Genomic DNA, 144,179 nt, shown 5'->3' on the forward strand with positions numbered 1-144,179 from the left:
AGGTTGGGGATGTACTCTGAAAAGGGAATTCGAAGGGATGCAGATCTGCCTAATTCAGATCCTTAAATGAGTTTTGCTGGCCCTACCACCTGGTTTGCCCACAACCAGGTAAGGAGCTGACTTACAGCCCTAGTCATTTGAAGTATGTCTCCTAGTTCCATTTGACCAGAAAGGCTGGTGAAACCTCCTGGAAGCTGTTCTGGACCAGTGGTGCTCCAGCAGAAGGTTGGTGGGGCAGAGCTGATTGCCCCCTGGGCAAAGCCAGTATCAGGAGTTTATGAATTGGAAGAATTAATATTGTTAAACGTCAATACTATCTAAAATCACCTATAAATTTAATGCAACCCTACTAAGATTTATGTGACATTCTTTACAGAAGTAGAAAAAAAAACTACAAAATTTATATGGAACCCAATAGACCCTGACTAATTAATGAATCCTAAGAAAGAAGAATAAAGCAGGATATATCTCATTTCCTAATTTCAAGCTATACTATTAAGCTATAGTCATCAAAATAGTTTAGTACTGAAAGAAAAATAGACTATAAGATCAATGGAATAGAACCAAGAGCCCATACATGAACTCAAGCATATATAGTCAACTAATATTTATTTGACAAGGGAGCCAAGAACACTCAAGGGGGGAAACAGTCTTTTCAGTAAATATGCTAAGATAATTGGATATTCACATGTAAAAGAATGAAATAAGACTTACGTCTTACACCTGTCATGAAATTAATTCAGAATGGATGAAAGTCTTAGATACAAGACCTTAAGCCACAAAACTCCTAGAAGTTAGCATAGGAGTAAAGCAACTGGACACTGGTCTTGGTAGTAATTTTTTTAATATGACACTAAAAGCATAAACAACAAAATAAAAATAAATAAAAATAGAAATAAAAATAAAACAAGTGAGACTACATCAAACCACAAATCTTCTTAATAGCAAAAGAAACCTTCCAGCAAAAGAAAATGCAACCTATGTAAGGAATGCTGATGTGGATGTGAAGTAAAGAAAACATTTATACACTGTTGGTGGGATTGTAAATTGGTGCAGCCACTATGGAAAGCGGTGTGGAGGATCCAAAAAAATTAAAAATAGAACCACCATATGATCCACTTCTGGGAATACGCCCAAAGAAAACAAAAACACTAACTCAAAAAGTATCAGTATCCCTATGTTCATAGCAGCATTATTTGCAATAGCCACGACATTAGGAAATAACCTAAGTAGCCAAGGTTGGATAAGTGGATAAAGGGATTTGGGCCATAAAATAAAAATAAGAAAATCTGACCATTTATAACAACATGGGTGGACCTCAAGGGTAATATGCTAAGTGAAATAAGTCAGACAGAGAAAGACAAATACTGTATGATTTCACTTATATGTGAAACTTAAATCAAACAAAGAAAAACATTATAGAAGAAGAGATTAGACTTGTTACCAGAGGTGGAAGGTTTGCTGGGGGGAGGTGGGTGGAGGGAAGTGTATGAAAGTAGTCAAAAGTAACAAACTTCCAGTCATAAAATAAATGAGTACTAAGGATAAAATGTACATCATGACTATAGTTAACACTGCTATATAATATGTAGGAATATTGTTACTTTCAAGTAAATCCTAAGAGTTCTTATCACGGAAGAATTTTTTCCTTTTTTGTCTTTCTTTCTGTTTTATTGAATTTATATGAGGAGATGAATATTAGCTGAAACTATTGTGGTAATCTTTTCTCAATATATGTAAATCAAACTATCATGCTGTATGTCAAACTTATACATGATGTATGTCAATTATAACTCAATGAAACTGTAAAAAATAAGGTACTTCCTTATTTAAAAGTTCAGGAAGTTCTAAGACTATATAAAACTTTCTTTCCTTCCATATAAAACAATATGAATTGTATTCTGTTGATTACTGGACATTTTAAATAGTGTGTTTGCCAATTCAAGAAAAATAAAACAAAAATTTGCAACTTTGATTCTCAATGTCTGAGAATATTCCTGATTTTGTGTCATTTCTTATCAATGGTTATATTCCCTGACATGGATAATTAGAATGATCTGTGTATTTAGCTCATTAACCTGCTTAGATAGAAGTTGTCAAATGTGAAAAAAGAAAAGTTGATATCTCATAACTCATAAATAGAAAATCTTGGTATTGATGCTGCTTCCATAAAAGGAAGCTTTAATCATTTTGATACATAACTGTATTTGAATAAACAATTATCAAACATTTACATTCATTGAGTATTAAGTAAATTCAGAAGAAACATTCATAATGCAAAGCCTCCTACATCACCATAGTAGTCATATTGTAAGCCTGATACTACATAAGGTCATGTCATATCCAGTTTTGAAATAAATGTGTTTCTATTATCTGCATCTTCAACGTGAAAAAAATGGGGCTTTGTCTACATACTAGAGCATAAAATAAGGAATAGGTATTACTTATGTAATTTAACACATCAATGATTATGTTTACTTATTGTTATTATTATTATTATTTATTGCAGGAGGTACTAGAAAAGACACCATGCCACCCTACAGAGGTGAGAATTTATAAAAATCACCCTTCCTATGTCAAAGATTTTGATGTTACCAGTCCTCCTGGCATATCTTTGAGAAACACTTGGAATACTTCAGTGAGCTACTATTGCCAATGGAAATAGATTGGCCCCATTTGGGAAGGGAAAATTAATGAAAGAGAAAGAGTCTGAAGATCTTTCGGTATAGAACTCAGGAGTGCAAACTCCAATTTCTACAATGGTCAGATGGGCAACATAAAAGTGTCACTCTTTCAGGGGCAGGAGTATAATACTAAGTAGAAGGCAGAGACTGGAAATCTATAGAGTGCATATCCTATTTAAGAAGATGCAATTGTTTTTGTTTGTTTGTTTTTAAATATGGAGCTAGCCAAATAAAACACATATGAATGGCACTGGATTTTGATCTTTAACAAATAGTCAAAGGGGGAAAAAATGAGAGGGTGCCCATTTTACTTGGAATGGCTTATAATATTGATCAAAATAACTGAATGTCTCAAAGGTCTGTAGGAGTATTTCTCAACCTCAGCACAATTGAAATTTTGGTCTGGCTAATTATTTGTTGTCTGGAACATTTGTGTGCGTTGCAGGCTATTTAACAGCATCTCTGGCCTCTACAAACTAGATGGCCACAGTAGCCTCTTCCCCTCTGGTGCAAGTCATAATATTTCGATGTGTCTTCAGGCATTGCCAAATGTCCCTTGGAGGGTGAAATTGCCCCCAGTTGAGAACCATGGGTGTCACATACAATTCAGAGTTTATAAATGCTTATGAAGATATTTTCATTAGTAAATAAAGGAGAACAAAGATAAAACATTTACATTAATGTAAATATTTAATAAAATAAATACCCAAACAAACCTAAGATAAAAAGAAAGAAGAAACTAATAAAGAAAAAGATAAAAATACTGATGAAACAAATAGAGTGAATATTGATTCCCCCAGAAAATCTAGAGTTGTTTTTTTATACTTGAAAATTATTGACAAATATAACTTCAAAACTAGAACAAAAAAGCCTAGCAAATACATAAAGAATATGAAATATATAAAAAATAGTGTTAAAAGAAAATATGCATAAATTTATGTCAAAATACTTAAAATTATCAGTGAAAGAAAATTCCTTATAAGAAAATAGATACCAAACTAAGAGAAAGCTAAACATATAAGATTTAAAAATCACTAAAAATAACCTCATAAAAAGAGACTAGGCTACAAAATATTCTAAGTGAATTTTTGAAACTTAAAAAAAAGCTGAGTCATACACCACACAATCTCTTAAAGTAGAGAAGAATATGAAAAATTAATTTATTTTTCAGAGTTCTTAACTATTTGCATTTTAGGAAAACCTCCCTCTCAAAAAAGGAAGAAAATTTATATCTCTATCCCAACCAACAGCCATCATCACTATTAAAATATTAGAGAAATTCCCAGTGTTACCACTACTATTATTATTTTGTCAGTACAATACTATAAGCAATATAAACCAGAGGTAAAATGACTGAAGAAGGTGAAGATATATACATAGTAGAGTACTTCCATAGCTGGAAAAGTGAGAAACATCTGCTACTAGAGAAATATTGAGGACAGCTTCTAAAATAGGAGAAAAGAAAATAATCCTCCATATCACCATTTTAACACAACATTGTTTTGAGATATGATTAGCCAGCACAATAAGAAAGGATAAAGGGATTAAGATTGGAAAGAAAAACAAGAATCTGATTGTTTTGCAGTTGATATGGTCTATACAGAATCTTAAAATTTCAACAAATTATTAGAAGTAATTTGAATTTAGTAAAATGACTAGATATCCAGAACTAATTTCAATTCTCTTCACTAACAAGTAACTAGAAAGTAGTTTTTAAAAATACAGCATTTGATATAGAAGCCAAAATTATAAAATACCAAGTCATAAATCTAACAAAAATGGGTAAGATTATACAAAGAACATTTTAAAACTTCAGTGAAGAGACGCCTGGGTGGCTCAGCGGTTAAGTGTCTGTCTTCCGCTCAGGGCGTGATTCCTGGAGTCCTGGGATCGCCTCCCACATTGGGCTCCTTGCATGGATATGTCTCTGCCCCTCTCACTGCGTCTCTCATGAATAAATAAATACAATCTTAAAAAAAAATTCAGTGAAATTCATTAAATAAATGGAGAAGTTGCACATATTCATGAAAAGAAAAAATATCTTTCAGAGATCAAATCTCCTCAAATTGATCAATTTTTTTGATGCAATCCCAATCAAATTTCCAATAGACTTCTTCAGGAAATTTGACAAGTTCCTTCAAAATTTTATATGAAAAACAAGGGATTGTTTACCACCAATATTTTCTGAGGGAGAAAAGGTGAGAGAGTTGTCCCCTATCAGATATTAAAACATATGAAAAATATATTCTATAGCTATGTTAGAGCTATAAAACATATTGTAGAGCTATAGCAATTAAGAGAAATTGACCAGTGGAGTAAATATTAAACCAGAATAGCCCATGCATACAAAGAATTTTAATATGTAATAGAAATATATGTCAGATCATTGAGAATAGAGGCTGTTAGTCAAGAAAAATGAAAATAAAAATAGAAGATGCTTTCAATACTATATTTTAAGAGGTTAAAACTCTTATAAATTGTTAAGAAAAAGGAAGTTCAGTAGAAAAATAGGCAGAAGACATGAGGGACATTTCACAGAAAAGAAAATCTGTATGTCCAGCAAACACATGACAAAACCCTCTACATCACAGCATCAAGATCATTAATCAGGGAGGTATAAACACCAATTATGATAGTTGTTGACAATTATTCATATCGTAATAATTAAGAATTCTTAATAATACCAAGAGTTGGAGAGGATGTGACTCAATGTAATCTTGGACTTTGCTCTTGGTAGTGTAAACTGCTATGACAAACTCGGGAAATAATTTGGCATTATCTTATAAAGTTGAATACTTACATACCCCAGATTTTCCTCACTAAGGTACAGACAAAACAGAAACTTTTGCATATATGTACAAGAATGCTTACTGCATCACTTTAGTCATCCAGAAACAATGTAAGGGTTCATCAACAAGCAAATGGATAAAAACATTGAGGTATAGTTACACAAAGAATTGCAGAGAGGATAAATGAAGTGAAATAAAATGCAATGGAACACAGCCACACTTAATATTATGAATGACTCTTGGTATAATTTAAGTGAAAATTCCAGAAGACTACTTACAGACTGATACATTCCTTTTATAAAGTTTAAACCCAGCAAAATCCCACAATATGTTATTCATTGACATGTACATATGTCAGTGTGTGTGTGGTGGCTGCCTTGCTCTCTCTGGGAAGAGCTGTATCTCTTCAGCAGTGTCTCTCATTTCTTCTGATCAGCAGAGATCACTTTCAGCTCCCCTCGGATGTCACCAGCTTTCAGTGAAGCACCTGTAAGTAGTCAGTGAAGATGCAACAAGAATTGGGGGATGGGGGCAAACCTGTTATGAGGCTAATGCACTGTGGAATTCTAATCTGTCATGCCAGCCCACTTAGAGCCATTAAAAGACCATTAAACTTAAACTGGTTTCTCCTTACTCTTTTCTATGGCCTGTCCTCATTCTCCTGAGCTCCACCAGGGATGACAGCAGCTGTTGGTCTATTGTAATCCATCAAGGGATCTTTGCCTTCTAGAATTAATTTAACTTTCTTTGTGTTCTTGTTTCTCTGATGTTTTTAAAATAAACTATGATTTTGTAGTCTATCCAGTTTATTTTGCTTGTTGTGGTGAGAGTAATGAACTCTTTCAATTCTCTACAACCTCAGCCTTGATGGCACAACATTTTAAAGCTACAAATCATTGAAAACTATCAACTGTTGTCATGTGTTATTCTTATTTTTGTAACTTTGTCATTCATTTTTTATTTTTTTCAATATATATTGATTTATTAATTTATACATCTTTAGAATCATTCCTTGAGGTTTTCTATTATGCTTAGAAAGACCTTTCTTAGTTTGGGATTACTTACAAAAAACATCTTCTCATGTTTTCTAATAGTACTTTAATGCATTTATTTTTAGTGTAAAATCTTTGGTCCATCTGGAGTTTATTTTGGTGTTGGAAATAAAGTAGGAATACAATTTTATTTTTTTTTCCAGATGGCTACTAAGTTGTCCTAACTCCATTTATGGACAAAGAATATGAACAGAGTTTTACATATAAGTAATTTTTAAACATACGAAAAGATATTCAACTACAGTCACAATTTAACAAACTGAAAATAATAACTGTAGTTAAATGTTATTTGGCACTCTACACCTAAATTAAGTGTGCAGATATCTCCCAATCCAACAATATTATTTCTGGGAGATTAGGTTATCACATTTATTTATAAATACTCAACTACATGGATATTCATTGGTACTTTGTAAGAAAATAAGACAAAAAAAGTACAACCATGTAAATGCCCTTTAAGATGAATTGGTATAAAAATTTTTGTACATCCACAGTAAAGACTGTGAAGCATTTACAAAGATATAGATTACACGTTAATGTTAAAGTATGATATTTAAGACATATTATTAAACTTAAATCAAAATGCTTTTATGTATGTACCATACACTATCACTTCACCAAAAAGGAACACATATACACATACACATACATGCAAACATATGAGCACTTGCAAGTTTATATGCATAGACTTCTCAGAAAGGCTTGTCACAAGATTCGGTGTGGAACAAGGTGAGTCTGGAAGTAGGAAGAAATCTCCTCTAGTTATTTGAAAGTAAGGAGTATTTTTCCAAATGTGATTTCAAGAATATTGTTGGGGCACCACCAAATTGAGAAAAGTGACTAGTCAACTTTGTGAATACAAAGGCCCACTTGTAAAGTCTTGTGATACTCACAAGTTCTGCTGGTGGTTTTGTAAACTGAAGCCAAACGAAGAGCAGAACATTGGACTTAAAGCTTAACTTGAAACTGAAATGCATTGTTTACTTAGTACAAATTTGCTGAATGCAAAAAGAGAAAAATTCAGTTTCCAATACTTCTTTCCTCCATCACTGCCATTACAAACAGAACACCCCCACAGGCTCATTTTCTCAGCCACTGATTTTCACACTGGGATTGGTGGAGAGCCAGGCTTTCCTCATACAGGTTTCAGATGCTGCCCTGAGAAGTGTGTGTGTGTCTGGGGGTGGGTAGGGGCCAAGGGTGCTTCCCACTTCCCTCCCCTGCTTAACCAGCACAGTTTCGCTATTGTCTTCTGTTACTAATAGGGATGAGGGGGATTCTAAATAATTTTTCTTTTTAAGAAATAAATCTTCAGTCAACTAAAGAAAGGTATCAAAGCATATTCTTCTCTGTTACTGCTTCAATAGACATGATGCAATTAACAATGAAACAGCTTCATAAACTTCATGAACTTAAAACCCTGGAAGTTTAGGGCTAGGAAAGACCATACAGAAAATGTAGTCCTGTCCTCTCATTTCATAAAATAGAAGGACAGTGAAGTCACAGAGATGAAAGGATATGTCCAAGGTCACACTGTAATTACTGGTGGCAGATTCAGGACTAGGGAGCCAGCCTCTCAAATTGGTAAATGATTAACCAGCCTCTCAATATTGACATTTGACAAGGGATTTGGATCAACATTTTGCTGTTGTGGCTGTAAGTTACTCATGTGACCAAGCTCCCCAATTCCTCTCTTTGGTAAATATTTACTTTTCAGTTCAAATTTTTTTAAGATTTCCACCAATCAAATTCTGCCCAAGAAAGACAACTGCTCCCACTGGTTGTCACCTTTGACAGTCATGTATAAACCTAAACCTAGTCAAAGACAAAGCAACTCATCCAAACGGGAAAATGCATCTTTAGAATAGGTCTGAAGGTAAAAGACTTGTGATCATTGTATCTATCTATGCATTTGTATTATCATTTCATAAGGCAAAACAGAAGGTGGCAAAAGCCTACTGCCATCCCCTAGTTTTTGATGGAACATATTCATCAAAAAAGCATCCAGTCCCCTGAGCTTGCAGCCATATGCTACAGGAAAATGTCACCAGTTAAAGATGTATTCATTTGCTGTTTTGAAAACTCTGTTTGATATTCATGCATTCCAAGTGTTTTGACCTAGATTTCTGTAGAGGCATTAGATCCAGTCTTGTGCAGGCAGCTAGACAGCTGTTGCTTATGTAGTCAAAGGAAGAATCTAAAGTTAAAAAAAGAGAGAGAATGAAAAAATGAAAACATTTATTAATGGGTGCCAACATTTTGCACAGCCAATATGTTTAATACTAGATGAACTAATATAAGCATATGGGGATGCATTTGTTGCAAAGCTTTAAAGAAAAGAACAAAGAAAAAAGTTGGAAGTAGCTAAAGTTCAAGGGGAATGGAATTTGCACTTTCTTCTGTAAATGAAAGCTTGGTGAAATGGCAACATACTTTAATTATAAGCAAGTGGCTAATGTCATAGCATTTAAGATATTTTAAGAGGAGATATATGATGTTTCATGCTCTGTGCACATCTTAGATAAACCTAAATTCTACATATCACAGCATATTCTTGAAATCTTTTTGGATATCAATCTTGTTCTTAGCCAGAGTTGTCTTTTTTTTTTTTTTTTTTTTTGATGCTTATAAGGTCTAGTGAGTTCAGTTGTGAATTCATGTTAAATAATTTAATAATAATGGTAGTAATAAATACGAATACTGATTCATCCTCAGTTCTATATTCTTCCAGCAAGGAGAGCAAAAAGGTTATGTTACTCATCTAAATATTTCCATATCGCATGTCTACAAGTTATACTGAAGTTATTCATCAACATCTTCTCCCCACCTCAGTAGGATAATAGTAGTCAGTTGAGTTATAATGCAGAATCATTTAGTGACACACTCCCAGACTCTGTTCCTCTACCTCTTAGTGACAGTGTTGTCAAATACATATTTATGTAGCAACTAGAAGTGTGAATCCATTTATCTGCCCAACTGCAAATGGCTATTGAAGAGCCAGTAAGAACAGACACTGTGTTAGATTCCAGGACCATAGAGATGAAAGGCAAAGTCTTTGTCTTTTAGCGGGCTAGAGATTAATAGGTAATTACTTCTCAGATGTACAAAATGATTTTGTCCAATCAAGTCCCTAAAAGAGTTTCATTCAGCTGAAGTGTGGATTTATTGGAAGCACAGTGAGAGATCTGGAAAATCAGTACGCCATGCAGAATTACTCTGAGTACCTAGGTTCTAACAGAGGAACACAGCATTTAGACTGACCACAAACCATGTTTTCCTAATCACTATTTATTGCTGGCTTCCCAATTTCCAGTAGGGGAAATGGACTGAAACTCTCCCTTTCACACACAGGTATGTGTTAATTCAGTAAACACTTATGTGAGTGTGTACACTGTAGTAGACATTGGAAAACTAAGATGGTCACCTAAAGTCCTTGCCATTAAGATGCTTGGAGTTCAAAAGTAATGATAAGTACTTACACACCTGATTATAATACAAAGTAATAAACAATGCTTGAGATTTATGCAATGCCATTGAGTTGCAGAGTCGAGAATGATTTACGGCTGGGGAGGTAATTTATGGAATGTGTCATAAAGGATGTTTATAACAACCATTTAGAAACTTGGGAATTGACATTTCAGGCAGGAATAATGAAATGTGTGTGGAGATACAGGCCAGAATATGTTAGGTAAATGCTGGAATTGAGAAACCCGAAAATAATACAACCATGTCTTTGAAGCCTCTGTAGATGTAATAGCTTCCTTACTTCTTCATAGGGGCAATCTTACTTTCCAGAAGAATCTTCTTAGTAACTTAAATAAATACTTTGGTAAACTTATTGGGTAACTGGCAAAATCCTCAGGATATGGATACTTAAGAAAAAACTTGTGCAAATCAGTATCCTAGAATAATGAAAATCAAATGTCTGATTGTGGGGGATGATGAAACAAGAGAATGGAAGGAAGAGAGAGAGAGAGAACCATGAGATAATAAAAAGTGACTGACATTGAGAACTTATTTGAGATTGGGAATGTTCCATATGCCTCATACACAATAATTATAATGAATAATTAATTCATTTTTCACAACAACTCTGAGATGAAAATTACTGTGCTCCCACTTTAAGAGAGAAAACCGAGGCACAGAGAGATTAAGTAATTTGTCCAAGGTCACATAGGAAGTGGGAATGCAAGAATTCTGGCCCCATGGGTGCCTGGGTGGCTCAGAGAGCTTAAGTGTCTGACTTTTTCGGCTCAGGTCATGATCTCAGGGTTATGGGATCGAGCCCTGCATCAGGCTCTGTGCACAGCATGGAAACTGCTTGTCTTTCTCCTTCTGTTCCTCTTCCTGTCTCTCTCTCTCATAAATAAATAAATAAATAAATAAATAAATAAATAAATAAATAAAATCTTTTAAAAAAAATTATGAATTCTGGTTCCAGAGTCAGTACTTTTAACGTTTCTGCTCCACTGCCTAAGAAAGCTATGAGGTACATGGTGGACCTCTGCCCAGGTCAAAACTTCAGTAAGTCCTGGTGAAGTAGGTGTTTAGTGGAACAACCTGAGGAGCTAAGGTTATCAGCTAGATTGGCTGAGAGGCAAATAAGTAGAGTCAAACAAGGAAACATAGCAACATGTCCATGGTGGTCTTCATTTGGGATACCCTATACTCATGGGACTGAGAGAAGGAGACAATTTGGACTTTCCATTCTAAACAACTCTATCTCCACTTTGCAAAATACACACTATCAAGCAGAGGTAAAATAGACCATTTTCAAAAGTGGATCCTCCAGATTTTTTAATAATTGGGAAGCCACATAAATCCCTCTGTGAAGTAGTCAATGTTATTTATAAGGTGCAAACTAATCAGTGAATGCATTTCAATTCAACAGACTGATTAGTATATTTGAGATACACAGTATCATAGCTAAGAAGACTCATGGTGCATTGATCAGCCCTGCTGTGTACTGACACATGTTGTATGTACTGTATCTAATGGGACCAGAAAGGGCTCCTGCTATACTAGGCCCCATGGGGATCCACAGGGGAAGTTTTCATCAAATAGAAGCAAAACTATCATTTGAGCTCTTGCCTGACATAGGTATAAGGACATTTGATGCTGACCCACAGAGATAACATAATGAATGGGTATAACTTCCTTTGAATCTGAAGAAAAGATAAAGAATCTACTTTTTCTTCACCATAACTTGGAGTTCAGCAGTAAGGCAGAGCAGAAACTGAGCCCCAGATTGGGTTGGTTAGCAAAGGACATTGGGAAATGGAATCGTAACCCAGTGATTATCACAGAGTTGATTTGTGGTGAGCCCCTTGCAGATGAGAAGCTAGAATCAGGCAAAGTTCAAGGTTTTAAAATTGGCATATATTGATTACTCTGCCAAAGTGTATTAAAATCCACCAAATAATCGTGACAATCAACTTCCTTCAGTTGGAAGGAGGGGGTTCATATAAAAAAAATACACACAAGTAATAAAGTTGAATTTAAAAGACATAAGAATTACATGATTAAAATCATACATAAGACTTGATATAAATTTTGTTTTTATGGTAAGATGCATAAAGGACATCCCCACACCCTCCTTACCTCCCTGCTTCCTAGAGAACAAGGTCGGTTTCCTCTGCTGTTAGAAGAATTAGTAGAAAAGATTTAGATGATCCTGTGAAGAATATTTGCTTTCTGCAAGGACTGAGTATGTAAATACTGAGAGAGGATCTGGGGAAGTAAATGGTAGAAATGATGAGGGAAGAGCTGCTTCTCTAACAGATATTTTAAATTTTATTTTTAATTTTTTAAAAAGACTATTTGAGGAGAGAGAGAGCAAGCATGACAAAGAGGAGGGGTAGAGGGAAAGGGAGAAGCAGATTCCCCGCTGTGCAGGGAGCCTGGCTCTGGCTCAATCCCAGGACCCCAAGATCATTACCTGAGCCTAAGGCAGACACTTAACCAGCTGAGCCATCCAGGTGGCCCTCCATCTGATTTTAAATACTTCCAGAGCTGGTGGCCTTCTTAGTACTTCACCATGTTATGAAGGAGACCTGCTAAGTTTATTATTGCCAGTAAAGGATCAGCTTTTGATTAGAAAATGAAAGGTCCCTGTCCTCCAAATCACAATTTTTCAAGGATATAATTAACAAAGTCCAAATCCTTCTGCAATAAATGTTAAAATCCTTACCTATTACCAATACTATAGATTAAAAGGTTTTCTTCCTTAGTGCGAGTGACTGTGTTAATTTTATTAAAATCCCTCCACCAATTATAATTAGAGTAAAATGAGAATATATTTGTTTTAGCAGGTCAATTATATGTGGTATTATTTTCAGTTCAGCAAGTGTTGATTGATGACTTGCCATCTGCCCACCGTGATTTAGTAGCAGTACCTGTGGTGTGTGTATGTATATGTGCACATGTGTCTGTATGTGTATACACCTGTAACACACACAACACCATATGGATTTTTTAAGGTAAGAATAGAAGAGTATACTTGATTATCATTGGACCAATTTTTAATGAAAACATTCCTTGGTTGTTTTTTCTTCCTTAAGAAGTCAACAGAGTTTTTTGGAGCAATGTATATCCTGAGGTCCCTTGCTTTTGGGTTTCACAGTCTCAATAAATGTGGCCATGAGGAAGCAACATTCAACTAAACTCATGCCACCCCATGTTTTACAAAATATTTTAATGCCATAGATTCATGCTTGTCTCAACACTCATTAGGGACATTCTCAGAATAGACTAGTTTCTACTCTGGCAACAACTACTTAGGCATCCATATGTAGCCTACTGGAAAGTCACAGAGATAAAACCCTGTACACAGTAAGGATGTTTGGAGCCATGCAACAGAGAAGATGAGTTGTCGATGTATATTCACTCTTCACGGTTACATGTGTACACATGGGAGGCAACTTTGCGTAATTAGGATTGCAGATCCGACAGTTTCCCTATGAGCTGCCACATTAGGTTAAGAACTGAGGATTACAGAAGACCAAATGTTTCTGTTTCAGCTCCAGAGGATTAATTTATATTTTCCTCTTTTTTAAACTTGGCAAAGGAAGACATATAAATGTGAAAACAGAGAGTAACTAAAGAATTGCAACCAATGCATCTTGGTTAGTCATCATAAAAGTAACAACCTCTATATAGCCTGTTTAAGACATTTGAGAAATGGACCTGGTTGGGTGTTGTTCCATTTCTAACCGGAAGTGATTTCCCAAGGAGCTTTTAGATTGTGACTCTCTTACCCCATGAGCCCAGATTACTGTATCAGAGGGGCTATGGGAAACAGTGAATATATTTTTTCATTAGTATCATCCCTATCTCTAGCCATAAAGCTGCATTTCCTAATGTGCTCCAATTTAAAACTACATGCAGCTAGCTGTATTACAGCCAGTTTGAACAGATGGATTTAAGACAGTCAGAGTCAAATATATTTCTTTTTGGAATTTGGCTGCTTCAGTCACTCATGTTACTGTTACAGAGGGAGTTGCATTACTGAAGCTGTCAGATGTTTACTCTTTTGCAAAGCTTTGTCGTAGGGTTCCCTTATTCCACTTGTAAGTAGAATTATTGAAAGGATGAACCTACAAGAGAATTAAAACATTCTCAGGTATGTATCTTTTTCTCTTGAGTAACTGGTACAGAGGTGTGTCTCTTGGCCAGGCAGGAGGTTGGCATAACCTCAGAGACATTCCAGCAGATCTAATGGGATCAATGGGGAATCCAGAAATAAGAATATGCAGAGTTCTGGAAGGTCTGACAGTTGAGATGGAGGTAAGTCCAGTCAGAGAGGAACTGGGCTACAGAGATAGTAAGTGGAGGGCATGGTCCCTGGACCAGTAAGTAACTGCAATATCAAGACAAGTCTCCAGAAAACTGTAAAGGGTATTAAGATAAAGAATTAAATATGAGGAGAAAAGAAGAGGAAGCCTTTGCTAGAGCTGAGAAGAAAAGGTAAACAGGATTGAGGAATGAGTTAATACCAGATAGAGTCAACTTGGCCGAATGGAAAAAGTTACAGGGACCTAAACTCCAAAAGGACTTATGTTAACTGAATCTGGTGCCAATGAGACTCTTTAACAAATGCTAAATATTTATTCACATAGCATTAGAGCTAATTTACTTGGAATTATTTGCTATCATTATTTGGATGTAATGGTACATCTTATAAAAGCATTAAATTCTGAAATCTATATAAAGGGTGAAAACCATCTCTTATAAGGAACACAGTTCAGAGAGTCTCACAAATCTCCCATAATCAATTTACAGAGGAGTTCTTATGCATATGATGCTTGAGAATACTGGTTAGACTATAGAAAGGAATAAAAGGAAAAGTCTATATGCAATACTAAGATGTTCAAGTCATCCTTCTTATACTAGAAAATACTAGCAAATCTCTCTTGACAATTAGGTGATGCGGGAAGAGTTCCAGTGTGGTGTCTGGCCTGCCTGCAAGATTATGTTATTCATATTTTACTATCAAGTTTCTATGACTTGAACATGTGTACAGAGATTGACATTTTGTTGTACAAGTTAAATAAGAAAATAAAGTAGTGTCTTACAAGGATTCAAAAGACAGAAGTCTACAGGAAACCAAAATACTAGGTTATAGTTCCAATACAATGTAATATATAGTTGTAGCAGTTTCTTTCTTTTAAAAAATAAGGTAGAAATAGTCCAGGAACCTTCAGCTGAATACATTGTGTACATTAGTTAGCTTAATCCTATGTGTAACCCTGAATGTTAGACATTTTTATGTATATTTTAGACATGAAAGAAGCAAAACTCAGAAATATGAAGTAACTTCCAAGTCCATACAAATAAACCCATGATTTTTGAAATGTCCTGTCTGCCTCTGTAGACATTTCACTTAATTTGCAAATGTAATTCGATGTTAATAATTTACATTTTTAGAAGAGCTTCCATAATGACCTCAGAAAATATCCCCCAAACTCTTCTATCCAATTTATGCAGGAAAGGTCAAGTTGGATGAGTAACAACCATACCCTTTTTGGATTTTATCCCCCAACTTGCAAGGTCTAAATCAGCAGAGAAGTCATGAATTGCTGGGGACCCACGAGATCAAATAGTCTAAACATCCATCTGTCTTTCTCAAATAATAATAATGATTAAAAATTAAATGAGGCAAGGTTATTTCTCAAGGACATGACTTACAAACCCTCTTAATTTCATTTAGCTAATTAATGTAAGAAGGAATGAAACTTCCCATTTTTAGCTGCTCACCATGTCAAACTGCTTCCAGACAAAATCATTGAAAACCAAATTCAGTGACCAAAAAAATAATCAATACTGTGGTAAGTGAAATTCTTCTCTTCCTTGTAAAAAACAAACAGGAAATCGGGAACTATTTAGTGATTTTATTTGAATATTGGAGGATTAGATTCAACTTTCTGACTGCTGTTGAGTTCGCAGTGTGTATGGTGTGTGTGTGTGTGTGTGTGTGTGTGTGATTTTATTTTGTTTTTTGTTTGCTTGGTTGCTTGTTAAGTTTTTTTGCGTCTACTTTTCAGCTAAGCCCTGCCCATATGGATAAATCTATCTTATTTTCAAGAATATGGTTGTCCAAGTTAGACCCACTGCTGTCTGAATTCATTAATCTAGCAAAGCACATGGCTAACCAATCAGGCTCTGGGGTCTCAGGACCCTCTTTTGTGAGCTTTTCAAGATAAAGGCAGATTTATGAACTCAGCCTCAGTTGGGGAGCAGACATCATGTTACATGTTTCCCATGAACTAGAACAGGGGTATGCTTTTGTGCTGGGTCATCAAGGAAGGTCTCTCCAACCTGTGATCCAAAGGAAATGCTTCACAGCAACTCTGCACTGCATTTTCTCACATTTGATAGACGAACAAGCTGAGGTCCAGAGAGATCAAGCAATTTTCTCAAGGTCTCAGAAGTATGGAGTGAAATAGGTGAAATTCAAATCCAAGTCCATCCAACTTCAAAGCCAATAACCTTGTCACCACATAAAGAAGGTAAGTTTGAACTGATTCTTGGAGAAATAGACATGTAGAGAAGAAGCTCACACATAAACCCAACTTGAGACACTTAGAAAATAGGCCATCTTTTTTTTTTTTGTTATTTCTTAATGTGCTGAGGCTGCTTTTCACTCAGAAAAATTTGTCTCATATAAGCCAAGTACAAGAGGGACTATACAGAGAGACCCAAGTCATCAACAGCCAAAGAAAACTGGAAAAGTTGTTCTTCCCTAGCAAATTGGCTCTGCTTCTTCTAATATACACAAAAACAGAATGATAAAAAAGGAAGAATTTAGACAAATATTTATACATATGGTGGGTGAGGACACCTGGCAGAGCAGGTGAATCAGCTACAGAACGATATGCTGCCTGCAGATACAACTATGAAGAGAAGTGACACATTTTACAGTTAAATTTAATGCAAACCAGATCTCCAAATTATCCCCCCAAACTCAATAGAAATGAAGGATCTCTTTGTTTTCTTTTACATCCACAAGATTTTAAAACTAGGTGCTTGTGTGAGCTGACCCTCTATTCTGCACAGACCAACTTATGAGGACAGAATTGAACATCTCTGCATATTACCCAAATTTGGGATGGCACCTACATCATCCCAGAATAAAATCTGGCCTGTGCAAGTATAGTTCTTACCATTAGTGTAATGCACAGACAGGCAACTGTAATGATTATTTAATTGAATATAGATGTTGGCTGAATACCAGTACAAAACACCATGCATTTTAAATCAATTATGTATTAATTCAGCACTCATAATAGACTATTTCCTATAACAAACGTAAAAGGGAAGAATCTCAGCCTTGAGATTTTATAACTTACACAAACACATATTCTACATTTAAATCTTTCATATTTGCTTGGAAAATAAGGGGAGAATTTGACAAAAGTTTTAATTTGGCATCAATGAGCAATTTATTTTTGCATAATGACGGTAATGCTTTTGAGAAAGCAATTTAAGGTTTTGCAGCCTTATTAATTATATAAATAGTCATTTTGCACAAATATTTATCGAGACATCTACTATGTACTAGGCATTATTTTTGATGCTGAGTGTAAAGCAGTGAACAAAAGAAAAAGGAGGGGAGTTGTACTGATAAACATATATGAGAGGGTAAAGATACACAACAAAACAAACAAATAAATGGACACATAAAACTACAGACAATAACCACAGCTATGACGAAGACAAAAAAATAAATTCAAGAAAATAGAAAGTAGAAGTAAGGTAGGGAAATGGTTTTATATAAGATGTTCAGAGAAAACTCTTAAATTACAAATTGTTTATTTAAAAGGGCTCTTTAACTAGTTATGTTAATGTCTACAGATGGAATATTCCAGAAGGAAGAAATGCTAAGGCTGTATTGGCATGTACATGAATGTAGAGTAGGAAAGGCAGTGTCAGGAAAGCAGAATGACCTTGGAGGGCAGTGGTTGAAGGGGAGGACAGAAATTGGGTGTCAACCAAATAAATCACAGAGCCTCTGAGGTCATTGTTATGACCCTCTTTTCCTCCCTGTGATATGGGGTACCCTTTGAGGATTGTGAGCAGAGAGTGATGATGGTTTTAGATGAATATAGACTGGAATCCCTAGAAAGCAAATGTTCATCATTCAGAACTTGCAGAATCTCCAAATTGATCTTTCTCTCCTAAGAGGCTGATGTTTTAGTCTTAGAAGCAATAAAGTTGAATAAAGCATAACTACTGAACTGATATAGACATTCTTCTTCATTTACATCTTTCTCACCTGAATTTGAATACTCTTATAATTACATGATTGTGTTTTAGTGGATGTGGACTTCTAATGCAGAGTTGGATAGGGAGGAAGGTGTTCAAGAGATTGCAGAACGTTCTAGCACACCTTATAGAATTGACTCTCCTCATGTTTTGGTAAGTGTTGAATGCCAGATTGCCCAAGTACTTTATTTACATTATAACATTTAATCTTTCTAACACCTTTTGAAGTAAACATTACACTAATGTGTCCAGATTAGAGGGTGAGGGAACTGAGCCTTAGGGAACTATGTGACTTACCCAAGTTCATGATTAGTAGGAGGTAGTCCTGATGCACGAGTTATGTGTTCTCTCTCCCTGTAATGCTTAACAAGAGCAATGTTACTTAGGTAAGGAGAAGAGAAGTGGAAAAGAAAATATGAAAGATTAAAAATGAGTAACATGCTGTAGAAAGGAGCTTGGTGATTTCTCAAAAGTTGAACATATAATTACTATATGAACCCACAAATGCACTCTTTAGTATATACCAAAAGGAGCTGAAAGTAGAGATTCAGGGGCTCCTGGTGGCTCAGTCAGTTAATCATCTACCTTCTTCTCAGGTCATGATCCTGGCCGGGGTCCTGGGACCAAGCCAGGGTTGGGATTCCTTGATTAGCAGGGAGTCTCCTTCTTCCTCTCCCTCTCCAACCCTCAGTCTTTCTCTTGCTCACTCTGTCTCTCAAATTAATTAATTAAAAAATAGATATTCAAACAAATACTTGTACATTAATTTTTTATAGGGCACTATTCACAATAGCCAAAAGGTAGAATCAATAAAACAAATTGTGGTATATCCATACAATGAAATATAGCTTCACCATAAAAAGAATGAAGTACTGATACATGTTATAACATACATGAACCTTGGGAACATCATGTTAAGTGAAAGAAGCCAGAGAGACAAAAGGCCACATATAGAGTAATTTGATTTGTAGAAAATTTCTGCAAAAGGGCAATCCATAAAGGCAGGAAGCAGATTGGTGTTTTCCAAGGGCAGAGGAGAAGGAGGAATGGGGTATAACTGTTTATTTGATACAGGGTTTACTTTTAAGGTGATGAAAATATTTTGAAACTTGTAGAGGCGGTGGCAGTTGCATGCCATTGTGAGTGTACTAAATGGCATTGAACTGTTCGTTTTAAAATGATTAATTCTGTTTTGTGGATTCACCATAGTAAATAAAAGGAGTAACAAAGGAAAGAAAGGCAAATAAGGGGGCAGCCCGGATGGCTCAGCAGTTTAGCGCCGCCTTCAGCCCAGGGCCTGATCCTAGAAACCCGGGATGGAGTCCCACATGGGGCTCCCTGCATGGAGTCTGCTTCTCCCTCTGCTTGTGTCTCTGTCTGTCTCTCTCTCTCTCTCTCTGTGTTTATGAATAAATAAATAAAATATTTTTTAAAAAGGCAAATAAATAAAAGGCAGGAAATGAATGGTTCAGAGTTGCTCACAACTTTTAAAAAATGGTGGAATATGATAGAAGCTATATGTAGTGATCCTTTCATTTCCACTGTCACCTGCTCTGGCTTCATGTTTATTGCACAGAATCACCATAAAGCCATATCTGTCCTGAACTATCTTTTCTGTTTTATTTATTTTTAAATATTTTATTTATTTATTTATTTATTTATTTATTTATTTATTTATTTGAGTGTTCCCACAGAGTGAGAACATGCACTAACACGGGGAGGGGCAGAAAAAGGAGCAGGGAGCAGGACCTGGGACTCGATCCCAGGACCCTGAGATCGTGACCTGTGCCCAAGATAGATGTTTAACTGACTGAGCCACCCAGGGACTTTTCTTTTTTATTTTATAACTCAAATGTAGTAAGTTTCATCATTTAAAAGTTCAAATAAGGGATCCCTGGGTGGCGCAGCGGTTTAGCGCCTGCCTTTGGCCCAGGGCGTGATCCTGGAGACCCGGGATCGAATCCCACATCGGGCTCCCGGTGCATGGAGCCTGCTTCTCCCTCTGCCTATGTTTCTGCCTCTCTCTCTCTCTCTCTCTCTGTGACTATCATAAATAAATAAAAATTTAAAAAAGTTTAAAAAAAAATAAAAGTTCAAATAATATAGTAGGGCATAAAATAGTAAAATACAGTATTCTCCCATTTCCCCTCCTCAGTATTAACTGCTGTAACAATTAACCATGATTTTTTTTTTCTTTTATCTCATTTAGTGAAAAGTGGTTGCCTGGAGGATCAAAGGTCTTACTTAGGAAAACATCATCATAGTTTAATACTAATGATCCTTCCAAAAACCTACTAAATCATCTGAATCGTACCAAGGATTTATAAAGAATACTTTTTATGAGACATATTTACTCCTTACTAGTTGACCAGTTGTATCTCAGTGAACATTTTTTAAAAAACAAACAGAAAAATAAATAAATAAAATTTTTCATAACCAACCATTGACCTAGTTGAATGAAGTGAGGAGTGCAGGTTAAATTAGCTAGGCTGCCATTCCATCGCGCTAAAGATGACAAACCAACTGAAACAGATAGAGGCAATGAAAGTAAATGGGACCAAAGAGCTTGCAAATAAACCTTGCTTCACCTCATCATAGAATACATGGCCTTCCAATATATTGTTGCCTTATTGTGTACGGCTAGTCTTGACCTACTATATCACAAATAAGGACTTACCATTGGAACAACTACTGCTTTTTTAAAAAATAATCTTAAATATAGAAGACTTTTCTGTTCTAAGAAGAAAAGTCAAGTTGTCATAAAGCCAAATATCTCCCATTACTATTACTATTAGCTAAATAAAAAACAAGTGAGATAAATATTCACACACTACTTTAAGTATTACATTGAAGATTTTACAAGCTGTTAAATTTAATATGAAGAGTATTCTTTGCTACATGAGCTCTTATAGTTGTCTAGCTCACAATCTACTAAGATAAAACTTTGGTATATCTCTCCCTACAGACACACACTTAAAAAAAAAATATTCTTGAATCTAGCTTTCACTGCAATAGCTGTATTGGCACAACACGCTAATCATATTATTATTAGTAGTTGTTTGTAATGCTTGTTTATTTTTAAGTACATATTTGCTGTACAAGATTTTTCTAGCAATGATTTGCATAGCCAATCTACACTCATTATGAAATGCAACTGCAATTATGATGACACAGATAAGAGTATCATATGGACACATTTATTTTCTTCCTGGGATAAAGCTACTGAGGATTATTTTATGCCATTAATAAAGTGGCACAAATGCCTAAAATTTATTGTTGTAAAATTTATCTTTGGCTGCACTGAACACTTGGTCAATATCCATGTCTATATATCTTCTGGTAGTCCATGATGTACTATCTGTGAAGAAAACTGTATGACCTTTGTTCCTTAAGAATCCCAAGAAACTGAACATTTATTCTCTCTCGCATATGTTAGAGTGTGAAATTTTTGTATAAATTAGAGAATTTAAGAGGTCAGCTGATTTTTTTTCTTTTTGAGAGAGAGAGAGCACATGAGTGAGGAAGGAGGAGCAAAGGGAGAGGGGGAGAGACAGACTCTTTTTTTAAATTTTAGATTTATTTATTTATTTATTTATTTATTTATTTATTTATTTATGAGAGAGAATGAGCAGAGGGAGGGGCAGAGGGAGAGGGAGATAAATCCTCAAGAAGATTCCCCACTGATCATGGAGCCTGGTGCAAGACTCAATCCCAGGACCCTGAGATCATGACCTGAGCCAAAACCAAAAGTTGGGCACTCAACCACCTGAGCCACCAGGCACCTTGGGAGACAGAGAATTTTAAGCAGGCCCCATGCCCAGTGTGTAGCCTGACATGGGGCTCAATCTCACAAACCTGAGGTCATGACCTGAGATGTTTAACCAACTGAGCCACCCAGGTACTCTCTTATATAATATTTTTGATAATGTACTAAAAAGATGAAGTAAAACACTCTCTTAATGACATAAATCTGATATAGTTAAGTGCTTCAGAAAGTTCTGTACTGAAATTTAGTTGATTTGTTAAAAAAATTTTTTCTGCACCCTTGGGAACTACCTCCCAAAAGGGAAATAGAGTATATCTCAGAAAACCCAACAAGAATGATAATGTTTGGCAGGTAATTTGCCAACTTAGGCAAGAATGCCTTACGTAGAAATTTGAAAAAGTGAATGCCATTATATGAAATCGAAGAATCTAATATTAGCAAAGATAATAAGTAAGACATGAAAAGAACCATAACTGTGGTTCTCAACTGGTCAGAAATTTACCTAGGGAGTTTTTAAGAATCTGCATTATCTAGACAGAATATTTGAGAGTGGGGCTCTGGAAAGTATTGTGGTTTTTTTAATTTCCTTTTTTTCTTTTTTCTTTTAAATATTTTCTGGTTATTATAATGAGAAGCCAGGTTGAGAACCATTGAATTATAGTTAAGGATAAGAACAATCTCAGATGTTTATGTATTGATACTTAGCATATAAGCAATAGCAAAGTAAACAGGTGTTATTGAAAGTTGACAAAATCAGATTTTCCCCGGCAATATTAATATCTTCTTCCATTGTGTTTTCATAGAACTTTGCAAATAACAATAGCAATTGTGTATTTATCTGTCTGTCTTCCAATAGGTGGCAAACTTTCTAGGAGTAAGGAGTGGATCACATCTTCATTATCCCTTTGTCTCCACATCATAAAAGACTGCCCAACACATAAGAATTCTTGATAAAAACCTGTAAATATGGCAACTGATATTTAACCAAATGGCTCTTAAAGTTTTTGGTTCCCTTCTGGAAAATCAATCCAAGGAAGAATGGAGACAAGACAGCACAATGAAAACTATGCAAAAACCACAGGAGAAAGAGAATTCTCTTTAACTTTTCACATATAGAGGATGGCACATGAGGCACATGGAAAGCTGTGGTAGGATAATACAGGAAAAAAAACTTTTTAGAGTCAGCTTCTGCTTCATTCCCACCATTGCTAGAGACAACCAATGCCTGTCCCCCAAACCTGAAAGTATCTTCAAAAGTAAAATCTGACAGCCCATAACGTGGTTAAGAGAGCAACAAAGTAAGAAAGTTCTGGGTTAAATAGCCTTGGAAAGCCTCCCTTACCCTCCCCTACTCTTTCAAAGCCATATAAAATAGATTGACTATAGTACAGGTAGTTTCTACTGTTGGGAAGGGACTGAGAGTAAGACTTCATTTGAGTTGTTCATTGGGGACAGAGGGATTAGCTGCATTTTTCTGTGTAGAGAGCTCTCCATGCTAGGGTTTATTTACTCTAGTGTCTTTGTCCTTGAACTCAAGAGAGCTGACAGTAATTAATATCTCAAGAGTGTTTGAGTTGACTGGATAAAATAAAGGTTGAGTGCAGACAAGTGTGAAAGGGAGAAGCTCCTGGGGTCACAGTCACAGGTAGAACCTCAACCTTTTGTGGATTACCTCTCCAGGGACCCCACCAAGTTTTCATGGTGAACACAAGTAAAAGCTCCTCAAGCTGCCCAGGCAATAAACAGATGAGAAGTCATAGTGAAAGCCTCCCAGAATTTTCTACCTAAAAAATCCTGGTCTCCATGGATTAGGAATTTTCCAAAGGGCACTTCTGAAACTTTATCCAACTGGGGGAAGAGAGCTCTGTCCTATGCCAGCCCACACGAGCCTTTCTGTCATATCTAAGGAATAATAAATAAATAAGAACCATGGTTAACAGAGGAGAATGCTTTGAGGAAATAGATTAGGGTTGGGGTAGCTAGGGAATGGACAAGAGGCAAAACGTTAAGAAATAGCTATACTCCCAAAGGAGGGACAAAATGCCTCTGAAGTCTACACTTCTAAGAAATGAGTCCACTAGGGGTACCTGGGTGGTATAATTGGTTAAGCAGCCAACTCTTGGTTTCAGCTCAGGTCATGAGATCAAGACCAGCATTGGGCTCTGCACACTTAGCCTGGAATCTACTTAAGATCCCCTCTCTCTCTCTCTCCCTTTCCCCTCCCCCACCTGGGTGTACATCCATGCATACATATTCTCTCTCTAAAGTGAATAAATAAATCATTAACAAAAAGAAAAGAAGTGAGCCCACTAAAAGACTGAGACTTGATAAAAATGTTAACTCCCTCCACTATACCTTATCACCACATTAGTAGACCACTGGTGATAATAGCAGTAGATTATGACAGAAAGTTCTTCAAGACACAGACTGTTTCTGAGAAACATTGTATAGGCAAGCAGAAAGCAAGAGCAGACAAAAACAAAGACACTGAAGGTAGTAGAAGCCTCTGGTGCCTGTAGCTACTACCATTAAATATAATCTACATCCTAGCTAGATTAATATAAATCCTCACCCTAAAAGCTTTTTTTTTTCTTTACCGCAGCTCTTGTTACCCCAAATTTCAACAACAGCTGCAAAAAATCACAAAAGGAAAGAAAAAAAAAAAACAGTCTGAAGAGACAGAGTAATCATCAGAACAAGGCTCAGGTATGACACAGATACTGGCATTGCCTGACAAGGAATTGAAAGTAAGCACAATTAACATATTAAAGGATTTAATGCAAAAAAAAAGGATTTAATGCAAATTATTAGGCAAAATGTAAGACTAAACTGGTAATGAAAGTAGCGAGATGACAAATCTAAGAAAGAATAAAAAGAAATGCTAGAAACTAAAAAAAAAAGAAAAAAACAACAACAAAAAAAAAAAAAAACAAGACAAAACACAGCAACAGAAATGGAGATACCTTCAAGAGGCTCATCAATACAATTGACACAGCCACAGAAAGAATCAGCTAACTTGCGATAGGTTGATAGAAACTCCCCAAGTGAAACATAAAAAGAAAATTAAATAATGAAACAAACATTACAGAACATGTAAGAATTATCGAATAATATTAAAAGTATAACATATACACAAAAGAAATGAAACAGTAGGGCAGAAAAAAAATCTCTAAATAAGCAATAGCCAAGAACTTTAAAAGATAAATGACAAACACCAAACCACAGATCTAAGATGCTCAGAGAATACCAAGACCACAGATCTAAGATGCTCAGAGAATACCAAGAAGGATAACAAAAAATTCACATCTAGACATGTGGTATTAAACTCAGAAAACCAAAGACAAAGTGAAAATCTTCAAGGAAGTCAGTGTGCAGGGAAGGAAACCTTACCTACAGAGGAATAAGGATACAAATTAGAGCCAGTGCTCATCAGAACCCATGCCAGCAAGGAAAAAAATGTCAGTAAAATCTATCAAAGGGGGCGGGGGAGAGAAAAGGAAAGGAAAAACCCTACCAATCTAGAATTCTATACCCAACAAAAGTATACTTCAAAAAAAAAATAATTAAAGACTTTCTTAGGCAACAAAAACTGAGGGAACTCCTTATCAATAAAGCTGTCCCCTCCAAAAAAAATGTAAAAAAAAATTCCAAAACAAAAAAGAAAGCTTTTTCGGTAGAAAAACCTATTATTCCTTTTGTCCTTTTTCTTAACTGATCTAAAAGGTAACTGCTGTTTGAGATGATAGCAGTAACAACATATTTGGGTATTCACATCATATGAAAATGTAAAATAAATCACAGCAATGTCATATGGGATAGAGGAATTTCAGAGTCCTTCATAAGTTACCTGTACTCCCTGTGGAGTGAAATAGTGTTATTTGAAGGTAGCTTAGATTAATTAAAACTATATCTTACAACTGAAGGGAAATTCCTTTAAAAATCTGGACACAAAAGATATGTAAAAAAAAACAAATGATATGTAAAAGAGAAGATAAACTGGAATAATATAAGCTGCTTAAGTAAAATCAGAATATGCAGGAAAAGACAGAAGCATAGGAGAAAGGAAGACACAAAATTAACAAAGGCAACAGATAGAAAAAGATCATAACAATGGTAAACTTTATCTGACTATATCAATAAACACTTTAAATTTGAATTGTATAAACACAGCAATTAAAAGAAAAGAGATTATTCAATTGGATGGGAAAAAAAAAATCCGAATAAATGCTATCTATAAGAATTCAACTTTAGGGGCACCTGAGGGGCTCAGTCGTTGAGTGCCTGGGCTCAGGGCATGATCCTGGGGTCCTGGGATTGAGTCCCACATCTTTTAAAAAAATAAAAGAACCCAACTTTAAATATAATGGCACAGATAGGTTAAATGTAAAGGGACAGAAAGAGAAATGTCATGCTAACAGTAATCAAAAGAAAGTAGGAGGAGCTATATTAATTCTAAATAAAGAGGACTCTAACACAAGTATGATGATCAGGAATAAAGGAGGGATATTATGTAATAATAAGGTCATCATTTCTCCAAGAAAAAAGATCTAAAACCAATAATATAAACTTCCTTCTTTTTTTAAAAGATTTTATTTATTCATTCATAAGAGACACAGAGAGAGAGAAGCAGAGACATAGGCAGAGGAGGAAGGCAGGCTCCATGCAGGGAGCCTGATGTGGGACTGGATCCAGGATCTGGGGATCATGCCCTGAGCCAAAGGCAGTTGCTCAACTGCGGAGGCACCCAGGTGTCCCTATAAGCTTCCTTCTTAAGAAATTAGAGAAAGAAGAGCAAACCAAACCTAAAGCAAGAAAAAAGAAAATACTCATTTGGAAATAAATCAAAGAAATAGAAAATAAGAAAACAAAATGGAAATCAACAAAATTCAAAGCTATTTCCTTGAAAGTAGTCATAAATGCATCACTTTCTAGCCAAGCTAACCACAAAGAGAGAGAAAATATAAATTACTCCATCATCAGAATAAAGAGGGTCATAACTATTGATCCCATGGACATTGGAAAGATAATAAATATGTGGAATATCTTTCCTTATGTTATTGGTATGAATGAAAAATGATATTGTCACTTTGGAAACAAGTTTAGCAGTTTCTTAATCAGTTACACATATATTTACCCTATGATCCATCAACCCCTCTATAGTATTTACCAGAGGGACATGGAAACTTAGGTTCACAAAAACCATGTACACAATGTTTATAGCAGCTTTATCCATAATTGCTAAGACCTAGACATGATTCCATTTGCATAACATTTTGGAAAAGAACAGTTACAGGAAAAATAATACACCAGTGGTTGCTGGAAGATGTGGAGGTAAAGGGTGGAATGTTCACTACCAAGTGGCACAGGGGAATGCTTTTGGTGATAGATGGTTTGGTATCTTCTTGTGTTGATGGTTACTTGACTGTATACATTTATGAAAACTCATGGAACTGTGTACCAAAAAGTGACGTTTTCTGTAATTAATTTTTTTAAAGTGAATTTAAAGAAATCCAAGGTCTGTCCGTGTTGTTGCAAAGGGCAAGTTTTCGTTCTTTTTTTTCTGTATAAACTTTGGTAAAAACACAAGTTGATGAGCAGAAAGGCAGCTCTGGAAATGTTCTAAATTGCTAGTATAGTGTTTGTATCTATATATCTATAATTCATGTCTATATCTCCATAAATCTCAGAGAGAGAGAGAGAGAGGATATATGTGGTTGTTTAAATCATGTGGGGACGGATTTTTGATAAATTCAGTTCTCAAGAAAATTACCTAAAACCAAACTAAATTTAAAAATTACAAAAGAAAAAACCTCGAAGACATTATGCTAAGTGAAATAAATAAGAGAGAAAACAATAAGTACTGTATGATCTCCTGTATATGTGAAATCTAAAACAAACACAACCAGAAATCCCAGGTTCATACAAGGTCATAGATATAGAGAACAGATTGGTAGTTGCCACAGGCTGGGGTGGCAGTGGGTGAAATGGGTGAAGAGGATCAAGAATTATAAACCTCCAGTTATAAGATAATCATGAGATAGAATGCACTGTATGACAACTATAGTTAAAAATAATGTACCGCATATTTAAAAGTTGCTAAGAGAGTAGATCTTAAAAGTTCTCATCACAAGAAAAGTCTGTAACTATGTATGACGACAGATGTTAGCCAGAATTATTATAGAATTATTATAGTGGTCATTTCTCAATATATACAATATATATGTTATACACTATGTTGTATACTTGAAACTATAATATAATGTATATCGATTATACCTCAATAAAAAAAAAAAAAAAACAAATCCAAGACTTTCAGTTGACCAGAAATATGTATGTCTACAGTTTCAACGGAACAGAGCAAAAACAAAGACAAAATAGCAACAGTCAAACAAATTAATCACACATCTTTTGTCTATGTTTTAAAAACTTGAGTATCCAGATTAGCAAATTTAGTAGTAATATTCTAGATTTTTTTTTAGCTTAATTTGGTCCCAGTAGATAGTTCATCTAATTCCCAAGGAATGATCTGCACTTGAAGGTAGCTAAGCAATGCTTTCAAAGATGTACAGTTGGTAAGTAGATGAGCCCTGACTCCCCGTTCAGTGTCCTTATTTGTTATTTGTCAGCCACCCCTGATATTGTATCCTTTTTTAATCCTGTGTCTTACATGAATCATCCAGAAAAGGGCAATTTTGATAGTAAGAGATCTTGAAATATTAACACATGTGTAACACAATGAAATTGGTTACCCATGGTCTACAAATAAGTGATATTTTAGGTATGGGTGGATGTCCAAAAACAGTTTTCAGTGATCTGAGGGACATAAAACAAACACACAAACAAAAATTTGGACTTATCTCACATGTTTGAAGGTGTTCAAAGAGAATACATGACAAGTATCAGAGATCTTATAAAAAGTGTAAATAATAATATTGATAACTATCATAATCCCTTCAAATTCCTCACACTCTTGATTTGAATTGGAGTTCTACTGATGAGATGCATGTCCTGAAAAATATTATACCCTTCTTCACATGGATTTTTAAGAACCTCAGTTGGAAGTTTTGCCAGATGACTTTACATTTCCCATCAACCCAGAACTTTATGAGATGTATCTGCCATGTTATAAAAAGGAAACTCTTCACTAGGTGATGAATTAATGTTGGTGACTATGTTTTAACTCTAATACTCTGCAGATCTTAAGAGGTAATTAGAAGTAGATTGCTTCAAAACTAGTGAGTTTGCATTTGGGTTATAAACAGGAAATTATGAATTCTGATTTTTTCCCTCTTTATGTTCCTATTGATATTACTCAGAAAGCATAAAAAGATATACAGAATTCAAAGAATATTGGTTGCCATGTGCCAGTCAATATGTGAGTTCTACTGTTGAGACACAACAGCAATGACACACAGAAATAAAGAGAGGACTCTAATTTTATTTGACCAGTGTATCCTCACCTGAGAGAGGAAATTTCCTAAGTAGAGGTATCATCTCCAACCCCATCAACAAACCACATACACACACACACACACACACGCACACACATATCACACATCACACTCATATTGCACAGAAGCAATTTAAAGTGAATTGACTTTCTCTTCTGTATTAGCATTCTGGGTCTGTATTTCTTAACTTCAGTGGGCTATTGCAAATATGGGGATGGGTTAGAAAAATAAAAAATGTCATGTCCAATAGTAAAATCAGTGATAGTTATAATGATTACCACATCTTCTCCATCTGTGTTGCTCTCTTTACCTCTGTTTGCTTCTTATCCTTTTATTTATTTTGAAATATATATATTTTTTTTTTGAGAGAGAGAGAGAGAGAGAAAGAGAGAGAGAGAGAGCAGGGAGTGGGAGCGGACAGATGGAGAGAAAGAATTTGAAGCAGACTCCATACCCAGCACAGAGCCCAACGAGGGGCTGAATGTCACAACCCTGGGATCATGACCTGAGCCGAAATCAAGAGTTGGATGCTTAACCGAATGAGCCACCCAGCCACACTTTGAAATATATTTTAATCTATATTATTCAGCTATCAAGTACCTAAAATATCCACCAGGAATATGAAAAATGTTCCATGAAAAACAACATTTGGCACAGAGTGGGTTCTTTATTACGTTCAGGTTCTTCTGTAACACATAAGAAACAATAATAAAAGATAAACAGCAGCAGTGAGTAGGGAGTGTCCTGCATGTATTCAGAGAAAGGCAAGATTTTTGAGATTCAAAAGATCTGGTGAGGTGGAATTTTAGTTGAACCTTGAAGAACTGGTATACTTGGAGAAGAAGGAAGTCATATTCCAAGCAAAAATAGCCCTGCCACATCTACTTGATATTTTGATGACTCAAAGGCACTTGAAACTCCACATACCTAACACTGAACTTGTTACTATAACTCCCTCAACAAATCTGATTTTTTTCCACATTGTCTATGCTCAGGAATGGTTCCACCCTCCATCTAGTTTCATAAACTGAACATTTGGGGGTCCTCTTTATCACATCTCTTTCCTTTCTATTTCTCATTATGTTCTCATCTTAACTTCCTGAATACATATGGCTCCAAGCTTTCTCTTCCTTCCATTGCCACTTTCAGGGCTCTAACCGAATCAGTTCTCCTCCAGGAGCTGAACTAATACAATAGCTTTCTATCAATAAAGCATCTTGCAAATCTGTTCTGCATATACCAAAATCACCTAATGGGGAGGGGATATATATATATATATATATATATTTCAATCCTTTTCTAAATCTTTAAGTGGCATTCATTCATCATGAGATAAAAACTCAAAGGTCTAGGGGCACCTGAGTGCCTCAGTCGGTTAAGCAGCCAACTCTTGATTTTGGCTCAGGTAATGATCTCAGGGTTGTGAGATTGAACCCCCGTTGGGCTCTGTGCTGAGCATGGAGACTGCTTAAGATTTTCTCTCTCCCTCTCCCCTCTGCCAACCTACCACCTCCAGCATGCATATTTTCTCTAGAAAAAAATTCCAAATGTCTAATATGGTCTATAGGGTATCCATAGCATAGCCCTGCCCACATCCCAGCCTCATCTCCAACCACACTGTCCCCCTCAGTCCAGGAGCTGCATCCACACTGACCTCCTTCCATTTTCCCATAAGACGCACCATTCTTGGGCTACCACAGTTGGGGACTTTGCAAAGGCGCTTTCCTCTGCCTAGAATATTCTCCTCTCCTATACTTGCCTGCCCTGATCAGTTCAAATTCTATTTTATACCTGAAAACATCATGTACCTCCTATCATACAACACAGTTACTATACTATTCCTATAGCCATGTCATTATTTAAATCATCTCTCTTCCTCCACTAGATTACAAATTTCATGAAATCACGACCTGTCGGTGTTTTGTTGTTTCATTTAAACACAGTACCGTAAGATTCAATAGAGATTTGTTGAATGAATGATTTTTTAAAGTCATTTATAGAAGATGAGTGTTTTGAAACATTTGAACTCTGCAGCATTCTGACTCCAAGGTAGACGTATTGATCCCTCATCTGTGTTCTTCTTTCCTATAATATAACACTTATCACATCAATTTTTAGTTACTGGTTATTATCTTTTCTGGCAACCCAGTGACTTATTGCTTTGGATATGAGAGTGTCTTACTCATTTGTGCATCCTCTGTCCCCAAAGAACACTGGCCCTTAGTGAGACCCCAGCACAAGGTAATTGGAGTGACCTCCACAGCCGCCAGAGGCTAGCTCAAACAATGTACAAAACTGGGTTGCCGTTTCTTGGTAACAATACAACTGAGGCCAGCTTTATACAAGACAGGCTCAGTCACTCATTGGAGGGGAATTTAGACCACATTCACCCAACGTGGATAAATCAGAAAACTGAAACTCCAGCCTTATTATTCCAGGTTGATTAATAAATTGTTTCAAATTTATTGGTGCTCACTTTGCTTTGATTTCCGTTTGAACACTTACCCTAGAAATGGCATGTGCTTTTCATAGGAGGGACATAGCCCATTTCAATTGAACAACCCTTCATTAAAACCCGGGGGGAGAGCCTGCGTCCTACAAAGTGTAGGAAATCATTAATAAGGAAGAACTTAATGAAGTTCCTTGTTCCTCTGACCTGTCAATTTTTGCTTTGTTACAAGATTTCCTAGAGAGCCAGCTCCCGGTTGGAGAAGAGCATGGGCTTGAGAAATGTTCTTTATTTCAGGGATCAAAATAAAATCAAAATCAAAACCATGGCAATGCATAGGTGGACCCAAAACAAAACAAAACAAAACAAAACAAAGTTGCAAGACCTCCTTCCAGAAGTTATTGAGTATTGACTCTGGAGCTAGCCGTCTGGATTGTGATCCCAGCCACCCCAGCCAGTCGTTCCGTGTCCCCTTGGATTCTCTGTGTCTTCCTCTCCTCATCTAGACTAAGAAGGTAAAAATGCCACAGCACACACCGAGCTTGGGATGCAGAGTAAAGAATTAGTACATCCGAAGTGCTTAGAATAGCGTCTGGCGCTTTTTAAAACCAAATGAATGTCAGGGTCAAAATCGTCGTCGTCGGCATCGCCGAAGGACTCCGCGGACCATCGGGGGCTGCCTCTTAACGGAATTTGGAGGCCCTTCTCTCCGAGGCCGAGAGGCCGTTTTTAAAAAGCTCGGTCATGGCGTGAGAGCGAGCAGCGCCATCAAAGGCTCCGCCGACACAAAGGCGCTGCTCCTGGGACGCGAGCGAAGGCCGGGCCGGGCCGTCCCGCAGCCCCTCCCCGCAGGAGCGCGCGCCGCGAGCCGTTGGCCGGGGGAGCGGCTGCAGGAGGTGCGGCGGCCCCGGGGCGCGTGCGGCTGCGCGCTCGGCGAACAATGGGCTGCCCGAGCGAGCCCCGCGCCCGCCCGCCCCCCCCGGCGCCCCGGTTCCGGACTTTCGGCCGCACACATCCCCCCTTTGTTTGCCCGGCCCGGCCGCGCGTGTCGCCGCCGCGGCCACCCCACCAAGCTTTTCCGCCCGCCGCGCCGCGCCCCGGGGCCGCGGGGTCGCGGGGAGGAAGCGCCGGAGGAAGCGGAGGGCGGCGGCGGCGGCGGGCGGCGGGCGGCCGGGGGCGGCGGGCGGGCGGCCGGGGGCCCGCGGAAGTGCGGCCGCCGCCCGCCGCGCTCGGGGAAGGCCTGCGCGCCGCGATAAGGCCCTGCCCGGCCCATTGTCTGCGCGCCGCGGCCGCCGGTGAAAGTTCCCGGCCCCGCGGGATGCGCCGCGCAGCGCCGCCTGCACCTGCACCTGCGCGCCGCGCCCTGCGGGGAGGGGGAGGGGGAGGGGGCGGGGACGGGGGGCGCGGCCCAGGGGGACCCCGCACCCTGCCGAGGCGAAGCCCCGCGTCCGGGTGTCGCAGGCCCGGTGCGCCCCGGCGCACTTTTATTTTTTATTTTTTATTTTTATTATTTTTATAATAAATTCATTTTTTATTGGTGTTCGATTTGCCAACATACAGCATAACACCCAGTGCTCATCCCGTCAAGTGCCCCCCCCAGTGCCCGTCACCCAGTCACCCCCACCCCCCGCCCTCCTCCCTCCCACCACCCCTAGTTCTAGTTCGTTTCCCAGAGTTAGGAGTCTTTACGTTCCGTCTCCCTTTCTGATACATTCCTACCCCGCGCACTTTTAAAGGATCCTTCAGGCTCCTTGCCTGGCCCGCAGTTTGCCAAAAGAAAATGCCCTTGGCCTGGGGCCAGCGTAGGACCTACCAGTTCTCAATTCTGGGAGAGCTGAGGCCACTTCTTGCTCACTAAAAAAAAAAAAAAAAATGGGGGGGGGGGGAGGAAAAAGGAAAAATATAACGCTGAAAGGAAAAGTGTTAATTTCTATAAATTAACGTGTTTAATATACAGACACACATCCGCAAAGGGGCACACATCGATATAAGGTTGTTATTTACAAGATTATTACAGCATTTCCAAAAAAAATATATATATATATAATCTCATTCTCAATATATAATATATATTCCCAATTATATATATAATATATATGTAATATATATTCTCATTCTCAATATATAATATATATTCTCAATTATATATATATTATATATATATATATATATATTTTTTTTTTTTTACTCTCAGAGATTGTGGTTGGAAATGATACAGTTGTATGATGAAATGTTTCTTTCTTCAGTCTGGTGTATAGCTGTGACTGCCAACCTCGCTTGGAGACAACTTGGATTTCAAAAATGTAAATAGGAGACTCTTCATAGAAGGCAGGACGAAGCCCTCCTACTCTGCGCTCTCTCCCGGGCCAAAGAACAGGCAACTTGAACTAGTGGATCTAGGAGCCAGGATGGTGTGATACCCTTGTTTGAAAGCATTTCAAACCCACTTTCTCTACTTGGTAGGCTCTGTCTTTGCCTTCTTGCCAAACCTATGGGGATGTTAATTACAGACGCCACCGCCCAGAATCAGAGAATACCATAGAAAAGAACATGCCAGGGCAGCCCGGGTGGCTCAGCAGTTTAACGCCGCCTTCAGCCCAGGGTGTGATCCTGGAGACCCCGGATCGAATCCCACATCGGGCCCCCTGCATGAGCCTGCTTCTCCCTCTGCCTGTGTCTCTGCCTCTCTCTCTCTCTCTGTCTCTCTGTGTCTCTCATGAATAAATAAATAAAATCTTAAAAAAAAAAAGAAAATAACATGCCATCCATTCTTAAACTATTGTGTATGAGACTATCGCATTGTTTCTTTCAAACTGCCTGCTTATCTTTGGTTACATATAATGCTCTAAATGAGCTAGTCAGTACTACACCAAGGGCCTGTTGAAAAACAAAATGTATTTTAATATGCATCATGTATGTATAGCCCACTCTTCCAGCCCTGTTCGTTTCCTTTGAGCTATCTGGCAACTCTTTGTGAATTGTGGGTTATAGATAGTAATGTAAATTCTGTCCTATCCAATAAAGAAAGATTTTCATTGGACAGTACCACCTCCTTTGTGGAAACACCATTTTTGTTTCTTTTTGCGACCCAACTCAACATTCTTTTAGGTATCTGTGAATTGTGTGTATAATATGCCATATACATTTGTGGTCTTTTGACTTTTCCTTTGAACCAGTTATAAAATCTGCCTGGTTCCTTCATATCATAGAAAAATAAATTCTTTCATGTTTTCCTATTTGTATCTGTATGAGGATCACGATCTTAGCTATTTTCAAAAACGACCTTTCATCAAGCCTCCCAATGAAGAGTAACACAACTCAAAAGGAATGCATGAAGGACAAACAGCCAGAATAAATAAATAAATAAATAAATAAATAAATAAATAAATAAATAATAAACAGTGACAGCTAGTTCCCCATTCGATGCAGAAGCTAAATTCATTAACTTGTTCACCTTATATATGGAGCACTTTGTGAGAACCTTTTGCAGTGGGAGGCAAGTGTGAAGCAATTATTATCTCTTTGAATTGCTTTTATTAATCAGTGAAAAAACTGAGCGGACGTAGAAAGGGTGCAAGAATTGAGGCCAAAACATCTGTATTCAAATTGTGGATGCTGCCACTTAAAGCTTGTGGCCCAAGCAAGTTACTTAAACCTTTGGACCTCAGTTTTCTATTCTATAGAAATTTATTTACCACCCCAGGGTTGTTGAAGAAATAAATGAAGTAGTCTTTCGTGACAGTGCTGCTACTGTGTCTGATGCTCTTGAAATGTTGGTTGACTCCATACTGTGTTGCATTCTGCTAGTTATTTTGGGTACAGATACAGGAAGGAGCAACATAGTACAAGATCCTGAAATTGAGGAGCTATCAACATAAGGTAGAAATAAGATTTCAAGGCAGAAGTACTTTTTTAAAGACTTTTCTTTTATTTTTACATTTTATTTGTTTATTTATTTAGGTATTTAGTTAGTTAGAGAGGGTGGTGAGGAGGGGCAGAGGGAGAGGGAGAGAGAAAATCTCAAGCACACTCCCTGCTGGGTGCAGAGCCCAAAGCAGGGGCTCAGGAGTTCAATCCCGACCCTGGGATCATGACCTGAGTCAAAATCAAGAATCAGACGCTCAACAGACTGAGCCACCCAAGTGCCCCAGATTCAAAGCTAAAATTCACATTGAGATCCTGTGTTTAGCAGTGGACCTTGAATGAGTAAAATAATCTCTCTGAGCTACCACTTCTTCATCTGAACAGAGATTAAAATGTCTAACTGGGATAGTTGTTGGAAGTGAGACAAGGAGTGCAAAATTTGGGTTGGGACAGTGCCGGGCAGAAAGAACACTCAGTGATAGATACCTCTCAATAAGGCATATCTAAATAATTAAACTCAACATCTCTCTAATTATGACCATAATTCTTGATTTGCAGCAACATATTTCATAAACAAGCCAAACACTGTGATTCCTTCTTTTCAGAGAGACCACTAATGAATCAAAATTTTTCGTTCCAACTTGTGCATATTCTATTCCCTGAAGCGACTGCCAACTGAAGAAGGGAAGTATACTTTGAAAAGTTAAAATAGCAAATCCGTTTCTACACAGAGAAAGGGATGTTTATTTGTCATCTGTAACCAGGACCGCCACTGGAGTATAAGGAAGCAGGAGCTTCAGGAACCAACCAGATCTTTAGGATAAAGGAGGAACTCTTCTCTCTTTCTTCTATTATACTGGCTAGATGCAGAAGACCTCAAAGTCTGAAGGTAGTGAAGATACACAAGACAGAAGGAGCCTGGATCCCTAAATCCTGTTGAGAAGACAGCTGCTCACTGGCCTGAATTCCTGCATGGGACTTGTGTGGGTTTCTTGTGCGAGTTAGCACACCTCTGCTGCCTTAAGTCACCTTCGAGTACACGGCCGTGAGGGTTCACTGCCACAAATTCTAGGCCATGTGTATCCCTAAAACACATCTTCACTTATTTTTTTAAAATATTTTATTTATCCATTCATGAGAGACACACACAGACATACACACACACACACACACACACACACACACACACACAGAGGCACAGAGACACAGGCAGAGGGAGAAGCAGGCTCCATGCAGGGAGCCTGATGTGGGACTCAACCCCGGGTCTCCAGGACCACGCCCTGGGCTGAAGGTGGCACTAAACTGCTGAGCCACCCAGGCTGCCCACATCTTCAATTATTTGAGGTAACTTGAGCCAAACATCTCTGAGCCTTATATTTATAGATAGATAGATGAATGGATAGATAGTCCTATCAGTACACACACACACACACACACACACACACATGCAGTTAGAAGAGACTTATAATTTTTGTTTTTTTACATACATTTCAAATTTTCTAACATGAGCATATGTTTTCTGTAAAACAAATATGGGCATGCACCCATACATACAAATACAAACAGTCACTCTATATCTGGCATAATGAATATTTTCCTACTCATTGAGGTCCTAAAATTTCTGATAAATAACATACAATATCTTGATCCTCCTTGATAAAATATTTGCTATATGAAAAGTGAAGCAAATAAGCAATAGAAGAATCCCTGAACTTGCTGAAACAAAATATTTTTTCCTATAAAATAAATAACTAGGATTAGGGTTCTTGTTTTCCCTGGAGGTAGTCATGTCACTGATATGCTGAGAAGCTAATTACTGTTACTTATTATTGAAACCTGACTGGAAATGAGTCTTTTGTTGAGCTAGCATTATTCCTTAATGATCTCAACAGGTCACTTTTACACTGAAATGATTCTAGAATAAACCTGATATTAAAAGATGGGGGCATTGCCAATTGAAACTTCCAAACCCAGGAAAGAGAAAATATTCTCTCCAAGTTAGGTTCTCCAGTAACTAATTAAGTGTGAGGAGGTATCTGGATCTCTCCTATGACTAAAGAATATTTCTAGAAACTTAAAAAGAGAGAAAGAGAAAGAGAAGAAGGGGGGGGCAAAAGAAAAGAGAAAGAAGAGGGAAATTAAAGGAACAAAAAATGCAGAGCTATATTTTCCCTTGACATGCAAGGCCACAGTGTACGGAAATGGGATAAGTGTGTGTCAATTTCTGTTGCAGATACAAGATATAATAGTGTGACAACCCTAATGCAAATAAATGAACATCACAGCCAACTTTGAACGTCCTTTGAAAGTTAGTGGGAAAATGTGGCATTATATAATTTTTTGTGTGTGCAAAGAAAAGCAATAGGCAACATATATTTCAATAAACATATTTGTTGTAGCCAATATTCATTGGCTCTCGATTCTAAATATTCATTCAAACTTCTGGCACAAAGACACGAAACATATGAATTATAGAATCCTGACTGATTATTCTATCTTTATGTTTTGCCTTTGAAATGTGAATTTCTGCCTACCAGAATTAACAAACTCAATCCTAATCACATGCCCCTTAGGGAAGCCCTGTACTTATGGTCTTTTCGGAGGTACTGAATCATCTCTTTTGTAAAACTATGCTCCTGGAACTTTTTGAGACTTCCCAAATATCGACTGGGAAGAAGCATATCTGTATAACATAGAAAGCATAAGGTACTTAATTTTAATGGAAAACTCTTTTTTCTTTCTTTCTTTTCTTTTGACAGAGGCAGATCCTGCTGTGTTTGACAAATATGTTCTAGAAGAAAGCTCAATCTAGATGTTATGTGTAACTTTATCTTATTCCCCTTTGAGCACTACTGTTCTTACAAAATGATCTCTCCACTGCCCAAAGTCATTACATTCTTTCCCTTTCACATTGTCCCTCTGTAAATGTCAGGCATAACTACATTTTTATTTGCAGAGATACCACTGCTATGAATGAGTAAAAATTTTCTGCTCCCCCGCCTCTCTCTCTTTACCCTCTGCGCATTCTACTAATATGATTTGTTGGACAAATTGTTCCATTAATCTGGGGCTGTTTGACAGAGTGAGAAAATAAGTGCCAAAGTGAGAAGATTCACAAGAATCGGAAATCTCCGTGCCTCTTTCTCAAGGTAAATAGTTATTATATCAGGGTGTCAGACTGGTGAAATGGATGTGCTTTCATTCTCAGTTTGTAAATGTCACTTTTCCTCAGCCCATCAGGGTGACAAATGAGGTGTGGGTTACAGTAAGAGTTCATTCTTTGACAAAGTTCTTAACAGTCTATTTCAACAGAAAGCATCCAGCCTTCCTCACTTTTATAATCTAAACCCTGCACCACTGCCAGAAACTTCCCAGGGCTTGTCTTACTGCTGCATCACTGTCCTCAAAGAGAAACATGTCTATAACACAATTTAAAATCTCAAGTGAAAGTAAAAGTAAATAGATTAGAAGCTAGTTTATAAGCCGTAACCCTGATTTCCCAGGGAAATTCCATTAACTGGTTCTCAAGATTTTATGATCCCAGGGAAATTTATTATATTTTGGTTTTCTTTAAATGTTCTTTCACATTTTTTTACATCTAATCTTGAAAGAGATTTTTTACACCTTTTCTTTATGACTTAATTAATGATTATATTATATATAAATAATCCAGGTAAACCCGTTGCTACAACAACAAATGAATGAAGGTCTGAGTGGAAGATAATACTGCATCTGACTTAAATCCTTGCCCATAAAACATGCTCCCTTGATTACCATGAGAATATAATATTTGAACAGGAATGAGATAGGTTGGTTTTATATGTAAAAGAAGCTTAAGATAATACGTGCAAGTATACAGAAAACAACGTCATCAATGGCCACAAATACTATGATGGAAAGATCAATGCTAAAATATGGTGTGTAAATTGATGCCATTGCTCCAGGAATCACATTCATTTTTCTCTTGTGTGCAACTAGACATAGTTTGTTGGTGAGGCTCATCATCACTGTGATCTATCATATGCCAATTTGCCACATCAATACTTCTGCAATTAGCAATGGAACCACAGGTTCGATTATTGATGCATCATGATCTACCTTGAACCATACCATTTGCCAACTCAGTTTTCATCTCTGTGACATTTAAGGTTTCTGAGCCTTGATCACATCTATAGAATGAATATGATGTAGTGTTTAAAAAGACGATTGTGAGGATCAGTGAAATAATGGAAGCATACCCTATATAAAGTGTATTTATTGGCACATATGTGTTTTTCTTGAGATGTAGATCAGTAGATTTCTAAAATCCAGGAATCCCCAAATGGTAAAGTACCACTGATTTTAAAATTGTTAGATATAGAGGAAAAAAGGGAAAGAATGAAAAGGAAGAGAGGAGAGAAACCTGGCATACTATAAGCCAAGAGAGAAGAAAAATGTATATTGCTCAACAATGTCATCCTCAAAGAGAGACAAGTCCTTGGGGTTGAAGAACCAGGATGTAAAAAAGGAAAGAGAAGATGAAAACTTCCTGCCAGTCCAAAGGCTGCAAGTGAAAATCTTTAAGGTATGACATGATGACTAGAAGATCACTATGAGCAAGCTCTAAGATGGAAGAAAGATAGAAGCAAAGCACCTCAAGAGGCCTTAGCTGAGGAGGGTGATGATTCTGCCATGGATCATCAGGCCTTGGACTCCATGAATGTTACTATGGTGAACAAGAGGTAAGTTCATGGCTACAAAGACACTGAGGATGAAAACACAGAGAAGGTAGCTTTCCTGCTTCTTTTACGTGGGGCATGTAACCAATCTTCTTAACTGTACATACTTTCAAAACTCATCTTTCCTTAATTTAAAAAAATACAGAGAATGGTAGCAGTAACCATAAAAGGAAACTTTACTAAATTCAACCAAAGTGTAATTGAAAACTCTGTATATCAAGATTCCATAAACAGAAAAACAAGCCACAAGCAGGCAGAAGTCGTTGCCAATGCATAAAACCAGAAAGTCTATTCTCTAGAATATGTATTTTGAAAACCTTACAAATCAATAAGTAAGTGGCAGTCAGTCCAAGAAAAAGACTTCAATGGGTACATTCCAAAATAGGAGACGTAAATGGCCAATGAACATAGAAAAAATATATTCAATCTCATTAGCATTCAGGGAAATTAAAAGAAAACTTCAATTGGCGATATTTGAAAACCAACTGAGGCAGTGTGGCCAAGGGTAAGGACTTTATTGTAGGCAAAGAGCAAAAGAAAAGTACTTAATCAAGAATGAAAGCTGAGATAAGACCATAAATGAGATGATAAATAGTGATGCTAGGAGCTCTTATTTATTTGGTTAGACTCGATGCCCAGGGTGGGGTTTGAACTCAGCACCCTGAGATCAAGAGTCCCATGCCTACTGACTGAGCCAGCCAGGTGCCATAAGGAACACTTTAGAATGTAGCTCCCAAAGTCGTTTGGGTCCTGCTGTTAAGGACTAAGCCCTGAATGGTGAGAGTATTTTAGAAACCAGTTAGCGTGCCATAGCTTTGAGAATGAGCCAACCAGGCAAGATAGGCAAGGCATAGATTCCGAATATCAATATGGTAAGTAACATGTGAAGATTTGAGTTCTGTTTCTATACCAATGAGTTTCTTTAAATAATAGGAGAATGATCTCTATCCAACCGACCTATGTGGCTACTTGTACAGTGGTACTTCCAAGTAGTCAATAGACCTCTGGAATAATTCCATGTCAGAGGTCTTCTATCTTGCCCAGTGCTCATAATTATTATCTGGGAAAGCAAAAGAAGTCTAATAAGATAGCTTCCCACTGTGCTAGAGAACTGGGCTGAGTAAGAAACTCCCATCAAAAGGGACAGGTGGAAATTGTGCCTGCAGACTTAATCAACAAGAAGTCAGAGTTTGCTATGGTGAAATAATGTTCATTAGAAAGTTAGTAATAACTGACTTATTTAACCAAGATTTTAAGGCCATCAAAAATTAGTAGTATAAATCTGAGTGACCCTAAATCCTGTTACCTGATTTTGGCTTTGTATATATTTTCCAATTCTTAGGCCATTAAGGAAGTATGTTGATGGATTGAGAGATGTGATTACAATCCCTTTGTATATGTCTTTATATTATTCATATTACATTATTTTATGTTCCCAAAAAAGTTGTAACATTGGCAAGACAGGTGTCACGTTCCTCACTTTACAAATAAGAAAACTGGGACCCAGAGTTTCTAAATTATTTATCTAAGATCTCAAGAGCAAGGGAGGAGCCATGATTGTGAAATTCAGACTTTCTGGTGGTGCTAAGTCCAGCTCTTTCAGCGATACCATACTGCTCCTGAGAAATTTTGCTGGAGCAACCGTGAAAGTATGGACGCTACCTAAAAGGAAACTTTTGTTTAGCATGTTCACCTGGAGTCTCTTACTGTGCATAGTCCTTGGTCAAGACAGCAGTCATGGAATGACAAAGTAGGAGAGTGGTGACTTGGAGGTGCTTTTCCATAAAAGACAGGTATGGAGGGTTATGGCTGAGGTGGATGGTGGTACTGACAGAAGAAATTGATAAAAAGGGACTGGGAAGAATAAGTTTGGGCTGGGGTGAGGCTGTCAAAGATAAACCTTATCTCCTTATATTACCTGAGGCCAAGTTCTATCATGGGTCTTTATATCTCTTTTCAAAAATGCATATTCATTAATTTATTTTCACAAAGAAAAGTTAACCTATGCATCCAGGGATGCAATTGTTGAAACTAAGATTCTAATTGAAAGGGTCCCTGTATATAGAGACCCTTTATTGCCATGTTAGATAGTTTTAGATTACTTCTATCTGTGTTCTTAATGTTTTTAGTTGAGAAAAATAACAAGCTGGGAAAATATTTTCTACATATTAAAGATATGTTTAATCTATAAGTGGCTCTTCTAAATCAGAAAAAAAGGGAGAATACACATGAGAAGTATAAAGAATGTGTACACTCAATTCTCAATAAGATGCAAATGATCACAATAAATATATAAAATAATATTCTCCTTCACTAGTGACCAAAGAAATTTATTTATTTTTTTTAATTTATTTTTTATTGGTGTTCAATTTACCAACATACAGAATAACCCCCAGTGCCCGTCACCCATTCACTCCCACCCCCCGCCCTCCTCCCCTTCCACCACCCCTAGTTCGTTTCCCAGAGTTAGCAGTCTTTACATTCTGTCTCCCTTTCTGATATTTCCCACACATTTCTTCTCCCTTCCCTTATATTCCCTTTCACTATTATTTATATTCCCCAAATGAATGAGAGCATATAATGTTTGTCCTTCTCCGATTGACTTACTTCACTCAGCAGAAATTTAAATTAATATGAGATCATTTTCATCTTTCATTTAAAAAATTAATGATATTTCATGGTGTTATGGAAGATATAGGAAAAGAGATGTTATATATTGCTGTGGGAAGGTAATTGGTATGTTTTTCTGGAGGGCAATTTGGTATAATATATATCAAAAACCTTAAAAATGTCCACACTTTTGATTCCTTAATTTCCACTTCGAAGAGGAAAAAGTAAAATCTCAGTGATTACCTCCTTGTATGAAGCCAGAACTATCCTGATTTTGCAACAAGACAATGACATTACCAGACAAAACAATTAGAGATCAATATACCTCATCAATACGTGTTTAAAATCTTTAAGAAAATATTTGCAAATCCAATCCAGCAATATATAAAAAGTACCATCCATATCAATTACAGTTTATTCCAGGGCCATAAGGTTGTCTTATCTTCTGGAATAAATCAGTGTAATTCTCCATTTTATTTATTTATTTATTATTATTTTTTAGAGAGAATGTTCAGAGTGGGGAGGGGAGGGACAAAAGGAGAGGGAGAGAGTATCTTAATAATCTTAAGCAGGCTCCACAGTGGGTGTGGACCCTGATTCAGGGTTCCATCTCACAACCCTGAGATCATGATCTGAGCTGAAATCAAGAGTTGAACACTTAACCAGCTGAACCACCCAGGTGCCCCTAGCTCTCCATTTTATTTCATTTTTTAAAAGATTTCATTTATTTATTCATGAAAGACACACACACACACAGAGAGAGAGAGATAGGCAGAAACACAGGCAAGGGGAGAAGCAGGCTCCATGCAGGGAGCCCGACATGGGACTCGATCCCCCATCTCCGGGATCCACCCCTGGGCCAAAGGCTGCTGAGCCACCAGGGCAGCCCTAGCTCTCCATTTTAATAAAATAAATAAAAACATATATTATTTCAGTAGGCATAGGAAAAGAAACCTAACCAATTTTGATGCTCATTCATTCATGATAAAGAGCTTCTACATACTAGGGATAGTAAGAAACTTCCTCAACCTAATAAAGCATATACATAATAAATCTATAGGCGTCATCATAACTTATGCTAAAACAGAGAACATTTTCCTTTAAATTGAAAACAAAGCAAGGATGTCGATTCTTATCATTTATGATCAGCAGTTTACTGGAGGTTCTAACCAATGCCATAAGGTAATAAAGAGAAATAAAATACATCTATATTAAAATTAAACTATCTTTTTAAATGGTGACATTATTCCATACTTTTAAATTCTAAATAATTTAAAAGAATGAGAGAAAGGAAAAAAGAGGCAAAGAGGGAGGAAAGAAATCTTCTGTTCTTCAAAAGGCACCAATAAGAACATGTAAAGTCAAGCCTTAGGTCGAGAGAAAATATTTGCATTCTGCATCAAGAATGTTTAAGGTGCTCTTGAAACTCAATGATAAACAATCCAATAAAATGCAGGGCATACAGTTGAACAGATATCAGAAACAAACAAACAAAAAAGAAGAATGGTCAAAAAGCAAAAGGAAAATTCTCAACATCATTAGTCACAAGGAAATTCAAATTTGAAATCACAATGAAGTACCATTATTCATCTTCTAGAATGGTGAAAATTAAAAATATGGTTAGTACCAGGTTTTGATGAGGATGTGAAACAACTGAAATTCTCATTTGCTGGTAGGAGTGTAAATCATACATCCATTCTGGAACACATGTTGATAGTTTCTTACAAAGCTAAATATATGTTTAACATGTTACCCCCTAAATGAAAATATATGCTTACAAAAATCTGGATGAAAATTTTTGCAACAGTTTTATTTATATTATCAATACTAGAAACACTCAAATTATCCATCAACGTTGCAAGGAATGTATAAACTGTTGTTACATTATTATAGAATGGTACACCACCCAGCATTTAAAAAAAAAAAAATGAACTACTGATATACACGATAACATGGAAGAATTTAAAAAACACTCATCTGAGCTAAACCTCACATACACATAAAAGATTATGTGTCCTATATGATTGTATATATATATGTTATATGTATACACACACATATATATATGTATACATATATAATGAGAAAAAAACTAATCAATAGTGATAGAAAGGAGATCGGTAGTGCCTGATACTGAAGAAAGGGGTAAATTGACTACAATGGGTTAAAAGGAGATGGAATGATGGAAATGTTTTATTATCTTAACTAGGGACATAATTACCTGGGTGCACATGTTCATCAAAACTAATTAAGCCATACATTTAAAATGGGTGTGAATTTTTGCATATAAAGTATATTTCAAAAAACCTTGACTTTAGGGGTGGGTAGGTGGCACAGTCAATTAGGCTTCTAACTCTTGCTTTTGGCTGGGGTCATGGTCACAGGGTCATGGGATCAAGCCCTACCTTAGGTTCTGCACTCCACTTGGAATTTGCTTGAGATGCTCTCTCCCTCTCCTTCCCCCAGCCTCCCCCCACACACAAATAAATAAAACCCACAAACTTGTCTTTAAAAATAAGATTTAACTTTATGGAATGATAAGACAAATAACCCAATAAAATGGTTGGGTGACTCAGTTGACTGGGTCACTCATTGGCTAAGCATCTGCCTTTGGCTCAGGTCATTATCTCAGGGTTCTGGGATCCAGCCTTGAATCAGGCTCCCTGCTCAATGGGGAGTTTGCTTCTCCTTCTCCCTCTGACATTCTTCCCTGCTTGAAATCTCTCTCTCTCTCTCTCTCAAATAAATAAAGATTCTTAAAAAAATAAGATTCAATGAGTGATTGGATGTGGAGGGTGAGGGAGAAGAGATTTCCTATTTCGGCAACTGATGTTATCATCCATTGAAACAAGAATCCAGAAGAAGCAAATTGGAGAATAAAGGCAAGAGGATGAATATAGTTTGAGAACTGGAGAGTTCAAAGTGCCAGAATATCCAAAAAGAGATGTAGAGTACACAGGAGAATATACGTCTCTGCTGTTCAAAATGTGAGAAAGATATATAAATGTAGGAATCATCTGCATATCATTGATACTGGAACTTGCCATAAAAGGTATGTAGAATACCAAGAGGTTGTTAGGAAGTTTATAATTTTAAGAAGAGTCAGCAAAAAGAGAAAAACAACACTTGAGTTGAATGTCATGTTTCATTTCAGAATCTCCAGTTTCTTGGAGATTGGGTACTTAGCTATAAATAAATAATAAACAGATGGAGTTGAGTCCTGTGACATTTCACATGAGGAGAAATGGTTATTCTGAAAAAGACAGTTAAAGTTGACCTATTCAATGGCAACATGTTATGATTTTGTGAATGATCCATGCATGGTTAACTGGTTTGCAGTGATTATTCCTGCTTGCTGTAAAAAATAATCAAAGATGCCTGTTTATATTTTACAGTTAACTATGGTTTACAAAGGACCTTTGCACAAAGTACTTTATTTTTCTATGTAAGGAAAATAAGGCAGGTATTATTATGCACATTGCAAAGATTAAAAAAATCAAGTTCACAGATTGGAATAAATTGGATTAACAACAGGCCTACCAAAGCTACAAGGTAGGTCTCTTGGCATAGTCTCTCCAGGCCCTGGAAAGAGCAAAGAACCATATCCAAAACGGCAATACACTCGACAGACAGGATTGTGATGGGATAGACCTCTAGAGCCGTAGTCCAAAGGATCCTGAAGACAGAGAAAGGCAAACATCATCTTTCAAAAAGTCAAGGTCTTTTTGTTTAAAATGTTGTTCTGGAATTAGAGGTCAAGAAGATAAAAGGGCAGCCAGGTGTATAACAAAGGATAGTTTGTCTTTTATGCTACAGTGATGGGAGAGATGAAGAAAACAAAGGGAAAGCACACTCAGAATTCATTGTCTGGAGCCCAGAAGTATGTGAGGGTCTGGAGAAGTTGAAGTCCTTGATTGAACTCCACAGCCCTGTGGCATTTGACTGCCATGGTGGAATTAAAGCTGAATGCTTGTTACTTTTCATTTTTCACTTCAGACCCACCTTCCACCTCTTGTAAATCTTTTGGGATTGAGACGCTGGCTCCTGTGTAATAAATCAATGAGGCTCCCTGGTTTTCTGGTTTCCAGCTGGGTTCAGATGATAGGAGGCAGTACTGAACGATTGGGGGAAAGGAGGAGTATGGTTTATGTCTACAATGGAATATTACTCAGCCATTAGAAATGACAAATACCCGCCATTTGCTTCAACGTGGATGGAACTGGAGGGTATTATGCTGAGTGAAATAAGTCAATCAGAGAAGGACAAACATTATATGGTCTCATTCATTTGGGGAATATAAATAATAGTGAAAGGGAATAGAAGGGAAGGGAGAAGAAATGTGTGGGAAATATAAGAAAGGGAGACAGAACATAAAGACTCCTAACTCTGGGAAACGAACTAGCGGTAGTGGAAGGGGAAGAGGGCAGGGGTTGGGGGTGACTGGGTGGCAGGCACTGAGGGGGGCACTTGATGGGATGAGCACTGGGTGTTATTCTGTATGTTGGCAAATTGAACACCAATAAAAATAAATTTATTATTAATAAAATAAAATAAAATGATATTCAATCGCAAAAAGAAAAAGAAAAAGAAATCAGAGTATTTATGTTCCTGTCCCCATGACACCACTGCTCCCTGAACAAAAAGCCCTCTTCACACAGCTTCCTTGCCTTTACTCAAGTTCCCTCCTTTCACCCTTCAGACCTATGGATGGCAATGGCTAAATGTTACTAGTTCCAGAACAATTTATTATTCGTTGTAGGTTCACTAAGTTCTATTCATACCTCAGTAAATACCACCTGTGTAAACTCTCCACAAGTTATCCTATCTGAATCTCTGCTGTCCTTTACTGTGACAGTGGTTACCTCTAAATTGGGGAGATTTTGCCCCACTATCAGAGTTAAATTGCTTAAGTAAATGATAACCCCATCTTTTTTATTTTAATTTCAGGAAACAATTTTATTTATATCAATTTTTTTAAACATGTGCACCTAGAATATCTTGTTTGAGACTAAATTTCATTTTGTCAATCATACTCAGTACTAATCAACTTCATTTTACTTCGGTTAATAAAGGACATCTTATTTAAATGCTATACCTATGATAAAGATTAGCTTGCTCCTCTTACTTAAGCAGAGCCTCTGCTCCCATTCACTTGGGACAAATATAATAGGAAAATTATTTTCCCCATCCCATTAAAATGTCAAAGTCTCCCTGGCCAACCAAACAACAAAATGTTGTTCCTGGAAGGAAGAAATAACCCCTTTAGATGCTAGATTCTTAGTGTCCCATAGTCCCTCTTTCATTGGGTATCAGTTGCCTCTGATGTTGAATTCCCTAAGAATATAGACCCAGGAGGTAACTGTAGTTCAGTTCCCATTATAAGGGGGCTCTGTAATCTATGATCCTCATGTATATCTTTGGAAAGACTAATTACTTATGAGTGACGTAGTTTACCAGAATATGTATTATTTCTGGAAGAGGTTCAACGTTCCTTCCCATTCTTTCCTATAGCAATGATTAGTTCAGGACTCCTGCATGTAATTTCCCCTGTCTGATCATCAACATGGATTAGATAAATAGGAACTCACACCCACCAATGTATGAGTCAAGATTTTAAAGTATCTGCCTTTGAGGAGAGGCAGAGGGCCTCTTCAAAACCCCAAGTCATGTAATAAACACGTATTTTATTTTAGGAGTTCAATGTCCATTTTATATCACTGAGTAATAGTAAAAAATAGTAAAAGGTTATAAAGGGGAAAGGAGAGAAAATGAGTGAAAATATCAGTGAGGATGACTGAACATGAGAGAATGACTCCTAACTCTGAGAAACGAACAAGGGGTAGTGGAAAGAGAAGTGGGCAGGTGGTTGGGGTGACTGGGTGACGGGCACTGAGGGGGAGCACTTGACAGGATGAGCACTGGGTGATATGCTATATGTTGGCAAATTGAACTCCAATTAAAAAATTTTTCATTCTTTAAAAAAAAATCTTCTTTTTTTCCTTAATGTATTATCATTTGTTAGTTTGTTATCTATCCTTTTCACTCAGGTAATTGAGAAACAAACTATTTTTTGATTTTCCAAGCATTGTAATTATAAATATTTTATAATTATAAGTTTTCTAGTTTAGGGTGAAAATGTCATGACACCTTACAGCATCTTGAATAAGCACATGGAAGGTGTCAGGTAAATATTTTCTGTCGTATCAATAATTGAAAAAATAAAAACCACTTCAGAATGGTAGTAGTACATATGTAAGATGAAGTTGTGCTAAATACCCCAGAAGGTTGACATTAAGGCCCATTCTTGTTAGACTATTTACACTTTGAAGTCATGCTTTCTATTAACATACATTGGTTCTATCTGCAGGATCATATTTGCATATGATATTCTGCTTTTTTTCCTCCCTCCTCAAAGCCTGTTGCCCAAAGAGGATGGCCAAATCAGTGAATAAAAGAAGGATATCAAGAACAAAATCTGTCATGCAACAGCACCTCTTTATTTGTAAACACCATGCTTTACACATCATTATCAGTGATTTATGTGCTCACCAAGCATATAGCTTTATTACTATAATGTGAGCAAATTGCCTGTAATTCATGGTCCTGGGAACACATATCTATAATTTGGGTCAAAATATGTCTGCTCACTCTAATTTACAATAAACCCTTAATGTAGTTCCATTCACAGTGGAAATTTCTGAGTTTTCATCTTCACTGTTACTCCTAGAACTACAAAATGAAAATTAACCAGAGAGTAGTTCCCAGTTTTGAGTGAGATGAATACAACTAGGATTGGGCTCCCCTGGGACATATTAAAAAAAAAAAAAAGAATCTTTGCCTTTATCTACTATTAGGAGAATATTGTACTCACTGTAGGAAAGGTGTGGAATTTGAAGTCAGTAAGACCTAGGTGTAAATCCTTGCTCAGTTTAGTATTTCCTGAAGGGCTACACTGAGGGCTAGCTTCAGTATTCTCATTGTAGTATTAATAATGCCAACTTTATGATAATCACTTGAATGCATGTCATTTAGTACCTAGCAAAGTACATTTCACATTGTGTTTATAAATTGTGATTTTTTCCTCCTTTTTTGTTTGGACTATCTTTTCAAGGAAAAAAGTAGAAAGCAATCGTCAATTATAGATTACAAAAATGGGTCCAAATGCTTACCTTCTTATGATCTATACCATTGAGATGTGATGCTGTGAATCTCCTCATCAAGAGGTGGAATCTGTTTTCCTACCCCTTGATTTTGCATTGGTTGGTTGACTTTCTTTGGCCAATGGGTATTAGAAAACATGACACAAGTTTAAAAAGAGCTTGCACTTCAGGACTTGTGTTCTTGTACTTAGAACTGTGAGACCACTATGTGAATGACTCCACGCTAGCCTGTTGGAGGATGGGAGGGCATGTGGAAGAGGTGGAGGCACTCCATCCTCCAGTCAATTCAACAACTGATAAGCACCCATCTGCCAGAGCACCATAGCCCTGACCCAGACCAGAGGAAACATCCAACTGACCTACAGAATTATGAGCTAAAGAAAATGATTATTGTAAAAGCTACAAAGTTTTGTGGTGCACAGCAAAATCTAACTAATATACAAATCAGATTTCTTATACTTAAAGTTCTGATATGCAAGAATAGTTTTTCAAATGTATACTGTGTGTGTGTGTGTGTGTGTGCTGTAAATTTGGAAGAACCAAAATTATGGTGGTCCTTTTAGGTCTGTCCAACAAAGTTATAAATGTGGTGTTCCCTTAAGACCAAAGGGAAGGAAACTCTGGCTGGTCCTATGAAAAGAAATAGTCATTGAAGAGAAGAGAGAAGTAAAAAGCAAGGAAAGAAAGAGAAGAGAGAAGTAATGTCTAGCAGTTTTAATTTACAGGAGGAACCAAGCCAAACATTCATGATGTTCAAACAATGTGTAATGCCACCAGCAATGGGCTCTACAATCAGAACAATGGATGTGTGCTACCAACATAATAGGATGCTAACTGATTAAGGCAAAGGCAGTAGACTGTCTCAGTATAAAAGTTATACAAATATCCCTACAAACACAGCACCTATGAAAGGGTACAGAAATAAAGAGATATATGGATAATATGAGGTTTTCAGCGACCTACCTGTGCCCAAAGACCTCACTCTCCAGGAATCAAACCTTGAACCTGGTGCTTATGAGGAAGATGTTGAGAAATATGACTGAAGCTGTGACTTTAAAAATTTAGTCATGTTGGCTGTAAAACTTTCTATACATTTCCTGCTTATAGAATGATGAACACAGGACTGGTGGGGATTGAGTGAATTTGCTGTTGGAAGACATTAGTGGATTCAACTCTGAGAAGGTGGCACAGAATTAGACTGTGGGATCAAGGAAGAGGGCTATTAGTGAAAATTTTGTAATAGAAAAATTAATATAAAAGGGACATAAAAGGTGTCTATGTGTAGTAGATTATCTCTCAAGGACACAAGGACCTAGGCTGATTTATTAACAACCATGTCACCCTCTACTACATGCAACATGCAGAGATGGGGAGAAAATATCCTGATCACTTTCGTCTCTTCTTTAAACTGTCCTAAGTTTAAAGTTTAAGTGTCCTAACTTAATCCTCAGTACTTACAGTCCTTAATGAAGGGAAGGAGCCCCCATTCAAGCAGTGTGTAGTGGCCACCTGAATGCATTTGAATGAACTAGTCTAACGCTCATTCATCTTTTTAAACCACAGAATATTTTTTTGTTATAATGCATTGGTGGAGCATCATATATATTTATGAGATTTAATTTTTATTTTTCATTTATGTTTCCTTATTGTACCATTCAACATTACTTTGAAGTTTTTGAACATTGCAATAAGAAAAAAATGAGGTATATATTGGACAGGAACAAAGTGATTAGAAATTAATGATATTATATTCACATACCTAAAATTTCCAAGAGGATTAATTGAAAAATTACTAAAACTATTACTCTCAAAAGAGTATTATAGGTAGCCAGATATAAGTTAGCTTTGCTTTTTTATACAACAAATAACCAGTTTTATCATCTTAAAAGTGTATTTAGAATAGCACTCAAAGTTATGAAATACATAGAAAAAACTTAAAAAAGGAATATATAAGGCTCATAAAAAATAACATTTTCCTGAAAGACATAAAATAGGACCTGAATTGTTGACAAGATATTGCCTTCCTGGATGGGATAACTAAAAATTGTAAAGATGTCAATTTTCCCCAAATCATCTTATAAACATAGTGCTACTCACTTCAAAAACCTAGTGTATTTTTTTAAACCTTGACAACTTGATAATAACTTTTAACTGAAAGAATAAATACACTAAGGTAGGCAAGAAAATTGTGAATAAGAATAATGAGAGAGGACTTGCTCTGTCAGGTATCAAAATTTACTGTAAAGCTACAGTAATTAAAGTAGCATGTTGCAGATAAAAAATCAGCAGATAGATCATTAGAAGATTAGAAATTCCCAAGATTTATCCATGCTTGTGTGCATTGTATATTTTATAAAGGTTGAATTTCCATCCCGAGAGGGAAAGATGGATTATTCAACAATTGGCTTGGCATTTGGAAATAAAATTAGGAATAACTCACAATCTCTTAAGTAACATCAAACACAAAAATATACCTACTAGATTCGTGTGTAAATTGGAGGAGAAGACCAATAACAAAAGCCTTTGGAGAAGATCTTTTATAATTTAGATACAGAAAAGACTTGTTAAAGCATGAGAAGAAGGTAGGAAGCAACAGCAAAAAGTACAGTAGACTTGGGCCAAATAAAAAATGTTTAACTTCTATTTTAAGATCAACGATAAACTAGGAAAACATTTGCAAAGAAAATTACAAACAAGAAGTTGATGCATGATATAGAAAGAATCCCTACCAATCAACTTTTAAAGATCTGTCCAAAAAAAAAAAGAAAGAAAGAAAAAGAAAAAGCGGCACAGAGCACGAACAAGCACTCCATAGAGAAAGTAATGCAATTGTAAATATAAAATATCCTATTGTTAGCAAAGAAATGAAATTTTTTGAAATCTCATATAAGATTTTCCATCATATTACGAAGCAACTTTCAAAGCATGAGTCTGTAAAAGGCTAAAATAAAACAAAACAAAAACAAACGAAAACCCCAGGTACATCACTCAATCTGTATACCTAACATTACATGATTTTCCTCTGCTATAATTACTCAATAGCTATTTGCTTTTGAGTAACTCACACACCCACTCAAAAAATGAGTTAATGTACATGTGTAGAGTAATGTAACCATGATAAAAGTCTATTTGTACTTAGACACATACAAGTTATTTTGAAGTTTATAACTTTCAATGAGCCAGTCCCTGAACTGTTTGCAACGAGATAAATACTGAAATTGAGAGAAAGCAGCTAGAAGTATTTATAGCAATTTAGCAGGTTAATTTTATGTCTGTTAAACCTAGTAATAAAAAAAATCACAGATTTTATATTTTATTCACTTTTTTAGTAATACATTTTTACAATATTTTATAAAGGTATTGGACCCCTTTCTTTCTGTTTTCTCTTCCTTCTTCCTTTGCCGTACATCTTCCCTTCACATTTTCTCTTTCATGAACTTCCAATCTTTCCATCCCTCCTCTTGCCTTTTGTGAATGCAGGAAATAGCAGGGTGGATGCATATAAGGAAAAGTGAGGGGGGATACAGGTATGCAGGGGCAATAAAAAAGTGGGAGGGCGTAGGGATGCTGCTTGTGAGTGGAGAAAATGGCCAGAATATTTGTGAGCATGGTTTCATTAAACAAGTAAGTACAATGATTAAGCAAAGAAGTAGATATATTGAAGATCATGGAGGCATGTTTTTCATTGACAGAAGATATTTACAACCATAGCAAAGAGGGATAGATAAAGAAACAGTGATACATACATAGAGAGATCATTGTGTGTGTGTGTGTGTGTATGCCTATCCTATGTTTACATATATGTGTGGGGATACATAAAAAATATTTCCTAATACTGTCCACTGTACCGATAACAGTGAACTGACCAGCTCCATCTTTTCAGTCTGAAAAATAACACTAAAAGATCTTCTTAACTGAAGGAGATTCTCATACTGATCGGCTGAGAACAAGATACCGCTATAGGGTCTCTGGAGCCCTGTGGATACTCATTCACTTTCTGCTTGGAGGCCTTGTATGATTAGGAAATTTGTGGAAGGGAAGGGTAGGGAAATTTACCAAGAAGAGTCTGGAAAGATTCAGAACTAGAGAACCAGAACCTACAGGCAGAAGCAAGAAGAGCAGGAGACAATGACAACACTCAGTAGGCCAAAATTCACTGTATCTGACTTTCTTAAAATAAAGCCACTATCAGTAAGAAGGTTGAGGTATGCTCTGGATGACAGATCCATTCCTCACTCATCAGGGCCCACCATTGGGCTGTAGAGAAGAACCTCCTGCATTTGGAGATTTAAGATTTTTGGTTTTAAACTTTTGCTGTGTATCTTACATCCCTCATTTAATGTGTATCTAATCCTTCTCAACTCTCATGCTGGCTGCCAGTACTGTTTCTGCTTGCTCTGTACTAAATGGGTCAACCTTGCATCAACATGGCCTCCGAAGAGAAACAAGATATTGTGTCAGATAGACTCAAGGAAGCAATTTCACAACAGAAGAAAATCATCAGATAGCATTAGGTTAGGATGCTTCAAAGCAGATGAGACAAAAATGAACTGTGGCAGAGAGCAAAGAGCTTCAGAAAGCTTGATTGGATGAGAAGAGTTGAAAATCTTTAAAGATACTTATTCTTCTTACTAGAGTTTACTGTTAGGTTCTATTCCTGGGAAAGGTCTTCTGAAAGTATTCAAGAGTCTTATTTTTCCAGACCTTGCTCAACACCAAAGGTTAGATATCTCTGATATATCCGCAAGATTTTGCCTCTGAACAGGCTTTTGACCAATCTGTGGGTTCTGCTAGCATGGGATTTCTGGATGAGAAATACAATATTCTGCATCCTGAAAAACTTTTTTTTCCTTCTGGACCTCTCACTTCTAGAGAAAGAGAAACAGCCCAGCCAAAACACAGGCCACCAATTGACAAATACTAGATAAAAAATGGTCTATTTTAATGAGTGGCCAAATATGCCACTCCAAAATATGCCAATTTGGCATATGGATTATTTTGAGCCAAAGGCAATTGAGAAAAAGCAGTTACAAGAAAAGATTTGGCTTTTTCCTTCTTTTCCCCAAAAGAGAACATACATTTATAATGGTGTCCCTCCTCTTTGCAACCAGGAAGGATAAAATTTAACCTAGAGACAACTTTAGGCTCTTATCAATGGAGAACATGCTCACTTAAACACCCATAAAATACTCTTGTTTACCTTGGTTTTCGAGGTATCCTCCCCAGTACTGGTCTCCCCATACCTTTTTCTTTTGTCTTTAGTGAGATGATATTCAAGTTGGAGTTCTAAGCTATCTCTGAGAGTTATTAATTTTTCTCTAATTATGTCTCCTGTATACACAAGGCCTATTAATAAACTACTTAATTTTTCTCTTGTTAATCTGCCTTTAATTACGGGGGTCTCAGCTAAGAACTCAGAAGGGTAGAGGGAAAATTATTTTTCCTCTTCTATTCTAATGAACTGTATTTTTGTCTTTAAGTTGGATTTTAAGAAGCCTATTATATTAGGAAATCGTATTTGCAAATTTTCTCTTCACAGAATATTTTAGAACTTATATTTCTGCAAAAACGAAGTATCCAGTATTCTGTGATTTGTCAAATTTTTGGATGAGACCTCAAGTCACACAAAAGACTACTCCCTAAAATGTCATTGGTATCTTCATGACATAGGTATGTCTGATGCATTGTTGGGTTTGGTTTGATAGCGATGGATACTTTTTTTAGTATAGCTTATTTTTATTTTTTTAAGATTTTATTTATTTATTAATGCCAGACATAGAGAGAGAAAGAGAGGGGCAGAGGAAGAAGCAGGCTCCATGCCAGGAGCCCGACATGGGACTCGATCCCGGGACTCCAGGATCACGCCCTGGGCCAAAGGCAGGCGCTAAACCGCTGAGCCACCCAGGGATCCCTAGCTTATTTTTCTTGAATGGATCTTCAACTAACAGAAGTTGAATAAAATTTTCATAGTTAATTGCTATTGTAAAATATAAATTTGGAATAATCTAGTGTACACATTAAATCTACTTTCCAAGTTTGGCATATAGGTTCAAGGTTCAAAGAAAAGAGAGGTCTGAGGAACCTTGACTTTTATCTAACACATGCATATATAATAGTGGAAAAATGCCAAGCCTTTTCAAAGCACTTTATAAACTCTTCTCTATTTGAAGATTCACAATGTTTCACCCAAATTGATTTTCTCATTTTTTTTTCTTGAAAACTTACATAACATTTAATGAAGAAAGGCAATGAGTTGAAAAGACGGCCACAGGTAGAAAAACATGGTTCTTGTTGATATTGCTTTTCTTTGAACTCTGGATAGAAACTTAGCTTGATAAATTAGCTGCTTCACATTTTTTGACCACTAAAGTGTACTGTAATTTCTTTGCATCATATTATATTTGTGTTTTTAGACCCACAACAGATTTGCCTGTATTTTGAATTCAGGCATTCTGACTACTGTCTTCTGAATAAATTATCAATTTAAACCAAAAAAAAAAGGGGGGGAACAAATGTCCATTTTTGAATAACTGCAGAACAATTAGTTCTCCCATGAGATAATGAAATTTGAAACATGTTGATGTAAACTGTAAACAATGTCACCCTTGCCCATAATCCTTTCACAACAGCCTTAGAGGAAGAGAATACAGCATGAAATATCTATGCTCAACAGCTTGGTAGCTAATTTCATCTTTTTTTGTGTGTCTGTGTGTGTGTGTATGTGTGTGTGTGTGTGAAAAGAGAGTGGAAGAAAACAGAAGCATTCACTCATGTCAAATATCCGTGGAAATCTTGACAGGTGGTTGAAGAAGAAAAGTCCCTTCTTTACAATTAACCAAAAATCAGAGATTATGGGAAGATTTACAAAACAGCACATAAAGACAGGCTCTTGAAGATAATCATAACCAATAAATGGCATTTAAAAATCTCTCTAAAGTGTCTGAATAATCTGAAATTGGTAGGCTGGTGAACATGGTATGTTAAAGGAGTCACAGGAGAACTTCCTTCTTTGATGTAGAAGAGATCATCTTGTTGTGTTATTGAATCACACAGGGCAGATATCACAGATTCATACCATTGCACCCAATAAAGTTTTTAATTAAAATTAGTAAACTGAGGATCCCTGGGTGTCTCAGCTGTTTAGCACCTGCCTTTGGCTCAGATCATGATCCTCGAGTCCCGGGATTGAGTCCCGCATCCGGCTCCCTGAATGGAGCTTGCTTCTCCCTCTGCCTTTGTCTCTGCCTCTCTCTCTCTCTCTCTCTCTCTCTCTCTGTATCTCTCACTAATAGATAAATAAAATCTTTTAAAAATTGGTAAACTGGAAGCCCTCTGAAACATTATTTTCTATTCCATATAACCTACGAAGATCTAGAAATAAGAAATAAGAGAAGATAGAAGGCCAAGGTTGCCTACCTTCACCCAATGGTCACATTTAATGGTTTCATTCACTTGTTTGCTCAGTACATGATGATTAAGGATCAACTATGTGCAGATCCTTGTTTTTTGGTAGATGTGAACCTTGGAAAAATAGAATATAAGATAAAAATGATTAAATAGGTCATCATGCAAGCTTCTTAATTACTTGTTGGGTCTCCCTAAAGGAAAGAAAACACGTTGGATTTGGTTATTTTCAGTAACATTGCTTAATGAGAGTAAATGTTCTATTATTTGTCCTTTTGGGGGGAAAAAAGAAAATATCCTTTTCACTAATCAAATCATCTAGTTCATAGAGAGATTCCTTTTAAAGAAAATATTGCTTTATTTGGACAATATTTTTATTCAAAAATAGTTCTCATTCAGCACTTCTATCTTAATGAATACTGTAGGTCATTATATATTTTGTAAATATATATATATATATATATATATATATATATGAAAAAATATATATATACAGAAAATTGGCCTGGAATCCAAAGCAGTCTGTTGTAGATCTGGCTCTGCTTAACTTGCTCAATGAGCATGACCTTTCTCACAAAGTACATAATTTTTCCTGGGCTTGTCTTTTTTTTTTTCTAAAATAACTGCAAAAATTGTAATATCTGTATCTTTAGAATTTTACTACAAGCATGGAAAAGAACTAATACTCTTAGATTATTTGAAATCCTATGTCTTTAAACTGAAATACCCACAGAATATAAATCTTGCCTTCTGTGATGGACTGAATATTTGTGTCCTCCCCAAATCCATATGTTGAAACTCTAATCCTCAATGTGATGGTATTAGGATATGGGGCCTTTGAGAGATAATTATGTCATGAGAGTGGAGCCGTCAAGAATGAGATTAGTTCCCTTATAAAAGAGACCTCATAGAGCTTGCTCTCCAGTTCTACTATGTGAGGACACAGAAAGAGGGCAAGTCTATGAACCAGGGAGTGGTTCTCACCAGACACTGAATCTTCTAGAGCATTAATCTTGGGACTTCTCAGCCTCTGGAACTGTAAGAAATAAATGTTGATTACATAAGCCACCTAGTCTTTGATATTTGTTCTAGCAACCAAACAAACTAAGACAGTCTCTAAATTCATTCATGAGTTTGAGTTTCATCTTTACAGACTTACTTCACATTGCTACACCTTGGACTGCTCCCTCTTGAGCTTATTTTTAAGCTCTGGGGACCCTTCCATATACATTCAAAAACAACATCAATTTAAGAGAGAGAAAAAAAAAAACTAACTTGAAATTAAACTAAGAAGAACCTCATTTTTTTTCTATTCTAGAAATAAAATGGACCTGAGATCTGAATGTACATGTACTTTTAAGTGTTCTCTGACAGAGAAATAAAAAAGGTAGTCAGAAACAGAAAACAAAATCCCACAGATCACTGGGGTCATGTCAAACAAACCCTACACTGAAATGCCACCTGCTATCATTGATCTGGAGATGTTTTGTGCCTTGTGAAGAAGAGAAGAAGGCTGCCCTAAATGAGGGCTCTTACCTTCAGCATCTTGAAATCTTTTACCCTTTCATGTATTCAAATATTTAATCAAAATCAAATGCTGCTGCCCCTATTTATACACGTGCTTTATTATACTGTACATTATACCACAACCTGTCTGGTTCTTAATGTGACCTAAAGAGCTAGTCGGCATTTATTACAAATGCGAGGCAGTAAGCTTCTGGCTGAGCAATTAATCACTGACACCAAGGAATTTCTTCTCTTCAGGTGGGGAACTCATCCAAAAACTAAGAAAAATAATCGGGCTAATTAATTCTTATCTGCAAAGAGCAATTAGATAAATGACCTCAAAGAAAGACTTGTCACCCCTAGTGAGACACTCACTTTCTAAATAGAATGTGTCTGAGTCTCTTTTCACTGGGCTGGTGATACTGTGAAATGGAAATGACAGAAATGAAAAGGAGGGAAATGATAGGGGAGCAGGTTAATTAGAATGAAGGTCAATGAGAGAGACAGAGACAGAGACAGAGAGATGTTGAGAGATTTGGCATAATCTCATCACCCCGCTCTCCTTTCTCTGTATGCAAATAGATAACAAAAAAGGACATTTTTAGTATTCCCAAACACGTGGAATTTATGAAACCCGACTGCAGTCTGCTTTATTCTCTGTGACACTTTGCTTTCTACTAGTGAGCTGCATTTCCCCTGCCTGGCTTTCCATGCCATGCTATTGCTCATGGGAAGTACAAAATACTATTAAAAACCAACAATGCTATCTTTTGTTTCTTCCTTTCTAAGCTCTTCTTTGATTATGGTTCTCAGGTCATATCCACACCTGACGACAGAATCAGATAACGGAATGGTTCAGCCTTAAAAACTGGCTACTAAAGCTAATGTTTTTAAAGTCCAAAATGCAACTTTCATGTGATTTTTTATAAATACAGATTTGGCTCTTTCTTTCTTACTCCCATCCTTCCTTCCTTTCTTTCTCCCTCCCTTTCTTCCTTCCCTCCCTCCCTTCCTCCCTTCCTTCCTTCCTTCTTTCCTTCCTTCCTTCCTTCCTTCTTTCTTTTTTTTTTCTTCAAGAAAATGAGATTACATACCTCTCAATGGTGGATCAATTTATTCTTTTTTTTCTCTTCCTCCTCTTTGTCTTCTTCTTCTCTTTTCTTTTCCTTTATGCAAATTAATGTGAACCACAAACAACCTTTACAGAGGATCCTTCTACAATCATCATCTGCTACCAGTCATCTTAGAATGTAAGCCCACTAAGGGTTTCAACATTGTGAGGTCTAGCCAATCTGAAGAGTCTAGCTAGAGACATTAGCTCTGAGGGATGCAGGATAACCATAAATACATCTCTAATCCTCACTTTGTCTGTTTCTTGGTTCTACTGTACTCAATGTGGACATATCAGCCCGTTGTCTTTAAGGAACTCTATATAGCTACACTTTTCTATTTTCTTTCCTATAAAGTCATTAAGATCTTCTGTTATAGAAATAGAGTGGATGTGGGATGCCCGGGTGGCTCCGTTAGTTAAGTGTCTGCCTGTGATCTCAGGGTCCTAGGATTGCTCAGCAGAGAGTCTGCTTCTCTCTTTTCTCCTGCCTCCTCACCCCTGCTCATGCTCTGTCTCTGTCTCTCTCAACTAAATAAATAAAATATATATTTAAAAAAGGAAAGAAATAAAGTAGATGTAAAATCAAAGCTAATTTGAGGCTGAGTAGGGCACCATTCATTCACATCATTGGGAAATTATGTCACTGTATACTACTAATGCATTCTCTGTCTCCAAAAACTCCTTCCAAAATAATATCTCCACCACTGGCTCTGGAAAGTGCCTTAAATCATTCCTTTATCCAAGGAAATTTTTTTTCTTTGTTATCTCTTCCATTTTTATGTATAATAAAATTTATTTTATGATATTTTTATATCTACAGAAAAAATATAAAGATGGTATATAGTGTTCCCATACATCTCACACTTAGTTTGCCCCAATTATTAACATTTTAATATTCATATGGTATATGTGTTACAATTAATGACCTAATAGTGACATATTATTATTAAAGTCCACACTTAATTCACATTTTCTTAGTTTTTACCCAATGCCCATTTTCTGTTCCAGGATGCCATTTATGATGTTACATTATATATAGTTACAATATATCCTTAGGCTCCTCTTGGTTATGACAGTTTCTCAGACTTTCCATGTTTTTGATGACCTAGATAATTAGAAGATAACAGGCATGTAGCTGCATCCCAGTAATTCTAAATCTAGGGTGGTGATGGCTCAGTGTAGCCAACAGACAGTGATTGAGACACAGGTTTATTGGGGGAACTTGCATATGGGGAGTCCAGGAGCAAACTGGACAAAGAATCTGCTTCTGGGATCTACATAAAGCAATTTTTTATATCATAGCAACTTATCCTAGCAACTATCATTGGCCCTTCCCTTCCTTGTACAGCCAGTGTTTCCAAGGAGATTAAGACTTGTCTCTTGGACATTTCATTACAAAAGAGAAGTTGGCCATTGGCTATTTTTGGACCCCCTGACCTTCAATGTTGAATAACACATTCTTCTCACATTCTGCTTAATGGGAATATAGAAGTAAAAGATCTATACTTTTGAGATAGTGATTAACAGAGACATTCTCTTTATGCTTGCACAAACTAGCTATCCAGCATGTACCATACAACCGGTCAGCTACTTTTTTTTTTTAATTTATTTATTCATGAGCCACAGAGAGAGAGAGAGAGAGGAAGAGACACAGGCAGAGGGAGAAGTAGGCTCTATGCCGGAGCCCGACATGGGACTTGATCCCGGGACTCCAGGATCATGCCCTGGGCTGAAGGCAGGCGCTAAACCACTGAGCCACCCAGGGATCCCCCAGGTCAGCTACTTTGTAAGGATGCCCCTTAACTGGACCTTGTCTTATTTTTCTTTCATGATTATATGGAGTTTATGGATTTTGGAAAAGAAAACCATAGAGGTAAAGTAGCTTTCTCATCATATAACATCAAGGACACATACTATCCACATGACTAATCACTATTGTTGTTGACCTTGATCACTGGGCTAAAAATAGCACTGATCAGGTGTCTCCACTGTAAAGTTATTCCCTCATAGTTGCCACATTTCCATACTGTACTCTTTGGAGGGAATACACTATGTGATGACCATACATAAGGGATGAAGAGTTATACTTCCTTGAAGATAGAGCATCTACATAAATTATTTAGAATTCTTTTGCATGGGAGAGCTTCTGTTCCCTCACATTTATTTAATCAAATATTTACTTATATCCATATGGATTTATGATTATTCATTTTATACTTTAGTCTATAATCCAACACTATTTTGTCACTCAAATTATTCCAGCTCTAGTTACTGGGAGCTTTTTCATTTGGTATCATGTCTCTTAGACATATCTATATCATTGCAGATTTTTAATTTTTTGAAGAACTTCCTTACTTTATGGCAGTAAAAGTTGCTCCAGACCCCAAGAATAACTTTAGTTCAAAATTAAAACTAAATGTTAAATTAACATCAAGGCAACACAAACACTGGATTAAATTCAGACTAAAGAATGTGTGTGCACGTGTGTGTGCGTGTGTGTGTGCGTGTGTGTGTGGTTTGAAGTTATACAAGACTGTTTAACATAATCACTCAGAAAAGAAGGCAGAAAACATTGTTTGAAATCTTCCACCAAATATTAGTGACATAAATAGAAAAAAGTTATGGGAGTTAAGAGGAGAAAGAGAAGAAAAACAGTAAAGTTCAGAAGAAAATGTAGAATTAGAGCCTAAAGGAGGAGTGCCTGAGTGACTCAATTGGTTAAGCATCTGCCTTTGGCTCAGGTCATGATCTCAGGGTCCTGTGATCAGGCCCTGCATCAGGTACCCTGCTCAGTAGGAGGTCTGCTTCTTCCTCTCCTCCTTGCTCATACTCTCACTATTTCTGTCATTCTCTCCAAATAAATAAATACATTAAAAAAAGAAAAGAAAAGATAAAGAGCCTAAAGAAAAAATAGAAGGCACAGGAATTAGGCTTGGTCTGAATTTCAGGTTTTCTCAAATCTACTCCCAGGTACTGCTCTAAATTTGATTTTCCTATGTAATTAATAGGTTATTTTATTCTCCATTTTTATTTCCCAAACAAATCCCTGTCCTTAGAAAAATATGATATCATGATTGCAAGGGAGAGACAATGAATGTGCTGATGTAGAAAAGTGTTATCTTTAGAATATGACAAAAAAAATTTAAATTTCTGGTTCTTCTACTTATTGGCTATGTGATCTAATGTAATTTCCAACATCTCTGAAGTTCAGCTGACTCAAAAGGGACATAAATTCAAATAGACAAATGATAGGCAGGTAGATGATAGATAGGCAGATAGGTCAATAGATTGATTGATAGACGAAGGAGAAATAGAGAATGGGATCCATCTAATAGGTTGCCATAGTAAGTTCTAAACATAAAGACTAACGTATTGGAGGTAGTTATCAGTCAATGTTAGCTCCACTCTACAAATCGAGCTGCCTGGAGTACTGACTTGTCCACAAAAGTATCTGCTTCACCAATTTTGGAGGACACAGAACTCAAAGCATTATGTGTGCAAGTAAATTGTGTTGAAAGCAGATGAGGTCTTTGAAATATTAGATCATGTCCAAAGCTCTTGAGTTTTCATATCATTCTTTGAGTATTTTTACTCCCATAAAGATTACAAGGGAGAAGAGAGAAGAGATATATATTCACAAAAGCCAATGACACTTAAAAACGTCTAAAATTCACTATTTTTAAAGACATCTTCTCTGGCAACAATTCTAATACTGAAGATTAATATTTGACACTTCTATAAAACGGATGCATTTTGTAATTCAACCCACCAATTGACCGTGACATTTTGATGCTAGAAATAAATAATAAATAATTTGAAATAAAGGATTAGATGAGAGCATTGTACAGAAGCCCGAGTATAATTTTAAGAATAATATTCTTTCTAAATGAGGGACACTTAACAATTGCTATATTGGATTTAAAGGAAAATAAGGCTGGAGGGTATTATGCTGAGTGAAGTAAGTCAGTCGGAGAAGGACAAACATTATATGTTCTCATTCATTTGGGGAATATAAATAATAGTGAAAGGGAAAAGAAGGGAAGGGGGAAGAAATGTGTGGGAAATATCAGAAAGGGAGACAGAACGTAAAGACTGCTAACTCTGGGAAACGAACTAGGGGTGGTAGAAGGGGAGGAGGGCGGGGGGTGGGAGTGAATGGGTGACGGGCACTGGGTGTTATTCTGTATGTTAGTAAATTGAACACCAATAAAAAAATAAAAAATAAAAAAAATAAAATAAAAAAAAATAAAGGAAAATAAGGAAAAATGGAAAGTTTCTCCATATACAATAGCCAATCATGTACACATTATTTAATTTTAAGCAATTAAAATTTAGTAATATCAACAATTTAGTAATTGGTATAATTTCAGAAGTTGAGATGTTGTCTAATAGTATATCATCTTTTAAATCACTAAACTAGACCCCAAAGACCCAGGGTTAGCCTTTTTTTTAATTGACTTTGATTCCACTCACATTAAATATTCAGTAAGTATTTTAGCTTTTATAATCCTTGTGAGACAAGGCTGAGGATAAAAAGTAAAAACGAGTGATATGTGCCTCAATTTCTTTTCCAAGGTTTATTTCAGGCCAAAGACAAAATAAAAGGTTAACTTAGAGGTTATTTCCAGCACTACTCCAATATGTATATATTAGAAAAATAAGTAAAGCCTCCAAATGATGCAATTTATACATTAGCTCAAAGAACTAAACAAGCTTCTGCAAGTGGTAGAAGTCTCTTATCTGGCTTGCTATAACATGGCAATGTGTAGTAAGAGGGTTGCAATGGATGCAATTCGTTTCCATTAAGATAAGTTGCTAACAGAGGACTGCACCTCCACAGGACTCCAATCAGACTATTATATAACTAAAGCTGCTATTCAGTGGGTGGGAAGTGTACCTGCAAATGAGCTTCTTATTAAACTGCAATTCTACTCCATAAAACTCCACTGGAGAATAGTACATGTTGACAGCAAAACATAGGACATACTTAGTGCTAACCCAAGGTCTCTTGATCCCATTAGAGACATTTCTTTTTTTCCCAGTAGATATAGTACCAGTGTATGAGGTGCATTCTCTTGTTTAGCAAAAAAATAAAATGTCTCTTCAAATGTCTCTTAGATGCACAATAGATATTGAAACTTTCTCATACAGACAATTTCTTTCTTGAGCTCAAAAAATAAGCTGGGACATCAGGAGAGAAGGCAATGAAATGTAGATGATGATGATGATGATGATAGCTATTATTTTATGTAGTAAGCCATTATAAATATCAGCTTATTTATGTATTCTATTTTTTTAAATTAACCATTGTTAGAATTGCCTCACTTTTATGAGCGCTATTTGGAATACTTAATCAGACATTTCTCTCCTCTTCACTTTTTAGAAACCAGAACTTTATAAGGGATTGAAATCTCATTGAGAGAGATTTTTGGCAATATTGAAGAAAACTAAAATTATTTGATTTTAAATCTTATATAATACATAAAACATGGTTTTGCTATTCTAACACATAGAAGGTGTAAAGTGTATATGCAATATTGCACACACAGAAATAATTAATTTAATCCTTTTAATTGATTTATGAACTGAAAATAAAATAAAGACTATTCAGAAACTAAAATCTAACTTAAGTCCAAAGAAGTAAAGTTCGGTCTGGCCTAAAACAGAGTGTGTGCAAAACCAGGTAAATTTGAATTAAAGATTACAGGGATTTATTGGGTCTGGGAAACAAAAGACAGATCCTAGAGTCCAACCAAGGAGAAGCATCTAATAGGAAACCCACATATAAAGCTGGCACTCTAGTGTCCTACATTTCAGTACTAGACTAAATAAAAAATAAAATTGCAATAAAGATATCTCACTAAGTCGTTAGCATGGAAACTTGCTTGCATTTCTTTCTCCTGAAAGCAGGGAAATAATTCTAAAATTTGACAGCAGCAACCAAAATAAAAAACTAGATGAATTAAATGATCTTTTGATATTTTTTTATTTGCTCTTTCTCTGAGTACACTAGACCTAATTCCAAAAACACCACTCATTTGTGCTTATTAGATCAAATACCATGTGTCTTATGGAGAAAATCTTCAACTGATATTGGCAGACCCTACCATGAACCTCCCATTAGGTCTCAAATAGATTCCTCAAAATCTCTCCTCAGAATTAGTCAATACCTTATAAATAAAAAGGAAGTGACGGAATTAAGCTAATAATAGAAGACTATAATGCCCAAAGCCTCATTTTCCCTTGTACCAATCCTGCAACATTCCTATTTTACCTGTGAAGGAGTCAAATGCTTATGGATGGAGGCATGTTGAGGACTTCTGATCCATAAATAATATTGTCATTCTTTGTCATTCTGTTGTCCCCAACTCTCACATGTTATTAGCTTTCATCCCTACTAAGAGCAATTTTTTTTCCATGATTGATTTATGTAGTGGTTTCTTTAGCATGCCAGTGTTTAAGGCTGGTCAATACCTCTTTACCTTTACTTGGGAAGGACAGGAATACACCTGGAATGTAATGCCCCAGAGATTAACTGAAACCCCTTTTTTATTTCTCACAAAATTTTAAGGCTGACCTAGCTGATATCTTGTTCCTAGAGGCTCCACTTTATTTTTTTTTAGGCTCCACTTTAATAAAATATATGGGTGACTTACCTCTCCATTCCCTTTCCCAAGCCTCCTCCCAAGAAGATACCATCAATTTGCCACTACTCCCAGCCAAAAAGGGATGTAAAGTCTCTAAGGAAAAATTACAATTTGTTCAATCTCAAGTTCAATATTCAGGACAGATCCAGATAGACTCTGTGGCATCCTGAACTTCCCAAAGTCCAAAACCAAACATCAACTGTGAAGTTTTCTCAGATTGGCACACTGTTGCCATAGTGAGATTCCAAAGTTTTTCTTATGGCTCAACTTTTAAATGATCTGTTAAAAACTACTAGACTTAACTCTATCATCTGGAACTATTTAGATGATGTGACTTTTCAAATATTAGAGGAAAGCTTAATCCTCCCCCTGGGACACCCCAATTATCAACTCTCTTTCTTCCTTTTTAAACATGAACAAAAAGGGAATGCCCTTAGAATATTCACCTGAAAGCATAAAGATCACCAATCCATAGGCTGTAATAGCCAACAACTAGATTCTGTGGCCCAGGAATACAGACCATGCTTCAGAGCTATCCCTGCTGCTTCCTTTCTTATAAGGGCCACTGAAGAAATAGTCATGGAATCTGTTTGACCATCTTTGTGCCATATGGCTGTCAAAGCTCTTCTTAACTCTTATCATACTCAGTATCATTCAGCAAGCTGTTCTGCTTCCTATGAAATTGTCCTGTTAACTGCCCCTATATCATTCTTGCTTACTGTAATAACCTTAACCTTGTTACTCTTCCTCACTCTTGTACCTACAACCCCCTTTATAACTGCTTAATACTGACAGATCACCTCTGACCCCCTGTGATGACTTACAGAAAACTCCTTTGGATAATGCTGACTTTTCATGGTTCACTGATGGTTCTTATTTGAAAGATGAAAATGGTAAATATTGCCTGGATTTGCAACATCAAGTCCTTTTAAAGTAATTGAAGTGGCACCTTTGCCTTTGGCTACCTCAGCCCAACAAGCTAAACTATTTGCACTCACATGGGACTGTATCCTAACCAAGGGCAAAACTGCCAACATTTACACTGACAGCATATATGTCTTTGGAGTGGCTCATGATTTGGGAATGTTATGGAAACAAGATGGCTTCCTTACTTCCAGCAGAGATAAAATTAAAAATGACATTCAAGAATTATTGGATGCCATATTCTTACCTGCTGCTTTGGCTATTATTAAAGGCCTAGGGCATTCTAAGCTTGACTCTCTAGAAGCTAAAGGAAATTACCTCACTGATATTTCTGCAAAAACTGCTGTCCTCAAAGGGTTCAAAAGTCAAATTTCTGTCATGGTCCAAAGGAACTCACCTCCACATGATAATTCAGAGAAATTGACTAGAGACACTCAACATTCAGCACCAGAAAAGGAAAGACAACATCAACACTCAAATGGGTGTTCATAAGATGAGATATCTCTCTTTGACCATGTTGGAAAAGCCCTTATCAAGTGTTACTGGCCAATCCTTGTGCCACCAAACTCCAAGGTGTTGATTTCTGGATCCACGTGTCTTATCTAATCAAAGTTCCTGACTGGACCTGGACACCAACTGGTGATCTCAAATTCATATTTCCAAGGAATTGATGCAGAGAACCACTGAAGCAGACAGCTTTCCCAAAATGACAGGCTTGGGTTGTATATTCTTTTCTTTCTGCTGTTTCTCACCTCGTTTTCTCATTCTCTATCCTGGAGAGGAAAGGCTCTTGTTCAAATTTCCCAAACCCTTGCACAACGAGGGAACCTTTCAGACTGTTGGATATGTTCTTAAAAACTGTGACCCTTTAGCCTTCCCCATAGCAAGCTTTTCCTTCATCTTCAATGCAACTGTTAACTATTCCTGAACCTCTATAGATATTTCTTTACGGAGTCAAACTTTACAATCAGAGGTCCCTGTGTCTCTCTTTGACCTCTCCTCTGTCATAACTCTCACTGCAACTAATCATACCTATTCCATCTATGTGGTTCCCCATTCTCACCACTACCTTAGGTCTATTTGCTGTAGCAAAATACTTCCCCTCTGTTCTGCTTTCAAGAAAAAAGTCCACACAACAGGATGGCTTCTCCCCAATAGTTTCCCAAACACCACTGATCCTTGGCTTGAAAGGGTTAATCAAATAATCTCAACTAATGGCACTATTAATAATCAAACTCTGATAAGAGTCTTATGTGCACCACTTAGTTTTATCTTTGTCTGTGGTGAATGAGCCTTAGTGAGTCTATGAGTGTTTAGACAGCTGGCAGTGGATTGGAGGCCAATGCTTACTAGGATTTCTAACTGTCTCTTTGGACATTCAAACTAAATCTGAGGTTTTCCATTGGTCCTGTCATTGATCTTCCCCATTACTCCTCATCATCACTTAAACAGGAACTTTCAGGAGGTATATGTGGCTCTGGATTTGCCTCCATCAGAAAGGCCCTTATCCCTTTTGTGGGAATTCATTTTAATGAAGAAATGAATAGGAATCTCTTTCTAGAACTGGGAAACTTGATGATCCCACCACTGAGTGTCTAGCAGTCCAACAATGTCATGGGACTTGTTGGCCTAAGTAATTTTAGGCAATCACATAGCCCTCTATTACCAATTTGCTGAACAAGGAGGCATTTGTGTGATAGCAAATGCCATCTGTTGCATATGGATAAATTCCTCCAGAGAAATAGAAACCTGATTACATAAAATTAGAAACAAAGCACATTGGCTACAAACTCCACCTGATGATCAATGGTCTGTTGATCTCTTTAGCTGGTTGTCTTCAAGTTTGGGCTCCTGGTTTAGAACAATTTACAAACTAGGGTCATATGTCTTATCCTTATTTTGTATATCCTTTTTATTTTTTCAAGATTTATTTATTTATTTTAGAAAGAGAGAGAGAGAGCACAAGTAGAGGGAAGAGCATGGGGAAAGGGAGAGAAAGAATCCTTAAGCAGACTTCCTGCAGAGTGCTGAGGAGCCCAATACAGGGCTTTATCACAGGATCCCAAGACCAAGACCTGAGCCAAAATCAAGTCTGTCACTTAACTGACTGAGCCACCAGCTGTCCCTGTATAATCATTTTTAAGATGTGTACCTATTACCTCTTAAACTTTTGTAGAAAAGATATACCCAATAGGGTAATACAGGCTCAAGATTTTAAGATGATTTCCAATGTTTACACTCTTTTTTTTCAAGATTTATTTATTTATTTATTTACTTACTTATTTATTTATTTATTTAAGAGAGAGTGAGTGGGAAAGAAAGGGAGAGAGAATCTGAAGCAGACTCCACACTGAGCACAGAGCCCCATGTAGAGCTTGATCCCACAGCTACTATATCATGACCTGAGCTGGAAACCACGAGTTGGTCACTTAAGAGACTGAGCCACCCAGGTAATCCCTCCGATGTTTACAATCTTGATAAAATACAGAGTTTAGATGGGAAACGTCTGAAATTACCCCCCTTCTGCCCTTCCTTTATACTCAAATGTGGCCTCCACAGTTTCTAATCTGTGCACTTCCCTCCAATATGGGATGTGACACCCAAGCCTGGCACTGAGGGACAAAAATGCTTCTAAAAAGAAACAGATGAGCCAACTCCTGATCAAAGAAAGACCCTGATCAGAACAGGGAAGTGTGAAAATGAGTTGAGGAAACCTTAATGAGTGGAAAAATCGTAAGTGAGGGCTCTCATGCATCTACCACTTGTTGAAGCTTACACAATCCAGCAGAAGGGAGAGAGTCTTCCTTGTAACTCAGCTACAACAAGCTGGAGGCACCTGACAACAGCATGCTGCCCTCACCTGTAGCTGATGAGAGGCTGCCACCACTTCAAACTCTCATTTTCTTCCAATGCGCTTTTGTTCAAAGCAATCCCTCCCCACTTCCTTCTTTCCCCTGTAAAAGTATGCTCTCCTCCTTTATTTTCCAGACTTTTCTATAATTCACCATCATTTGCTTGTCCCAGATTACAATTTCTCTGTTATTCCCACATAAACTACATATTACATATATTACATATAATTTGTGGAGTTAAAAGACAAGATTAAAAATATTACTGGTTCAAAATAGAACTTGAAAGTGATCTAAGTTAAACTATTTAAACATTTTTTACTTGTTTGTGAAAACGTTAAATATATTGATGAATTTATACTTTGATGATTTGTATATGGATTGTAAAACTTCTAAGACAATCAATTACAAATATATATTGATATGTATTTTTTTTGTCTGATAGTGAAAAAAACTGAATCAAGACAAAAGAGGGCAAAAAATGACAGGACAGGATAAGAAATAGACTCAAAATATGAAAGTAGAAATAGAAATAATAGAAAATAAATAATATTTAGAAATAAATCCAAATATATTAGCAATCAGAAAATTTGCAAATGGATTTAATGCTTTATTTAAAATGCAAACACTGCCGAAGTGTTTTTTAATACAAACTTCATGCTGTTAATAAAGGAAATATTTAAACATCAGAATATGGAAAGGATAGAAGTAAAATAATAAAAACCAAGCAGGTATATAATATATATATAATAACTATATATATTATATATGTAACTATTATGTAACTTGATATATAACTATACCAATAAAATTCAATATTCAGAATAGCATTTACTTCTGAAGGGAATGCAAAAGGATGCAATTAAGTAGAGGCAATTAAAAGGCTCCAAGGGTAATGACAATGTTCTAATGTTTGATTTCTTGCACTGTTCTAATGTTTGATTTCTTGCAAGATATCATTATATCTTATATCATGTACCTATTTTTTTAAGTAGGAGCCCACATGGAGCCCCATGGAGCTCAGACTCACAACCCTGAGATCCAGACCTGAGATCAATAGTCAGAGGTTCAACCAACTGAGCCACTCAGGGACTCCTGTCATGAACCTATTTTGAAAAAAAACGTTCAATGTTTTTAAAAAATTAATTGTCCTAATTCTTAGCACCAAAGTGTAGGCCAATCGATATATTAAATCAAAACAGATCTTGTATAATGAGCCTATGATGTAATTATTACCAAGTCACATGATTAGTTCCTTGCATAATTCAGTTCCTTGTATAAGTAATGGAAACTTTTCCCACAGACTTTTTATTTTAGAAAACTCCAAGCATCGAGAAAAGTTGAAAGAATAATAGAGCAAGCATGTTTAACTGCCACATAAATAACATTTGTTGATAATCTTTCTCTTGCTTCCTCTCTCATCTCACTTTAGGTTTTTATAATAGTATATTAAGTTTAATATTTTTTAATCCATTATCATCTCAAATTGGGCCAGTTGAAGCCATTCCAAAGCTAGCTTTTGGGTTCTTTTAGCCTGCGACCATTAGTATTTGAGCCCAGTGGGACAAATTTTGACTGTTAATTTTTCATTGACAGAAAGCATACATCTTTGATGTTATTATCAGTGTTTGCTCATTTATTGTTATCCTTCTGAAATTGTCTTCAGATTCAGTAGATACAAATCAAGCCTCAATGTATCTATCCCAAATAGTTTTTTTTTTTTTTTTTCTGGAGAAATTTGTTTATAAATAAAATCTGTGTGTGTTTGTTTTAACGAATTTGAACTCAAACTTGACTTTTTAATCTTCCTGAGTGTGTGAACTGTGTCTTCCTCTCTTCTTCCTCCTCTTGAATCGGGCAAATATAGATGTTTAATTAATATTTGTTGCATTGCATTAAATACCAGGCAGCTGTGTGTGATGTGTGTGTGTGAGCGCACATGAACTAAATTGAAATAACCTGGAAGGAGACCGGGCCGCAGTCTGTAAGTTAACAGAAACCACATTTCATCTTTATCTCTCTACTTAAAAGCTGATTGGCCTCTGTTTTTCAAGGTTATCACCCTTGCCTGAGAACTGAAGAGGTTTGAAATGCTCCTCATAAATGCGGTTGTTGACTTTCAAGCCAGAACCTTCTCCCTGGCCCCCCGCTCCCATTATCCACCTCTCCCAGAAACCAGTGGGCTTTTGAGTGACTTCTGCTTCGGTGGCTGAAGTGATTGGAGCTGACTGGAACACTACAGGCAGTCCTCAGAGCCACACGCTCCGCCTAACTTATGTAAACACTGTCCTGTTGACAGAATTCTCCTACCCCATCTGCAGCTGCAAGGGAATCCATTATTTTTCTGGTCCCTGGGGAGAGAAAAGGTCTCAGGCATCATTACTCCTAGGCAAATGTAACTGACTCTACTGCATACCCTAATTTGCTTGCCATAATTATAGGTCACTCACCCGCTTTGTTATTTCCAACACCCCCCACCACCACCACCCCTGTTTTTTTGTTCTTATCAATAATAAATGGAGCCCGTGAATCACACCGCTGTAATATTTAGGTATTATTAAAATGCTAATAATAATAAGGTAGCGTCAGCAACACCCTGGTTTTATCAGCTGATCAGATGCTCTATTAGGCAGCCAGTGAGGAGTTGGAGCAAATTGGTTATGTTAATGTCCTGTAGTACTTGGAAAAGATGAGGCATTGGCAATTAATTTTTTCCAAGCTGCAGGCCGACAGGCGAATTTATATTCCTCCCTCTCCATGGGATCAAGCTAAGAGAAGGTGAGGTAGAAAAGTGAGCTTCAAGTAGCTTTCCAGGATCTAATTGAACGGTGCTAAATAAAGCCTGGAGAGGAGAGGGGAGAGGGGAAAAAGTGCACCTAACAATGGGCCGAGGATGCTCTTCTCCATTCATTCCGCTGACAGGGCTTTTGCAACTTAAACCTGTTTTATTAATTATGTTTGACATTTCCTTAATTAGTTTCATTTACATCCCATCAGCCCCTACTAGACAATTGCTCCATACATCATTTTACTAGAGGAGCGTGATGCCTACAGAATTATAACAACAACAGACAATTTTATGTAACTTACAGAAAATTAGTGGACAGCCCTTTTCATTTTAAGTGGTTTTATAGAAAAGGGAGAAATTCATTCCATCTTTTTTTCTCTTCTGAATTTCTAAAATACCTAATCTGTTTACTCTGACGTTAAAGATAATTCAAATTGTATACTGATCTACTCAAGTTCATTGTCCAGATGTGGGATTTACAACATCTTAAGAAAATTACTCTTTAGGAAAAAAAAAAAAAAAGAATAAATGAAGTAGGGTTAGAAACATACCAGGGATGGCCTTATACCTAGCAACCTAATGTTGCCTGCTCTCACCAGCCAAGTGTACTCAGGTGCTCCTTACCTAAGAACTCAGCCAGTACTCATACAGCAACCCAGCCTCACCAAGCCCTTAGATACTAGGTTGGACACAATTAAGTTGATTGGATCAATGAATTAATGAATGAATAAATTAGGAGCCCCAGATCCTGATTTTATCTGCCCAAATTCTGTGTCAGTGAGTTATCTAACACTCTGGCTTTGGTATGAGAGTTATCAAAGGATCCAACATAAATGACAGACATTCACATAAGATATTATTTTTTTGGCATTATTGTTGTTCAGGTCTGTGCTTCTTATAGAGGTGTTTGCAGGGCTCCTGATGCCTGTTACTGTGGGTTCGTGCTTTAAAAGTCTGACTTCTAACAGTCCTGAGTGGTTCAGTTGGTTAACTGGCTCTGGGTCCTGGGATGAAGCCCCCCGTAGGGCTCTGTGCTCAGCAGAGAGTCTGAGGATTCTCTCCCTCTGTCTCTCCCCTCTGCTGTTCACACACTCACACTGGGGCTCCCACTCTATCTCTAAAATAAATAAATAAATAAATAAATAAATAAATAAATAAATAAATAAATCTAAAAGTCTGACTGTTAGTCCACAGATCTTTTTTTTTCAGAGACCCCCAAGCCTTTTTCTCAGGTTCCCAACCTGAGGTCCTGATTTCAAGAGGTCTTATAAAATGGCACCTCCCCTGTCCACTGACCTGACTTTCTTCGGTTTAATTCTGGCCTTATTACCTTTCCTTTGCCTATCTCTGCTGCCATCTTGGAGTGTGACCATATGGAACCAGCCTGGGAACTATTCTACCCAGGTTCTGGAGTGATGGTTTGCATAAAATACATATTCAGAGTCAATATGAAATGAATAGCCTCTGGCAAATTGTATTTTGCCAAACAACTAGGGGCTATGAGTCTTGGTTATTTTTACCACCATTTAACCAAAACCATCCTGAATAGTGTCTTCCTTATTACTCCTACTACTGACCTAGCTCACATTGCCTTTCATTCCTCAAAGTTACTGCTACTTCTATTGAAATCATAGTCCAGAGTCATGACCCTTATTGGCTTGATAATGTTTTGCTGAGCAATGGTCAGTCAAGGTAAATGCATGGAGCTGGTCTTCTTGATGCATGCTGCATGTTTTAGGCTGAGCTTCAGAGACCTGTGTTGGCACTGCTTTCAAGTAATAGCCACAGCATGGACCTCCGTTAATTGGTAGCTTCTACTTAGGTTAATCCAAAACACTTTAATGAGTTTCAAAGAACCATCATCATCACATAATTCATTATTAACTGTATTAGAGATTACATTTAATGAATCTCCCCTTTCTGTAAACACCACCTCTCCAGATCTATCCTTTATTCATTCTTTTCTGTCATACAGAAATTGGTGATTCTCCTCTTTTCTAAAACTATCTGTGGCATGGAATTGCCTACTCACACTTTCTTTCCTAAGCATCTTTTTTTTCTTTTGCCCCCAGATTTTTGTCATTAATCACAGCCACTTTTCCCTTTTTACTGAGGAAAAAAGAAAGGAGAAGAAAATTGCAGTTTTCCCCTATGAGTTCTTCTCATTGCCATTTCACTTTTCTTGTTTTCAGTGGTAGAATTCTTAAGTCATCTGGACCTCTACACCCTGTTTTTCTCTCTGACCTATCACAGACTCCCTCTGCAATGTCTCTCAAATATCTCACCATTGACATAGGATTACAGAAAGTCATTATTTCCATCATAATCATCCTAGTCCTGCAATCCTAATTCTAAAGCCTAGTTTTTTTGGGGGGAACTTTCATGGAAAACTCACCTTTCTTTGTTGAAACTCAAGTTTTTCCTCCTTCCTTTCTACCAATCCATTAAAAAAAAATAATCCCTATTCTGCACAAGAAATAATGCTTGTGGATTCACACAGGGGAAAAATTCTGTTCCTCCAAGAATTTGAATCAGGAAAGGAAAATATAAACATGAGGAGAGTGAAAAAGGTCTCTAAGCAACAAACATTCCTTCCTTCTGAACCAGCCAGCCTTCCAATGCTCTATTCCTATATTAGGGCTGGTTTTACTCTCCAACTTACCCAGCTTTTCCTGCAGGAAAAAAAAAGCAGCTTTTCCTGCTTTTCCATTGCTCTTTCTTTCTCTCCAGCTACTCCTTTATCCACTAAATTCCTAATTACTGATTATTTTATTGTCATTTGCTAAAACTCCGAATCCCTCAATCCACGAATTGAGACTTCATGCTTAGCGCTCAGTTCAGTATCCTCCCAGTGTGTTCTTGTCCAGCTCACTCAGGGGCCTCTCCTCACCCAAATTCTCACTCCTTCCTCAGCACTTCTGACTTCTGCTTCTGCCCTGACCTTGGACTGTTCTTGTGCTGTTGTTTTTGAGTGAATATTTTTTTCTCCTCATGTATCATTCAACCTTTTACCTATTTGTGCCATATTTCTCCAATAAGATTGTAAGTCCTTATGTTTCCATGTATTTATTTTTCTCATAGCATGGAAATGTTGCTCATTAAATGCTGATGAAGCACAGAACAGCATGCTATGCTTGTCTGTGCCAAAACAAATTAATCTGGAGTATCATCATATGATGCTCAGGAAATAGGTGATGAGTGAGGATTAATACCTTCAGAAAAAAGAAATTTAAAAATCAGTAGACTCTGATAAGATCTATACTGTTATAAAGAATTATTTCTAAAACTATCAGGATACCATTTACCACATTTTGTCTAAGTAGGTACTCAAGAGGGAAGTATAATTCTGTTCATATATTGCCACTTAGAGAATAATAACATCAATAGTGTGTTTATCCAGGTATCAAACATCACACTAGGTACTACACACGCACTGTTTCAAATGTACACAGTACAAAGTGACCTTTATTATGAATGCTTTACAGGTAGAAAACGCTGAGACTTAGAAAACAAAAACTTTCGGAATGCCTGGGTGGCTCAGTGATTGAACATCTGCCTTCAGCTCAGGGCATAATCCTGCGGTTCCAGGATCAAGTCCCACATGGGGCTCCCTGCATGGAGCCTGCTTCTCCCTCTGCCGGTGTCTCTGCCTCTCTCTGTGTGTCTCTCATGAATAAATAAATAAATAAAAGGAAACAAAACTTTCATGAGTTCAACAAGCCACCTTAAACACTCGTGCTGAGCTGAGATTTGAATGTGTATCAGCTTAACTGGAGGCTAATGTTCTTTCTAGTTTGATATGGGTTATTCATCATATTAGAAACCTACACCAATTATATTAACATATAGTCATGTTGCTCAGATTGGTGCAGATGGAGAACTAGATCAAGTACTGCTTTGATTTTGACTTACCTCAAGAAGTATAATAATAATAGCCAATATTTATTGAATACTTACTACATGCCAGGCCTGTTCTGGGAGCTTTACTGTGGTTAAATCTTCTAATCATGTCTACTTCATAAGATAGGCACTATGATTCTTGCTTCATAGAATAAGAAATCAAAGCACAGAGAGTTTTGATTCCTGCTCAATGTCCTATAATCAAGAAGTTGCAGAACCATGATCTCACTCATACAAGATGACTCCAAGGCATTTAACAGCCATGTCAGTTCAAAAATTGTATTAATCCATTGGAAGCCTTTTTAGGTAAGCCCTTACACAACAAATTGACTGTTTTGGACTTTTTTTTAACACTCATACCTGCTGACACCTCTGAGTGGTAAGAAGTGTATCATGCTAAAACACCCTCATATCATTTCTTTCACCAGACTAGCACTACTCTTCTCCTATTATGGAGGAAAGCATGAGACAAAAAAAGAGAAGAAACGATCTTCTCTATCCCTGAAACAGGAGCTCTTGAATTGGTCCTTGTATAACACGACCTGAACTTTGCAGTGTGCACATACCAATCTTACCAATTTCTATTTTCTTCGGCCAAATGCCCTATGTGTTCCAAATATCAGGCCATAAAAGTCATTTTCTGTTCTATTGCTACTATTTCAATAATTCTATTTTACATTTTTATGGAGCTTCAGAGAGAGTACTTTTGAAAAAGCTGCTTGCATCCAGGGAGGTAGGACAAAGGCCAATTAGGAGACCACATGGGATGTGAAAAATACAACCAAGGTCATGATACCCAGGACCATTAAGTCCTCTTCATAGGGGTCATGGCAATAGATTTAAATAGTCTATTTCTAAACTCGATAATTATATTCTGCTCTTTTTCTTTCCTCTTGAATTCTTAGTGATGTAAATTCATCACACAAAGTCCAAAATTATCACCTATTGTCTAGTCTATAGTACTTGGAAGTAGCTTTATTTTAGTATGTGAATGAAACGAGATCTGATATCTATCTTCTGATGCTTCAGGAATCTGGCTGAAAATAGCACCAAGTATGAATTTAGCAATAAGCTACATGGTTATGTCCACCTAAAACTGCACCTAAAACTGTTTACCTAAAAGCTGCATCTGTAGCTGGTGATCATATCAGTCTGGGTCAGTACACATCACATCCTCCCATTTTGTCTCATTTGTACAATACATTCTTGGGTCTTTCTTTGATGATGAATCTTTCAGTGTTGACTCCAATGAAGAGGAACTACTGAACACTTACTATGCCTAGACAGTGCTGTTAGAGGAGTGAAGAAGGCCGGTGGTAAGGCCCTTGATGCCAGAGAGTTGACATCCTACTGGTAGAGCAGGTAACATCCAGAAGAATAACATGAGACAGTGAAAAGATACGATATAAGTTCTTTCCCTTCCTAAGGGAAGCCAAAGAACTTTAGTCAGGGTGATCAGGAGGACAGAGTAGATGCAGAGGCAAGGTGTGCCAAGATACGGGTTGAGAGGAGTCATTCAAGGCAGAAGAAAAGGCACATACAGAGCCCTTCAGCGAAAAGGAGTTTGATGTATTCAAGGCAAAGAAGGCAGCATGGCTGGACCTGAGTGAGCAGGAAGAGAAGCACAAGACATCCGAGGTGGACTTTTGGACATCATTCTGAGCTTGATGGGAAGCCACAGAGGATACATCTATTTTACTTCACAACAATTAAAAAATCAGCATCAAAAGAACATGAATTTAAATTAGAAAATAATTTCCATGATAATGAAAGTTTAATGCAATTTTAATTTTGTTTTGTTTAGGTTTCAAATCTTGTGAATAGCTGATGGGAAAGGACTGGGTTGAGATGTGGAGGGGCTTATGGTGAGCTTAGTAAAAATAGTTTTCCAGTGGATTTTTCTCCTCCCTACACCAAATCATTGTTAGTTGTGCCCCCCAAGGATTTGTGAAGAGACTAATAAAATAAAATGAATTTTTAAATGTATTTTACGTTTTAAGTAAAAGATTAGTAGTCACACCCTTTATTTTTCTTTCATACCCAAGAAGTCACTTTTAATTGTTCAGAAGAAGCTCAGAAAAATGAAAAGATGTTTACGTTTCCTTGGAGCCTCTGACAACTCTGGGTTTCGGGCTATGAGTTCATATGTTTGTTTTTTGTTTTGTTTTTCAGGGTTTTTTTTTTTGTTTGTTTGTTTGTTTTCTTTCTCTCTCTCTTCTAAGCAAAGTCCTTGAAGTCACTGATGGTCTACATGGCCTGTTACTCTCAAAATGTAAGACTCATTTTCTAATAGGATTCAGCTAAAAACCAAAAGAGACAGAGCTTCCAAGACAATTAACTGCCTGTATCATTCTTCTATAAAACAGTGTGCTAGTTTATGAAGGACTTCAAGAGATCTGAAATATCATCAAATGATGAAAAATCAAAATATTTTGCTGTCATATGCTGTCACATACTGTCAGAAAGCCTTGTGCTGTGGCCACAGTCGAGTTGAATCCGATTAAAAGATCAGCAAACAAGGCAGGTTTAGGGGTATTTGACCTCATCAGGGCTGTGCCTGCAAGTACCTGTCAGCGTTTCAGTTGTCCTATGCTGTGACACTATTGCTTATGCAGCTTGCCAATGGACATGCCTGATGACATCCTGGAGAGGAAACAACAGATTCATGTGTTCAGTTTTCTATTTTCAAATACTATTCAGTGCTGCTAAGATGGAGCTTAAATTTAATTCCAATTACCAGTTCCACAAACAATGAATTATTCAAGATAAACTGCCCAGTTTTACTGAAGCATGTGTGTAATATGCATATATTTGCTTCTGTCTACACATATGTGGACAGAGATGGAGAAATTAAATTAGCCTATCTTCCGTTTATTAGAATTCCATAATGCTATGTATTTCAAAGAAGCTAATCAATATTTGCTGAGTTGGAGTTGCATAACTCACGAAAACTCCACAGTCCCAAATATCCGTGTATCCACTTAAAAATTAGAGATAAGCCAAATGAGGGACCATGTATTTTTATATTATAAGCAAGAAAAAGAAGCTGTGTATAATATATGTATTTGTGTATCTGTGTGTCTATGTATTTTTCAGGAATGAGGTGGAGGGAATAGGATCGTTGAGACAGGTCTTTTATTTCTTGAAACAATTCTGATATTGCATTGCGTGAGTAGTCATATCATAGAGTTGTTGTCATTGTGTTAATAAAAATAAAATTTTAGCCATCTTAGAGAAGAAATAAAGCCCTTCTTTCCATTGTGATTTTTATGGTGAAACTATATACTTCACTTTCAGCAATTCTGCCCCAAGAATTTTCGTATATTTGCCTGAGGCAAACTAATTTGTTTTTATCTTCACTTAAATTTTTCACATTTCACAGGGAAAGAAAAAAATCGTGCATAGCTAGAGCACAACAGTTTCCCCATCTGTGAGAAATTGCTCTGAAAACATGCATGTAAGTCTAAAAACAATTTCTATTTTTTAAAGCCCTTAATTTTTAATCTTTTTTACCAAATTATAAAAATAGAGAAAGTGCACAAATCATTAGGGTAAAGTTGGATTAATGTTTATAGTCAACACACTTGTAGAAACACTACACTGATGAAGATCCAGAATATTGCCCCATCAGAGTCCCTATCATCCCCTCTTCCTAATCAGTAGCCTCACATCTATGGCTATCAGGTAGTGTTCCTACTTCAAACTATGTGTGTATATATATATATATATATATATACACACATATATAATATGTATATATTACATATATAATATATAATTATATATAATACATATATATGTATATGTATATATTGTATATAGGATCCCACAGTCTGTCCTTTCTTTGTGTTTGGTTTCTTTCATTCAGTATTATGTTTGTGAAATATATCCATGCAGCTGTATTTAGCATAGTTTCATTCTTGTTGCTGTATAGTATTCCATTGATTGGTTAGACCACCATTTATTTAAATGATCTATAGTTGATGGAATGTTTTAAAAAATTTACTTGTAAATAGTAACGTTTTAATCATACTTGCCCATTTTTTTAGTGCACATTAGTACTTGTTAGGAATATACCTAGAGTGGAATCCCTGTGACACAGAGCATAAATACGTTCAACTTAATAGGTTGTGTTTAATAGGTTACTGAAATGCTCTCATAAATTTGCACTCCCAGTTCATAAGCATGCCTGTTATTCCACATCCTTGCCAGCACCTGGCATGATCAACCTTTTTAATTTAACCATTTCAATGGATGTCCATTGGTATCTCAATATGGTTCTTTTTATACTTAGTATTTGTTTTTTTAAAAATTTTATTTATTTATACTTACTATTTGACTGATGTGTTGTGACTCCTTGGTTTTGTTTATGGACACTTCTCTAGGCTTCTTTGTCAAGTGTCTACTTAAATATTTTTCCATTTTCCTGTTGCATTGTGTGTTGTAGTTTATTTTTTTTTTCAATAGTCTTCTATTTGTTTAGTGTGTCTTCTGTCCTGCTTAAGGAATCCTTGCCTACTTCAAGATTTGATGATATTCCACCATGTTATCTTCTAGAAACTTCATTATTTTAGTTTTTACCTTTAGATCTTCAGTTTATCAAGAATTGTGAAATACGGGTTAGGTTCGTTTTTCTCTAAGAATAGCCATTTGAGCCAGCACTATTTGTTAAAAAGGCCATCTTGCCTCCCATTATATTGCAGTGTTAGACTTGGTATAACTCAAGTCAGCATATATGTATTGATCTCCTTTTGGTTCTTTATTTTGTTTCATTAGTTATTTGTCCATCCTCAGGAAAATACATTTTCTTTATAAGCTATTGGAAGTCTATAATACTGTAATGTTAAATAGTGTTAATATCTCAACTTAATCCATTTTTTGATTGCCATTGCAATTCTCCACCTTATCATATATATTTGTGGAAGAAAAAAAAACTTCTCAATTTTCAAAAGAGTCTTCTTGAATCTATAGATCAGTTTGGGAAAAATTGACATTATTATAGTATAGAGATTTCCATCTATTAGCTTGATATATAACTCCAATGTTAGTGCTTTTTTAATGTCTTTTGATTTTGGTAAAACATTTTAGAAATTTTACATATCTTTTGTTACATTTATTCCTGGGTATTTGATTTTTTTATGTTGTTATTGTAAATAATATTTTTAAATTTCATTTTCAAATTATTTTTGCTAAGAAAGAAATACAATTAATTTTTGCATATTGACTCATTTACTAATGACATTGCTGATTTGACTTAGTAGTTTTATTTTGTATACATATTATGGGTTTTCTATATACATTATACACATGTCTTTTGTTATAAATCTTTGTACCTTCTATCCTTGCCTATTGCACTGGTTGTACTTTCCAGTACTGAAAAAAAAAAGTGTTGAATACAAATATCCATAATAGACATAACTTTTGCAACCTTAGGACCTCAGGGGAACTGCTTTCAATGTTTCACTATAAAGTATGAAATTTGCTATAGATTTCTATGGACACTCTTTTTCAAATAGACCAAGTTTTCTTATAACCCTAGGCCTTATGTCTAATTAACATTTTTAATTATGAATGTGTTGGGGCCAGGCGGGAAGGGAAACTCCTCAAGATGGCGGATACGCCAAAATGGCTGAGGTTCCTGTCACCACCTCCACTTGGGACGACAGCTTGAGCAGACCCTTACACCTCTCCTTTGGACTTCCCCAACCGAACCCAATGCCCTTCAAACCCCAGAGGAGGAAGTCACCTTTGACTGGTCGAATTGCAATCCTTCCTTTGCATAGTGAGGGTCACTCTGACTGGTTGGATTGCAATCCTTCCTTTGCATATGAGCCAACCAATAGGAAACCGTTCTGCCTTACAACGTTATGTAAACCCCCTACCACCTTGTCTTGGCGCGACTTCTTCGACTCACTTTCTTTCCCCCGTGAGTCGTGGAACCTCGCCTGAGGGTGCCTGCAATAAAATCTGTTCTTGGACCCTCCCTTGCCTTGGCGGTCTCATTTCCATCTAGTTACTAAAAATACAGAATGGGTATTGAGTTTTTTCAAATGCAGAATTAAATCAAATATGAGATGTTCATATTACCATTTTATTTATATTACTGTGGAGAATTCCATTGATTGACACCTTACTTAAAGTAACTTGCATTTTTGCAATAAAACCAACATGCTGTGATATATCATCTTTTTTATGTATGGATGGGTTTAATTTGATAATATTTCATTTAGAATTTTGCATCTATTTTTAGGTAGGTAATGCATCTGTCATTTTTCTTTCTTGTAATGCCTGTGTCATGTTTGGTTACCAAAACTATGCTGCCCTAATAAAACAAATTTAGAAATTCTCCTTTTTTTTCTTTTATCTTTAAGAATTTTTATAAGAATTATGCTATTTATACCTCTCTAGAGAATTCACTAGAAAAAGCACCTGGCCCTGGATTATTCTTTTTGAAAGATCTTTAATTATAATTTTAATTTAGATAAAGATATAGGACCATTGAAATTTTCTATTTTTTTTTGTGTTAGTTTAAGGCAGTTGTGTTTTCTAGCAATTTATATATTTTATCTAAATTCCCAAATAAACTGACATGTAGTTGGATGGAATGTTGTTTTATTATCTTAATTATGTCTGTAAGATCTGTAGTGTTTTCCATTTCATCTTTTCTGAAATTGGTAAATGGTATTCTGTCTCTTTCATTTTTAATGTCTTTCTAATGGTTCTTTGTTTTTTGAAATATTTTCAAAGAACTAGCATTTGACTTAGAGATACTGTTTTCTTTTACAAATTTTATTATGTTTTTTTCCTTTACTTGTTTGGGCATAATTTACTAGCATTTGACTTAGAGATACTGTTTTCTTTTAAAAATTTTATTATGTTTTTTTTTTTTCTTTTACTTGTTTGGGTATAATTTCCTTTACTTGTTTGGGTTTGATTTCTGAATTTTTAAGATACATACTTAAATCATTGATTTTTAGCCTTAGGTTTTTTGAAAACACACACACACACCACACACACACACACACACACACAGGCCCTGGATGGTGCTTTTTTTATTAGAGACTTTAATATTTTTCCCTTTTAGTCAGAGAGGATAAGTACTTCATCATTGATCACTTTAGTTAAAATAGACTGGATTGGGTTGATATTAGGTTGGAATTTTGTTAATATTTAGTCTACTTTTGATTCATTTCTGTTCCTAGGTCATGATCTTCCAGAGATTGGCAATCTCTGTTCTCATATTTATGGCTAGATGTCCTTCATCATTTTTGGGGTATCCATTGCAATTATTGTTCAGATATTGCTTCTTCCCCACTTTTTTTCTCTTTTCCTTATGGAAATTTTAATTATAAATAGTTTGCAACTTTTGCAATCTCAAGTTATCTCTTAAACTTAGGCCCTAATTCCTATCCCTTTCCATTCTTTTTTCTCTCTAGGGCTCAGTATGGACATGTTCTACAAATGTGAATACTTATTCTCTTTTTATAGGTATCCAATCTGCTGTTAAACCCATCTAAGTTCTTACATTCAGAAAATCCATATTTCTTAAGTCCAAAATTTCCATTTATTTTTTAAATAGATTTTTAATTTTTCAGTTTCTCAGTTTATTATCCATCTTGCTGAGCACATTATTTTCAGTTATTTTACAGTCTATAATTGCTATTCTGATATGTGTATAATTTATATCTATTCATATTGTCAGTTTTTATTCTTGGTTCTATTTCTTGGTATGCCGGGTAAATAATTTTTTAAAGATTTTATTTATTTATTTATTTATTTATTTATTTATTTATTTGAGACAGAGACAGAGACAGAGACAGAGACAGAGACAGAAAGAGGCAGAGACACAGGCAGAGGGAGAAACAGGCTCCATGCAGGGAGCCTGACATGGGACTCGATTCCGGGTCTCCAGGATCACGCCCTGGGCTGCAGGCGGCGCTAAACTGCTGAGCCACCTAGGCTGCCCTGGTAAATATTTATTACATTCTAGTCCTCTACACACAAAACTTAAGAAATTATCGATTTTTTTTCTATTTTTCTATTGATAGTTCATTCTATTTCCTAGAAGGCATATCAGAGGAGCATGTCATATTCTAATAAGCTGTGTTAAGTCAAGTTTGAAGACTTCGTAAGACTTGACCCACTCCTGGTAAATTGCTACTGCATAGTCCTCAGATGCTTTGATTAAGAGCCTGGAACTGTTTTTCAGAGACTTGCTGGGTCCTGAACTTCATTTTTTATCTCCTTAGTACTGTGAAAGTTCTAGGCAGATTTTTAAACACTTGTTGCAGAGATTCTTAGCATCTTGCCTTGCATAATTTTAGAATTTGAAATTTTTCATGGGGAAAATTGACACAAAATTTAAACTCACTTCACTGTTTCTCACTTTCTTCTGAAATAACAGGCCCTTAAGTCCTGGCTGCCCTGGCAAGCACAAATTTGACTTTTTGTCTTCAACTCTGTGAGATTGTTGCAAGTTCTACTGGTTCACTTTAGCAGTGGCCTACTACTTGACCTCTCAACTGCTTTTGCATGGCTTACAAGTCAACAAATGCCCTGAGCAAAAATTATGTTGTATAACATTGGGCTCATTATAATGCATTTCTCCAAATCTCAGCTTAGCTGGTTTGGAACTCTTTGATTCCTTAAACACAATATTTTTAGTATTTTATATAGATGTACTAGTTGTTATTAATGGGAGTTATGGTCTGCCTCAAGCTACAGCACCATAGCTAGAAGCAGAAACTGTCAAAGATTTCACTTTTAAATTATGAAATATTTCATTTTAAAATTTTACCAACTTTCTCCCCACCAAAAATACTTTTGAACTGTGATGTCTTTGTTTCTTAAATTATGCAAGAAACAGATATCTAATGGAACATAACATATCAGTGAGGATACAAAAGTGAATAATAGGAATTTTGCACATATACAAAAATTTTTAAAAATCTTAGGTAAACACATACCAGTATTTTGAGTTCTGAGCTGACCACTTTTCACAGATTTAATAAAACTGCACACATATTATACTATTACCAAGATAATTCAATAAACAAAAAGTAAAGTCATGAAAAATAAGTAGAATTTCCCTTTGGGTTTTGGAAGACCTCTCATTACATATAATGTCATGACATACTGACTGGCTGACTACATGATGGATTGTCATTTATGACAGAATGACTTCAATTAGGTTGATAGAGGGATGACATGTTCTATAGTTGGTATCATACTTAGTCTTTCCATTTTTTTCTAATAGCAACTGTGACTTTAAAGGGTCACAGTCTTGGTTACTTAATGAGAATTTATTTCTTTTACTTATTTTGAGAGTCAAAACAAATATTCATTAAACATATTTCCAAATGGAGCATTGGGAAATCCTTTTCATAAAGAGGATTTTTCTGCAGCCTGGATGCCTTAAGCATCATATTTGCCTAACAGCTTCCATTTTCCACACACACACACACACACACACACACACACGCACATGTACTTTCACTTCTTCTCGCTCTTCCTCTTCTTTTCCCTCTCCTGAGTGAGTTAAGGTGAAAGAATGATTGAATTTCTTTTTAAAAAAAATATAGCTGAATAGTATGTTGGTACTCAAAATCTTTCCTACTTAATTTCTAATAATAAAACTTGCCTTTGATTAAGCCTACCCTAGACTGACAGTTTCCTTATCTCGAAGTCCATTATAACCTTCTTGAATTCTGTTTTGGCTTTATATTGCAGACAGCGTCCTTGGAGCTATCTTTCTCTTATGATTTGTTTTCCCCACATGAGTTAACTTAGGTCAGGCTCCCTAGACTCAGAGCCTGAGGTAGGGATTTAGATGCACATAATTGGCTGAGGGAATACTCTTTAGATAAAAGAAAAAACTACAAAGTAGAGAATGAAGCAAGATGGAGAAAGGCAAAGAACTAAGCAAGAACATGGTCTTGAATAATGTCTTGCCTTGGTTTAATTCCCTGGGTTCTCTGGAATATAAACTCCACTATAGAGTTGTATCCCTTAAGGCAAGAAGGCTGGGCTTTTGTGTCTATTACCACTCAGTCACTGTCTTTGGGACACTCTGGAGAGGGTTGTAAAACTTCCCAAGGAGGCCGCTCCAGTCAACTGAGAGAAATTCTGTGGAGAGGCAGATAACTATGGGCCTTTGGTAGCCAACAGTCATGGCAGGTGGCAGGACACCCAGAGTCTAACCTGTGAACCTATAAAAATATAAATTACACTGAGGGGGGCACTTGACGGGATGAGCACTGGGTGTTATTCTGTATGTTGGCAAATTGAACACCAATAAAAAATAAATTTATTATTAAAAATATATATATAAATTAAACTATGTCCGTCCTCTGCCTAAAGCCTTCCTATTTAGAATAAAACAAGTTTCTTACACGGTTTCTCCCCACAATGCCTTATGTGATCTGGCTCCCATCTACCTCTCAAATGTCATCTAGTACCATTTTTACCTTCATTTATTTTCTTAGCAAAAAATCTTCATTGAGGATGTGCTTTGTACATGCACTTTTCTGGCATGAGGAATGCAGCTGTGAACAAAGCAAAATTCCCACAGTCAGAAAGCTGCTTCTCCAGTCTTTTCACTCACCTCATTTGAGCATACCTCCTTTTTTTTTTTTTCTCAAAAAACATGATAAATTGAAAATCAACTCCCTGGTTTGTCATAGTAGACTCACTCCTATTCTCATCTCAAGCATTATCTCCTCAAAGAAGACCTCCCATTGACCTGTTCTAATCCAGCAACCCCACCTGCCTTACTCCACTCTGGATGCTATTGCAAGATACCACAGGCTGGGTGGCTTAAAAAACAGACATTTATTTCTCAAAATTCTGGAGGCTGGGAAGTTCTAAGATTGAGGTTTAGATTCTCGAATTCAATTCTAACAAGAACATTCTTCCTGATTTGCAGACCATCATCTTCTTCCTGGGTTCTCACATGGCCTTGCTTGGCTTCCTATTTTTTCCTGTTCTAAGGACACTAATCTCATCATGAAGGTACCACTCTCGTGACTTCATCTAAACCCAAGTACCTCTCAAAGACCTGACTTCAAGTACCATTACTCTGGAGATTAAGGCTTCAAATGAATTTTGGAGGGACACAAATATTTAGTTCATAACACCACTTTGGTTTTTTTTATTTGTTTTGTTTGTTTGTTTTAGATACTTTGTATTAGTTGATTACCGTTGTCACAAGAATCTCAGTGTAGAATTTTTATTTAATTATAGTTTTACTTATTAATGACTGTCTCCATGCTGCTCCATGTTAGCTCTGAAAGAACAAGCACCTTGGTTCTCTTTCCCTAGAATAATCTGTAGCTACTGGGAAATTTCTAGGTGCTTAGAAAAGCATTTCTAGGTGATTGAGAAATGTTTGAAAATAAGCATCTAAGTTAAAGAATGTAGTCTAATGTGTAGTTTGGATGTGTTTGTTTTTTTTTCCCTTTTTATTTTGATAAGCTTAAATTTTGATGTGTCAATATTAATGGTACAAGCATGCATCTCTAATCATTTTATATCCTTCAAGGCATTGCACACACAATTGACCATAATAGGTACCAATTTTTATTAATAGCATTCACTTTCCTTAGTTGGGTAGTCCACATTTCAGCTACTAGTAACAGAAGTCCAGAAGTGTTTTGATATACTATGATGCAAACCTCAAGTAGAAGGAGTGAGTCATATAAACCTTATTCAAGACAGCTTCTGTTTGTCAAAATTAAAAAGGAGAAGTTTTCTAGCTTGGGTACGCAAAGGGTCCCAAGAAAAATAATGCCTGGAATGAGTTGCCAATGCTACTCCAAGGGATGAGCACACAATTAGGATATTTTGTGGCCATTTATAAAGAAGTGTGTTTCCATTATGGCAGGTTGGGGCAGAATCAGCTGCTCACAAGTTAGAGGGTCATGTGTTAGGGACAAGGACTCTGGATGCATAGACTCTTTGATCGACACAGGTTGAGGAGGAGGAAGACTCATAGGGCAGGTAGATACTGGGAAGCAAGGCATGGTTTTATCATCCTATATCTTGCTGGCTCCCTCTACCTCCAAAGCAGCTTCTTTTGGAAAGGAGCATTTCCTTGATATATGTATGAACATACCATTAAGGATGAAATGCTACTTATCCTTACCAATAGATAAGTTCTTAATGATATGAAAATAATTCCAGATACTGCATCTTATAGTTGTTTAATACAGAGGGTACATACAGCCTATGTTCAGTGTCCCAGGGTGGGGTTGGGGGGAGGAAGGGTTCCAGAGGAAGGAAGCTGGGGGTAGTGAGAAATCATGGAAAGAGAGAGAGAAGAGAAAACCCTGCTGAGTTTAATCTGAACAGTGTATCCATCACCCAAAATGATACAAATCAGCCATTACTGGATCATGCAAAAGCAACTCTCCTACCTGCGATCCCTTCTTTGCTTTCTAAACCTCTTTGCAGCTCAGCCTAATGAATTGTCAGAACTGTCAGACAGCTCTAAGGAATGACAAATGTCTATGATTTGCTGCTGCTGCTGCTATTTTGCTAGAAACACCTGATGTATGTAGTCTTGCATTCTTCAGTTTCGAATTAGAGACTTGGAAAACAAAATCAACCTTGATAAATATAGCAATTTTTCCCCTGTTCTGTAAGCTGAACTGAATGGATATTTTTAAAGATAAAGAACTCTCTTTTGTTCTTATAATATGTGCATGGCACAGGGTAAATCTCAAACAAAGAGCTAATACCCTAGTGTTGGTGGTGGTGGTGGGGAGGGGGTAATCGCCAATTCATGAGTTAGAGTTCAGTTTATATTACTATTGTCAAGATTAATCATATGTCCCTTTTAAGTAAGTTGTGTTGCCTTGATTAATGCTATTAGGGACCATTAGAAATTGAAAACCTTGGATTTCCATAGCAGACATCCAGGTTCAGCCATCATTTCATAGACCATTGGTGATATTTTCTAATAAAAGAAATAGGATCGATTTCCAAAGGTTATTTGATATTTTAAGAAATATCCTTACCAATAGATAAGTTCTTAATGATATGAAAATAATTCCAGATACTGCATCTTATAGTTGTTTAATACAGAGCAGCTGAGGCTTCAATAGGATGAAATATATAAATAAATAAATAAATAAATAAATAAATAAATAAATAAATTTAAGATCTTCTTCAAATAATTAGAAATTTAGTGCAAATTTCAACATGTTGGAATAAGTAAAATATCCTACTCGTGGACATTCTTCTCTAGATTCTCCATTACATGTTTATGAATAGGTACATATTCTAATGATATGGCTTTAAAGCTGAAACTTCTAAATAGCTTTCTTTCTTCTAGTATCTAAACATTCTTTTTCCCCATACAATGAATTCACATTAGCTGTAACAAGCAGAAAGGTTTACAAAGGTTTATAATGCTTTTAAAGATCACCATATCCTTCAACAAATATCTCTTTTAGCTTATCAGTCCCACCAGGGCCCTCAGCCAAACTCATCCCAATTATAAAAATATTATGATTCTATCTAGTAAAATTGGTTCTTGTCTTTCTGTATCAAAACAAGAGGAGTTATGTCAATTCCTTGATGAACATGCTTCCATCTATAGTCCTCTCTTTTTGGTCATCTTCTGTTTTTGTTTTTTGTTTTTTAGAGATTTTATTTATTTATTCATGAGAGACACACAGAGACATAGGCAGAGGAGGAGCAGGCTCCCTTTGGGGAGCCCAATGCGGTACTCTATCCTCAGGGCCCTGGGATCACAACCTGAGCCAAAGGCAGATGCTTAGCCACTGAGCCACCCACGTGCCCCTCTTTTTGGTCATCTTTCACAGAGCCAACAATTACTACTGCTGAGGGGGCTTTGAGGTCATACTTTGAATGATTATCAAATGTAGTGAGAATATCTACCTTCAGTGCTACGTGTCCTTATACAAAGACTGGTTATCTGAGCAGGGGTCGACAAGTCAGTGAGTGGACACATGCCCCCATAGTGCAAAATAGAAACTCGAAAACCATATAGATGGTTAGGGTCATACTAGTTTGTCTGTATTACTCAGTAGTGAGGAGATAACAGAAAAAAAGTGTGTGTGGAAAATAGAACACAGGCTTTTCATTCAGAAATATTAGCATTTTCTTCCCTTCACTGTGGGATTTTGGGGAGGTTCATCATCTATGAAATGAGAGACCTCAGTGTTGTTGCCAAGAATGATTAAAAAAACATGCATATTGCATGTGGCATATCATAGGTCCTTGAGAACCAGTTGGTATGGATAAGTAAATATTTATATCTTGGCCTTATATGGCAACAATAACAGACTCTCCTTATCAGATGCTTTTGTTTCTGAAAAGTATACTTTTTTGGGTCTTTTAAAAATCTAACTTCTTACTTCAATATCCTATATCTCTAGAAGCCATTCGGATTCACATGTTGCTGACAATTCTTTAGTTGAAAACTTTTGCACTTGAATTAACAAGTAATCTAAGAATTTCTTCTCTTGCCCTGAAGACTCTCAAACCCTTTAGTTATGAAGAAAGGAGCACAATTGTATTTCTCTACATAATAACATAAAAGGAAAAAGTAGAAAAGGAAAAATAAAAAGATAAATGCCCAGAGAAATAAAAAGGCCAAATGATTAAACTTGGTAACAGTATAAAACTTTATGCTTTCACGAATTATTTAGACTGTATAAAGCACTTCATATTTGTAAAATGCTTTATAATGGCTAACCAGATAGTTTTTCTCAATAACCCTTTGAAATATGCTAGTAGTATGACCTCCATCTCACAAGAGAGGATGCTGTGGTACAAGGAGATTAAGTGATCTATTTAGGGGAAAATGCTTTTGAGCTTCCATGGAGGGCATAGAGGAAATACTGAGCTTGGTTCTTTCCCCAGGGCCCAGTTCACTCCCTGAAAGTAAGTTAAGTGCTAGAATGCTGTATAGACATGGTGGTGGAGGATTAAACTTTTTAAGTCAACAGCTAGACTTGTCAAAGCAAATAACCGCAATAACTCCATGATTCTTCGCCTCTTTTCCCCCACTTTTCCTGTCTGGGTCTTTCAGTTAATGGGAGAGCACCAATGAGGTCAAATGGTTACAGGTACTTCCTTATCTCAGACACACATCAACACATGACCTCATTCACAATGGGAAGCAGGGCTCTGGGATACATCCATAGCATCACAGTTGGAAAAAAAACATGTCAAATAAATTTCTTTTTTTTTGGTATTATTTTCATAGATGAAAGAAAGCCTGATTCCTGAATTTGAGGTATTTTAGGTCTCATTTTTTAGGCTGATAATAGTGTTCTTTTTATTTTCTATAAAATTTTCAACTATTCATTCAAACTGTGGAGAACCGTAGGGGAATTAACCTTTTATTTCATATCCATTTTAACTCTAACCTCTCTCTAACCTTGCTACAGAGTTCCTTCCTCTCCTTAGGTTGATGATTAAAATAATGGATAACTAAGCTGAAAAGAGGAGAAAAATGTTGATGGGATTAGAAAACTTGGCTTTAAAAAAATTAGCTTTACTCTCTGCTGCAGCAAGAATAAAAGAGCAAAGCTCAGAATTTGGGCAGTGGATTTGGAAGTATTGAACAAGAAGGAACCAAATGGATTTGTTCTTCTAGGGCACAGAATATGAGACAGGCCATGTTTTAAATGCTGGGCCAGGGCCAGGCCACTTCATAATACAGCTGCATTATACAGGAATGAGAAAGATAGAACTGAACGCAAACAGAATGATAGAGGGACTTGGAGAGCAGAGATTCTCAGGAGGGATGGGCAAATGGTGTGGATAAAATAAGAACCAAACTGAACTCTCACCCCAGCTGAAGCAAAATCAAACTCTTTTAAGAAAAAAAAAATCTGAACGTTATATCATTTCTTTTCTCATCACATTATGTTTTATTTTTGCCCCCTTTGACATCTAGAAAATCCTAGCAATATGAGAAGATGAGAGGATGAAGGAATGGCAAGACCTCTTCTGGTGTTATTTCCAGACAAGAAAAAAGAAACCCAGTGCTGCAAGAAATATCACCAAAGCCCAAATATATATGCATAGACGATAGAGATATGGGTATGTATATATGGGATATATGGATGGGTAGAGAGACTGTAGATATAGCTATATTTATGCAAATTCCAGCAGCCAGGAGGTTAAATGCACTCAATCACACCCATGCTCAAACTCTCATCTTCCCATCTTCTGAGCTCTCAATCATCTCTACACACAAACTTTGGCAGATAATACACTCCAGCACCTCACTCTCCTATCTGTGGTGCCAGAGCCCTTGGTTTATGAGACTATCCTAAAGTAATATGTGTCAGAGGGCTGGCGAATAGGCACTGCTTTTGATCTATAGCCATTGAAGAGCCCAGCTACCACATGTCAGCTAACAATGGGCTTTCCCCTCCTTTATCATGGCATGGCTGGGGTGGTACAACCGTGTGTGTGTGTGTGTGTGTGTGTGTGTGTGTGTGGTGATTAGGCACTGACATTTCAGAAGTGGTGGCCTCTGCCCAGGCAGTTCCTGTCCCTAGTCCTACTAGCTAGCCCAAACTATGAAACTTCAGAAGCACCAACTTCCCCCTTGAGACTGGCAGCCACAACCCAAGAACTTCAGGTGTGGAACAGGCAAAGCTGTAGGAGGCATGTTTGACCCTCAAACTCATCTTTCTGCACTTGCCCCACAAGCAAACACCACTACAGATGCTGTCAAAGACACAATTCCAAGAAGCCTGGTAGTCATGCCATGTTACAGTCTATTTGTGGCTGCTGCCACTCAGCTCTCCCCTGATTAAAACCTAAAGTTTGAGATGAGACGAGAAGGAGGGCTGAAGGAACATCAGTTCCTGTAAGCCCCTCATCTCTTCAGCTGTGAATATGAAAATAATCCCCCCACCATCATAACTCCAAGAACTGCGATATGTGAAGGACTTCCCATATTGTATCTTCATAAGAACCACCTACAGATGAAGACACTGATGTCAGAGGAAAGAGTGCTCGAGCTGTTGATTATCCTTGAAAAGGGACAGCTGGGAAATGCACACTTAGACACATCACTGCTCCCCAAGCTTCATCTGACACCATTGCACAATGATGGGAAAAGAAGAGCTTCATGCAGCCATTTTAACATTATTGCTAAAATTGGTAAATAGCAGCATGCTGAGGAAGAGCCAGTGCTCTGGAATTTAAATTCAAATAGCCCTATCATTAGGGAGTTTTTTGGGTTTTGAAAAGATGCATTTGAAGTCTATTTTAAAATCAGCACAACAAGAGCTCTGATTTTCTTCTACATGCTTCTTTTATTTGGTCATCATTATAATCATCCAGGCGATGATCGTTTTCACTGGGGACTCCCACAGATGAACTGGAAGCAAACACTGGTGGAAGGTATTGGATTGCCCAGCACCTGGAGGCATCAGCCTGTAATCACCTCATACACCTGGGTTTGGTTCCTGTCAATTTGCAACGAGAAAAAAAAATCACAATATTCTTGTCATATTGCCAGAGGAAGTGGGTGACCTTAAGCAATGCAGAAAGTTTGAGCATCTTATCTCGATTGCAAAATGAGGCTGGGGACGTGGAACATGGTGACTTGAGAACATATATTTGAAAGCACACTATCATCATAACATCATTGTAATTACATTCTTCTATATTCATTGATTCTTATTGCTGCTCGTCAAAACTTGTGTCCCCACCCAAATGTGTATATTGAAATCCTAGGGCATCCCCGGTGGCTCAGCGGTTTAGCGCCTGTCTTCAGCCTGGGGCATGATCCTGGAGACCCAGGATTGAGTCCCACATCGGGTTCCCTGCATGGAGCCTGCTTCTCCCTCTGCCTCTGTCTCTGCTTTTCTCTCTCTCTCTCTCTCTCTCATGAATAAATAAATAAAATCTTTAAAAAAAAAAAAAAAAAGAAAGAAATCCTAACTCCCAGTACCTCAGAATCTGACCTTATTTGGAGATTGGATCTTCACAGAGATAATCAAGTTAAAACGACATCATTCAGACAGATCCTAATCCAAAATGACTGACATCTTTACAAAAAAGGAAATTTGGACATTAGAGATATACCTACAAGGAAAATGATGGGAAGAGACACCAATCATCGATGGCGTCTCCGAAGATGATGGGAGAAGCCAATCATCTCCAAGCCAAGAGAAAGACCTAGAACAGATTCTCCCCCAATGGCCTCTGAAGAAATAAACCCTACGGACACTTCCATGTTGGACTCCTAGCTTCCAGGACTTGAGATAATACATTTCTATTAGCTCACCTAGTCTGTAGTACTATATTATGGCAGTCCTAATAAACTGATAGCCAATTATTAGCATTCCACTTGTGTACCAAGGACCTTACATTAAATGATATTTAATCTTACCAAATAACTCTATAAGCTTTTTATTCTCCACATGAGGAACTGAGAATTGCCCATTAAATAGCTTGTTCAAATCACCATCTGGTGAGCATTCTGGCTGGGGTGCCACCTTGGACCTGCCTGACTTCAGAGTTTGTGTGCAGCTATAGGTGACAAGAAAAACAGTATTTTAGGCTATACATTCACATTCTTAGGGCTTGGGTTATGCCCATAAGACTATAAATGTGTATTATCTGTATGTGTATATATAAATGAGTGTGTAAGAATATTGGCACAGGAACAAGTTTGCCAGTAGTCTTCCTGTATCCTTTGGGGTTATAATTCATAATCCGTGGAGATCAACAGATCCATTAGATCTACAACACTGAGGACAATGTGGGAGGACTTATTGGAAGAAGTGCAGTGAGGATGATTGTTATTCCATTGGATCTGCTTCTCCAAAGGCTTTTGGGCCACTTGTAAAATCCTAGACAGGGACCTTAGGAGCAATCAGAATTGCTTCCCAGTAATCACTGACTCCTTGTATTGCATTAGCAGGTAGATCATAGCCAAGTCTGCTGGGATTGAACCATAAGACACCCCCTTAAGTGGCCTGAACTTCGCGCTATATCATCACTTGCTATTGTCACAGAAATAATCATGCAGATTCGGCAGCAGAGGAGCGTCTCTGGTAGAACAGAGTTCATGCATGACATATGATGTATCTGTTCAAAGGGACAGATACATCTTTCTTACTGCCGCCACGCAGCAGCTCTCATCCGCCGGCCCTCCCGTGCAAATCACCTCAAATAAATGTGAGTACTGCGGTGCTCACAGTAATTCCTTCATTTTTAAACACATAATGGAAATGTATAACTAGTCCTCATAAAAATTTATATCTCAATCCTTCCCTTTAATTTATAACAGGCCCTCTAGGCGGTTATTATTCAAACATTAATAAAATGCCTATGGATCACCACAAGCGAGCGTTTCTAAGTTCCCTTCTCTTCATATTTGTACGTATATAAAACTAGACTAGCATTAACGCCACTTCTGGTTCTACCAACAATTATGCCTTTAATAAGAGAGGGCCTTGTGATGTATTATCTTAATCATGTTAGGAATCCAGGCTCCTATCATGAAACCAAAGTTGAATTTTTCATGCCCTTTGCAACAATTGTTACTCTTACTGCCCTATATGTTTGGATTCTGCAGTTTATGCAAATACTCCCTTTCTATAAATTTTAGATTTATCTCCATTTGTCATTGTATGTATTCTAATATAAGGTGATTGTTATTTTTCCCCTAAAATATGATTAAAACCCATTTCAATTATTTATACCAGGCAGGGAAATAAAATAAAAGTAGATGGGATTTTCTTCTACGGCAGGGTTAATTATGTGACTTTTAAAATGTTAATAAATTTAACACAGGTCCAAACCTCTCCTGAATTTTTAAAAATAGTTGTCTTGAAAAAGGACTTCATTGAACTAAGAAAAGAGAAGTAATGAGCATGCAGCTCTTATTTTCATTACACAGTTGAAATGTTTGATTCAGAATGTTTGGGAGGAGAGCGTTTTTTTCACTCTCGTGATAATGCGGTTCAGTTTCTGTGTTTGCCCAGAAGCCTTACAACCTTGTAGCATGTGTTTTCCTGAATTAAAGAATAAATAAATAAATAGCTGACCTGTGTTTCTCCTCTAAACTTGAGTGATGCATTTCAAACTGTGCTTGATGCTTTCCAGCAAAGTGGTTTTGCACAAGGCCGAGTCAGCCCCCTAGAACAACACGGCTGTGGCTGGAAGTCTTGCTCTAACATCTTATTTTTATAACAGATCTTTTCCTGATATTAGCAGCGGGTCTTCATCAATGCTCAACAACCACTGGGTTGGAGAGATAACCTTTCATACCGTGAGAAATCCAAAGTGTCTGTGTGATATGTGTTCATAAGAGAAGTTTATTTTGTAATAAGTTACATCTCTTCTCATCCATCTCTCTCTGCAGCCATTTAAGAGTACCAGGGGGGAAAAATAGATGAGAGGTTTCCAGTGAACCAGGAAAAATCTTTAATAAGGCCCGTGAGTTCAATATATTAGCCAATTTCCCACAGATTTTATCATGACTTTTGATTTTTCACCTGTGATCCCCTTTCAATAGATTTACAGCAACCAAGCTAAAAAAATCATAGGTTGATTCTGGTTAAATGTTAGTCGTTATTGCTAATGAGATCCTGTACCTTTAAAAAGCTAACTCTGCTTTAGTTCCTTTATATCCTGCTACACTAATGGTCTTTCCACTAATTGGTTCTGTGTAAATGAAACAAGCTGAAAAACACTGTGGCACCAATAAATATTAATAAGTTATTGTTTGTTTTCTTTACCTTGCTTATGAATTCATACAAAGACAGTGCTAAGACATTAACTCCAGTCTATTAATTGCCACCTGATAATTGCCACCTGATACTTTTCTCCTGGATAATTAGGTACCCATTAGTTCTAATCAAGTAGTTACTTAATTATTGCAGTAATTAGTCTAATGGACTAGCAAATTGAAGCTTTATCACTTTTGGATAGTTAATGTTCCTGACAGAGTACTTCACAAGTGTCAGGGTTCCGGATTCAGCAACCTGTCATCCAAGAACCCCCTCCTCCACTCCCACCCTCATCCCATTATCACTGCATCCACTTTCCCTTGGCATTGTTGTGGAGCCTTCCATGAGGCAACCTAAACCCCAATGCCCCACCCCGCCCCACCCCGGCTGGGGCCCTTCCTGGTGAAGCCCTATGGCAATGTGCTGCTACATCTTCCCAGGGCAAATGCATGTTGATTGGTCCAGAGTTTGGGCCACTGTGAACCAGCAGCCCATACTCAGAGACCATTCCAGGGAGATGCAGAGAGTCTGCAGACCAAGTATACAGATGAAAGGAAGACTTGTTAAAAAAAAAAAAAAAAAAAAAAAGAAAGGAAGACTTGTTTAGGAACACTAGGGATCTAATTAATAATGATATGTCATATCTTCCCCCATTGAACCAAGAGATGATGCATAACAACCAGAGCAATGCAAAAGCTTAACAATCTGTTTATATAGGAACTGAATAAGCCATGAGTCCAAATAAAATTCACATTTTGATGGACTGTAAGAGGCCCTGAAAAATGATAAAATTGCTTTTCAGGACAATCTTGTGTCCTCTGTTACAGAATTTTCACAGACATTGAATTTACTGATTACCTTCTTCCCCGTAAAGTGCAGTCTTACATTGCTCAGACTTCTAGAAAATTCCTTCACAGAGTATGCCTCTTCATTTCTGATCATGGCTTATCTTCTCCAATGTCCTCTCCAAGAAAGTCACTAGGCTCTATTCAGGGTCCTCTTTCTTCATTGGCCAACATTTCCCCCTTTTATTGTTTACATTACTATCTCTGCAAATGTCTATATTTTGGTGGGCCCCTAGAGCTGTGTCCTGGGATTGTCTTCTCCATAGGTGATCACAACTCTGTCAATAACCTACAGATGTGGAGCAAGATGGCGGAAGAGTAGGGTCTCCAAATCACCTGTCTCCACCAAACTACCTAGAAAACCTTCAAATTATCCTGAAAATCTATGAATTCGGCCTGAGATTTAAAGAGAGACCAGCTGGAATGCTACAGTGAGAAGAGTTCGCGCTTCTATCAAGGTAGGAAGACGGGGAAAAAGAAAGGAACAAAGGCCTCCAAGGGGGAGGGGCCCCGCGAGGAGCCGGGCTGAGGCCGGGGCGAGTGTCCCCAGGACAGGAGAGCCCCGTCCCGGAGACGCAGGAGCTGCACCGACCTTCCCGGGGGAAAGGGGCTCCAGGGAGGTGGAACAGGACCCAGGAGGGCGGGGATGCCCTCGGGCTCCCGGGGACACTAACAGAGCAACTGCGCGCCCAGGAGAGTGCGCCGAGCTCCCTAAGGGCTGCAGCGCGCGCGGCGGGACCCGGCGGGACGGAGCAGCCAGGAGGGGCTCGGGCGGCGGCTCCGCGGAGGGGGCTGCGCGGCCCCGGGAGCAGCTCGGAGGGGCTCGGGCAGAGGAAGAGGCTCCGTGCGGAGGGGGCTGCGCGGTTCCAGGAGCAGCTCGGAGGGGCTCGGGCGGCAGCTCCGCGGAGGGGGTTGCGCGGCCCGGGAGCGCGAATCCACCAGCGCAGGCTCCGGAGCACAGGGCGCCGGGACACAGCCCAGGATCCCGCCTCCCCCGGGACAGGCAGAGGCCTGGAGGGCCCAGGACAGCAAGGACGCTCCTGCCCCGAGCTGAGCAGATCAGCGGCCCCGCCCCGGAGCCTCCAGGCCCTGCAGACGGAGTTCCTGCCGGAGCTGAATCCAGGTTTCCAGAGCTGCCCCGCCACTGGGGCTGTTCCTCCTGCGGCCTCACGGGGTAAACAACCCCCACTGAGCCCTGCACCAGGCTGGGGCACAGCAGCTCCCCCAACTGCTAACACCTGAAAATCAGCACAACAGGCCCCTCCCCCAGAACACCAGCTAGACTGACAACTTCCAGGAGAAGCCAAGGGACTTAAAGAACACAGAATCAGAAGATACTCCCCTGTGGTTCTTTTTTTTTTTTTTTTGTTTTTTGTTTTTTGTTTTTGTTTTGTTTTGCTTTTTGATTTGTTTCCTTCCCCCACCCCCTTTTTTCTCCTTTCTTTTTCTTTCTCTTTTTCTTCTTTTTTTTTTCTCGTTTTTTTTTCTTTTCTTCCCTTTTTTTTTTCTCTTTCTCTTTTCTTTCCTTCTTTCTCTCCTCTCTTTTTCTCTTTTTCCCAATACAATTTGCTTTTGGCCACTCTGCACTGAGCAAAATGACTAGAAGGAAAACCTCACCTCAAAAGAAAGAATCAGAAACAGTCCTCTCTCCCACAGAGTTACAAAATCTGGATTACAATTCAATGTCAGAAAGCCAATTCAGAAGCACTATTATACAGCTACTGGTGGCTCTAGAAAAAAGTATAAAGGACTCAAGAGACTTCATGACTGCAGAATTTAGAGCTAATCAGGCAGAAATTAAAAATCAATTGAATGAGATGCAATCCAAACTAGAAGTCCTAACGACGAGGGTTAACGAGGTGGAAGAACGAGTGAGTGACATAGAAGACAAGTTGATAGCAAAGAGGGAAACTGAGGAAAAAAGAGACAAACAATTAAAAGACCATGAAGATAGATTAAGGGAAATAAACGACAGCCTGAGAAAGAAAAACCTACGTTTAATTGGGGTTCCCGAGGGCGCCAAAAGGGACAGAGGGCCAGAATATGTATTTGAACAAATTCTAGCTGAAAACTTTCTTAATCTGGGAAGGGAAACAGGCATTCAGATCCAGGAAATAGAGAGATCCCCCCCTAAAATCAATAAAAACCGTTCAACACCTCGACATTTAATTGTGAAGCTTGCAAATTCCAAAGATAAGGAGAAGATCCTTAAAGCAGCAAGAGACAAGAAATCCCTGACTTTTATGGGGAGGAGTATTAGGGTAACAGCAGACCTCTCCACAGAGACCTGGCAGGCCAGAAAGGGCTGGCAGGATATATTCAGGGTCCTAAATGAGAAGAACATGCAACCAAGAATACTTTATCCAGCAAGGCTCTCATTCAAAATGGAAGGAGAGATAAAGAGCTTCCAAGACAGGCAGCAACTAAAAGAATATGTGACCTCCAAACCAGCTCTGCAGGAAATTTTAAGGGGGACTCTTAAAATTCCCCTTTAAGAAGAAGTTCAGTGGAACAGTCCACAAAAACAAAGACTGAATAGATATCATGATGACACTAAACTCATATCTCTCAATAGTAACTCTGAATGTGAACGGGCTTAATGACCCCATCAAAAGGCGCAGGGTTTCAGACTGGATAAAAAAGCAGGACCCATCTATTTGCTGTCTACAAGAGACTCATTTTAGACAGAAGGACACCTACAGCCTGAAAATAAAAGGTTGGAGAACCATTTACCATTCGAATGGTCCTCAAAAGAAAGCAGGGGTAGCCATCCTTATATCAGATAAACTAAAATTTACCCCAAAGACTGTAGTGAGAGATGAAGAGGGACACTATATCATACTTAAAGGATCTATTCAACAAGAGGACTTAACAATCCTCAATATATATGCTCCGAATGTGGGAGCTGCCAAATATATAAATCAATTATTAACCAAAGTGAAGAAATACTTAGATAATAATACACTTATACTTGGTGACTTCAATCTAGCTCTTTCTATACTCGATAGGTCTTCTAAGCAAAACATCTCCAAAGAAACGAGAGCTTTAAATGATACACTGGACCAGATGGATTTCACAGGTATCTACAGAACTTTACATCCAAACTCAACCGAATACACATTCTTCTCAAGCGCACATGGAACTTTCTCCAGAATAGACCACATATTGGGTCACAAATCGGGTCTGAACCGATACCAAAAGATTGGGATTGTCCCCTGCATATTCTCGGACCATAATGCCTTGAAATTAGAACTAAATCACAACAAGAAGTTTGGAAGGACCTGAAACACATGGAGGTTAAGGACCATCCTGCTAAAAGATAAAAGGGTCGGGATCCCTGGGTGGCGCAGCGGTTTGGCGCCTGCCTTTGGCCCAGGGCGCGATCCTGGAGACCCGGGATCGAATCCCACGTCAGGCTCCCGGTGCATGGAGCCTGCTTCTCCCTCTGCCTATGTCTCTGCCTCTCTCTCTCTCTCTCTCTGTGTGACTATCATAAATAAATAAAAATTAAAAAAAAAAAAAAAGATAAAAGAGTCAACCAGGAAATTAAGGAAGAATTAAAAAGATTCATGGAAACTAATGAGAATGAAGATACAACCGTTCAAAATCTTTGGGATGCAGCAAAAGCAGTCCTAAGGGGGAAATACATCGCAATACAAGCATCCATTCAAAAACTGGAAAGAACTCAAATACAAAAGCTAACCTTACACATAAAGGAGCTAGAGAAAAAACAGCAAATAGATCCTACACCCAAGAGAAGAAGGGAGTTAATAAAGATTCGAGCAGAACTCAACGAAATCGAGACCAGAAGAACTGTGGAACAGATCAACAGAACCAGGAGTTGGTTCTTTGAAAGAATTAATAAGATAGATAAACCATTAGCCAGCCTTATTAAAAAGAAGAGAGAGAAGACTCAAATTAATAAAATCATGAATGAGAAAGGAGAGATCACTACCAACACCAAGGAAATACAAACGATTTTAAAAACATATTATGAACAGCTATACGCCAATAAATTAAGCAATCTAGAAGAAATGGACGCATTCCTGGAAAGCCACAAACTACCAAAACTGGAACAGGAAGAAATAGAAAACCTGAACAGGCCAATAACCAGGGAGGAAATTGAAGCAGTCATCAAAAACCTCCCAAGACACAAGAGTCCAGGGCCAGATGGCTTCCCAGGAGAATTTTATCAAACGTTTAAAGAAGAAATCATACCTATTCTCCTAAAGCTGTTTGGAAAGATAGAAAGAGATGGAGTACTTCCAAATTCGTTCTATGAAGCCAGCATCACCTTAATTGCAAAGCCAGACAAAGACCCCGCCAAAAAGGAGAATTACAGACCAATATCCCTGATGAACATGGATGCAAAAATTCTCAACAAGATACTGGCCAATAGGATCCAACAGTACATTAAGAAAATTATTCACCATGACCAAGTAGGATTTATCCCTGGGACACAAGGCTGGTTCAACACCCGTAAAACAATCAATGTGATTCATCATATCAGCAAGAGAAAAACCAAGAACCATATGATCCTCTCATTGGATGCAGAGAAAGCATTTGACAAAATACAGCATCCATTCCTGATCAAAACTCTTCAGAGTGTAGGGATAGAGGGAACATTCCTCGACATCTTAAAAGCCATCTACGAAAAGCCCACAGCAAATATCATTCTCAATGGGGAAGCACTGGGAGCCTTTCCCCTAAGATCAGGAACAAGACAGGGATGTCCACTCTCACCACTGCTATTCAACATAGTACTGGAAGTCCTAGCCTCAGCAATCAGACAACAAAAAGACATTAAAGGCATTCAAATTGGCAAAGAAGAAGTCAAACTCTCCCTCTTCGCCGATGACATGATACTCTACATAGAAAACCCAAAAGTCTCCACCCCAAGATTGCTAGAACTCATAAAGCAATTCGGTAGCGTGGCAGGATACAAAATCAATGCCCAGAAGTCAGTGGCATTTCTATATACTAACAATGAGACTGAAGAAAGAGAAATTAAGGAGTCAATCCCATTTACAATTGCACCCAAAAGCATAAGATACCTAGGAATAAACCTCACCAAAGATGTAAAGGATCTATACCCTCAAAACTATAGAACACTTCTGAAAGAAATTGAGGAAGACACAAAGAGATGGAAAAATATTCCATGCTCATGGATTGGCAGAATTAATATTGTGAAAATGTCAATGTTACCCAGGGCAATATACACGTTTAATGCAATCCCTATCAAAATACCATGGACTTTCTTCAGAGAGTTAGAACAAATTATTTTAAGATTTGTGTGGAATCAGAAAAGACCCCGAATAGCCAGGGGAATTTTAAAAAAGAAAACCATATCTGGGGGCATCACAATGCCAGATTTCAGGTTGTACTACAAAGCTGTGGTCATCAAGACAGTGTGGTACTGGCACAAAAACAGACACATAGATCAGTGGAACAGAATAGAGAATCCAGAAGTGGACCCTGAACTTTATGGGCAACTAATATTCGATAAAGGAGGAAAGACTATCCATTGGAAGAAAGACAGTCTCTTCAATAAATGGTGCTGGGAAAATTGGACATCCACATGCAGAAGAATGAAACTAGACCACTCTCTTTCACCATACACAAAGATAAACTCAAAATGGATGAAAGATCTAAATGTGAGACAAGATTCCATCAAAATCCTAGAGAAGAACACAGGCAACACCCTTTTTGAACTCGGCCATAGTAACTTCTTGCAAGATACATCCACGAAGGCAAAAGAAACAAAAGCAAAAATGAACTATTGGGACTTCATCAAGATAAGAAGCTTTTGCACAGCAAAGGATACAGTCAACAAAACTCAAAGACAACCTACAGAATGGGAGAAGATATTTGCAAATGACATATCAGATAAAGGGCTAGTTTCCAAGATCTATAAAGAACTTATTAAACTCAACAGCACAGAAACAAACAATCCAATCATGAAATGGGCAAAAGACATGAACAGAAATCTCACAGAGGAAGACATAGACATGGCCAACATGCATATGAGAAAATGTTCTGCATCACTTGCCATCAGGGAAATACAAATGAAAACCACAATGAGATACCACCTCACACCAGTGAGAATGGGGAAAATTAACAAGGCAGGAAACAACAAATGTTGGAGAGGATGCGGAGAAAAGGGAACCCTCTTACACTGTTGGTGGGAATGTGAACTGGTGCAGCCACTCTGGAAAACTGTGTGGAGGTTCCTCAAACAGTTAAAAATATACCTGCCCTACGACCCAGCAATTGCACTGTTGGGGATTTACCCCAAAGATACAAATGCAATGAAACGCCGGGACACCTGCACCCCGATGTTTCTAGCAGCAATGGCCACGATAGCCAAACTGTGGAAGGAGCCTCGGTGTCCAACGAAAGATGAATGGATAAAGAAGATGTGGTTTATGTATACAATGGAATATTACTCAGCTATTAGAAATGACAAATACCCACCATTTGCTTCAACGTGGATGGAACTGGAGGGTATTATGCTGAGTGAAGTAAGTCAGTCAGAGAAGGACAAACATTATATGTTCTCATTCATTTGGGGAATATAAATAATAGTGAAAGGGAAAATAAGGGAAGGGAGAAGAAATGTGTGGGAAATATCAGAAAGGGAGACAGAACATAAAGACTGCTAACTCTGGGAAACGAACTAGGGGTGGTAGAAGGGGAGGAGGGCGGGGGGTGGGAGTGAATGGGTGACGGGCACTGGGTGTTATTCTGTATGTTAGTAAATTGAACACCAATAAAAAAATAAATTAAAAAAAAAAAACCTACAGATGTGATCCTATCATTTTCTTGCTTAAAATCTTTCAAAGGTTTTCATTACAGTCAGAATATACTCTGGACTCCTGACCCAGGAGGGCCTACTCCCCCTCCAGTTCTCTGTGTATTTCATGCTTCCTCTCTTGGGTCATGTCAAACACTTGGATTTTTATAGTCTTGGATCATACCCGTCATTTCTGCCTCAGGACCTTTTCACTGTTTTCCCTATATTTGGAAAGCTTTCTCAGCTCTTCTCATGCCTGGTCCTTTGTTACTTTGGCCTCAACTCTGGAGTCACCTCAAAGAAGTCTTCCTTGAATATTCTATCTAGAAACACCTCCCCAAGTAAATCTCTCTTTCAAAGCTCTGATTATTTCCTTTATAGCACTTTATAACACACCAAATGCTATCTTCCCCACTCACATTTAACAACATAAAAACAGAGACCTTGCCTGTCTCGTTTGTTACTGTTATGCTCAGACACTTGAGCAGATTTGGTACAGAGAAGGCACCAAATACTTCATTCTAAATTCATCAGTAAATTAAAGATCAGAACTACTCTTCAAGCCTAAGACATGTAGATCAAATATATTTCCCTGGAATTTCTCCCTGCTGAGAATGACCTTGTGGTCTTGTTAAATTCTGGTGACAGATGAAACTTTTGAATATCATTAATTGGTACCCAATCACATCCTCTGTATTTCACTGTGTAAAGTACTGTAGAATGTATACCAGTTGATTAAAAGAGAGGGTGCCATAGTTAGAAGTGTGGACTCAGATGGCCCTGCTTTCACACCACAGCTTTCCAAGTCATGTGGCCTCAGGCTTCGCTTTCTTAATTTTTAAGGAGGAAATAATAACACCTAAAAGGAGAGAGCCTTATGTGAACATTCTTTGAGATAATGAATACAGATATGGTTAAGCGTGTGACAGCAAACACTCCCTGAAGATAGTTATCATCACTTTGAAAATATGGCCCTGTGTTGCAGAGGCTCCCACCATTTTAGCAAGCTCCTCTTTCATGACCTAAAATATCACATACAAAGGTGATTTCAGTGGATTAGGGGCTCACCAGAATTGCTTCTCTTCATCTGCCTTTGGACTTGTTTTGCTCATAAATGCACTAGAGATTTGTTTCTGTAGGTTACTCACTGCGAGGTCTCCACTGGCATCTGATATCCCTTTGTGTGAAAAATTGCATCATAAGGCAAAAGTCACAGAAATGTAAAGGAAGCAGATTATGTTAGCTATTTCCTCTTCCTTTTGCTCTGCCCCACTGCCTAATTGAAAGCCTAATGAACATAGTGCTAGGAAGACAGACATGATCCAACTGCAGGCTTCCTAAGAAGTGATGAGACCCCAGAGGATGTCCTGAGGCATTATCCCATGAAAGGTGCTGCTAACCATGTCACCATACTAAAACTGGACTTTATCTCATACATTGATTTGATTCGGATTCTTTTCAGTCCTCAAGTCAGTATCTGAATTGATCACTGAGCCTTTGACAAGTGTCATCTGCCATATATATTGCAATTTATGACATTTAAGGGCCTATTGACCTAGAAATTCTGCTCCCATGTGGGAAACAAGATACCAAGTCATTTGAAAATGTGGTGCAATTGACAAATGCTCATATTAACTCAACTATATACCAAGAGGCAAAAGATTAAGTGTTCTGAAATCTATTTAATGACTCTATTTAGATTTTACCACATCTTTATTCTTTCACTCAGCAAGAATATGTTTATTTAATGCCAAGTGAATATCAGAAAATACAACTATGTTCCCTTACTGCTGTGGAAGTGTTTCAATTTTAGAAATCATAAGAATTTTAAGAAGGGAGTATTGGATGTATTAGATACTTTTTTTAAAAAGCAGATAAATATTTAATACATTTTGTAATTATTTTAATGAAAAAAACATATTTTTAATACCAGTATTTGTCAAGATATGTTAAGAATTGCATAATATACAGGCACCTGGGTGGCTTAGTCAGTTAAGTGTCTGATTCTTGATTTTGACTCATGTCATGATCTCAGAGTCCTAAGATGGAGCCCTGTGTTTGGCTCTGTGCTCAGTGGGGAGTCTGCTGAGTATTCTTTCTCTCCGTCTCCCACTGCCCCTCCCCACCCTCACGATCTCTCTTTCTCTCTCTAAAATAAGTAAATAAATCTTTTTAAAAAAGAATTGCATAAAGTAACAATAACATGTAGACCCGGTTTGCTGGAGGAAATATGTCAATCTAATCATGAAACATAAATGATGCTACAGATTCAACCTCAAAATATATGGTTGAACCCATACTTGGCCTAATCTCAGTTTTATAATCTGTGAAATGGAAACATGAATATCTATCTGCCATGCTTACTTCACAAAGATGCTATGAGGGTCAACTGAGTAAATGTAGAGAAAAAATTATTCGGAAAATTAAAAATTTGCTTCATAGGAAAGCAAGAGATCATGAAGAAGATAGCCTATATTTTATTTTTTTCAAAAGAGAAATCGTCCAATCTCATTTGTCTTTGATTCTGAAAAACTCAACATGCTATCTTTCCTGCATATTTTTAGATGTGAGAGGTTAGGAGACCCAAGGCCATAGCTTCTTCAAACCCAGCTCTTAGTGCATGGCCTCTTGGCTGACACAGGAAGGCTGACTCCAGGACTACAGATCTGGCCCAGCAAAAGAATGGAATTTCAGTGAAGAGAGTGCCTGGACAAACTGATGGTTTGTTTTTTATCTTTGCTTCTAGTTTGATGGAGCTCCATCAGTGCTTCCCCACCATGACCGTTCCTGAATGATGATGATAACAAAAAGATTACCATTAGTTGAATTGCTGCCATGTGGCAGACACATACTATGCATCTTCAAAGTAGACAACACAGTTGAGTGGTTAGAGTTCAAGGAATGTCGAATGGTTTCTCCAGGATCGCAAGGTGGTGATTTGTAGGGCTAGAATTCAGAGTCTACCCAAACAGTGAACTCTTCTGTTAGTATCTGCCCAGAGCCTAAAAAACCTAGTACACTGCTGAATTTTCTAGACCTTTTTCTTTGAGGGAGAAAAAAAATCAAGACTTCTACATTTTTCACCTCCCACATAGTTCCTAGCTAGCTGAATGCTTACCATGTAGTGAACAAATATCTAAAACATGTTGGCTGCCCTTAAGTGATTGACTACTTCTAGCCACACCTACTTTGTGTCATGTAATTTGAGAACAATCTCATTTGTGATATGAAGTATCTCTGCTTACACTCTATGTTCACTCAAACTTCAGCCTGCTCAGTTGAGACAGCCCACACCACCAAATTAAAAGCCTGTATGAAAGTACCAGTTTCTCACAATGTCCATTTGAACTCTAACTGTCATCACTTCACCAATAGGTGCATGAGAAGTTGATTGTTCACTGGCTTCCAGCCTTGTGCTAAGTTGTTTTAATGGCATCATTTTTTAATGACTGTGGGGTATTCCTTTTTTCCCCTAAGGATGAGCACCACTTGTGTATGATGAGTATAGGCTTTGGAATATGGAAATGATGGTAGTTACTCATCCATGGATGTCTCTGGCAGGTACCACTGCTGGGTTCATCCTGTAATGTTCACCATCTTTTGCCCTCATCCTTATAACCGAAGGCATATGCTAGTCTTTGAGGTGCATGTATTGACTGTGGATGGTGAATAACAGAAATTGGAAGAAGACTGTAGCACTGGTCTCATTATTATGCTCCAATCAAGTGAATTTAAATAGACACAAGATAGGCTCTCATGAAATAGTAAACTATCTCTCTTTTTGAGCCACTGTAGTATAGTCAAGGACTTTGTTAACTAAAGTATTAATTGACATGCAATGTTATAATAATTTCAGTTGTACAACATAGTGTTTCACAAATCTATGTGTTATCCAATGTTTACCATTATGTTAAGGGTATGCTACACTAAGCGTGGTTAGCATCGATCACCATACAGTTATTACAATATTATTGACTGTATTCCCAATGTTGTGCTTTTCATCTCTGTGACATCAGTAAATCATAACTGAAAGTTTGTACCTCCTAATTTCCATCACCGATTTTGCCCATCCCCTCACCTACCTCCCCTCTGGCAACCACCAGATGTCCTCTGTATTTACAAGTCTGCTTCTATTTTTATTTGACTGTTCATTTGTTTTGTTTTTTTTAGATGCCACATGTAGGTGAAATCATGCAGTATTTACCTTTTCCTGTCCGACTTATTTCACTTAGCCCAATACCTTCTGAGTCCACCTGTGCTGTCACAAAGGGCATGGTTTTTGGACTGTGGTTCCACCATATACTATTGGATGAGATATTCATTCTCCGTGTGGCTTAGTTACCTCATCTTCAAAATGTCTTTTTCATGGGTTCTGAGGCTTACAAAAGATAAATGGGCAGAGAAAAGTATCTTGTTAATCATAATGCAGTCTGCAAATGTTAGATATTATTGTCCCTGTGAGAGTCAGCTTTTTAGTTATCAGAAGAATCTTTCTATCATTTGACTTCCTACTCTACCAGCTAGCATACTGGAGGCTGGCTTAGCTGGGTCAGGAGACCATCTGCATTTCTTCCCTGCGTTTGGTAATTCAAAGTGGGTCACTCATATAAGGCTTTATTGGGAGTATTCATACACAGAAATTGTCAAGTGCTACAAATCAAGACTTCTCTGCATCCCACCAAGGGCTTGTTGAGAAACATTTACCAGCATGCTTCTGATCCCTTCCCTAATTTCTAATCCCTCCCACCTTCTATATCCATGGAAGCCACAAATTCCCAGGATGTTGGATTTGTAAACCCTAGAGGGGAGAGACCTTTTTGGTGTGAACTTTTGTTCACTGTCTAGCACAGAGCCTGACACATACTAACTGTTCAATAAAAATGTATTGAATGACGGGCTCCTGGGTGACTCAGTAGGTGAAGCATCTGACTCTTGATTTCTGCTCAGGTAATGATCTCAGAGTCATGAGCTTGAATTGAACCCATGTTGGGCTCCATACTGAGTGTGGAGCCTGCTTAAGATTCTCTTTCTATCTCTCTCTCTCTCTGTGTCCCTCCCCTGCTCATGCTCTTCTTTCTCAAAATAAATGAATAAATAGAATTTTCTTTAAAAAGAGTCAAAAGCATCATTTTTAAAATGTGTTGAATGAATGGGTGAATTGATGAATGAATCGCTTGAAGGACACAGGGCAAAGATATATTGGGGTGTGAATATTGACTCTAACTCATAAAAACTTTATCCTTCCAATTAACCTCCCTAAATTAGGTTTCTACATCTGTAGAATGGGTAAGTTGATGTGTACGTCACATAAGATCGATGTGAAGATTTATTAAGGTGGCATGAACAGCACATGTTGGGCAATGAATAAATGTGAGATGTTTTCCTCTTTCCCAAAGCTGATGGGTAATTCTATTCCATCTCCTATTCATCCTCCTGCTTGACTACACCCCACCACCTCCCACTGTGTTTATATACATATTTATGTTTACACACAAACATATGTTTAACAACTAGCTGCGTGACTATCATTTCACACCAGGATGCCGAGCTCAGCCAACACATTCAGATGCTAACACCTGTGACAGAGGCAGAAAGAATGAGTTCCATAAACCAACGTTTAACTTTTGAAATTGGAGTGGGTAATTCAGAAGGGTAATTCATGAATTCCCTAGTTGTTTCTTCTTCCCTTTCTAGCTCAAACCTGGTGGGGATCCTGTATTAATTTTTGCTTTACCTGTTACAGTAGCTGTAAGGTTCAAGTGGGACAATGTATATGAAACACTCTGCATACACCAATTATTGCCACTCTGAGAACAGGAAAGTTCTAGGAATGAATCCTAGAACCACAGAGCTGGCAGGCAGCTGAGATTATAATTTAGTCCAACCCCATTCATTCTTAGATGAGCAACTTTAGGCAAAAATAAAGTGACTCTTCTTAGGTTACTCAGTTTAATTCGTGGCAAAAATTAATCTAGCATCTACTGACTCCAAACCCAGCACCTTTCGTTGTGCTAGTGCACACCCACATCCTTGAGCTGACGATGATTAAAAGGGCAACCACTGGGAGCAACATGCAACCTGAGGCACACACATGATGATTAAAAGAACAAGAAGAGGAGGCTAGCATATATTGAGAAAAGATTCATATATTCTGAGTCAAATTAGTTCATTTCTGTCACATCATTTCAAATGCATTGTTTTATCACCAGGAAAATACAATTGCAGTTAGTGGAAAGGAAAACAAATGCTTCTTAGAGAGCTTTATAAAATGGCCAAGAAAAAAAAAAAGTCTTTAATGGCCTAAAAGAGGAAGAAAAATAAGTAATAACTGGGGCCTGCATTACTTTGGATGCAACGAATGGTGCTGGAGAAAAGGGAACAAAGCAGGACTCACAAGGCAACAGAGCAAACAGAAGCCCTGCACGTGTTGAACACAACAGTCTCTAGCCATGTTCAAGCACCATCTTCTCCCATCCTGAAATTCTCCAGCTCAGATGTAATCAATTTGAGCTTGTAATGATCCAGCCGCTTAAGATCTTCATAATAGTCTAGCCCACTGCTGTTCAACTGCCTGTAACTTCTGGAAAGGAAGATGTCCTAGGAAAGCACACGGTGGGAGGGAGTGTGTGGCAAGAGACTCTCAGAGATAGGAGAAAAGATGCAGGCAGAAGCATTTAGACCTCCTCAATATTTCAGATAACAGGTGACTTTGTCAGCTTCTCCCAGGGGTGACACTCGAAAGATTTAGGAACTAGTAAGGTACAGCCTCCAAATAATCTGAACTGATGCTGGCTAAGATTTAGAGCAGAGTTCTGCTGTGTCCCCAGGGGTGGCGCCAGGGCTGCCAGGGTGGGTAGAAGTGGGTAGGGATTCCCAGGGTTCAAAGCAGCAACTATTTGCCAGTAGTGGGGGGCAGGCGTAGTGCTGGAAGGAGGGAAGTTTTGGAACCACAGAAGCAATTCTCATGCCTACCCACTGAGTTATTTGTGTGCCCTTCATACTTTTCTCCTTCTTCCTTTGCCCTACCTGTCCATTCTTTCATGGTTGCTAAAAAGACATCCTGACAGGGCAGAGTTCAAAGCTCTAGGAGAAGAATTCTCAGAGAGCAGAGGGTGAGGCCATGCACATGAGCAAGTCCTGTCTGAGGTTGATTCCCATTATTTCTGAGGTGACACCATCAGGCCATGGCTGTCCAGGGATGAGGCAGCTCAGATAGGAACTGTGGAGAGCTGAAAAGCACATTCCTCCCAGAGACCCTAGCTTCACCTCAGCCCCAGGCTCACGGACATGCAGGTTCAGGTTGCCTTCAAGTCAGAAACTGAAGAGTTACTAGTTTTGAACCCTATGCAGGCCAATGCTGGAAGGATGCATTTGCAACTTCATGCTTGCCAAAAACCTGCATGGGAGTACAAAGTCTGACGTCCTCCCAGGATGAGCAGAGATTGGATTTTCTCCAGGTGGATTATTCTTTCTCTCTATGCAAGGACCAACAATCCATGTGGACTTCGAAGTTCATGGGTAATCTGGCCTCCCTGGGGAGGACCCCTCCACTCTCAATGGTAAAGGCAAATTGATGGCCTTGACAGCAGGAGCCGGGCTTGCACTGCCCTGGCCCCTTCTCTAGACCAATTTAAGAAGCAGCTGCCTTTGAGAAAGGCCCCTTGTCCATTCTTCCCTGCTTGCGGTAGCTAGACGCTTCTCAGCTGCCTACGTGGTGGAGCTTGATGTACCCAACATCTTGCAGATATAAAATGGAAAATGGGCTTCTACTCAGAACAGCAGCAGCTGTTTAACACCATCAGAAAACGAAATCATCATACTTTAAAACCATATCTAGCAGTTTAAAAGAGCTGCGAAGACAAAATGAAGTGGACACAAGAGTATGGTTTTGCAATTGCCTTTACCAAACTCTCTACTTCATGGAAGCACAACTTCAAAACATGAAAGTTCTGAAGTCTTGGGTTTTTTTTTGTTGTTGTTGTTGTTGTTGCTGTTGTTTGTTTTTTGGTGGTTTTTTGTTTTTGTTTTTGTTTTTTTGAGTGGACGAGGATTGTCTCTCTATGTGTTCTTAAAAAGAAAGCATTGATCTATCCCATTCCTCCTTTTTAGGAGCCAGCATCCCTGACTTAAATCCTAGGGATGATACACTTTTACCTTGACCCCATAGCCACAAAGGTGGCTGGGCCATTCCTTTGACAGTCGTTCTCTACTCTGTCGAAACTGGTGCCAGGCAAGATGCTCAGTTTTATTCCCTCATGAGTTATACAGCTTTAACCTGAGATATCTCCTATTATTAATATTCTAAGGTCATTTTTCCTCTTTTGAGTCAGCAACTGGTAATTTCAGAAAATCTACCAGACAAATGACTAGTACTAAAGATTGTTATTCCACATAGCAAATTGTTTTAGAGGTCTTCCTGTGACTTGTTTTGGTTTTTGTGATGTTTTTGTTTTGCTTTGTTTTAGATCTAAGACATACCTGGAAGGTACACTTGTAAAGGATCCTCCCCAAATTCCAATAATTAGAGAATCACCTGTTTCCCAGAGATGTCTAGTCTGATGCTGAAGAAATTTCGGTGGGTGTATTATAAAATGTTTAAATATTGTAATTAGGCTCTTTTTTTCTTTATATATCAAATGAAATAATTGCATTTTGCTGGATTTTTTTTTATCTCCAACTGTTTTGTTTTTAAATTGTTTTGTTCTTTCTTTTTCTTTTTCCTTCACTCTGTGTTTTGTTTTGTTTTGTTTTTCAGAACTAGGTAATGAGTGCCCCTGTATAAGTTGCCTGGTTTTTTATTCCAAGATACCTTATCATAGATTGTTTGGCCTATCAATCATAGTTAAGGCGAGGACCAGCTTATTTGCCAATTTTTATTTTGGTTAATTAAAAGTAAGTGTATCAAGATCAAAATCTGGAAATGCTAGAAAGCTGGGAAGCGGGGATCCCTGGGTGGCGCAGCGGTTTGGAGCCTGCCTTTGGCCCAGGGCGTGATCCTGGAGACCCGGGATCGAGTCCCACATCAGGCTCCCGGTGCATGGAGCCTGCTTCTCCCTCTGCCTGTGTCTCTGTCTCTGTCTCTCTCTCGCTCTCTCTCTCTCTCCGTGACTATCATAAATAAAAAATAAAAAAATAAAAAAAAAGAAAGCTGGGAAGGGTGCATAGGAAGAAGAACATGCTGGAAATGCTGGAGGTGGGGAAGACTGGTGTGATTTAGGACCCCTAGAAATGAGAGGGTTCGACAAGGATATTCAGGAAGCAGGCTGAGCATGTTGCTGTTCTAGAAGCCTGTCTCTCAAGGGAATAGTAAGAACTGAGTATGTAATGGAAATCGGAAATGATCCTCTCTTCTTTGCATGATTCTGCCAAGAGAGGGAAGAGCACATGAGAATAAAGCTTAGGAAACCAAGCCAGAAGGCCAAGGCTGACCCACGTGAAGTCAGTAAGACCAGCAGTGGGCCTGGGATCCCAGTGGTTTCAGAAAGGCTGTCTGCAAGAGGGGCCCTGGATGTCCTCTGAAGGCATTTGGGACAAGCCCATCAGCTGAGGAGGTCAGCGCCTGCCTTGACCCACACCAGCGGGTAGCCAGTCAATCATCCTGTCCAATATAAAGCCTCATTTTCTTTAAAAGGACGTTTGTGTGCTTTGTTCCAGGCAAGGAACTCAAGTGACCCCAGACTAACTGCAAGCCGTCCCCTGACCCAAATCAAAGGAGCCCTCCAACACCTGCCATTCATCAGGTTCCTTTCAGCAGAGTAGCATGAAAGAGAAATAATTTTACTCGCGCCTAAAATGTAGTTCTTTGGGAAAGCAGATGTTGAACAGCAGCCCAGCAACCTGGTACAACAGTTTAGGACAGGAAGTCGAGAAAAAAAAAAAAAAAGATTCAACAGGAATTGCAGAGGGAATTGAGAAAGGCAGAGCATAATTACCTGCATTGGAATAGAGCCTAAGCACTGACGCTAACATCATTACTCTTACATTAAGAGGAGAAGATTTTACCCTAAATACAATCAGAGCTTTGCCCTTAGATACCAGCAATCCTATGGAGGGCAGTGGAGGCAGGGAGCCTTTCGAGAAGGTGAGAAGATAGAAAGAGGAAATCAGACAGACAGACATAAGGGCACCTTTCTATATCAATACTCTTGGCCTCACTGTCTGCTTCTCTAATCCACTTACTTTTTGGCAGGCACCCGTATCACATTAAAAATGCATCCTGTGATTCTAATATATTATCTCTGCATTTGCGCTAGATGGCAAGGTGGTGCTGATAGACACTCAAAGGACAGGCTTACGTATTTCTTAGAGTGGCAATCACTTTTCAGCAACGATTTGGTATACAATCGTGATAATATTTCAGCTCATATAGTATTGATGATTGCTTTTAATTGGGAGAGATCTGTACTGGGGTGTGAATGAGGGTGGGTCAAGCACCTGGGTCCAGTTCCTAACTGGTGGTGCTGGGCAGGTCACTTAAACACTCTATTACTTCATCTGTAAAATGGGCAATGATAGAACTAAACTTGGTGCGTGCATTCAGCAGTGCAACAGTTGTAAAGCAGTATGTGATAACTGTTAGCTCATACTATCATTATTCATTACACTCCAAAATAAAAATCAAATTCAATGTAAACGACAAAGCCTATTTCAACTTCCCAAATGCCCCTAAAGCCAACAGGCATGGGATGAGAGCTCTCTAAAACCACGTCCCCAATAAGACCATAAAACTTCCCAAACCAAGACGAGTTACATTGTCCATATCAACTGACAGCCAGGTCCATTTTTTAGATTTGCTATGTCATGCATGCAGGGCTGGTTAAAAGGCTTTTTAAACAAGAGCCCAGTGAAACCACAGAAGAGAAAAAGACAGAAAGGGGGAAAAAAATTCCTCCCAGGCAAGTGACAGAATTCAGAACCCAAGCATGCAGTGATGCCCTAAACCCAAAGTCTTTACAAGCTAAGTGGTCGATGTAGCTGCCTAAGATCATCCCCCAATATGGCCCTGAGAGAACTAATAAAGGACCTGGCGCTAAGGGGAGAGAGAGGAAAGCGCTCGGCTGAAAGATTGACTGATCTTGCTACAGATCAGATGGATGGTTCTAAATGACCTGTAAAGACATTCCCGGAGCCCTGGGCCACAGCATTAAGAGCCCAGACACCACTAGCACTTCTGAAGTAGTTATTAGTGACTGAAGTCACAGTTGTCAACTGTGACTTCAGTTTCAAGTAATGGTTTAACAGCATCAACTCGAGGAAAGGTTATATCTCGGTGTGTCTGCCGTACTGCTGACACTCAAAGGAAATAATTGGTAGATTTAGAGCAGAGAGAGACGCCAGTGGGTAGAACAGGAGGGGCGGTCAAAACTTCGGGTAGAACTTGAGTGTGATTGCGTGAATCAGAACCAGGAATCTTTGGTGAGCTGCCGTGCATGCAAGCAGGGACCTCATCCACCTGCTTGAGGATGCCTCCTGCTGTCTCCAATCCCTTCTTCTGGACAGCAGCCAAAGAGGTCTCGAGTTCCTCCCTCCCTTGATCAACCCACCAAGCCACGAGAACTTTCCACGTGCCTAAGCTAGCTAGTTGGAATGCATTGCGATTTTAGAAGGACCGAATCAAACAATGAGAGAAGTGTGCTTTCCCAGTACCTTTGGGGTGTGCAAGGTCTGTGAATAGGACGCTTAGACCTTTCTGTTCTTCCTGCTGCTTGGCAGCTCGACATAAACCATCAATAACATGCATGGCTCCCACCCCACCACCTGACTGTCATCATGTTCAATCACCAGGATTTGATTTCGGGGAGGTGTTGAAGGTTCATGTTGGCAGGAGGGAGACTGGTGATGCATTGCAGGCAAGGGGAGAAAAATCTATTTGTGTGGGTGTGGGTGTGCACTTGGGTGCAAGTGTGCACATGCGAGCATGCATGTGTGCATGTTTATCCCCAGGTGCAGACTTTGCCTTCAGGGAAGTCATACAGGTAAGTGATAAGTTCGTTGTCAAACTTACCCAGATTTTGATCCCAAGCACCTCTGACTTTAACCATGTTAATATTACAGAGATTTTTTTTTCTCCAGAAGACATTTCTGATGTTTTTATTAAAAGGTAACAACCGAACTAATTTCAAATCTCAGCAGGAATACTGCCACAATTTGCATATTGTAGGATTTCTATTGTTGTTATTTGGCTTTCTCGTCTTCCTTGTATTTGTCCTTCCTTCTTTTTCCCCTTGAATGATATTCCATCTGCTTTTCTCGCTCCTGTATGTGTCTATCAGTAGGAAGATGCAGAGTAAGACACGTTTAAATGACACCATTCATAACATAGGAACTTAAAGCACATAATGGGTTGACCTGGAAGGCCTGGAGAACTGCCCTAACTTCCCACAGAATGGCTCAACCTTTGGGCCGGATGAAAGCAGTTGTATTCTAAATACAAGCAATATGGCAGGTTGGAAGGATGCTCTCCTAAATCACTCCTAGTTGCCATTGATTGAAAATATTTAGATGGGGATCTGACAGGCCAAGTTGTGTGTATTCCCTGACTCCGGTGAAGAGTGTCTGGGGAATCATTGTAATTCACCACTGAGACGGACAGACTCAGGCACTTATTTTTTCTGGGAAACCACCAAGATAAGGTTAAAGGCATAAAATAAAAAAAATAAAAGAAGAAGAAACAATAAAACAAGTGAAAAATGAAAAGAAAAATCAGCCAAAGTTTGGCCTGCCCTGCAATTTGGCTCCTCTCCAGTGAAAGATAACCCATGGCTGACAAGGGCATTCCCTGAGCCCAGCTGACTTAACCAGGTTTACCGTGTGGACCATTGTTATGTAGAACAGGCTCCTGCTGTATTGAGCCAACAGAACTGCTTCTTCCCTCTAATGGCAGGGAATTCACCTGGGAGGTGTTAAATCTTCAGTCTTTTCCTAAAGGGACTTCATGTTCCCCATAATTAATTCCTTCACTGGATGTCTATATAACGCCATACTCTAGTGGTCATTACGAACTGGTGTGATGGCTCCTGGAGACAGCTCCAGGGCTTCTGGCTTGGTGTTTGGGGAGGCCCATGGAGACTTGCTCATCGTGGCTGTAAGGAGAATGTGACGTGAGTTCCAGCAGCACACGTGCACACACACGCAGGGAGACTTGCTCAAAACTGCTGAGATAGCTTTTATTTTGGCATAGGAAATGCTTGTCAGACACATCAGCTGATAGCATCCACAGAGCTGGAAGAAGGAAAATGAACTGCATTACAACGAACTCAGAGTCCCAAGTGAAAGCTGCACACTGACATTTATATTAGCTTAGTTTGACATGACCTAGCTGTTCGGATTGGATGAAGAGGAGCTGTCTTCCCCGTTCGCCCGCCCCATCCCATAAAGTGAGTCTTGCCGGGTCTGCAGGGGTAAAAGATCATGCAGAATGTTGCAATTTCCTGCTGGCTGTTCCCTCGGAATGCAGAAACCCTTGATAACTCAAAAGCATTAGTTTTCTATGGAATTGCTAAATGTAAGAGAAAGTTACCCATGCATCAAAAGCATGGAGAAGCATTCTAACTAAAACAGTGGTCCTCAAACTTCATGAATGCAGAGGAACAGGTAGGGGGCTAGTTCAAAAAGCAGATTCCTGAGCCTACACTCCACATAAGCCAAGTCATCTGGCCCGAAATAGGGCTTGGCTCTCTGCACATCTGATAAGCAAATTCTCACACCATTACAGCTATGATTATGGGTATTGATAGGGTATTACCGACATCAACATTTATTTGTTATTTGATCCATTATTCAATAATATCATTAGGTTAATAATCATATAGCTATACGTATATTTTAGTCATTGACTACTTTTACCACAAAGTGAACTTGTACTATGAATCAGGCTTTGATGTGGTCCAATGGCTCAGGAAAAATTGACTCATGAAGCAGAGCAGACTTGGGCTCAGCATGTGTCAGGTCACTTGGCAGATAGTTCACAGACTTGAGAATTTTTGCCAGAGAGTCAAACATCTCTGAGTTTCAAAGGGGACTCAGAGAAGTAAAGTCAGTTTAGGAAGAAGCTGTGATTAAACTTTTGCTCTTCTGACTTTCCTTCCTGATGCGAGTTTCAGGCTAGTGAAATAATCACTCTACCTATTGTCATTACAGATCTTTAGCAAGGATTATCTAACATATTCCTCAAGCTCAGTCTATGAAGCAGGCAGTGTATTTTTCTTTAGTCATTTTGGCAACAGAGAATTTGAAGTTGAAGGACTTGGTAACTTGACCTGTGGTCACTTTCCTGGGGGAGCAGCATTCAAAGTCAAGGTCTTCAGCTCTAGAACCTACGGTCTTAATCATCATGTGGTACATTCATCTCTTCATTTATTTTATGAGGAGGCACTGAAGGTCCATGATCTCCCAGGCCTTTAGAAGATGGGAACACAGTGATGTTCATGACACGGTCCCTGTCTCTGAAGCCTAAAGGCTAGCAGGATACCATCCTGGGTAATAGAACATGGTCCAGCTAGTGCCATAATGGAAGAAGAACATTGATTTGCTTCTTCTGGTGCAGTTAGAGAAGGCTTCCAGAGGACAAGAACTTGGACTGAGTGGTGACAAGATGGGGACAGAGGAATGTGAACCAAGGGATGGAAAAAGCATGTGCAAAGGCCCGGAAGTGAGATCACATTTGGAGAAGGGGTCAGACAAATACACTTTAAGACTAGGCACTTAGCTTCCACCAGCCAAGTCAATGAAATTGCTATCTACAACTCATTTAATCACTGAAGCTTAAACCATTCATACCAGCTAAGTAACATCAACCTAGAGGATTTGCTTAGCTTTGTGGTACAGTGAGGAGGAGGATGTCCTCCAGAGAAATGGTATGATATGGCTGGAAGAATGTTGGCTTTCAAGTCACGGAAATCTCTACTCAGTTCTCTCCAGCCCCTACATACTAGCTAATGAGGTAGGATTGAGAAAGTCTTTAACCTTTTCTGATCTGCAGTTACCCCAGCCATCCAAAAGAATGATAAAACCTACCCGCAGGGTTCTTGGGGATTAGTAATAATGTGTTTAAAACTCTGACACATAACACAAGAGCAAAAGCAAAGCCAAATTACACACTGGGAAAAAGCATTTGAAACACATTTGGCAAAGCAATAACTTCATTAATATAGAAAATATTCCTACAGAACCATAAGGAAAAAATACATGAAACCTGTAGAAGAATGGAAAAAGGTGTAGTCAGAGTTCACAGAAAAGGAAACACAAAAGGTTCTTAAATACCCAGTATTTCAGAAGGAAATATGCTTGATCTCACTCACGTTAAAATAAGTACAAATTAAAACTGCAATGAGTTACTATGTTCTACCGTTTAGATTATCAAAGTCAAAAGAGTCAAAGTTAAAACCACTCCATGTTGGAGATGGGGCAGGCGGAGGGATAGTTTTAGCAATATTTGTTAAAAATTTAAACTTGCAGCCTCCATGACCCAACAATTCCACTTTTGGCAATCCATCATACAGATGTTGTGACACTTGTGTGCAAAGAAGTATGTATGAGAATGTTCACTGCAGCAGATTGTGATAGAGCAAATTATTGGAAACAACTTAAATGCCTATCAAAATGGATCTAGTTCAATAAGTCGCAGTAGAGGGAAGCAGTGTAATATAAAGCAGCTGCTAAAATGAATGAGGCAGCTCATTCATGAATTGTCGCAGGACGATCTCCAAGTAGACAATCATCAGTATGAAATGCTGTATTTATTTCTGTATGCCCAGATATGCATGGGATATCTCTGGAATACCACACCATAAACTGACGGCACTGCTTCCCTCTGGAGAGGGTTTGAGAGTGGTGGGAGACTTCATGTTTTGAATTCTGTACTTAAATACATAAATATTTAAAGGAGCAGAAAATGTAAAAATATAAGAGATGAAATATAAAGAACTAACACATGATTGTCTGTGATGCACACAGCCTAATCTTGGATGTATTATTCAGAAAGGAAGAACGAACTTGAACATCCATACCCTCTCCCTGTGTCCTTGGTGACAGATGTCCCTTTTCATGCTTTGGGACAGCCTATCATCGATAAAGAGGTGCCATAAGCAACACTGGACCAGAACGAAATGGGCAGGTTAGTTCATCACTTGTGCTGTTGAACTGAGTTTAAAGCTGTGTTTGTTCAGTATAGCAGCAGAGGAAACAAAGGAGATTAAATATTTTGTTCTAACTGCAAAGTCCAGCTCCATCCACCAGCTCACTAGCTATGTGATCTTCAGTTACTTACTTAACCTCTGAGACTTAATGCATTGATAAACTAAAGGAAAATATTCCCTTTGCTTATGATGAGAGCATTAGATGAGATGGTGCAGTTACAGTACAGCAGTAGACATACAACTGTTTGATTTTGCTGCTACACTCAAGAAGAAAAGGTCTTTAATTTAGTTTAATTTATTCATTTTAAAGAGGGGGGGCAGGGGCAGAGGAAGAAGGAGACAGAGAATCTCAAGCAGACCCCCAGCTGAGTGTGGCCCTTGACAGGAGGCTCCATCTCACAACTCTGAAACCATGACCTGAGCTGAAACTAAAAGTCAGATACTTAACTGTGCCACCCAGGCAACCCTAATTTTATTTTTTAAAGTTCTTTTTTTCTCCAAATTTTTATTTAAATTCCAGTAGTTAACATTGTGTAATATTAGTCTCAGGTGTAGAATTTAGTGATTCATCACTAACACACAAGACCCAGTGCTCATCACAAGTGCCCTCCTTTAACCATCCCCACCAACCTCCCCTCTAGCAAACTTCAGTCTGTTCTGTATAATTAAGAGTCTGATTTTTGCTTTGCCTCTCTTTTTCTCCGCCCTTTGTTCATTTATTTTTAATTAATTTATTTTTTATCTCTACTCCCAATGTGGGGCTTGAACTTACAACCCTGAGATCAAGAGTCTGATGCTCCACCAACTGAGCCAGCCAGCTGCCCCCCTAAAGGACTTTTAGTTATTTACTTTTTTATGCTTTCTATTTACCATGGTTAATGTTTAGATATTGCCAAGCTGCCCTGGTAATTTAGATTATTTAAAAAAAAAAAAAACACATAAATTTTTGTTCTTGGGCTCCACCTCAAACTTAAGCACTAACTTTCAACACATTTTTTGAAAAGTGGGTCATTTTGTCTGCTTCAGTTATTTTTTTTAATCAGCAAAACAGTAATAATAATTGCATCATCTCCTAGAGTTGTAAATCTCAAGTGCATGTGAGAAGTGTATTCACACATAGCAACTTAAAGTTAAAGGCTTTTTAATAAATAAGCGAAAGTAATTAATTTACATCATATGAAATGCTCATTCTTATGATGAGTAACAGGCTGGGTAGACAGTGTAGGGAAGGCCAAGCCATACATACTCCCTCATCTCCATCCCTTCAGTAAACCCTCTTGCAGCAAACAGGTTACTCTTGTGAAGTCTTCTTTAGAAACCAATATAAATTCATACTTTAATGGGTAATTGGCAAGTAATTATGAGAGAGAGACGACAGAGATGTCTTGTGAGAATATGAACAAAGGTTGAAAGAGGTAATGATTGGCTCTGGAGATAATCAGAAGCAGTGAAAAGATAGGAAAAAAAGGAACAAAATCACAATTACTGTGTAGGATTTATAGATCGAACATTTACAAAGAACACTGGGGACTGGGAGTCCAGGACCCTCCTGCTTCAAGGTAATCAGGCTAGTGTAGGGAACTTGAACAAAGGTGACATTGGTCCAACTAAGCAGAACAGGGGCTCACATTCTTCACAGCTACAAAGGGGTCACTGAAGCCAAGAGTCTGGTTGGTCTCAGATCACTGAGCAGAGCGTTATGGAACTAAGTAAAATCCTTTGTTAGCTCTAATTTCTTAGCTGACCAAACTAGACCCTGTACTTAGTCTATAGGCATATAATTTTTCTGCGTAATGCAATTAGTTATCGGCTAAATGTCCACATGTTTGTCACTCTGGGCTCAAAAACACTGAGCTGAGCGTGTTTTCACTAATACTTTGCCATTAAGAGTAACTATGTTACATGGACTTTTCTTTTTTTAGAATAATGCCAATTTCACATGCAGTATTATTTTGGCCCCATGAACCATCAAGGTAACTGGGGAATTCCCAAACTCATGTACATTCTGATTAGATTAGTCATTCCAGAAGGCATTACAGTAAAAAGTATACGTATGTTACAAAAGATTCTCATGAAAGAATTAATGTTTGAAAACATATCTAGTTACTCAAAAGACCACCAACATTTGCACTTGAAATGTAAGTGTTAATGGATATGCCATGTCCTCTGGTGCTATTCACTTAGGAGTGGAATTATTTGGACCATCTGCCAATATAGAAATTCACATGACAGGCTACAAGGCAAAGACAGTTGAATACAATTTAAAGAGAAAGTTAAGTTTTCCAAGTTGCTTCTGTAAAGTCATTGTGCCTGCCAATCAAACCATTAGAAGTGTTCCAGTCCATTTAATTATTATGTTTTATTTTAATGTCAAAGAGAGTACAAGGAGCAGGGAAAGGAACACATGTGACTCTTTGGGAAAAATATGCATTAGGAAAGAAAATGCTATTTGGGGAATATAAATAATAGTGAAAGGGAATAGAGGGGAAGGGAGAAGAAATGGGTAAGAAATATGAGAAAGGGAGACAGAACATGGAAGACTCCTAATTCTGGGAAACAAACTAGGGGTGGTGGAAGGGGAGGAGTGAGGGGGTTGGGGGTGACTGGGTGGCAGGCACTGAGGGGAGCACTTGACAGGATGAGCACTGGGTGTTATTCTATATGTTGGCAAACTGAACACCAATAAAAAATAAATTTATTATTACAAAAAAAAAAAGGAAAGGAAATGCTCATGGACCTATATTCTTAGTTCAGAAAATAATATTCTCCAGACTTTAGCTCAGATGAAAGTGCCTCAAGTTCACAAGTTATGGCAGCAGATGTGGAGGCCAGAGCAGCAGGCTGAGAATGTCAACATGGCCTGGAAAGACTGTGAAGCCCAGGATAAGCAGCAGGCCCTTTTGGATGACAGCTTAATGTGAAACAAGAAACTAGCTTCTATCCTACTCCCACCGCATGGGTGTCAACATCAGAAAATGCTCCATCACACAGCTAGTAGAAGCACTGCCTGATGGACACAGAGCCTGACCTTGCTTCCCCAGGAGACAATCCCTCCAGGTCGTGGGTGAGGGATACTGGCAAGGGTCACGGAGGGGGGCGTGCAAGTACAGCTGCTTGCTCAAAATCCATCCTCTAATCAACAGGACTCAGCCTCAAGGGGTTGTCATGCCAGCCCTTTCTCCCGTACTCACTGAACAGGCAAAAAGACAGGAAAATACTCTTTTATAGAGACCTAATGCTGCACAGAAAAGAGAGCACTGAAACAACATTAAAGCAAGCATCCAACTTGGGTGGGTGGGCCAAACTAGCTGGTTGTGTTCAGCCACACCTGAGTCCTTTATTGCAGAAACTAAAAAAAAAAAAAAGCTCTACTTAAAAGTGGTGCAAAGAAAAGGGAAGATAGATGATGGATGAATGGATGGATGGATGGATGGATGGATGGATAAATGGAGAGTGGGTGGATGGGTGGAGTGAGGTATGGATGGAGGGAGGGAAGGAAGGATGGATGTATGGATAGATGGATGTATAAATAAAGGGGTGGGTGGATGGATGCACGGATGCATGAACAGATTGAAAAAAGATAGATAAATATTTGGTCTACAATTACACTTGTATAATTATATCCGTACCTGTAACTTTCTCTCTTCTTGCAGATGTAGCCATGCTTGAGGTACACTGACTCAAGCAGTGAGCACATAGACCCCACTTTTACATAATCAGGGATATTTAAGTTCCCCAGTTGATTCTTTCAGAATGAAATCCTGCCTTGTGGCCTTCTGTGATATGAAGAATTCTGCAGAGCCCTGAAGGTACACATCAGAATCCGTGGTTTATTGGGTAGCTGGAAGCTGCTTAGATTCAGGGCAAGGAGAATGACATGTCCTGCCTCTGGAAAAGGGGTCATCACTCCCCTGCACTGTGCCTTTAGCAGGCACTTCAATGTCAAGGGTATTAAGGCTCATTATTTTCTTTGCTTCCTCTGGTCCAATCTCTTCTTCGACATTGCCCATACTGGCCTCTTTCCTCCACATTCCACCTCTTCCTCTCATTAGGTTTATCTTCAGTGACTACTAGCTGGCCTGGAAGTAGAGATGTCAAGCTGAGCTTACAAAGCTAGCAGTTCATGAGCCCTTCCAGCTGGAAAGAAGTAAGACCTGGTGGTGGTCCTTCCATGTGGAAAAAAGAGATAGGTTTCTCATACGTTTGTCCAACTCAATTACACCCACGGAGGTAAATTATTTCTGACACTTACTACATTTGTCCTGATTTGTAACCCATCAAGAAAAACAAAAGAAGAGGAAAAAAAGAAAGAAAGAAAGAAATAAGAATGAATAGGTCACAGTCACAAGATATTCTACTTGTTTGCAAAGGACTTAAAAAATTAGAAGTTGAATTAATGAATCCATTTATTGAGTTAATTGACATTTAGGTTAGAGAAAAAAATTATCTGTACATCTGTTCTCTAACAATAACAACAACAGCATGAATGGTTTAATGTTTGAGGAGGCTATGAACATATTTCTACATATTTGGATTTCATAAGTTTCTGTTAGAAAAAAATAGTAGGTGAAACTTACAAGCAAAAGTAGTCCTAATATTAACTAATATCATTGAGTGATTTAAGTGTCCCTAACTGCTTTACATGGATTATCTTTAAACCTTACAATCACTTTAGGATCTAGGAATTATGACTTTAACTTCATCATATAAAAAGGAAACTGAGGCACAGAGAGATTCATGGGCATATGCACAATCTCATGGGGGCTAAAAATCAACCCAGGAAATTAGGCTCCAGTGCCTATTCCGCTTAAATCTCACACTATTCTGTGCCCCATCATGTTTACTGATAACTGATCTAGGTAAATTCTCATTTGAAGCCTCCATTGGTTTTGCAGACTATTAAAAGACAAGTCTAAATGGAAGCACACATTTTGTTCATTTTTATGGTTCATTTTATCCAGGCTGTAGGTAAGAGGCATGGACACCATTTTACAAATAAAAAAACATTCATGACAAACCAGACAGACTATTATGCAGTCAAGACAGGAGCATTCTGGGGGCACCTGGGTGGCTAAGTGGTTGAGTGTCTGCCTTTGGCTCAGATCATAATCCCAGGGTCCTGGGTTCGAGTCCCGCATCAGGTTCCCCAGGGAGCTGCTTCTCCCTCGCCTATATCTCTGCTTCTCTCTCTGTGTCTCTCATGGATAAATAAATTTTTAAAATCTTAAATAAAATAAAAGGGCATTCTGGATTAGGGATCAATCACATTCTAGGAAGTTTCAATCATTGGGCGGTAAAAACGTCTCTGGCTCTACAAGTGAACAGGAAAGAGAAATATTCCAGAATGACTCTAAGTAGATCAATACATCTGCTTTCACTCTGAGACATGGTTCTCTCACTGCCCTGCTTTTTCCTGACACTGTAAACCTGCCTGCATGTCACAGAGAGACAATGAATCGAAAAGTTAAATGGCCTACAACCTGCTGACAGTAATGCAAAATTAGTTAAGAAGGAAAAAGTAAAATAAAACAGCACTATTTCATTTACTATATACAAAACAAGTTACCTACATCAATGTCACTGGTTACCAAAACCAATGTGAGTGAACTATATCTTCTTCCATTGAAATGTTCCAGAATAGATGTGTTCTATGTTGAAGCCCATTTAGGAAATACCACACACTCTTCTTGGAATCCATTGTGAATTACTTTTCCAAGTTCAAACAGCTTGTTTAACATCCACTTAATGATTATTAAAATAGCATTAAATAACTATTAAAGGCTCTGAGGAGTCCTGCTGTAAAGAAACTTCCTAACTTTCCTGAAAGTAGTGTTTCCCCAAATTATTTGTCTTTTGTAGTTTATGTCCATAGACATCACATCCACTCTGGGAAAGTCTTCACTTGGGTTTGAGCAACATTGAGGTAAAAGAGTATGTCTTTGCTATTTCCCCTTCCATAGCTGTTTACTGTGAGAAACCCATCAAGCTCATAAAAGACTCCTGTCTTTATAGAAGAACCCATGGAAAAGCATGGTTTGTATTGCTGCTCATTTATCTTCAGATCAGCCTGGGCCACTTATTCAATATACAGACCACCATATCCCAACCTCAATATTTGAGGATCTCAGGGATTTATCAAATTCTGGACACTCTTCCTTTGATCCTACAATACTCTCTGCCTCTCTTTCCAGAAATGTCTTTTCCCAGATCCTGGTCTTTTGGCTTGATTTGCCATCCTTAATACACGTTCCCCCTTGAACTTAGCTTTATTCATGATGCTTTTGTTTTGGACCTAGAATTTGTGCTTACCATCAGAACTAGCCATGTCAGGTCACACCAGGTAATTTCCTGAATGGCTTAGTCAGTTAAACATCCAACTCTTGGTTTCAGCTCAGGTCATGATCTCAGGGTCGTGATATTGAGCCCCCATTAGGCTCTGTGCATAGCTCAGAAATTGCCTGAGATTCTCTCTGCCATTCTCTTCTGACAACTTCTCTCTCTTTCTCTCTCTCAAATCAATAAATAAAATCTCCTGAAAACAAAACAAAACAAAAAAAAACAATTCAGATCCAAAACTCAATCACAGCATGGCTTTCGCAACCCGTTTCCCCTAAAGATTGCTCTTCTTGAAGGAGAATCAGAAATCACTGCCCCAATCTGGAAACAAAATCCTGGCACTGATCATCTACAGATCTGGAGCCTACTCTGGATGCATAGATAGATGGCATTATCTATAACACTCAGCATGACATAGTTTCTCTAGTCCTTACTTTATTGGTCTATATATAAGATGGTGACTTTCTTACAGCACAGAGGGGGACAACAAATTGCTACACAAAAACATAGTCTTTCAATTTTTAATTTGTTCTTGTCCTTTTCTTTTGTATCAGGTTGTTCAAAATATTTGTATGGCTCTCAATAGTTTACAAAATGTTGTTAACACACCTGTTTTCATTTAATTCTAATAACTAGGTGAGGTAGGGAGTATGATGGTGATTCTGATGAGACAGCTGTGCTTCCAAGAAACAGTTACTCAAAGTTGCCCAGCTGGTAAGAAAGATGGTGATCTGTGACATCATGGAGTGAAGCCAGGGGCAGAAGAGCCACCCTTGGGGTCTCTTGACCTGCAAGTGTCTTCTTCTTTGACATCAGGCCACTGGGAACCAAGACTGGTGACCTAGTCACCTGGCCTGCATATCATGCCCTACTTACAATTTCCCAAGAATGCATTCTCTCTAAAGAACAGAAAGTTGACCACATGATTGACTGTTTCTACCTTCAAGTCAAAAGTAAATCTCAAACAAATGCCCCCTCTAGACTTTCACACCTAAAGTTACATTACCTCTAGATAACCATATGGTTGAGGGGTAGCAGGTAGCTAAGTCATTGTTAATGAATGCCTTGTTCTGTGAGGTAGAGATAAAAACCAAAATGTTCATCCAACCATATATCCACCCATTCATCCAATCATTGATTTCTTCACTACAAATTGAAAACTACCCTGTGCCAGATGTCCTTCCAAGAACTGGTGATACAGAGAGAATCAAAACAGAAAGTTTCCTCTTCCACCACTGGGGAGCCAGATAATACATCAATAATCACAAATTAGATTATTTTTGATATTAAGAAGTCTAAGAAGCAAATTTGACAATAATGGGGAAGAGTTTCTGTTGAAGGTCAAAGGAACAACAAGCATCATTGATGAGGATGATTATGGAAGTCCTCTCTGGGGAGGACCATGCAAAAGATACAGCCTAGGACCTTCAAAACAAAAGAGTAGGCCAGTAGCAAAGATAAGCTGGACCTTTTATTAGTTTGTCTGGGCTCAAGCCCATCGATTTGGATTCCTACAATTCTGGGTCATACATGATTCTTTAGTTTCTTCTGGAAAAACTCCATGCAAATTTGTTTGAAATCAACATTTATTAGATGCCAAGGGGCTGAGGAAAATGGAGTTTTGGAAGAGAGTGAAAAAATTAAGGCTGACCTTGTATCAATTAGAAGTCTTCCACTTTGATTGTTAAAAGGAAACAAGCAAAAGGAAATGAAAAATTATCTTCATGAGAAGGGGTCAGATGTGGTCTGCTTACCAAGCAAAGCCAAGGTCAGTGGTGGCTGTCTTTTGGCACCATTAACCACACTCTAGTTTATGCGGTTTGAATTCTGACTGCTGAGAAGTTTTAAGCTATTCAGTGAACGTCTTCTGTCATGTTCATTTTCAAAAGGATATAATTTCCTATCCAAACTGTAACATACCAACTTTCAAAGGAAGCTGCTGTGGGTAGGTGGTGATGGCACTGTGTTTCCTAACTGGTGATTAGCAAATTTATTGCATGATAAACCATTTTCAGTGCAGTTTTGAAAAATAAAAACATGCTTCTTCCTGAGTAATTAGTTGCTCTTTACCGCCAACAAACTGTAATTTTTATTCCTTTTATACAAGCCCATTTATTAGGAGAGAGAGCTAGCACGCATTTGTGCTTTTGTGTTTATACTGCAAAGAAGACATGGCATCGAAAACCCTGCTATGAGAATTCTGAATGCCGTTATATTTTAAAATCCACATTAATTATAGATCCACTTATTCTTAGAAAAGACAGGAATTGCAGCAGGGTGGTGGTCCGGGCGGGGGCTGGGGTGGGGAGGGACTCATGTATAAATTGCCTCCCAAGGACCCCACTGAAATTTCCATAACATTCACCACATGACACTGATGTGTGAAAATTGACATGAAGATTTGAAAATTGGGACCGAGGGAGCCCAAGCATAAAATAACTTCAATTTTGCGCTCTCTCTGTCTCTCAGAGGAATAGCACGTAGGACTGACCAACACAACACAAACAAGCGAAGGGGAAAAAAAAATCCAGGGAGAAGGATAGGAGTTATTAAGGAGAAAACACACTTCTCACTCACAGAGAGAAAGGATGATCAATGGATTTAGTCACAGAGAAATTCAAGCAGAAAATTGCTGCTGTTTTTTATCTGAACAGCAGAAAGTTTAACCAAACCAGAATTCTCAAATCTGCAGAAGGCATCTACAGCTACCTGTGGACAAAGGGATGAGACTTGGGTCTCTGATCCAGACAAAAATGCTTAAGTCCTCTTACTCTTTAGTTATCTAACGAGTAGATTTTTGTTAGAGGAGACTTGCACCTGAAATGGCCTATGCCAAGGTTACCATCCACTGCAGCCCCAAAGAGCTTCAGTGTGTGTGAATCTGCTTGGTTCCAATGCCTGCCCTTGAATGAAAATAATACCCCTGAATAGTATCCAAAATGAATGTGAAAATGGTATGCAGTCCATGGACAGTCTACCTGCTAGGAGTGACAAATGTAAAATCATTACTGACAAAATGGAAAGTACCAGCAATTCTTCGCCTGGCAAAAATATTTAAAGAATGGCTCAAATCACACTATTTTGGCAAGTGCACTTTTGGGGCTTGAGGAAAACAGAATGGGAAGAACAAAACACAACAAAACCCTTCATCATTCACTCAAGTCTTTGGCTGTCCTGGGTTACTTTTAATGAAAAGAAAAGAAAAGAAAAGAAAAGAAAAGAAAAGAAAAGAAAAGAAAAGAAAAGAAAAGAAAAGAAAAGAAAGAAAAGAAAAGAAAAGAAAAGAAAAGAAAAGAAAAGAAAAGAAAAGAAAAGAAAAGAAAAAAGATGGAGAACGCAATTGCTTGAACGCTATAGTTTTAAGTAAGAAGTAGCTGCCCACACTTGGAGAATAACTTCACAGAATGTCACTTTCAACATCAAGATTTTAAGACCAGTTGGAATGAGCAGAATGTTCTATGTGAACATCTATCTTCTATTCCTCTGAGACAGAAGAAGTACACAGTTTAACTTTCTTCTAGAAGAAGGTTAAGATTTTGAACAGTATAATAGAGTGTAAATGCAGATTTGGAGGGAAAAAAAAATAGAACTCTAATGAAAGCCCTCAGCCCTTGGTAAGTTTTATAATTTTAGGCAAGTGAATTGATCTCTCTAAAGCTCAGTTTCTTCAACTGTAAAAATAAGAAAAAAGGGAAAACATCTCCTTCAAAGTCGCTGGATGGAATAAATTAGATAAGGTATAGAAGATTTGCATCCTATAGTAAGAATGTAATAGATGTCAGCTGATGGTATGTTATTTTAATATAACTTTAACCATCACTCCCAATGCTTTATGCAGCCAAGCCATTAGAAACCCTTAAATCCATGTATTTTAGAATTTTCATGATTTTCCACATCCTTATTCATCTGTTTGATCTTTGTGTTGATTACCCCAATACTAGCTGCTCTAACAAACAAATCCTGAAACTTTAGTGATGTAACATATAAAAAAACGTTATTATTACTCTTGTGAAAGTCCAGCACAGGTCTTCTTGGTTGGGACACAATCTCCTTCCTGGTAACGCAGGGAATCAGACACCTCTCACGTGATTCTACCTTCCTCTTGGGCCTTAAAAGCCTCTATGTACAGTTGGCATTGTTGGCATTTGGGGGATGAGTATGGACAGTCATGAAAGCTTTTTTTTCCGAACACATCCTTCTATTTAGATTCCATCCATCAGTGAGAAGCCATGTGGCCCCAGTGAACCAAAGAGAAGATTGGAAACTGTCCTGGGAGTCCATGCCCATGAGCAGGGAAACAGTCTCTGTCTAAATCCTCTCCCTTGATAAGTTCAAGATCTACCCAGAGTAAACTTGATTTCCCTATTTTATATGTAAGAGTAGAAGTGAGAATGGCTTCTGAAAACTCCTAAAAGACTTGGACCCCATCCACATCGCAACACATTGATTTTGCTTCTAGATCCCTCAGGGTCGCAGCCAGTACCAAGACGGCTTGAAAGATAAACGACTGTCTATGTCTTTAGAAGTGTTTCCTTTGCACTCTTCCCTCCCACCCTCAAGCTATCTGGGTCACTTCAGCCAGGGAGGAAAAGGACGTGACATTTTTAAGGAGCTTCTGTCTTACGAATCCCTCTAGCACTTGTATTCAACTAGATCGTAGAGGAAGCTTCATCGCCAGTAGAGGACAAAGTTCTACTCACAACAAAGAACTGGGAACATTGCTGAGGTAGTGAGCCCTCCTTTATTAACGTTCTTGTCCAGGAAAGCAGCTGCTTTCATTTTTCTGAATATTAGGATCCACAAAGGAATGATACTTAGAAGTTCAGGCCCAGCTTGTTCTGTTCCCTTCCCCCCAGAACTGTCCGGATAAAATGGACAGAGCACTGTGAGTTTTCGAGAAGCTTGAAGATCCACCAGGTGTCATTTTAAAGATCCACCAGGTGTCATTTTAAAATGTACTAGGAAACTGCAAGCCTTTGGCCAGAAATGCCCAATTTCTCATCTCACATGGCATTAGGACCAACAAAAAAAATGGGTGGAGAATTCTCACCAGATTGTGAACCAGACCCGTTCCCCTTTTTCACCTGGAACTAGTCTGAATCAACATTCAGAGGGTGCAAGACAAAAGGTAATAGAAGTTTACCGCTGAAGAGTCTAAATTCTTTTGCCCAAAAGACAGTTATTTTATTTCACCTCAAACAACTTCAGGATATTGCCCCAGGGCTATGGGAGTATTTTGTTATCATCTGTGTAAAATATTATATTCCCTGGTGGACATGGGGAGATTGTATTACTGCCCACTGATTCTCCAAGTTGACACGGCGAGCCGTGCTCTGTGACCTCAACACTCAGAGCTGCATCCAAATGTGGAGCTTTTCTGATGGAGAAACAAGGAAAAGCTCAGAGACTGGAAGAGGCCATGGAAAGCCAAGATACTAGAGAGTCTGTGAGCTCTGAGGGGCAGGGATGGGCACATCGTGTGTCTACTTGCTTGAGTGCTGTTACAGTCTGAAACACACAGTCTGATGGGCTGCTTGGCATAGGTAGCTGATAAAAACCCTCATAATTCATGCCATTTACCAATCAGTGCTCATAGGAATTGAATCAGGTGAAATATGACTTGGTCTCAACTGAGTTCTTCTGTACTCTTACATACGGATAAATCTCTCTTTGCTGGTAAAAATCAGCTGGCATGAAGACAGAGAAAGATCTGGCACATATATATAATTTTTTCAATCACCATTAGAGTTGGGATACATCTCAGAGGCACAAAAACTTCCAGAGAGGGATAGAATGCTAGGATAGTTATGGTATCAAATTTCACCAGAATAACTCTCCTCTGGGTTCATTTATTATTACTTTTTTACTTTGTGCTGCATTAGGTCTGTGACTTTCCCTAAGATGATGATCTACAAGACTGGCTGTTTGCATGCTCTGGATCTCATTTATTAGGAAGTGAAGTATGTAATGGTGAAAAATAGCTCAACGGGTTTCCTCTTTCTCTGGGGTATCTCCGCTGCAGCACGGCTGGCTGCACACACAGTCAGTGCCACGGAAATAAATGGAAGGGAGACAAGGCTTGGGACGCAGAGTGTGAGAGACCCTCCTCCACACCTGCTGGAAGCCTTCCGACAACCTTCTTTCATCCTCCTTTCTGCATATGGCTTTGGCTTGAGAAGGCTCTGGGGGTCACTAGCATGGTACCTGCAAAGGCACATGTGAGCTTCATGCTCAGTCATTTATTTTCTCGAAGGAGTGTGTGTGTGTGTGTGTGTGTGTGTGTGTGTGTGTGTGTGAAGTCGCAGCTCACAGGGCTGATGGGGCCAAGGCAGACTTCTCCGCCTCCCAGTCTGCAAGATGCCTGTCTCAAATCACCTTGAGGACTTGCCGGCATGAGCGGAAAATCCCTGAGAGCAGAAAAAAAAGGTGTTTGCATTTTGTTTTTTTGTTTTGTTTTGTTTTGTTTTAGATTTTATTTATTTATTCATGAGAGACAGAGAGAGAGAGAGAGGCAGAGACACAGGCAGAGGGAGAAGCAGGCTCCCTGCAGGGAGCCCAACGTGGGACTCGATCCCCGCTCCGGACTCCAGGATCATGCTCTGCGCCAAAGGCAGGCGCTAAACTGCTGAGGCACCCAGGAATCCCCTGAAAAACAGGTTTTAAAGACTCAGTGGGAAAAAGACTTGGAGTCTAATCTTTTAAGAAATCTTTACAAAATGCATTAATCATTTATACTTCTGCATTTGTACCTATGTGAGAAACAGTGCTTTTCATTAACATTACGCCTCAAAAGTCTTGTCCTATTTGAACATTGGTGTTCTAAAATACTGAGGTAGTGCAATGACTCTTCAAAGTCTTGCGGTAAGTCTGGAGCAGAACTCCTGCAGGACTGTGTCTAGATCCTGTTCTCTGCGAGGCAGAAAACTTGGCCTTTCCAGCCATATCATTGCTATTGATCTGCATTAATGTACTTTCACTACCTGTCTACTTTTCTCCTCGGCACTAGGAAAGAAATATTTTCCAGGAAGAACAAAATGTGTTGTGATACGGGTAACTAGCATGCTGTGATGCAATTTTGTTATGTTGGAGACACATGCACAGAGGGAAAGGATTTGAATGATCGAGGGGCTAAGACTTTTATGCTCCTCACTGGTGAGCTGTTCTATATACTTTGACTCACGTGGCTTCACAATGCCTCTGAGAGGCAGTGGGGATGTTACAGTGTCCATATCACCAAGGGGGAAACAGAAGCTCAGGAAAAGTGACCACTTTGCTGAAAGTCCCACAGCTCACCAAGGGAAAGCCAGAATTTCCACCCAAGCTGTGATGTCACAGTTCCTGGCTGGCTCACAAATAGATGCCCCTGTCCAAGAGCAGAGACAGGAAGACTGGCCTGAAAATAAAGGCACTGAAGACTCATCCACAAACAATTATTTATTAAGGATCTGTAATATTCAGGGATACTTCTCTGTGAGGGGCCTGGACTGAATACCTATATTCACCTGTTTTTCATTTTTTAAAAGATTTTATTTATTTGAGAGAGAGGGAAAGAGAGAGAGAAAGAGAATGAGCAGAGGTCCAACGTAGGACTCGATCCCAGGACCCTGGGATCATGACCTGAGCCAAAGGCAGACGCTTAACCAACCCAGCCACCTAGGTGCTCCATTTTTCATTTTTAAAAGCCAGTGGAAGCCCACTTGGGTCAGGTATTCCACTCCCTTGTATTGTGGTTGAGGAGATTGAGGGCCCCAGAAATGAAGTGACTTTTTCAGGGTGATATAAATAAATTGGGATTAATATCTAAGCCTTCTAGATGCTTTGATGCTCTTGCTTCTGAGGCATTTTATTTTTATTTTTTATAGATTTTATTTATTTAATCATGAGAGACATAAAGAGATGCAGAGACACAGGCAGAGGGAGAAGCAGGCTCCCTGTGGGGAGCCGGATGTGGGACACGATCCCAGGACCCCTGGGTCATGACCTGAGCAGAAGACAGATGCTCAACCACTGAGCCTCCCAGGTGTCCTGGTTCTGAGGCATTTTAGCACGGATTTTACCACCTCTTTGGTTGCTAAGACTGACTCCACTTCCCTAGGAGTTTGGGGAATCATTGGCCTTTCTACCTCACTATTCACACAACTCCTTGGTGATGATCATGGTGTCTCTGAGGAAGACTCCTTGGTGAGTGAAGGCTATGGGACATGCTGAGCTCCAGGGAAAGTTCCTCCAGAAGTTCAAGTCTTTCATTGGAAATGTTGGTCATATTATTCATCTGAGTCCAATGCAATTCTGTTCTTGGTTAATTTATTAGGTATTCTTCACTGGGTGACTTCTGCCTCATAACACACCCGTCTTCAAATTGCTGCCCAGTTAGATAAATAATGATACCCCAGGATAAAAAATGGTCAGACTTTCCATGGCATTCCCAGATAGAGAGTACTTCCATCATTTGGATCTGTCATCTTTCTCCTTGGTCAGGGTGTACTGCCAGGAGAAGTTCTGAGAGTTGTCTGTGCATCTCTTACAGGAAATTTACCTCTGAATGCCTTAGCCATTCTGTAGTAACACTCCATTCTGTAAATTTTTCCTCTGACATCTCACCAAATTCCTGTTTAAACCACACAGAACCTTCTCTGTCCTTGAGCGTCAAGTTCAGAGGTTCTCAATATTGGATGCACATGAGAATCCCCTGGGAAGATTTTGAAATTTCCCACGCTCCCGACAGTTCTCTGGACACGAGTGGGTTTTAAAGCAGCCAAGCCAAAACCCATGGTGAAGCCAAGGTTGAGAACCATCATCCCTGTCATATCCCATCATCATTTGTGGAAGAAAAGGAAAGGAAAATGGGCATTATTTTTTGGATATACTGTACGAAGAATTTTACATATGTTGTTCAGAATGCACCACACTTCTGTGTTGTAAGCTTTGTCATTCCTCTCTTTTAAAGATTTATTTATTTATTTATTTATTTATTTATTTATTTATTTATTTGAGAGAGGTGAGAGAGAGGCAGAGGGAGAGAGAGGATCCAAGCAGACTCCTCACTTCATATGGAGACTGACTCAGGGCTCGGTCCCAGGACCCTGAGATCATGACCTGAACCGAAATCAAGAGTCAGATGCTTAACTGGCTGAGCTACCCAGGGACTCCTATCTTTCTTTTTCAGCGGAGGGGATTTCGGCTCACAAAGGTTAAGTCCTACACCCTAGGTCACACAACATGTGGGAGAAGGGGGATTTGAACATACTCAATTCTCCAGATCTCACACTTTGTTTTCCTTACATAAGACATCTAGTGTGGTGCCTGGCACACAGTGGAAAAACTTCTTTCTGATCTCAAATCTATCCTAAATAATTCTGGCTGATAAACCTTCTACTGGTTTAACTCAAATCATTATAACTTCTGAAGAAAAAACTTTGAAGATTTTTCTTTTCCTACAGTATCAGATTTGAACTTCTCTAGTTGATTTTCAAAAACCCACTTTATCATTTTGCCTCACTTGAGAATTTAATCTCACACCAAATTATATCTTGCTCTGCAAAACTATTTAATATCCCATGGAAATGCCCTAATTTTTCTTTGCATCTCTTATTCTGTCTCCTTCTTATATTCTAAAGATTATGTAATTCAACAATTAGAAATTATTTTAGAAGAATTACTAGTGAATCAGGAAAATGCCTATATATATAATATGAAGTGAAAAGGTAGCACCAAAAATGTATATAAACCTTGATCCTAATTATGTAATATAAACAGATATAAATTATGCCATGATCCTAATTATATTATATAAACATATGTTTATACATATGTATACATACATTACATATGTTATTTTATTTGCATATGTAAGCATACATTTTTAATTAGAAGCACTCATGCCAAATAATTATAGTGATTACTTCTCGGTTACAGTTAAATTTTTGTTTGCTTTTTTTTTTAATATTTTCCAAGTTTCCTTCAGAGTCCTCACAAAATAACTTACGTCTTACTGTACTATAAAATTCAATAAATCTGGACTACCTTCCAGACACAAAGAAAAAGAGACTCAAAGAACTTCACTACAATGGTCTCCAAAAGTACCCTAAGAGAAATGGAAGAAAAAAGTTGAATTTAGGCTAGCAAATTCTGAAACTGATTTATGGCAACAAAAAATACTTTAAAATTTACTTTTAACCTCAGAGACGTTACAGCAAAAATAACTCTAGTCTTGCAATCCAAACCAGTGATCGTACCTCAAATTCGCTAATCTTGGCAACTGAAAACAAAATTATAGGGTAGGAGCAACCACACAGAGTAACCCTTATTTATAATTACTTTAAGTGTGGGACAAAGGAAAAACATCCATGCCAGCTTTCTAAGAACTCATTCTCAGCCAAGAGCACCTGGGGCTAAATTGTGGCTGTTTTACAGCATCCTGCTGAAGGAAAGACAGGGACAGAGCAGAAAAATCTACCCTAGGAAACATGCTGGACACAATTATGGGTCTGTCTCATGGAAACATTCCCTCCTTCCCCAGCTATGTCCAAAAGCAACCTTCATGCTTTCCAATAGACTCATGTTGGGGAAGGAATGAGGGCTCCACTATCAAGCAGACTCTGACTTTATTCCCTACAAGGCCATTTGCTAATTCTGTGACTTTGAGAAGTTCCCTTAACCTCTCTCAGCCTCAGCTTCCCCTTTTGTACATTGTAGGAGACATAAACCATCTCACGGATTTTTTGGAAGATGAAATCAGTGAAGTTATTTTACTTTGCTCCCGTGTGGGACAGGAACAATGGCTATCATTCCTCTGAAAGTTTTAAGTTCAAAATACTGAGTGAGCCATGCTAATTTGGCTGTTGAATGTGAAAGGAGTCCAAAGGTTTAACTAATACTCCTACCCAGACAGTATTACCTCTGGGGAATATTATCTAAAATACTCATGAAGGTGCCCACAACCTTTCTCTGCCTCATCATTCTAAGGACATTTAAGAAGCAGTGAGACAGAATTCATATAAGTGCCTTGTTGTATTAGGACAAGGAGGGAACTTCATATTTCCCACTGAATACCAACTCGTATCACAATTTTGTTTGATTCTCTCCAACAACTCGATGGAACAGATGTAATATTTGCATTTGTACAGATAAGGAAATTGAGACTCTGACAAATTATGTACCTTGTTCAAATTTATACATCTTATAAGTTTAAGAATGAGGATTTATATCTGGATCTTTTTCATTTTAACTCTAAATTTTATCCAAGTATCTTAAGGGTTTCTATAGGAGTCACAGTGCAAAGTTTCCCTAGGGTAGTATTCGTGAGTTCTGGCTACCATAACAAAATACCATAGACTGGGTGACTTCAAAAACAGAAATGTATTTGTTCACTCTTCTAGAATCTGGGAAATCTATGATCAAGGTACCGACTGATTCAATTTCTGGTGAGAGTTCTTTTCCTGGATTACAGATGGTTGCCTACTCACTGTGTCTTCACATGACTCAGAGAGAGAGAGAGACCTCTCTGGTGTTTCTCCTCCTAAGGACACCAGTCCTATCATATCATATCACCAAGCTCCACCCTTCTCACTTCATTTAACCTTAATTACTTATTACTTCATTATAAGCCCTATATCCAGTTACATTGGAAGTTGGGACTTTATCGTAAGAATTTGGGAGAACACAATCAGTCTTTGGCAAGTATCTTGCATAAATTTGTATGTAAGATATTTGCTTTTTTGGTTTTTAAAGATTTATTTGAGGGAGAGAGAGAGAGAGAGAGAGAGAATACATGTGAGCTGGAGGAGGGACAGAGGAAGAAGGAGAGAGAGAGAATCCTTTGGCGGACTCCTCACTGAACACAGAGCCCAACTTGGGGCTCAATCCTAGGACTGTGAAGATCGTGACCTGAGCTGAAACCAAGAGTCAGACGCTTAACCTACTGAGTTACCCAGGTGCCTCTGTTATATATTTGTTTTGAGACTATCCTCTGCTCTACCTCAGATACTCTCCTTCCTTTTCCCAAAGCAGTGAGTTTTAAAATTCTACAGATAATCTTTTCATATCGTTTGTCACATTATTATATATCCTTAGATCAGACCTTCATCAACTCCTCCTTTAAATATTATGAAAATTGCTAATAAATCCGAGCTGCCAGTCTTCATCTTCTCAAATCCATCCATCAGACAACCATGGCCCAGGTCAGTCTCTCTCAGTCCATGTCTGAAAATCATTCACTTGCTTAACATATATGCCCCAAATCCATTTGACTGGCACTCATTGCCTCCCACTGTCAGGTCCCAGGTTCCCTTTCCAAATTCCATCTCGTCTTTATAAAGCTATTTTTCTTCCCATTAATATAATTTAAACCAGGTGTCCTACTAACTATTTGTTTGCTTTTTCACTTACTCATTTACTGAATAAGTATTTATTAAGTGTTACTAATGTGCTAAAGAGTGTGCTACACTTTGAACATCCAGCAGTGAATAATGCAGATGTTTCTCCCCACATGGAGCACATTTGACCAGGAGAGAGAGACATTAAGTGAACTCAAAGGAATTGCTTCAAAAACAAAAACAAAAAAACAAACAAAAAACAAAGGAATTGCTTCCATGCATACCAAAGACCCATTATTCTCCACACGCATACCTTCATTAAAATTGCCCCATAAGAAGATGTTTGGAAAATACATATCTGAAAATAAAGATCTTGTTTCTAGAACATATAAAACTGAACTATAAAGAAACAATCCAGTTTAAATAAATGAAGAAAAGATCCAACAGATACTTCAACAGAGACTATATACAGGTTGCAAATAAGCCCATGAAAGAACACCAACATCATCATATTAGGAAAATGAAAGTTAAAAACACAGTAAGTTACTATTATACATGCAACAAAATGGCTAAAATAAAAGACTGCCAATATAAAGTGTTGTGGAGGATGTGCAACAGCTGGAACTCCCACACATTGCTGGTGGGAATGCAAAATGATATAGCCACTTTTGAAACAGTTTGTGTGTTTCTCAAAGGGTTAAATGAGCACTTACCACATGACCTAGCAATATCAGTCCTAGACATTTACTGTAGTAATGAAAACATATGACCATATAAAGATGAACTGAGGTGCCTTGGTGGCTCAGTCAGGTAAGTGTCCAGCCCTTAATTTCAATTCAGGTCATGATCTCAGGGTCCTGGGATTGAGCCCCATGAGGGGTTCCATGCTTTGAGGAGTCTGCTTGAGGATCTTTCCATCTCCCTCTGCCCCTCTCCCATTCTCTCTCAAAATAAAAATAAATAAATCTTTTAAAAAATAAAATAAAAATGTACATCAACTTATGCATAGTAGCCTAAAAGTAGAAGGCACCCAAATATCCATCATCTGTTAATTGTATCAACAAATTGTGTGCCCGTACAGCAAAAGTCACCAATAAAAAGATCCCAACTACTGATAATCACAATATGAATGAATGTTAAAAGCATTTTGCTAACTGAAAAAAAAAAATGAAAGTCCACCTGTGATTACATTTATTTCAAATCCTAGAAAAGGTAAAGCTGTAGTGATAGAAAGTGAAAATCAAGAGCCAGAGGATGAGAGAAGTATTAACTTCCAATAGGCACATGGGAACATTTGGGGGTAAGAAAGCTATCCCATAAAATGTTTGTGATGATAATTATACAACTGTATATATTTATCAAGTCTTACCAATTCTTTCTTATGTTATTAATTAAAATTTTAAGAAGTAAATCTCATTTCAAAGAAAGCATACGAGGAAATTAGGGATAGGGGATACTCCTTATATTTACCTAAATCAGAATACATACATTAATCTATGTTAAGCTTAACCTCTCCTTAATCAGTTCTCCAGATGACTGAACGATGGTCATCCCTCTTTACTAACACCTACCTGACTTTCTTAAAATATTGTGAGTGCATTTGCCCTTATGTCAGTGAGTTAATGAGCCCCCATGCTGGAATGGCAGGCTCTAGCCACTTCCCTACCCATACATCAATATATGTATGTGCACCTTGCACAGAATAGGGTACCATCAATGCATGCTACATTGAGATGGCTGTGTTCTGCAATTGTTCACCTTTCACCCTCAAACCAAATCTTTACTCTTATGTAACTCTCTAGCTTAAAGAATCACTACATTTAAGTTACTGAGGTGCTAGCTTTTTCTTTTGCGGCGGGGGGGGGGGGCGTTCTTCTAAACAGGAGTTTGGGCTAAATGACCTCCTAGGAAAGATAAACTCTACACAACAAATAAAGCAGAGTCAAGCAAAAATGAGGGGAGGAGAAGAGTCACCTGAAGTCTGTGAGCTTTATGCCTTGTGATTCTATGCAGAGAACATGAGAGAGAAGTAATGTGTGTGCCTACGTACCAAACACTAAAATACTGATTAATAGATTTTGATTTTGATACATATATCAAGAGGTTTTATCAGGAGAAGGCATCCCATTGTGAAGACACACTGCATCTTTTTTTTTTTTTTATGATAGTCACACACAGAGAGAGAGAGAGAGAGAGGCAGAGACACAGGCAGAGGGAGAAGCAGGCTCCATGCACCAGGAGCCCGATGTGGGTGGGATTCGATCCCGGCTCTCCAGGATCGCGCCCTGGGCCAAAGGCAGGCGCTAAACCGGTGTGCCACCCAGGGATCCCCCACACTGCATCTTTTTAAAAATGATACTGATGCATCTCCATACAGAAAATACAAAGGTTTAATGTAAACCTATTCATTTAATAGGGGCTCCTTAAGGACTAAATCTTATTTGTCATCACATCCTCAGAGTCTGTCATGACATATAGAAGCCACTTAAAGATATTTGTCAAATGGATGAGTAATTGAGTGAATGCATATGTCAACTGACTCACATGACCTACCCATGAAAAATAAAACTCAACATTGTGCATACACACCCCTTGTTACTGAGATGCAATAAGCTTTACCTTTTCTTTTTAAAAAAATGCTGATATCTATTCATCTGTATATGTAATGTAGAGATTGCAAAGGTAGAAAGACAGAGTTAGCAAGAAGGCACAAGAAGGAGGAAGAGGATGAGGTACAGTATTTATTTAGATGACAACGGAGGAACATTTTATTAAACTAAAAAAAAAAAACCCACATCTGTATGCCTATTTGATTTTGATACTAGAATCATATCCAGTTCCCTCTCTTTAATATCTGACACAGGCCAAGATCATGCTAATACAAACTTAGCTATGAACTATGAGCACACATCATGAGTGGAGATCTGTACTAAGGATTCAGTCTTCACAACAGCCCTATGAAGAAGAGTTCATTTGGCTTCTCTTTCCTTCTCGAGTTTCTTTTCCCCCAAATAACTAAATGTTCTCTATTAGTGGAATCAAAACAATGATTTGTCTTCAGGGCAAAGTCATATTAACAATTCAAAGCAACCTTCGATTCTAGCAAAGATTCATATTACTATTCTTTCCACAAATCCTTTAATTGTACCTATAGCAATAGACTAGTTATTAATGCTCTCTGGGTATTGAAGGCTTCCATATCCTTTTCTGTGTTCTTAATCAGAATAGATGGTAAGCCCCCCATGATGCACAGCTCCAGGGGGTCACCATTTAAATATTAGTTTATATGGATGATGCAAGAAGTGACATCATATTCAACCTGGACAGCATTCAACATGGTGGCCCTGGGTAACAGATAGGAATTCTCAAAGGTGTCTTCTTTTTAAATCTGCATGGCTTTTTTGCTCCATTTCCTCATTTGATAGTATAATAACAATGATACATCAATTTTAATGAGTGAACATTATGCACCAGGTACTTCTCTTGCATTTGAATTCTAGGCCCTAACATACAGATTTCAAGTAATCGGGCATGAAAGTTAATATGGTTCCTATAATTCTTCCTGACATTCATTTTTTCTTTATG

The 144,179-nt window shown here is 38.1% G+C and overlaps 2 long non-coding RNA genes across 6 annotated transcripts; one reads left to right on the forward strand and one right to left on the reverse strand.

The window, feature by feature from the left end:
- Window positions 1–5,699: 5,699 nt before the first annotated feature.
- On the reverse strand, window positions 5,700–32,816 carry LOC140617248 (uncharacterized). Of its 3 annotated transcripts, XR_012017481.1 has the most exons (4): window positions 32,011–32,816; window positions 18,586–18,650; window positions 16,342–16,512; window positions 5,700–8,722 (listed from the first exon to the last, which is right to left on the reverse strand). It is a non-coding gene; the product is annotated as an uncharacterized lncRNA (long non-coding RNA). The 3 variants fall into 3 exon arrangements; XR_012017479.1 differs by lacking the exon at window positions 16,342–16,512 and having other exon boundaries at window positions 32,162–32,816; XR_012017473.1 differs by lacking the exon at window positions 16,342–16,512.
- Window positions 32,817–42,144: 9,328 nt separating this feature from the next.
- LOC140610192 (uncharacterized) lies at window positions 42,145–114,384 on the forward strand. 3 transcript variants are annotated; one of them, XR_012011955.1, is made up of 4 exons: window positions 42,145–42,329; window positions 80,818–80,892; window positions 93,367–93,512; window positions 96,355–96,781. It is a non-coding gene; the product is annotated as an uncharacterized lncRNA (long non-coding RNA). The 3 variants fall into 3 exon arrangements; XR_012011956.1 differs by lacking the exons at window positions 80,818–80,892; window positions 96,355–96,781 and adding an exon at window positions 114,274–114,384; XR_012011954.1 differs by lacking the exon at window positions 80,818–80,892.
- Window positions 114,385–144,179: the final 29,795 nt, after the last annotated feature.

This window comes from Canis lupus, chromosome 2 (genome assembly GCF_048164855.1).
Source record: "Canis lupus baileyi chromosome 2, mCanLup2.hap1, whole genome shotgun sequence".
Classification (NCBI taxonomy): Eukaryota; Metazoa; Chordata; class Mammalia; order Carnivora; family Canidae; genus Canis; species Canis lupus.